Raw genomic sequence first — 144179 nt, 5'->3', positions numbered from 1 at the left:
CTGGACTCGGCAGCTTAAACTAAACAGAGAGACTGGAACCTGTGACTTTTCTCCCTGGTGCGAAGGAGGCTGAAGGGAACCTTAAAGAGCTATACAGTATTTTTAATAGAGTAGGTGATTGTAAAAATAGAGGGTCTAAGTTTAAGATTAGGGACATCAATTTCACACGCAAGATGGTATGTGTGTGTGGAACAAGTTACCATAAGAAGCGGTAGAGGTAGATACAAATGATATTTAGACAGGTACCTGGATAGGAAAGCATTCGAGGTGTATGGGTCAAACCAGGTAAATAGGATTAGCTGAGATAGACAAATTTGCCAGTATGGATGTGGCCGAAGAGTTTGTTTCCATGCTGTATTGCTCTATGTCTCTATGAGTGCTGTTTGACTAGTTACAGTATGAGAATCTGGTTCAAAAGGGTAGATCCCATAGTACCCATGCCATGTTGGCTGGTTGGATCCAAAACTGGCTTTGTGATAGAAGGAGGAGGATGATTAGTTGAGAGCTGTTTTTTTGTGACCAGTAGTGTAAAAGTCCAAGTATTTCTAAAAGTAGCAGCTGAAGATGGTGAAGAAGGCATATGAGTTACTTACCAGGGCACAATATAAAAGTAAAACCACAGTGCTGGAGAAACTCAGCAGGTCAAACAGTGTATAACAAAAATAAGGATACATAACCAATGTTTCAGGCTTGAGCCCTTCATTAACGCATGGACCCCAGCCACAGACCTTGCTGCCTGCAGACCAGAGCTTCCAACGATCTAGACACTTACCATGGTCATGACCTCACCCGCTCTGCCAAAGCTAACCCCACTGCTGGATCCCACCTCATCTCGCCTGCCACCACCCTTTACTCTTCCTTATCCATCTACACTTCTCTCTACTCTACCCCCATCTCCCCCTCTGGGATTTTTATATTTTTTTAAAAAGGCCATATCTTGATGAAGGGCACAAGCTCGAAATGTTGGTAATGTATCTTTAACTTACACTGTTTAAACTGCTGAATTTCTCCAGTACTGTGTTTTTACTTCAACCATGGTGTCTGCAGGCCTTTGCATTTTACCACAATATAAAAGAGTAGGGAGTTTGTGGTACCACTTGCTGGGGATTGAGCAATTGAATGAGGAGAGTTGAGATAGGCTGGGTGGGTTTTTCTTATACAGAAGGAGGCTGAGGGTATTAAGGTTAACATAATTATGAGGGATACAGATAGAGTTTTTTTCTTTGGCTTGGCTTCGCGGATGAAGATTTATGGAGGGGGTAAAAGTCCACGTCAGCTGCAGGCTCGTTTGTGGCTGACAAGTCCGATGCGGGACAGGCAGGCACAGTTGCAGCGGCTGCAGGGGAAAATTGGTTGGTTGGGGTTGGGTGTTGGGTTTTTCCTCCTTTGCCTTTTGTCAGTGAGGTGGGCTCTGCGGTCTTCTTCAAAGGAGTTTGTTGCCCGCCAAACTGTGAGGCGCCAAGATGCACGGTTTGAGGTGATATCAGCCCACTGGCGGTGGTCAATGTGGCAGGCACCAAGAGATTTCTTTAGGCAGTCCTTGTACCTTATCTTTGGTGCACCTCTGTCACGGTGGCCAGTGGAGAGCTCGCCATATAACACGATCTTGGGAAGGCGATGGTCCTCCATTCTGTAGACGTGACCCATCCGGCGCAGCTGGATCTTCAGCAGCGTGGACTCGATGCTGTCGACCTCTGCCATCTCGAGTACTTCGACGTTAGGGATGAAAGCGCTCCAATGGATGTTGAGGATGGAGCGGAGACAATGCTGGTGGAAGCGTTCTAGGAGCCGTAGGTGATGCCGGTAGAGGACCCATGATTCCGAGCCGAACAGGAGTGTGGGTATGACAACGGCTCTGTATATGCTTATCTTTGTGAGGTTTTTCAGTTGGTTGTTTTTCCAGACTCTTTTGTGTAGTCTTCCAAAGGCACTATTTGCCTTGGCGAGTCTGTTGTCTATCTCATTGTCAATCCTTGCATCTGATGAAATGGTGCTGCCGAGATAGGTAAACTGGTTGACCGTTTTGAGTTTTGTGTGCCCGATGGAGATGTGGGGGGGCTGGTAGTCATGGTGGGGAGCTGGCTGATGGAGGACCTCAGTTTTCTTCAGGCTGACTTCCAGGCCAAACATTTTGGCAGTTTCCGCAAAGCAGGACGTCAAGCGCTGAAGAGCTGGCTCTGAATGGGCAACTAAAGCGGCATCGTCTGCAAAGAGTAGTTCATGGACAAGTTTCTCTTGTGTCTTGGTGTGAGCTTGCAGCAAGAACAAGAAAGCAAGCAAGAACAGATAGAGTAGATAACAGGAAACCTTCCTCTTAGGCAAAGATATTCAAAACTTGAGGGCACACACTCAAGGTAAGAGGCAAGAGGTTCAAAGGGAATCTGAAAAAAGGTTTTCACCTGGTTGGTGGCTGGAATCCGGAACACACTCTCTGAAGAGGTAATAGAATAGATAAACAGGGCTGAACAACAAGCTCACAAATGTATACTTCTGGCCTGAGGCTGAGATTCTGTATGATATTGCACTGTGCCACTTCCCCAATTCTCCATGGATCAAGATTGCTGCTGTATGACCGCTGTGAATTTTCTACTCTGTCATTGCATCACAACTTCAGAGATCATTGAATATGTCTCTAAACTTTCAGTACATACTAAATACATTTGTCAATAACTTCTCACTTAGTGGCACATTGCAATTCAGCATTAGATATTGACGTGGAATTTATCCCAAAAGTGAGAGATCGAGAGATCACAAAAGAGGACCCATATATTCCATTATACAAAAATGAATGTGCTCAATGTCTGTTGGGGTGCAGTTCTCATACATGTGCTGTTATTTTTTAAAGTGTTTTTTTAGACATACAGCATGGTAATGAAGCCTTTTGGCCCACGAGCCTATTTGACCTAGAAGCCTGGTATGTTTTAAATAGTGGGAGGAAACCAGAGCACCCAGAGGAAACCCACGCAGACACAGGGAGAATGAACAAATTCCTTATGGTCAGCGCAGGATTCGAACCCCAATTGTTGGCGCATCTGTAACATCGTTGCACTAACCGCTATGCTAACCATACCACCCAATGAACCTGTGGTGGGACGGTACTCTGGGCATGTCCGAGCATGTCCTCACTGGGCTGGGCAGGCTGGCCTGCCTTCTGTACCTGTAGCTCCTCCCCATAAGATCCCCTAATAAAGCCTGAGAGCCCTAGTCTTCTTCCTCTTACCTGCCTTGAACATGAACCAACAGCATGTCTGTGTCATCTGATCAATAAAGCCTTTGACACTTGCTTCATGTCTGCGAGTGGTCATTGTTCATGCTACAGAGCTACCTAATCCACACACACACACACACACACACACACACACACACACACACACACACACACACACACACACACACACACACACACACACACACACACACACACACACACACACACACACACACACACACACACACACACACACCACTGCCATCCACAAATTTTAGTGAAGCCCTACATCCTAAGCATTGGCCATAAAATGCCTTACACTTGCCCATAGTGAAAAATGCAGCACTGAGTTCTGAGCATTCAGTGGGGTCAGAGAATCAGCAGCATTGATGGTGCACGTGGGGCTTGACTGAACAGTGTTCGCAATATGGATCTGCAATATTAAAGCCGAATTCACAAGATCACAAAATATAGGAACAAATGTAGGCCAAGTCTACTCTGCCATTCTTTCATGTGCTGATCCATCCTTTCACTCAGCCCCATTCTCTGGCCTTCTCTCCAGCCTAATCAAATACGTGTCAATCTCTGCCTTAAGTGCACTCAATGACCTCACTTCCACAGCTGCCTGAGACAACAAGTTCCAAAGACTCATGACCCTCTGGCTTCAGAAATTTTTCCACATCTCTTGATGTCCTTTTATCCTGAAGTTGTGGTGTGTTTTCCAAGATTCCGATGGAAATCAACCTTGACACATCTACTCTGTCCAGGCCTTTCAACATTCAAAATGTCTCTGGGGGCCACCCTCAACCTTCTGTACTTCAATGAGAATAGTCCAAAAGCCGATGAACTATCCTCACATGCTAACTCTTTAATTCATGGTATCATTCCAGTAAATCTTCTCTGAAACCTCTCCAACACCAGCAACACCGTCTTTTCACAAATAAAATGCCCAAAACTGAACGCAGTACTCCAGGTGAGGTCTTGCCATTACATCCCTGCTCATATATGCTATTCCTCTGGAAATGAAGGCCAACATTACATTCACCTTCTTCACCACCCACTCAACTTGGAGGTTAACCTTTAGAGTATCCTGCATGAGGACTCCCAAGTCCCTTTGCACCTCCGATTTTTGAATTTTCTCCCCATCTAAATAATAATCTGCCCACCTATTTCTTTGACCAAAGTGTATGACTGTACACTTTGCAACATTATATTTCATCTGGCCACCTCTTTGCCTATTCTATTTTTTCCAAGTCACTCTGCAGCCTTTCCATATCCTCAGCCCCACCTTCCCTACCATCTATTTTGGTATAATTTGCAAATTTAGCCATAAAACCATCTATTCCATAATCCAAATCATAGATATACAATGTAAAAAAGAAGTGGCCCGAAAACCAACCCCTGGGGAACACTGCTTGTAACCGGTAGCCAACCAGAATAAGATCATTTAGTCCCATTCTCTGTTTCCTGCCAATTCAGACAATCCTCTTTAATACTAGTATTCTTCCTGTAATTCCAAGGGCTCTCATCTTGTTTAGCAGCCACATATGTTGCCCCTAGTCGAAGGCCTTTTGAAAGTCCAAATACACAACATACACTGCATCTCCCAGTCTATCCTACGTGATCTCTTAAAAAAAATGCAAAAGGTTTGCCATGCTTGATTTGAGATACAGGGGAGAGATACAGTAGTATCACAGACCCACTACCAGTCTGAGGAACAGCTTCTTCCCACGAGGAGTGAAAATGCTGAACGACCGAAAGAACTACTCACACTAACCATCCAAGACTCTCATTTGTACCCCCCAAAAATTATTTATTTATTTTTATGGATAAAATACTTGTCCTGCATATGTATTATTTGTCCATATGTGTGTTATGTCTGGTTGCATGTTTGCATGTTGTTTCATCAGGTTGTACTTCTTCAATCAGATGACAAGAAACTTGACTTGACTTGACTTGACTTCTTTCAAGGAAATCATGCAGACTTGGGCCTATCTTATCAGGCACCTCTAAGTACTCCATAACTTCATCCAACAGTTTCCCAACTGCTGACGTCAGGCTATCAGGTCCATAACTTTCTTTTTCCTGCTCCCTCCCTTCTTAAACAGTGGAGTGACATTCATGATCCTTCAGTCCATCTGAACTATGCCAGAATCCATTGATTGAAACACAAAAATCTTCAGATGTTGTCATGGCTCCTGACATGTCTGTCCATGGTCCTATGCACTGCCAGACTGAGACCACCTGTAAATTGGAGGAACAACTCCTCATCTTCCAACTGGGCACCCTCCAGCAGGATGGCATTAATATCGCCTTCTCTGGCTTTCATTAAAAACCGCTCCCCCCTCACTGTTTCCTCTGTTGCCTTTCCCTAGCTCTGCCTTTCTCCCTTTTCCTTGTCTTCTTTTGCACAGACATAATTAATCCTCACATCTCCACTTATCATATCCAATTAACAGCTTTTGTTAGTCTGGATTTCTCTCCAGACAACGCTGTTTGTATTCTGAGATTTCATGTATTTTGTTCATTCTACTTGTTCCTTGATGAAGGGCTCAGGCCCAAAACATCAGCGATATACATTTATCTTCTATGGATGAAAAACTAGTTAAGTTCCTCCAGCATTTTGGTATGTTTTAACCAGACTCCATTCATTCCTGTAAGATCAGTACTAATGTCTCCACAATCTCTATAGCTACTTCTTTTAGAATTCAAAGATGCATTCCATCTGGTCCAGAAGACTTATCTACCCTTGGATCATTCAGCTACCGAAGGATTGGATCATTCAGTGCTGCAAGGTTAGATGGTAGCTCACATTGTTACACTGTGTAAAAATAGTACTTGGAAATTATATTGGCTTGTGAGCTTGACATCAGTAATAGGTAAATTATTGGAAGATGTTCTAAGAGATCAGATATACAATTATTTCGATAGTCAGGAACTGATTATGGATAGTCAACATGGCTTTGTGCATGGTAGGTCATGTTTAACCAATCTTATAGAGTTTTTTTCAAGGAGGTTACGAGGAAAGTTGACAAAGGAAAAGGTGTGGATGTTGTCAACATAGACTTTAGTAAAGCCTTAGATTAGGTCCCACATGGGATGATAGTCAGGAAGGATTAGACACTAGGTATACATGATGAAATAATGAACTGGATTCAACAATAGCTAGCCATGAGAATCCAGAGAGTAGTGGTGGATGATTGTTTCTCAAACTGGAGGCCTCTGGCTAGTGGTGCGTCTCAGGGATTGGTGCTGGGACCATTGTCGTTTGTCATCTATATCAATGATCTGGATGATAATGTGGTAAATTGGATCAGCAAATTTGCAGATGACATAATGACTGGAGGTGACGTGGACAGCAAAGAAGGTTTTGATCACCTAATTATAGGAAAGATATCAATAAGATAGAAAGTGTAAAGAGAAGATTTACTAGGATGTTGCTCTGACTTCAGGAACTCAGTTACAGGGAATGGTTAAATAGATTAGGACTTTATTCCCTGGGGCACAGAAGAATAAGGGGAGATTTGATAGAGGTTTTTAACATTTCAAGGGGAATAGACAGAGTAATTGTAAAAAAGCTTTTTACTACTGAGGGTAGGTGAGATACAAACCAGAGGATGTGTTTAGAGTGAAAGGGAAAAGGTTTAGGGAGAATATTAGGGGGAACTTTTTCCCTTTCTGTCCAACCCCATCATAATTTTAAACATCTCTATCAAATCTCCCCTCATTCTTCTACACACCAGGGATTGAAGTCCTAGCCTGTTTAACCTTTCCCTGTAACTCAGTTCCTGAAGACCTGGCCACATCCAAGTAATTCTCTGCATTCTTTCAATATTATTGATATCTTTACAGTGGTTAGGTAACCAAAACTGCACACAATAATACTATTACAAATAGCATAATTTTGTGAAAGCTCCCAAAGGTCCCACTTCTTTCAAGAAGGCCACCATCATTCCAGTACCCAGAAAAAGCTCAATAATGGGCCTAAATGACTGATGGCTTTGACTTTACCATCTTGAAGTGCTTTGAGAGGCTAGTCATGGCTCACGTTAACTCTAGACTGCCAGCCAACCTTGGCCCACTTCACTTTGCCTACCAACCAAACTGATGCCCAGCAGATGCCGTGTCCTTGTATCTCTATTAATTTCTAGAACATCTGGATGCAAAGGATGGGTATGTTAGTTTACTGTTCATAGACTGCAGCTCTGCCTTCAATACCATAGTCCCCAGTAAACTCATTCCCAAACTTCAGGATCTAGGCCTCAATGCTCCCTCAGCAACTGCATCCATGACATTCTAGCTAACAGACTGGAATCAGTGAAGATGGGTGACAATATCTCCTCCACAATCACACTCAACACTGATGATCCTTGAGGATGTATACTCAGTCCCCTAGTCCCCTACTCTTCTCCCTCTACACCCACAACTGTAGAACTAAATACAATTCCAACTTCACCTTCAGGTTGGCGATGACACCACAGTATTGGGCCGGGTATCATGTAATAATGAGATGGAATACAGAAAACACTTTGAAAGTCTAATGACATGGTACCCAAGATAACCTCTCTCTCAACATCAATAAGATGAAGGAAATGATCATTAACTTGAGGGGACAGTAACTTCAGGAGAGGGGACAGAGTCCACACCACTGTCCACATTAATGACATTGAAGTTGAAAGAGTAGAAAGCTTTAAGCTCATGCAAATAAATATCACCAATAACTTGACCTGGAACAAAAACATTAATATGAAAGTAAGAAATTTCAACATGACCCCTCCAACCCTAAACACTTCAACAGGTGCACCATTGCTGGATGCATCAATGCATGGTGTGGGAGCTGCTATGCTCAAGATTAAAAGGATCCACAGATGGTTGTGAATGCAGCTCAGGACATAACACAGACTATATTTTGTGCCTGCTTTTCTGCTCGATAGCACATCACAATTTATTCCACATAAACTTCCACAGAGCTGGCTGTGAGAGTGGCTGTGCTGGCTCTGAGACTGACCTCGAGGGGCCAGATCTAACTTATATCCCAGAGAGTGATTGGCAGTCAACCAGGTGGGGCTTTGTCTTTTCAGGTCGGCTAATTGACAGTGGCCAGGTGTTGCCTTGTCCTCCAGTGCTCTTCTGCAGGTACACAGGTTGCCCCCTGCAGTCGGTTAGTGGTGTATCACCACAGACTCCATATACATTTCCCTCTGTCCAGGAAAGACAACATATTGATGGATCCATTGCACCCCGGTCACGTTATCTTCTCCCTCCTTCCCTCAGGGAAGCTCAAGATTGTGAAAGCGCTCACCAACAAGTTTCAAGATGGTTTCTTCCCCCCAGCCATCCGGCTCCTGAATGAACTTTATACTATCTTGCTGCCCTTGCTTGGTCCTAATTGATCTTCCATTTCAGTGTAATCCTATGTACTGCAAATTGTGCTCTTTACACAGCTGTATGAGTGTGAGAGATAACCTGTTCATCTGTTTACTGAAGAACCCTTTTCACTGTGCCAGGTATTTTGTGACAAGTAAACTGAAACTTAAACTTGGAAGCAGCACTTGGGACCCAAAAATAAATCTTAAGGCTTCAGAAGGATTAAATGAGATCCAGTTTCCACCTAGTTGCATCCAGGGTCAGGAAGTGAACAGATTCTCAGTTTTTGAATGTGAAATATTTATTTTTCTCAGTTGCATTGCTTGATGAAAAAAAAAGAGTGTAATTCAGAATTCAAAAATAAAAAAAAACTTTTATGAGAAATAACTGAGGTTCAGGATGAGATATTCATTGCATGAAATGTGTAGCCATCTCATAGTTAGGAGTGACTCTTCTCATTCTAACAGATTCAGATAATGTATTGCAGAGGTTATGTTACTGTACTAGACATCTGGAACCATAAATGATGCACAAACATAAATACAAATCTCCTGATGAATGCTGGGAATTTAAATTATTAAACAGGAGTTAAAGAAATAGTGACAATGAAATGATCACCATGAATCAATGAGATTTTGTCACTTTTTTTGGAGGGGAAGCCTGCTACTTTCTTATATGTGACTCCAGGTTCAGAGAAAATAATTAGTTCAAAATTAATTTGGGATGGGCAATATAATCTGATTTTGCTGATGGTAATCACAACCCAGTGAATAAATAATAAGAAAAACTTTCACAGACGCTGTCAGAGATGTCCAATAACAAAATGAGGCAACTGGCCTTGAACTAATATCACAATGCTGGATGAGAAAATTTAAAAAGAAAACAGTATTTGGTGTTCACAATGTGGTTTCCTCTACATTGGCAAAACCGAACACAGGTCGGGAAGTTGCTCTGTGGAACTTCTACTTTCCCTCTGCAGTGTGCCCGTGACCAGTGTCCTGTTGCCCGTCACTGTAATTCCTCATGGCTCTCCCACTCTGATCCTTTGCTCTGCTGCCTCCTGGATTGGGCAGTACTCAATCTTGCGGAGCAGCACCACAACATTCGCCTGGGCATGGTGTAGCCTCTTAATTCAGCATTCAACTCTGCAATTTAAAACTCAAAAATTACAGCACAGCACAGGCCCTTCAGCTCACAATGTGGTGCTGACCTACATTTTCTTCTTCTTTGGCTTGGCTTCGCGGACGAAGATTTATGGAGGGGGTAAAAAGTCCACGTCAGCTGCAGGCTCGTTTGTGGCTGACCAGTCCGATGCGGGACAGGCAGACACGATTGCAGCGGTTGCAAGGGAAAATTGGTTGGTTGGGGTTGGGTGTTGGGTTTTTCCTCCTTTGCCTTTTGTCAGTGAGGTAGGCTCTGCGGTCTTCTTCAAAGGAGGCTGCTGCCCGCCAAACTGTGAGGCGCCAAGATGCACGGTTTGAGGCGTTATCAGCCCACTGGCGGTGGTCAATGTGGCAGGCACCAAGAGATTTCTTTAGGCAGTCCTTGTACCTTTTCTTTGGTGCACCTCTGTCACGGTGGCCAGTGGAGAGCTCGCCATATAATACGATCTTGGGAAGGCGATGGTCCTCCATTCTGGAGACGTGACCCATCCAGCGCAGCTGGATCTTCAGCAGCGTGGACTCGATGCTGTCGACCTCTGCCATCTCGAGTACCTCGACGTTAGGGGTGTGAGCGCTCCAATAGATGTTGAGGATGGAGCGGAGACAACGCTGGTGGAAGCGTTCTAGGAGCCGTAGGTGGTGCCGGTAGAGGACCCATGATTCGGAGCCGAACAGGAGTGTGGGTATGACAACGGCTCTGTATACGCTTATCTTTGTGAGGTTTTTCAGTTGGTTGTTTTTCCAGACTCTTTTGTGTAGTCTTCCAAAGGCGCTATTTGCCTTGGCGAGTCTGTTGTCTATCTCATTGTCGATCCTTGCATCTGATGAAATGGTGCAGCCGAGATAGGTAAACTGGTTGACCGTTTTGAGTTTTGTGTGCCCGATGGAGATGTGGGGGGGCTGGTAGTCATGGTGGGGAGCTGGCTGATGGAGGACCTCAGTTTTCTTCAGGCTGACTTCCAGGCCAAACATTTTGGCAGTTTCCGCAAAGCAGGACGTCAAGCGCTGAAGAGCTGGCTCTGAATGGGCAACTAAAGCGGCATCATCTGCAAAGAGTAGTTCACGGACAAGTTTCTCTTGTGTCTTGGTGTGAGCTTGCAGGCGCCTCAGATTGAAGAGACTGCCATCCGTGCGGTACCGGATGTAAACAGCGTCTTCATTGTTGGGGTCTTTCATGGCTTGGTTCAGCATCATGCTGAAGAAGATTGAAAAGAGGGTTGGTGCGAGAACACAGCCTTGCTTCACGCCATTGTTAATGGAGAAGGGTTCAGAGAGCTCATTGCTGTATCTGACCCGACCTTGTTGGTTTTCGTGCAGTTGGATAATCATGTTGAGGAACTTTGGGGGACATCCGATGCGCTCTAGTATTTGCCAAAGCCCTTTCCTGCTCACGGTGTCGAAGGCTTTGGTGAGGTCAACAAAGGTGATGTAGAGTCCTTTGTTTTGTTCTCTGCACTTTTCTTGGAGCTGTCTGAGGGCAAAGACCATGTCAGTGGTTCCTCTGTTTGCGCGAAAGCCGCACTGTGATTCTGGGAGAATATTCTCAGCGACACTAGGTATTATTCTATTTAGTAGAATCCTAGCGAAAATTTTGCCTGCAATGGAGAGCAACGTGATTCCCCTGTAGTTTGAGCAGTCTGATTTCTCGCCTTTGTTTTTGTACAGGGTGATGATGGTGGCATCACGAAGATCCTGAGGCAGTTTACCTTGGTCCCAACAAAGCTTGAAAAACTCATGCAGTTTGGCATGCAGAGTTTTGCCGCCAGCCTTCCAGACTTCTGGGGGGATTCCATCCATACCTGCTGCTTTGCCACTTTTCAGTTGTTCGATTGCCTTATATGTCTCATCCAGGGTGGGAACCTCATCCAGCTCTAGCCTTAGGGGCTGTTGAGGGAGCTGGAGCAGGGCGGAATCTTGGACTGAGCGGTTGGTACTGAAAAGAGATTGGAAGTGTTCTGACCATCGGTTGAGGATGGAGATCTTGTCGCTGAGGAGGACTTTGCCGTCTGAGCTGCGCAGCGGGCTTTGGACTTGGGGTGAGGGGCCGTACACAGCCTTTAGAGCCTCGTAGAAACCCCTGAAGTCGCCAATGTCCGCGCTGAGCTGTGTTCGTTTGGCGAGGCTAGTCCACCACTCATTTTGGATCTCCCGGAGTTTGCGCTGAAGATGGCTGCATGCGCGACGGAAGGCTTGTTTCTTCTCTGGACAGGACGGCTTTGTAAGGTGAGCCTGGTGGGCAGCTCGCTTCTTTGCCAGCAGCTCCTGGATTTCCTGGCTGTTTTCGTCAAACCAGTCCTTGTTTTTCCTGGAGGAGAAGCCCAGTACCTCTTCAGTGGATTGCAGTATGGTAGTCTTCAACTGATCCCAGAGGGTTTCAGGGGACGGGTCCGTGAGGCGGGTTGCAACGTCGAGCTTTGCTTTGAGGTTTGCCTGGAAGTTTCCTCTCGCTTCGTCTGACTGCAGTTTTCCAACATTGAACCTCTTTCTGGGGGCTTTATTGTTCCTGGGCTTTGGCTTGAAGTGAAGGTTGAGCTTGCAGCGAACCAGCCGGTGGTCAGTGTGGCATTCCGCGCTAGGCATGACCCTGGTGTGGAGCACATCTTGTTTGTCACTTTCTCGCACCAGGATGTAGTCCAGGAGGTGCCAGTGTTTGGATCGGGGATGCATCCAGGTGGTCTTAAGGCTGTCCCTCTGCTGAAAAAGGGTGTTTGTAATGACAAGCCGCTGTTCTGCGCAGAGCTCCAACAGGAGGCGCCCATTGTCGTTGCACTTGCCGACGCCATGCTTGCCCAGGATTCCTGGCCAGGTTTCTGAGTCTTTGCCGACACGAGCGTTGAAGTCGCCCAGGATGACAACCTTGTCGGCTGTAGGGGTACGTTGGATGAGGTTGCGCAGGTCGGTATAGAACTTGTTCTTTTCTGCTGGTTCCGCCTGGAGGGTTGGAGCATAGACACTGATGAGGGTGATGTGACGCTTGTTTTGAAGTGGGAGTCGCATGGACATGATTCGGTCCGAGAGGCCTGTCGGAAGGTTTTCGAGTTTGGAGGCAATGAAGCTCTTGACCATGAAGCCTACACCAGATAGGCGTCGTTCATCCGAAGGCTTGCCAGACCAGTAGAGTGTGTAGCCCGCGCCGCGTTCTTGGAGGCTGCCTACATCTGCCAGGCGGACTTCACTGAGAGCGGCTATGTCGATGTCAAGTCTGAGGAGTTCATGTGCAATGAGGGCAGACCGACGTTCAGGTCGATGGCTGTCAGTCTTGTCTAGCATGGTTCTGATGTTCCAGCATGCTAGCTTGAGTTTGTGAGCATCTTTTGAGGGGGAGGACGTGGAGGGGGAGGACGTGGAGGGGGAGGATGTGGAGGGGGAGGACGTGGAGGGGGAGGATGTGGAGGGGGAGGACGTTGAGGGGGAGGACGTGGACCTGTCCTCGGGCCTGCGCAAAGGAGCTTTTAGGTGGAGTGCAGTGCGCGCAGTACTGGCCCCACCCTTTACACCCATGGTTCGTGTGCCGTGGCCAAGCAAGCTGGGACGTGGCAGCGAGGTCCTTGGGTCGTAGGTTTTATATCGGAGTGGCCTTCTCCTATGCAGGTTTCTTACCCGGGCTGGAGGGGCCTGCCTCCCCTCCTAGGTCGGTCCATACTGCCCGGACCAGGGCCGAGGCCGCCGCAGTTCACCCTGTGCCTGGATTGGGGCCGCCGCCTCCCACTCCCTGCCCGGACCGGGGCCTCCGTCTGCCTCACTCGACCGAGGCCGGGGCCGCCGTCTCCCCCTTGTTCCTGCCCGTATCGGGGCCGCCGCTGTCTACCCTTCGCCCGGACCGGGGCCGGGGCCGCCGCTGCTCTCCCTGTGCCCGGACTGGGGCCGCCGCCTCCCCCTTGCTCCTGCCCGTATCGGGGCCGCCGCCGTCTACCCTTCGCCCGGACCGGGGCCGGGGCCGCTGCTGCTCTCCCTGTGCCTGGACTGGGGCCGCCGCCTCCCACTCCCTGTCCGGACCGGGGCCTCCGCCTGCCTCACTCGACCGAGGCCGGGGCCGCCGTCTCCCCCTTGCTCCTGCCCGTATCGTGGCCGCCGCCGTCTACCCTTCGCCCGGACCGGGGCCGGGGCCGCTGCTGCTCTCCCTGTGCCCGGACTGGGGCCGCCGTCTCTCCCTTGCTCCTGCCCGGATCGGGGCCGCCGCCGTCTACCCTTCGCCCGGACCGGGGCCGGGGCCGCTGCTGCTCTCCCTGTGCCTGGACTGGGGCCGCCGCCTCCCACTCCCTGTCCGGACCGGGGCCTCCGCCTGCCTCACTCGACCGAGGCCGGGGCCGCCGTCTCCCCCTTGCTCCTGCCCGTATCGTGGCCGCCGCCGTCTACCCTTCGCCCGGACCGGGGCCGGGGCCGCTGCTGCTCTCCCTGTGCCCGGACTGGGGCCGCCGTCTCCCCCTTGCTCCTGCCCGGATCGGGGCCGCCGCCGTCTACCCTTCGCCCGGACCGGGGCCGGGGCCGCTGCTGCTCTCCCTGTGCCCGGACTGGGGCCGCCGTCTCCCTACATATACTTAAAAATAAAAACTAAATCCTTCCTAACACATATCCCTCTAGAGCAGGGGTGTCAAACTCAAATTCACGGAGGGCCAAAATTAAAAACTTGGACTAAGTCGAGGGCCGAACTAAATATTTATTGAAAATTTTCAACAACATCTGCATGTTTTCTCTTCTTTCAACATATGTAATGTTAAATTTTTTATTATTAAAATAAAATGTTTAATAATAGTTTTGGATAAACTCTTTCCAGAAGCATTAACAAATGAGAAATAAAATGTTCAATAAATAATATTTCTCTATAGAGGATTTGTCAAATGTTGCTAGTGTGCTGTCGAATAGTAAAATCTGAGGGCTATTGAGAATGTGGGAGAATAACATGATTCCTGAAACAATCAAATGGGTGACTGATTGTGGGCATGAACTCTAGCAGGGTTATTTGCCATGCCCTTTTTCCATTGGTACAGATATCCTTTGATTTACACACTTTTCAAGTTTTATGCCTAATGAGCTTGTATCCAGGTGCAGGACCATTTTTAACCAGGAATATATTTATCACTGTGACATGAAACTATTGGAAGATCGTTTTATCCTGAGATTAAAGTTCATAATACTTACTCAGGCCTGTGTGCAGGAGGGCAGGGTTTGCGGGCGATCGGGTTGGACAACGACAGTGCGGGGGCATCGGTTCTTGCTGCATGGCAGCATCTTGGCGGATCAGTGGCCCCGTCACCGTGAGTCGTGGGTCGGCCTGCGGCAGGGAGGGGGAGTGGGCAACGGTCCTGGCGAGGTCAGGCCCGAGGCCTCCGGTTCCGGGCGCTGGGAAGCAGCCTTGGCTTCCCCTGACACCGGCCAGGCCCCAAAACCGGAGTCCACGGTGAGACCCTGCAACGTAAACAGAGGAGGTGGGGGTGATTAGCGGGCTGACACCAATGCATTCTGGGATTTATAGTATTAGCTATGCATGTGCTATACTGGCGCGGCGGACATTGGGCCACCTCTAATACATTTGTGAAATGATCTTGCGGGCCAAATATAATTATATCGCGGGCCAAATTTGGCCCGCGGGCCAGAGTTTGACATGTGTGCTCTAGAGTCTATGTGGCTTTGTCTCTTACGTGCCTCCATTGTTCCAGCCTCCACCACCACCTATGTCAATGCAGTCCAGGCACCCACAACTCTTTGTGTAAAAAAATTACCTCTGATATCTCCCCTAAATCTTCATCCCTTCCCTCTGTACAGATGTTCTCTGGAGTTTGCTATTCATGCCCTGCGGAAAAATGGGCTGGCTGTCTACCTTATCTATGCCTCTCATAATCTTGTATACCTCTATAAACTCACCTCTCACTCTTCTTTGGTTCAAAGAGAAACACCATAGCTCTGTATCCTTGGCTGATTAGAAATGTTCTCCAATCCAGACAGCATCCTAGCATCCTCTGCACCCTCATCATAGCATCCACATCCTTCCTACAATGAGATGTCCAGAATTAAACACAAAATTGTGGTCTCACCAGAGATTTATAGAGCTGCATCATCACCTCATGACTCCTGACCAGCCCACTGACTAATGAAACCCAGCAGACCATAAGTCTTCTTAACTCTCCTATCAACCTGTGCGGCAACCATGAGAGATTGATGGGTTTTGACCCTAAGCTCCCTCTGATCCTCCCCATTGTTAAGTAACCTATCATTAACAACATACTCTGTCTTCACGTTTGTTCTGCCAAAATGCATCACTTCCCACTTATCTGCATTGAATCCTATCTGCCATTTTCCTGTACAACTCTGCATCCTGTATATCAGTGGTTCTCAAACTTTTTCTTTTCACTCAGATTACCACTTTAAGTATTCCCTATGCCATAGGTGCTCTGTGATTAGTAAGTGATTGCTTAAAGTGGTATGTGGGTGGAAGGAAAAATTAGAGAACCACTGTTGTATATATATATATATATATATATATATATCCTGTTGTAACCTATGACAACTTTCACCAACATCCACAACTCCTTGAACTATCATACCATTTGCAAACTTACTGATCCATTCCCTTAAGGCAACAATTTCTTAGTCTGCACCAGTCGTTCATCTGTTATATGAGCTCAGCTTGTTTTTTTCATTCTCTTTTCCTTTTCTCTGGAAGTGGAGAAAATGCAACACTTGACATGCTGAGCTTGTCCACCAGCTCTGCATTTCCCAACTCCTATATCCTTTTGTCCAGCTTTATCCCCTAACTACTCCTTTGCCAACCAACTAGCTGGAATGTTCACTGACATTTTCAACCTCTCATTGCTGCAGTCAGAGCTTCCCATCTGTTTCAAAAGGGCATTAATCTTTGCAAAACCCAGGAAGAGCAGTGTGAGCTGCCTTGGTGTCAACCGCCCAGTAGCATTAACTTCTACTGTGATTAAATGTTTTTTGAGAGGCTGGTCATGACCAGAATTAACATGTGCCTAAGCAAAGATCTGGACCTGCTGTAATGAACCTATCGTCACAATCGTTCCACAGCAGATGCAATATCGCTGGCTCTCCACTCAGCTCTGGATCACCTCGAAAACAGCAAACATTGACTGCAGCTCAGCCTTCAATACCATTATTCCCTCAGTGCTGGTCAAGAAGCTACAAACTCTAGGCCTCTGCAATCTTCCCCCCCCCCCTCCTCCACAATTGAATCCTTGACTTCCTCATTGAAAGACCACAGTCAGAACAAATCGGAAGCCACATTTCCTCCTTACTGATCATCAACACAGGTGCACCCCAAGAATGTGGGCTTAGCCCACTGCTCTACTCATTATACCCATGACTGTGTGGCCAGTCACAATTCCAGTGCTATCTATGTTTGCTGATGACACCAAAGTTGTTGGCAAAATCATAAATGCCATGAGGACGCCTACTGGAGGGGGATAGATCAGCTTGTTGAATGGTGTAATGACAACAACCTTGTGCTCAACGTCAGCAAAATTAAGTAGATGATTGTGGACTTCAGGAGGAAGTCAGGGGAACACAACCCAGTCCTCATTGAAGGCTGAGTAGTGGAGAGGGTCAAGAACTTTAAAATCCTGGGTGTAAATATCACCAAGTATCTGTCTTGGAGCCTCCATGTTGATGTAATCACAAAGAAGGCCCCAGCAGGTGTCTGAGGAGACTCGGCCTGTCACTGAAGACACACGTAAACTTCTTTAAGTGTACTGTGGAGAGCATTCTGGCTGGTTGCATCACTGCCTGGTAGGTAAGCACCAACTCTCAGGACAAGAATAAACTCCAGAGATTTGTTAACTGGGCCTGCGACATCACAGGCACCAAGCTTCACTCCATCGACATGAGGTGGTGTCTTAAAAATTTAGCATCTATCCTCAAAGACCCACACCATCCAGGCCGTGCCCTCTTCACTCTACTACCATCATGGAAAAGGTACAGGAGCCTAAAGATGAGCACTCAGTGTCACAAGGACAAAGTCTTCCCCACTGCCATCAGATTCCTGAATAATCAATGAACCAAAGACACTGCCTGACTTTTCATGCACTGTTATTTTTATTTTTTAATAGTAATGTTGTAGGATGGTTATAATTTGAATGTTTGCACTATGATACTGCCCAAAAACATCAAATTTCATGACTTTCTCATGACAATAAATCCTGATTCTGATTCTGAATATTTCCAGGAGTTTTTGTTTTTGTTTTCAATTTCCAGTACCTGCAATTTGATTGATTTTTACTTACATCACTCCTCTTTCAGGAATGCTGAACATGATGATGTTTTACTCTGCTCTTCAAGGGCACTTTTGTTTTGTTTCTTGCCTTGTTCACCCTCTTCCCCCATCTTATCTTTGATGAGGTGTTCACCAAAATCTATTTCCACAGTATCTTATCTTTTCATAATCATAAAGCAATTCAGTCAAGGGAGGCCCTCTGAAGGTGCAAACCTATGGCCATAACATCTTATAACCAGTCAAAAATAACAATGGAAGCTGTATACTGCAATTTTTAAAAAAGCTGACAGATGATATTAATTCCAAATCCTCTGGTATATGTTTTTTTTTGCAAATAAATGAGAAGCAATTGAATGAACACTAGATTGGGAGAATGATTTATTTTGTTTGTTTAGTTCCATTTTTAAAGCAAATTTGGCCAAAGCATCTTTTTTTTAATTGTCTTAAAATCAAAACATTCAGTTGGAAACAGACATTTCATCTTCATCATGGTATTGCATATTTCTTTATCTATAACTCCACAGAGATGCAGCGGCAAATTGTTCTGTGGTTATCTAAAACAATCTACTTCTGTGAAAAAACAATCAATTTCAAGTCAAACTGCACGGACTAAATAAGATGCTGAAAAAAATATTTACATTATATGCACGGTAGATTGATGAAAGGTCATGTGATTAGAAATTGATAAGCATCTGTTTGGATCTTTGAAGTTGTTGGCAAAATGTAGGACAACAAAAAAATTTTTTGCATTTTATTCTTTTTTACATTGAAATAGACTAGATGGCCTAATTTCTAGGTTATACGAATCCTGCAAAAAAGGTCAGATTGGCAACAATTAAACATTGTTATAAAATAATTGAAAAAGGCCCAATGTAAATTAGAGGAACAAGACCTCATTGTGATAGTACAGATCTATCACCAATGTACATAGTGTATATAGTTACTGTATCTAGACTGTGCTTACAGCGATTGGCTGAGAGCTAAGCCACACCTATTGTTTGGGCCTTAAAGGGTTGTGTCCCTAGCCAGGTCGGATCATTCCGGACTGGTCGGCCACCTGTGAAGAGCTCCGGTCTTTTGCTAATAAAAGCCTTGGTTTGGATCAACAAGTCTTTGGTTCTTTCGACGAGCTCTACAATTTTATTAGCAAAAAGAATTTTTTTTGAAAGGGATGGAGCGTTTAACTCGGCCAGAAAAACTTGATATCGACCCACAGTCAGCTACAGCCTTCAAAGCCTTTAACTTCTGGCTGCTGAACTTTGAAAACTTCCTGAGATTCATTCAGGTAGAGGAGGATAACCAGCGTCTAACAGCATTGCTGTCTATGGTGTCCTTGAGAGTCTACGAGAACATCCAGGATGAGACCACTTACACCGCAGCCATAAAGGTACTGAAAGGACTGTATGACCAACCGGTGAACAGAGTTCATGCCCGGCTCGTGCTTGCGTCGAGGAAGCAACAGCCCGGTGAGTCCAGCAGAGCATATTTACAAGTATTAAAGGCATTGGGCAAGGACTGTAACTGTGTGGACAAAACTGCTGCCGAGATCACAAACGATCTCGTCTGGGATGCCTATGTGGCCGGGCTCAGATCGAATGAAGTGAGGCTGCGCTTGCTCGAACAAGGGGTAGAAAAACTAGAGGACGTGGCCCGGATTGCAATCACAATGGAGGATGCAGCCTTAAAATCCACCGAGCTCTCTTGGGACTGGACCCCTCGTTCTGATGTGAGTAGAGTGCCCTTCTACCCTACCCCTGACGGCCTGTCGGCTGCTGCTACCCTCCCCCGTGCGGAACCGAAATGTTATTTCTGCGGGAGGGACAAGCACAGCAGATCCCAGTGCCCAGCAAGAAAAGCCAGGTGCCAGAAGTGCCTTAAAAAGGGCCACTTTGCTGCAGTCTGTAGGTCTAAAATGGCCGCCAGCAAACACAGTGCCTCGTGTGAAGCCCAATCGCCGCTTTCCCATTCAAACTCTTCTTCCCCAGAGCTCTCGTCCAATGAGAGCGAGGGCTCCCCTGCACGGCAACGCCTGACGTCACGGAGACGCCGAACCCGGAAGGGGCAGCCCACCGTCGCAACCATGGTGATGGCCTGCCTCTCGCCCCCGTGCGGAACACTTGACACTACAGCCGCTGCTGCCGCCGCCACAGCCACCCCCGGGGCCGACGCTACCGCCGCTGCTGCCGCCGCCACGGACACCCCCGGGGCCGACGCTACCGCCGCTGCTGCCGCCGCCACAGCCACCCCCGGGGCCGACGCTACCGCCGCTGCTGCTGCCGCCACAGACACCCCCGGGGCCGACGCTACCGCCGCCGCAGCCACCCCCGCGGCCAACCAGGTGCTCACCCTAGCGTCCATCGCTGACGACCGCCAGGGCCCGACCACCGATCACGAGCAACTACAAACCCCACTACTTACCATTCACCTGCCACAACAGCACTTCCGGGAGGTTCTCCAACCTTCTCCTCGAGCGTTGACTACGTCATCCCGTTGCGTGACGTCATCCCGTTGTGTGACGTCATCCCGTTGCGTGACGTCATCGCGCAAAACTCGCCTGTCAACTGCTTCAATAACATTAAACCAGCAATGCTCTCATCCCCTCACCAGAGCAATGGAACTGATTAAAGTGCATGGACACTACACCAATTGCTTATTTGACTCTGGGTCAACTGACAGTTTTATCCAGCCAGATCTGGCCCTCCGTTGGGGACTTGACATTATCCCCACTACCCAGAGGATCTCATTAGCGACGAGGTCGCACTCGACTGGGATAAAGGGGTATTGCATCGCCACGCTGGAAGTACAGGGCGTGACGGTCACCCACTTTAAATTATTCGTCCTTCCCCAATTGTGCGCCCCAGTGTTGCTGGGATTAGACTTCCAGTGTCAGTTCCAAACGGTGTCCCTACACTTTGGGGGACCCCACGCCCCCCTCTCGGTCTGCCATCGCCCCACTCCCGAAGCACCCGAGCAACCCGCCCCCGTGCCCCGGGGCCAATCCTGCGGCCTTTCCACACTCCGGATTGCCCCGCCAGCACTCTTCGCAAACCTCACCCCTGGCTGGAAGCCTGTGGCCACCAAAAGTCGGCAATATAGTTACGAAAACAGGCAATTCATTAGGAGTGAGGTGCGTAGATTGCTGGATGAGGGCATCATCGAACCCAGTTCAAGCCCCTGGAGAGCCCAGGTGGTGGTTGTCAAGAATGGGGAAAAACTACGGATGGTGGTCGACTATAGCCAGACCATTAACCGCTTCACACTCCTGGATGCGTACCCCCTGCCACGCATCACGGATGTGGTGAACCAGATCGCCCAGTACCGCATTTTCTCCACTATTGACCTACGTTCGGCCTACCACCAGCTCCCGATCCGCTGCGAGGACCGACCATTCACGGCCTTTGAAGCGAATGGGCGGCTATATCAATTTCTCAGGGTACCATTCGGGGTCACAAATGGTGTCGCGGTCTTCCAGCGGGAAATGGACAGGATGGTGGACCAGAACGGGCTAACCGCTACCTTCCCGTATCTGGACAATATCACCATCTGTGGCCACGACATGCAGGACCATGACGCCAACCTAGACAAATTTCTTCAAACTGCCCGTCAGCTAAACCTGACTTACAATTTGGACAAGTGTGTTTTCCGGACCACACGACTCGCTATTCTAGGTTGTGTGGTGGAAAACGGGATAGTCATGCCAGATCCTGACTGCATGCGTCCCTTAATGGACTTACCCCCCCCCCACATACCCAGAAAGCTCTCAAACGCTGCCTGGGCCTTTTCTCTTATTACGCCCAATGGGTTCCAAACTACGCCGACAAGGCACGTCCTCTTATCAAGACCACCTCTTTTCCCCTCTCGACCGAAGCCACAGCGGCTTTCGATCGAATCAAATCTGACATCGCTGCTGCGACGCTGCACGCGATCGATGAGTCTGTCCCGTTTCAAGTCGAGAGCGATGCATCCGACTTCGCCCTGGCAGCCACCTTGAACCAGGCCGGTCGGCCTGTAGCCTTCTTCTCCAGAACCCTCCAGGGTCCGGAGAGTAGACACTCCTTGATCGAGAAGGAGGCCCAGGCCATAGTTGAAGCGGTACGTCGTTGGAGACATTACCTCGCTGGGAGGCGCTTTACACTGTTGACTGATCAACGCGCGGTCTCCTTCATGTTCAGCAACACCCAGCGTGGTAAGATAAAAAACGACAAAATCGCCAGATGGAGAATCGAACTCTCCACCTTTAACTATGACATCCTGTACCGGCCTGGTAAGCTCAACGACCCGCCTGACGCGCTCTCCAGGGGGACGTGCGCCAGCATACAGATGGACAGACTACGGAAACTCCATGAGGCGCTCTGTCATCCAGGGGTCACTAGGTTTGCTCACTTTGTCAAGGCGCGCAACTTACCCTACACAGTTGAGGAGATCCGCTCCATGACCCGAGCCTGTTCGGTGTGCGCCGAATGCAAGCCCCACTTCTTCCGTCCGGATAACTCCCACGTCATCAAAGCCACCCGCCCCTTCGAGCGTCTTAGCGTAGACTTTAAGGGACCCCTACCGTCGACCAACCGTAATACCTACATCCTTACGGCCATCGACGAATACTCCCGCTTCCCATTCGCTGTGGCCTGCCCAGACACCACTGCCACCTCAGTGATACAGGCCCTTCACAGTATTTTCACCATCTTCGGGTACCCCAATTCCATCCACAGTGATAGGGGGTCCTCATTCATGAGTGCAGAGCTGCAACAGTACCTTCTGGAGTGTGGTATTGCTTCAAGCAGGACCACGAGCTATAACCCACGCGGTAATGGCCAGGTCGAGAGGGAGAATGCCACCATATGGAGAGCGGTTACACTGGCTCTCCGGTCTAAAGGTCTCCCCACCTCTCACTGGCAGGAGGTTCTCACTAGTGCCTTACACTCCATCCGCTCCCTCCTATGTACTGCAACAAATGCCACCCCCCACGAAAGTATGTTCCTTTTCCCGAGGAAATCCGAATCGGGAACCACTGTACCGGCATGGCTCACCGTCCCTGGCCCCGTCCTTTTGCGACGCCACGTCCGGCACTCAAAGAACGACCCCTTGGTCGACCGAGTGACTCTACTCCACGCGAACCCACATTACGCATACGTGGAGTTCCCAGACGGGCGGGAGGACACTGTTTCGGTGCGGGACCTAGCTCAGGACGCGGTAGACCCAGCAAACCCCCCAACTCCTTATGCTCCAGGCCCCGTGCCGCAACAGAAGGACCAACAGCACCCCAATGACTCGGGCCACCCTGCCGACAAAACGACTGGGGAATTGAGTGACGGAGCAGTCGCACCCGATGAGCCCGCTGGTGACACCACTCCAGCGACCCCAATCCCGGCACCACGGCGGTCACGCCGGATGGTCAGACCCCCTGACCGCTACAGTCCTTGACCTACCCCTTCCTTTTCATTCTCTCCCTCGTTTTTGTTTTTTTTTTTTTCCCGGGTCAATTCTCCAAGAAGGGGTGAATGTGATAGTACAGATCTATCACCAATGTACATAGTGTATATAGTTACTGTATCTAGACTGTGCTTACAGCGATTGGCTGAGAGCTAAGCCACACCTATTGTTTGGGCCTTAAAGGGTTGTGTCCCTAGCCAGGTCGGATCATTCCGGACTGGTCGGCCACCTGTGAAGAGCTCCGGTCTTTTGCTAATAAAAGCCTTGGTTTGGATCAACAAGTCTTTGGTTCTTTCGACGAGCTCTACACTCATATTAACACTCTACATTGGCAGTCTATTGCCCAATGGTGATAATTTCATTTACTGCAGTGGTTCTCAACCTTTTTCTTTCCACTCATATTCCACTTCAAGTATTCCCTATGCCATTGGTGCTCTATGATTAGTAAGGGATTGCTTAAGGTGGTATGTGAGTGGGAAGGGAAGGTTGAGAATCACTGCTCTGGGCTCAATTCTTACTGAAATATTTTGCTTGATAAAAATTGTCATTAGCCCATTTCCTTTGGAGTTATGAAACCATTCACATAATGTGTCAATTAGGTATGATTAAAACAGAGGTTTTCAAACTTTTTCTTTCCACCCACATACCACTTTAAGCAATCCCTTACTAATCACAGAGCACCTACGGCATAGGAAATCATTAAAGTGGTATGTGAGTGGAAAGAAAACGGTGGAGAACCACTGGTCTAATGAGTTTTCCCTCTTACCCCTTCTGTTTTTCATCAATCCCCAGCCCTTTCCCCCACTTTTTATCCCCTTTCTCACCCAACACCCATCCTCCCCAACCCTCACATACTCATCCTCCTTCCTCTTTCATTTATTCCACCCAGATTTCCCCACTGGATTCTTCCCCTCTCACTCCACATCTCCCCTACCCCACCCCACACCCTTCAGGTCCATCTGGTCTCTATTTATGTCATCTTCATCATATTCCATCACTGGCATCTTAATCCTCCATTCAACCCTGTTTAACTCATTTATCTCAACCTGACTCCTTTGGTTTTCTTGCCTCTCTCTCTTGTCTGGAATTTGTCAATTTAGTGCTTCTCTCAGTCATGCTTCACCCTTCCCTGGTCCATAAATTCAAAAGGGGCCCCTGTCCTGCTCTTCTCACCCCGTCCACTTGGCACTGGGTTCTCTTTCTGCATTCCCCGTCCAGATAAAAGGCTTCACCCCAAAATGTCGACTGTTCTTTTTTTCCCACTGACGCTAAGTTCTTCCAACAGATTATGTTTTGATTAAGTTCAATTCCTACTTGGCTGGATTAAATTTAAATGCAAGTGCTCTGGCACTGTGTTTTCCTTGCAAGATGAAGTGGCAACTGCCAGACAAAGAGGAGAGGGGTATGTGCTGGTAATGGCCAAAGAGAGAGGGCAGGGTGAGATCAGAGAGATGGGCAGGGGAGAATTGACATTAAATCATTGAAATGCGATTGGAACTGAAGCACCCTGAGGGCAAGAATGAAGGTGGTGGGTGGCTGCGACTGGAGGCAGGATAAAGGTAGTGGGCAATGGCACCTATGACTCAGCCCACATGAGTTTATGTCCACTTGTGTATGAACAAATGCATACATGTAGGCGGCAAACTGTGCTCCAACATGGAGGAGTAACCAATAGATTGTTAGTAGTTAATATGGCTTGCACATTGAAAATTTGTTTGGCAAAGTGGTCCCAGCTTTAGTCCTAAAAACAGATGTAACTGATTTCACTTGGAATTTTAGCAATGACTTGTGTGGTGCTCCGTGGTACAGCAAACAAACACAAAACTCGAGAAGACTGTACTACAGGTTTTAATCAGCTTAAAGTTAAATACCAAAGTGAACTCGAGGTCTGTGTAGCCTCTGGTTCCATGTGCCCAACTGATTTAGGAAGGGGTTGGCTCGAGTCTTTATATGGGCCAGTGATTGACAGCGGGCAGGTGGGGCCAGCCTCCCAGGTTGCCTACCTTCAGGTACAGTGGTTTACCCTGCAGTAGGCCGGTAGGAGAGCAGCCAGGGTAGTGGTTGTATCACCACAACCTGGTCTCAATTAAATTTTCCCTGCTGAATCACTTAAGATTCCCATCATCAGAGTTGCCGCCATTTTGTTGATAAAGCAGTTGTCTAAAGCAAAATGCAGCAGATATTGGAATTCTGAAATAAAAGAGGCAAATGCTAGGATCACTCAGAATGTCAGGAAGCATCTGTTGAGGAAGAATTAGAATTAATGTTTCAAGTTGATGATCTCACCTCATAAAGACTATCACAATTTCTGCTTTGTTGGAACTTGATGAGTACAACTTATCTATTATGTTGGGCCAACTGCTCTTTGGTTGAGACCATGTCATTGCTGGAATTGCAAAGTGAACACTTTGCATCTGTTTTTGTGCAACAAGATGAAGGCACTCAAACTGTGTGTTGAAATTGGCTATGAATATACAGTACATCTGGCAAAATAATCATGAATAATATAGCATTTGTTTATCATTGTTGTGAGACCATACTATGGCCACAACAGTAATCAACATAATTTCATCTAACAGAGCCAAGAAAAATGCAAGAAATATTAGCCTGGCAATGTTCCAATATAATCAGCTCTAAAATATTTGGTTGATAAATGTGAGATATGAAGTAATTCCCAATTTTTAAGCTTGATAGCTACCAATGGGATTTCAATTCTAATACCAAATGCAGACTCATGCTTCTGTCAGGCAGGCTGATAAATGTTCCTACAGGCCAGCCAATCATTCTACTTTCAGGGCAAGTGTGGTTGCAATGCAAGATGTGGATCAGCCAAGAGCTCATATAATCATTAAATCTTACACAGCCTGCAAATTCAAATTTTATATCTGAACATAAAACAGACAATTAATGGATAAATCTAGTTTAAAAAGTATGAAAAGGAGGTCATCCATGCTATGAACTTCGATTACAATCAATTTGTGGTTCATTTGTCTTACAATCAGCTGTTATTTATAAAGTTATGGTGGGAGATCAGCAATGCCCAGGAATATTGCCTCTCCATTATGCTGTATCTCATTTGATGTACAGTTTCATGCTGGGCCACAATTTAATGGTATCATTTGGAAGTTGCCCAGAATACCATAATTCTCTTCTCTGCAGCTAATTTTGGCAGGATCTACTAAACAGCAACAAAGTGGGGGAACTATAACACATTTAACATGCAAAATTTATTTACAACCATATGACTAGTACATTCAATGACTGAAGGGACTCCTTACTGCTTTTCTTTCTTGCCATGGATGTGGCACTGTATTGTTGGAGCATCTATTTGTGCCTTTACAGCACAAATAAAGGAAAAACATCTCTACATATTTCATCTACTTTACAATAAACAAAATCTTGAAATCTCAAATCATTTGATTTTAGTTGCAATATTACTTTTAGTGATTTGAGATGCTTATTCCATCTAGTGAGGTGAAATGGAGAGCGTAACCAAGCATTTCAACATTCATCTGTACAATTAACAGAGCTGCTGCACAACATATAGGTCTGGTCTGCACTTGAACATCCTTTTGCTGAGGTCTTAAGGTGAATCCTAACATTCAAACTTGGCTAGTGGAGGCATCAACTTGACTTGAATATATATTATAAGTATTCTTAATTTTTATGCAGATAAAAGATTCCATTTCTGTGAAAATCGTAAATCCAACCAGAAAGAGAAAGCTTAATGAGCAAACTTTACCACATGTTTGGTATTGTATTCTCTGGAAAGTAAACATTATTATTTCCCCCACCCATCCACCACTCTACAAACCATGCTTCAGTCATGTGTCTGAATTCCAACAGTATCTCTGAACAACTTAAAAGAATAGATCTGTAGTGGGTTGTGAGCAAACGCAGTGAAGAGACCGAGTCAACAGGCTGTGAGCTCAAGTATCACAAATGGTTTATTTTGAATTCCGCACTGCAGCCTTTAAGCCTGTCCTCGGTCCTGCCGCTAACATTGCGGCAGTTGCATCCCGATAACGCAAGCTCGTATGCGGCCTTCGAGTCTGGATCAGAAGAGACGTCCCATGACACCATCCTTGCTATGGCTGCCCCATCAACCGTGCGTGACAAGCGGGGCTGGTTCACCGTTGCAAACATGTGCATCACCATGGATCAATGGATTAGAAAATTATGTGCTATTAAACAAAGATTGATATTGTGGGTATTAATTGAGAAGCATCCAGCCTATGCTTGTTTGCATGTCTTTGTTTATTCCTTGAGTAAAAAGCAGCAACATTTGGCAATAAATCCGTGGGTCCTTGGTTGATGCACAACTTACAGCTTCCAGATAAAATATGAGTTGATGCCATTTCGGTAAATTGCTCGTAAGTCCTGAAAATGAAAAGGTTATACTGATAACGTGGAGAATTAATTTTTTTCACCCCGACTTTCTTGCCAAATTTCTCTCCTCTGGTGATAACTCCTTGTCAAAAGTTTTATCTTGGTGTATCACTGGTCAGATTATTACCCACAAGTGCATTGAGTATTGATTATTGGTCAACTATTCGAGTCAAAACAGAACCTGTCCTCACTCATTTCATAGGGATTAGTGGGCATCAATCATGAAGGAGAATTCAGAGAGTAGTTTTTTTCAGTACAGAAGTTTGAAGCCTCCCTAGGACCAGTATTCATTGGTAATTAGCATTTTCAGAAGCTTATTTCAAAATGCATCTTCTACAATAAAACTAACTGAAAGTGCCATTCCCCAACTTCTGCTCTGATACAAAAAGGAATATTAGAAAGTGCAGAAAAAAAATTACAATGCACAACTTATCAAAAAGAAATGTGATGCAAAGGTAAAATGAAAGACCTTTTGCAGGAGATGTTAAAATGAAAAAAAAAGTATTCTATAGAATCAACAGAATTTGGTATGACATTGGAAATCATGTCAAATTTCTACAGATATATGGTGGAAAGTGTGCTGACTGGCTGTATAACAGTCTCGTATGGGCACAACTATACCGCGCGCGAGCGCACACACACACACACACACACACACACACACACACACACACACACACACACACACACACACACACACGCACGCACGCACGCACGCACGCACGCACGCACGCACCAACGCACGCACGCATGCACGCACGCACACATACACACACACACACACACACGCGCGCGCGTGCACGCACACACACACACACACACACACACACACACACACACACACACACACACACACACACACACAGTGTTTGCATTTGTTGTTTTTGCAATACCGTTTAAATTAAACAGTATTGTAAACACAAGTGAAGTCACATGGTAACCTATGGAATAGCCACTCTAAGCCCTTAGCATTCTTTGGCTTGGCTTCGCGGACGAAGATTTATGGAAGGGTATGTCCACGTCTGCTGCAGGCTTGTTGGTGACTGACAAGTCCGATGCGGGACAGGCAGGCACGGTTGCAGAGGTTGCAAGGGAAAATTGGTGGGTTGGGGTTGGGTGTTGGGTTTTTCCTCCTTTGTCTTTTGTCAGTGAGGTGGGCTCTGCGGTCTTCTTCAAAGGAGGTTGCTGCCCGCTGAACAGTGAGGCGCCAAAATGCACGGTTGGAGCCGATATCACCCACTGGCGGTAGTCAATGTGGCCAGTGGAGAGCTCACCACAGAACACGATCTTGGGAAGGTGATGGTCCTCCATTCTGGAGATGTGACCCACCCAGCGCAGTTGGATCTTCAGCAGCTTGGATTTGATGCTTGCGGACTCTGCCAGCTCGAGTACTTCGATGTTGGTGATGAAGTCATTCCAATGAATGTTGAGGATGGAGTGAAGACAGCGCTGATGGAAGCGTTCTAGCAGCCGTAGGTGATGCTGGTAGAGGACCCATGATTCGGAGCCAAACAGGAGCGTGGGTATGACAACGGCTCTGTACACGTTGATCTTTGTGTGTTTCTTCAGGTGGTTGTTTTTCCAGACTCTTTTGTGTAGTCTTCCAAAGGCGCTATTTGCCTTGGCGAGTCTGTTGTCTATCTCTTTGTCGATCCTTGCATCAGATGAAATAGTGCAGCCGAGGTAGGTAAACTGGTTGACCGTTTTGAGTTCAGTGTGCCTGATGGAGATGTGGGGGGGCTGAGCATAAGGCCCTGCAAAACGTAGTGGATACAGCTCAGGTTATCACAAGAAAAACCCTCCCCACTATCGAGAACATTTTCAGGGAACGCTGCTGTCAGAGAGCAGCAACTATCATCAAGGATTCACACCACCCAGCACACACCCTTTTCTCACTGCTACCATCAGGAAAGAGGTATAGGTGCCACAAGACTCATACCACAAGCTTCAGGAACAGCTGCTACCCCTCCACCATCAGACTCCTCAACAACAAACTCAATCAGGGACTAATTTTTGCACTTTCTTTCTGCATTGGACCGTCTATTTACATGTATTTGTTGAGTACAGTTTTTTTTTGTTGCATAGCATTAAGTAGTAATTCTGCCTTGCCTGCAAGTAAAAAGAATCTCAGGGTTGTATGTGATGTCATGCATGTACTTTGATAATAATTCTGATAAAAAAGCAAAAGAAAGCATCAAAACAAAGACATTCACACAAAAAAAAATCAAATAGAGAATTCTGAAGAAACTACTCACCTAATGGGTGATATGAATGTGGTGAAACAAGCTAGTATTTTAGAGGAAGTTGTAAGTGTGAGACAGAATGGAATAAAGAGATATGCCGATGAAAAAGTTACAGAGGTTTATGACATTCAGATGAGAAGCAATGAGTGGAGGTTTGCATGGTGGCTGAATAACATTTTTGTTTCATGCTTATTCTGTTCAATTCAATTCATTTTTCTGAATCACACATATTTTTAACCAACTCACACTTTATAGCATAGAGTAAGTTACAAAGAACATGACAAATGACGCTGTCAACAATACAAAACCTCCATAATATTTACATTATGTGACAGTGGCAATTTTAGTCACTGGTGTGTCACCCGCTGGCAGCATCTTTAGCACGAGTAGCTTTTAGCGCTAAACAAATCCATCTTTATCAGCAGGCAATCAAGAACATCCAGACCCTCAGACAATGGTGTCACTGCACGGCACCTACCCATCACTGACCTCTTAGTGTGAGGTCAGTTATGGTGAATCAACAGAGCTTGATTATGACAGATGGAACTTAGTAGAAGTTAATTCACATGCCAATGAAGAAAACTAAGCCATGATGTCCTACTGGGCATAATCAGATTTCATTGAATTGGATTGCATAGGGTCTGGAGTGTATGAACCATCTGTCAGTTCTGGAAGGGCTGTGAAGGCATCAACAATTGCTTCAGCTCACGTCCATTTAGTTCAGGGAAGCAATTGAATAGCATCTATTCTAAGATGTGATGATGGAAGCCTCAAGCTATCAAGTTTAAAGAAGCAAAGTGAGGCCAATTCTCACTGGTGTTTCACACAGGAAAGCTAGCCCTGGATTAGAGTATGAAACATAATGCTTTCTCCTTGAGTGTTGCAATGACCACATCATTGGGAAATGTTGCACGCAGTTCACTTTTTAGCGCAAAAAAGGATCTAGATCATGTATTACTCTTTCCATTGGATCACAAATGCAACTAACTGGTGATTTATTGATTTATCAGCCACAACTTATGGATTTTTATTCAATTACAGAACAACTTCAAATAACTCCCACACGTTGCTTATGGGGTGCAGGAGAGGACATGTATATATATATAGCAATTAGTTATATCACAACCCATGAACCCATGGGGACAATGTTTCACTTGTGTGGAATGCATGAAGTGCACTTGAGAAAAGTAATACAATATGGAATGGTTCATGTGCCCTTGACAGATTTATTTTAATAGGTTGCTTAAAAATAACTCCAGAGTTCTACTAACTGAGCAAAGAAGTGGGAGAATAGCTGCACTCAAGCTATGCAGCTAGAAGAGTACACCGATAACTAATGGAGCAATGAAGTAGGAGTTTGGCGCATTTTCCTCCTGGTCATTTTGGATTCTAGAAGAGCAAATTGGGAACTGTATCCTGTGGTTATGCTCTTGATAATGAACACAAATGAGTGCCAGCATTTCCCTTGAGATCTTGCATTTAATTAAAAAGATGACATGATTGTGCATCACTGAACCCTTCTTGTTGATAATTAAAGGGTGATAATGTATCAAGGATCTCTCATACTGAAATGTAGGGAAAATCTTTTCACTGGTTGGAGTCATCCAGAGAAAATGAAAGGCAAATTTGATTGTTGGGTGCTAGAATGGTCAACAAGTCCTTATCTTGTGAACCAATTAAACAAAACTGTTGCCCAACCTAAATGTCCTTTAGAAGTTGGTGATGATTTGACATAAAGAACACTTGATCATCAGATAACCATTTACAGCACAGAAACAGGCCAGTTTGGCCTACTGTTCTGTGCCAAACATCATCTCCCACCTAGTCCCACTGACCCACATTTGACCCATAACCCTCCACACCTCTCCTGTCCATATACCTATCCAACCTATCCTTGAATATTAACATCAATGTCGCTTCTACCACCACTGCCAGAAGTTCATTCCATGCCCCCACCACCCTCTGCATGAAGAAATTTCCCCTTATGTTTCCTTTAAACTTTTTCCCTTTTATTCTCAATCCATGCCCTCTTGTTTGAATCTTCCCCACTCTCAATGGAAAAAGCCTGTCCACATTGACTCTATCTGTCCCCCTTATAATTTTGAATACCTTTATCAAATCACCTCTCAACCTTTTACACTCCAGAGAATAAAGTCCCAGCCTGCTTAACCTTTCCTTGTAACTCAAATCCAGAAACCCCAGCAACATTCTCATAAACCTCCTCTGCGCTCTCTCCATTCTGTTTATATCCTTCCTGTAAATCGGCGACCAAAACTGCACACAATAAAACTTGGCCTCACCGATGCCTTATACAATTTCAACATAACGTCCCAACTCCTCTGTTCTATTCTCTGATTTAGGAAAGCCAACATACTAAATGCCTTCTTCACCACCACATGTGATTCAACTTTCAGAGAATTATGTTCCATGACTCCTAAATCCTATTGTTCCACTGCACTCCTCAATTGGTAAAGGTTCTTGCATACTGCTGAAGTCCAGTATTTTTCCCCAGATATAATACATCAACAACAATATATTTCCAATTCAACAAAGTATTCAACTTGAAAGAGACCTTGCTTGTGTTTGTTGTTAGTTGCTTATGGTTGAATGTTTGGAGATTATTACCATAGACACCGTTAAAAGTAGCTGCCGTGCATCCAGTAGTTGGTATGGACTCTATTCATGGTCTCCTTGCAGTGGATGATGAGGTTCCTCTGTTTTGGAAAATGTTAAACTTTAGTATTTGTCGGGAACATCAGTGCACTTGAATAGCTTGACCGCAGCAATCCAAATATTGGCCCACATCCTGTGGAAAAAAATAGAATATAAAAATGGATCTCTGCCCTGAAGGAACAGCTAATTCAAAAGATGACTTAGAAGATTTCCCAGGTTCTCTGAGTTGTTTAGTAAATGCAGGGTGAAGCCCATTCGATCCCTCTCAAATGAAAGTATTGAGCCAGTACTCACATTTAACAGCTTGTTCTAATTCTATTTTCTGTTTGTTTTTATACACTGGATGATTAAAGCACTATGATTCTGTCAGAAGGGTTCTTTATCTCTTCAGATCTATGACAGAAGGCAATCAGAAACCTTGGAGGAACACTGCAGAAGTTCAATTTTTATTTCGCTTATGGCTCAGTCTATCTTCTTCTGGAGTTACAGTGGGGAAATCAGTCATGCCACCGTGAATTCTCCACTGCAGGGCTTACATGTAATTGGTAAAGTGTCAGGCAATGAAGAGCTCCTCCCCTGGATGATGGGCAGAAGGGTCAATAAAACTGTTCAAATCCAGCTCCAATCAGTGATTGCTCAGATCAGTTGACAATCCTCTCATTGCTCAATCCATTGGTGAAAGTTCAAGAATAACTTCAGGTGTGAGCCTGTCACTTCAGTGTAGATCTGACGGAATTGCTCCATTTCTCACGTTTGGCTGAAATCTTAAACTGTAGGACTGTATTCCCATGTTTCATAGAATTGTAATAGAATAGAGGACACCATTTGAGTTTTATTAAAAGTAACCCAGTATCTTGCTTAATTGACAAACCGATTTGAATTTTTATTATTTTAAAAAATTTAGACATACAGCATGGTTACAGGCCATTTTGGCCCATGAGTTCATGCCTCCCAATTAACCTACACCCCCCAGTACATTTTTGAATGGTGGGAGGAAACAGGAGTCCCCGAGGATAACCCATGCAGACACAGGGAGAACATGCAAACTCCTTACAGACACCGTGGGATTAGTACCCTGGACCAAATCGCTGGTGCTGTAAAGGCATTGCATTAACCACTATGCCACCATGCAGCCCGAATTCTTTTGAATTCTTTGAAGAAGTGACAAGAAGGCGAGAGAAAAGAGATGCAGTGGATGTTGTAGGGATTAAAATGTGTTTTATGTTTGCATTTGCTTGTATGTAGTTTTGTTGACATATTACATGCTGTGTCCTAGCAACAGCATTCTGAAGGTCATGCCATACTTGCTAGAGCCAGATAAATGGTCAGTTTGATTTCTTTGTTCGACAAAATAGAAGGAATTAATTTTTGTTCTGACAACTTGTATTAACCGTTGAATCATTTAACAACATTTAATCATTGTTTTAGTACCATCTAACAGAGCTTTAATGACTTGTAATAAAGTAGTAACATTAATAATGTTTTATAAACCATGGAAAACTCAACTCAACCTGAGTATGGATTTGTTTGAACAAGTCATAATATAAAAAAATGGAGATAGAAGTAGTCTAGATTATTGTGATTTAGTTGAAAATGCTAATAACTCTAACCCTGAATGCATAATTAGTTCTCATGAATCCATATATAAATTGCTGGTATTACTGTAGTCAACAAAACTTTGCTTTATTTTAAGCCTTTTTAATTCAATCTGGAGCCATCTTTACTCTAGACTCAAAATTTTGTTATTTTAAGTCAAGTGCAAAATGAAGAAGAGTTTGGATGGGATGAAGAGGACAATTTCAACTCTAACTCCTCTCTGCATTTAGAAAATGTTAATTTGAAATTTAGAAGAAACACAAGGTCAAATAAATTATATTTGAAGTGTTTGAGTTTTAGGCTTGGTTATTGTGAATTAGTAGATCAAGCTCAATGACTCTGAATGAGTTTTTCCAGGAGATGACAAAAATAATTGATGAAGGTAGGTCTGTGGATGTGCTGTACTTAGATTTTAGTAAGGTGTTGACAAGGCCCCCTGAGAGACTCATTCAGAAAGTAATGAGGCATGGGATCCATGGATCCTTGGCTGTGTGGGTTCAGAATTGGCTTACCTGCAAAAGGCAGAGGGTGGTAGGAGATGAAATGTATTCTGCCTGGAGATCAGTGACATGTGGTGTTCTTCAGGGATCTGTTAAGGAAACCCTGCTCTTTGTGATTTTTATAAATGACTTGAATGAAGAAGTAGAGGGGTGGATCAGTAAGTTTTCAAATCATGTATTGTGAAAGGGAGGTATTGTAGAGCATGGAGAAAGTTGCTATAGGTTAAAACTGTACTTACAATAACCACACCAGCAGTGCGAGTATAAGACAGCTTTAATAAACTAATATGTACACCAAGAGGTCTTGTCTCTTTGCAAGACAAACCTGGAAGGCTAGACTGTAGTTTTGGACTGCTTTATATACAAGGTCACCAGGATGACCCCTGGTGACCTAGTGGTGAAATTACATATCACCACATTCACCCCTCCCCTTAAAAAATTGTTGTTTCCCCCCACCCTCTCGGTCCTCCTTCCCTTGTTTGTAAGTTCATAAGTCCAAAATTTTCTGTGGCTTCCATTGCCTTCTGGACCTTCTCTGTAGTGGTATAGGGTTGTGGAGTGCCGTCTGCCTTTCGGCCTTTCTTCGTGGAGGTGTGGGAGTGGGAAGTACTGGCTGGTCATGTGGCTGTGTGGGCTGGGGATTCTCTTGTATGGGATTATGTCCTGCCACCAAGTCTACAGTGGTGATATTTTGTGGGGCAGGTGTACCCCAGGGTCCTGATTTCTGGGGTGGGTAGTATAGTCCTCTGGGGTGACTCAATGGATGACTGTTCTAGTGAGTGCTGCTACACTCCTTGTTGATCCATAGACATCTGTTTCCTCCGTACTGCTCACGCCGGCGTGAGATCCCTGGTGGCCATTGAGTCTTCTCTTACATCTGGGAATGTGACGAAGGCGTACTGAAGGTTTGCGTGCCTCAACTCCACTTGATCCACCAGCGGGTCCGCTTTGTGGGGTCTGCAGTGCTTCCGGAGGAGAACAGGTCCTGGTGTCATCATCCATTTAGGCAGCACTGTGCCCGTCGTGGCTTTCCTTGTGAAAGAAAAGATACGTTCACGTGGGGTCATGTTAGTGGCAGTACACAACAAAGAACGTATAGAGTGTAGGGCTTCTGGCAACACTTCTTGCCATTTAGTAACAGGCAGGTCTTTTGCTTTTAAGGTCAAGAGGACCGTTTTCCAGATAGTGGCATTTTCCCTTTCAACGTCCATTCCCCCTGGGATTGTAACTTGTAGTGTGGCTGGTAGCAATCCCTCTCACGTGCAGGTACTGCTGTACTTCCGCGCTCATGAATGCAGCTCCCCTGTCTGTGTGTATGTAGTTCGGGTACGCAAATATGCTGAAGATGGGTAGGAGGAATTTTATAACAGTGGCCCTGCTGATACATCAGAACACGGGATTGTGAAGGGGAAACGGGAGTATTCATCTATTACGTTTAGGAAATAGACATTTCTATTACTGGATGGGAGCGGGCCTTTAAAATCAAGGCTGAGGCGCTCAAAAGGTTTGGTAGCTTTTATCAGGATGGCTTTGTCTGGCCGGTAAAATTGCGGTTTGCATTCTGCACAGATGGGGCAGCTCTTGTTCACTGACCTCACTTCCTCTATTTTGGTTTTGGGTTTTAATGAAGTGAAACAGTCTAGCGACCCCTGGGTGGCCCAGCTCATTGTGCAAGCTCTGCAACCTGGACGTGTGGTTAAGGATGGCACAAGTGCCTCTGGACAGCATGTCCGGGGACTCGTTAAGTCACCCGGGGCGGTATAGAATGTTGTAGTTAAATGTAGACAATTCTATCTGCCATCGCAGGATTTTGTCATTCTTAATTGTCCCCCTGTTCTGGTTATCAAACATAAAAGCCACAGACTGTTGGTCCATGACGAGGGTGAAGTGTTTGCACGCCAGATAATATTGCCACAATGGCTAGGGCCTCCTTCTCTACTGCTGAGTGACTTACCTCTGACCCCTGAAGGGTTCACGAGAAAAAGGCCACCGGTCATCCGTCTTGGTTTAGGGTGGCTGCCAGAGCCACATCGGATGCATCCGTTTCTATTTGAAACAGGATCGACTCATCTATGGACTGCATGGTAGCTTTAGCAATATGGTCCCTAATGTCCCTGAATGCTCTGGTGGCTGCGGGGCACAGTGGGAAAACTGAGGCTTTTATAAGTGGGCGGGCCCTGTTGGCGTAGTTGGGGACCCATTGGGCGTAGTAAGCAAACAGTTCCAAAACCTGTTTAGTGCTTTCAGCGTGTGTGGCACTGGGAGGTCTAGGAGAAGCCGCATATGGTGTGGGTCTGGACTGATTTCCCCATTCTGCACTATGTAGCCCAGGATTGGCAACTTCCTAACACTAAAGATGCATTTGTCCCTGTTGTATGTGAGGTTCCTTTCCTTGGCTGCCTGGAAGAAGTGTTTTAAATTCATGTCATGATCCTCCTGAGTGTGGCCATAGATTGTCACGTTGTCTATGTAGGGGAACACTGCTCTTAGTTGGAACTCATCTACTATTCGGTCCATTTCTCTCTGAAACAGGGATACTCCATTGGTGACACCGAAGGGGAGTTGTAGAAACTGATACAGCCTGCTGTCTGCCTCAAATGCTGTGTAAATGCGATCGCTGTTTCTCATGGGCTGTTGGTGGTATGCTGCCTTCAGGTCTATGGTGGAGAACACCTTATACTGCGTAATGTTGTTGACCATGTCTGCTATGCGTGACAGGGTGTAGCATCTAGTTGTGTAAATTTGTTGATTGTCTGGCTGTAATCCACTACCATGCGCAGTTTTTCTCCTGACTTTACTACAACCACCTGGGCTCTCCAGGGGCTGGTGCTCTGCTCTATGATGCCCTCCTGTAATAGACTGCGGACCTCTGTCCTAATGAAGGCTTTGTCCCTTAGGCTGCACCTCCTGCTCTTTGTGGCTATTGGTGTGCATTCTGGGGTCAGGTGTGTGAACAGCGGAGGGGGTTCTATGTTCAGGACAGACAGGCTGCAGTGTTGTTTCTTCGTAAGGCGTAGTGGGGGGTGAGGAACGTTTTGCACTATTGTAATGCTTTCTAACTGGCACTGAAAATCTAACCCCAATAGTCCCAGGGCACAGATGCGAGGGAGTACTAGTGATTTGAACCCTTCGTATTTTGTGCCCTGGATTTCTAGAGTAATCCTGCAAAACTGTTTTACCTCAACCGCAAGGCTGCTGGCTGCTAACAGGATCTGGTTCTCACTTTGGCGTGTGGGGAGGGAAAGGCGGTTGACTAATCCTTGGTCAATAAAACTTTCAGTGCTTCCACTATCTATTAAGCAATTTAGCCTCACATAATTAATTTTGATGCACACAGTGGCATCAGATAAATTGTGTGGACTCGCCTGATTCATGCATAGGGGAGCAAGTCTGGCGTGTCCTTCATGTCCTTCCATCCGATAGTACTCGGCATCATATTCGTCTCCTTAAGATTGTGTCCTCTACTCCATAGCATTTGTCCAAGATGGCCGGCAGTACATGGTATTCTTCTTCTGTTTGTCTGTGGAGAAAGAAGAGCTTTCCCGCCTCTTATTAGCATGAGAATGGGTCTTGGCTGTGGCCTTGGGGCTTCTGGAGACTTTTGCATAATGCCAACGTTTTCCACAGTTGGAACAGGCATTTTCTCTGGCAGGGCAGAGGGCTCTGGGGTCCTTTCTTAGACCACAGGAAAAGCACTTGGGACCCTCAAGTTGTGCTGCTGGTGCTGTGGATTCCTGTGAGGCAGCATACTTTTCTTTTCGTGAGTCTAGAGAGTCCAGCAGTGTGACGTTTGTCCCAGCCCCAGGGTCCTGTGAGTACTCCTCCAATTATTTCTTGGAGCTTTCTAAAGCTTCTGCAATAGTCTCTACCTCATCTAGCCCCACCATTCCTTTCTCCAGCAATCGATGTCTCGTCTCAGTGGACCGTATGCCCACTACAATTCTGTCCCTAATAAGGTCCTCCGCATACTCCTGAGCTGATACCCCTTACAAATAGATCTCCAGTGTCACCTGTGGTTTTCAACCTAGAGTAGAGCTTAGGAATGGCCTCTCGCCAGATCTTTCAGAGAGAGTATAAAGTCTCTGGCAGACTCCCCTAATTGTTGTGACCTGGTCATGAGCCTGTACCGGGAGTGGAGTTCGCTATACCCCTTACTGATCGGACCAGGGTTTAGGGTTAGCAGCCCCTGTACCGGCGAACCCACAGGCAGGCAGGGCTCTTGGCCATTTCTTTCCTGCCCTATCGTACTTCTGCGGTCTTCCCCGCATTCCACCACTATTCCAGTTCAGCAGTCCCTCGTCATCTCTGTCCTCGGATGCACATGCGTGCTGTTCGTCCCCAGATTCCATTTCTCTGGAAGAGTCTCCAGGTGGTTGGGAAAGTGCGTTGGAGCAGAAACAGCTTCCATCCTAGTAGCTATGATATTAGTTTATTAAATTGTACTGACAATAACCACACCAGCAGCGTGAGTATAAGACAGCTTTAATAAACTAATATGTACAATAAGAGGTCTTGATTCTCTGCAAGACAAACCTGGAAGGCTAGACTGTAGCTCTGGACTGCTTTATATACAAGTCACTGGGATGACCCCTGGTGACCTAGTGGTGTAATTACATATCACCACAAAAACAGGATAGAGAGTGGTGTGATGAACAAGTTTGTAGTGTTCAAGAATGACAATCCTGGATGTATGGAACATAGGAACATAGGAACATAGGAACATAGGAAGTAGGAACAGAAGTAGGCCAAAAATGGCCCATTCAGCCTGCTCCGCCATTCAATACAATCATGGCTGATCTAATTTATGACCTAACTCCACCTACCTGCCTTCTCCTCATATCCTCTAATTCCTCTATCATGTAAAAATGTATCGAACCAAATTTTAAATATGTCTAATGAAGCAGCCTCAACCACTTCCCTGGATAGAGAATTCCAAACATTCACTACTCTCTGGGAAAAACTATTTTTCCTCATCTCTGTTCTAAACCCCGAATCTTGAGACTGTGTCCTCTCGTTAATACCAAATGTAAATTTATTTATATGCAGGAGGAATGGACAGCAGATATGCATACTGGCACGCAAACCAATAATATAAAAATCATGCAAATTGGATATAGATTAACTTCTAAAAATTTTACCTCTTGATGGCATAGCAAGGGTTAAAACTAGCAGTACCTTCCGCCTCCTCACCAAATAATTTACCAAGAAATACAAATCTAGTGGCAAGTCACAATGGGTGATGCATGACTGTCTCTCCTGGGTATATACCACAAATTGCCCTACCGTTTACTGGTATACCCTTTACTGGTATACCCCTTACAAATAGATCTCCAGTGTCACCTGTGGTTTTCAACCTAGAGTAGAGCTTAGGAATGGTTCCAAGGGAAAAAGAGAATGAATTTCCCCTCAAGCTATGTTTTATATGGCAGCCAGACAGGGCCAGCTCAGGTAGGCCCATGTGACCTTAGATGAGGAGTGGGATCATTTGGAAGGTGTCTTAACCTGTGGGTGGGTCTGACCTTGATTAACATGGGGAAATGACTTTCAACCTGCCTCCTGCCTGGGTGATCATATGACTCTTCAAGATGTAAGCATATGGAAACTGTCCTTTTTTCTAGTCTCCTTCCTGTCCAATCTGTTGGGTAATCCTTTGTTACATTCCACCCTTCAAATGTCAATAAACACTGTCACTCCATCCATAAACTAATACAAACCCAATGTATGCTTTATAAAATTACACAAACAGAATATAATAATGCACAGTATTGTGAGCCTAATGGTGGTTGCCTAATGAATTACAGTGGGCCACCAATTTCCTACTGCCCTCAAAGGCCATTAGCTTCCCTATAGTGTATTGTGGTCAATGAACTAGTGCTTGGCTCATTTAATTTTGTTCACCGAATCTCATTTGTGGCTAGCCAAGTGAATGATATTCCTTAATTCATCTGGAATGTAAGTACAGCCTCTTTTCCAACAACAACATAGGTACCACCCTCGGCTGCGGGCAGGTAGTCCAAGGCCATGTGATTTTTAACACACACGTGCAATCAGCTACCAGTTCATCTGCCATTCAGCAATGCACCTTCTGTATGTCAAAGTGCTGGTCATACATATCACCTCGCAAGACATACCTGAGCTGGCCCTGTCGAGCAATGCTATAGTTGGGGGAAGGACACTGTCAAAAACCTCTCCTCCTCAATAATTGACCTTTTGCCTTGATGTTCACAGTAGGCTGGGTAATCCTCAAGGTCCCTGAGGAAGTCTATCTATGGCCCTACTTATCCCACATATCATCAGTCTTCCCATCCCATGGGGAGCATGGCCACATATCAAGTGAGTACAGTTTAACACCCTGGGAATACCCACCTTGGCTGAACCATCAGCTGAGGACACTGTTGTTTCTGGCTACAGTTGTTTCTTGCACTCGTTGTATCCCACTGAATGGTTGAACCAGTGCTGATAATATCATCTGCAAAATCATTCCTTACTTTCTGGCAGGTGAATTGCTCCAAGAGTTGGGATGTTGGTGTTAGCTAAATCATCTGCAAGGAAATACCAGCCCCTGAAGCACCCGCTTAAGGGTCACTGAGCATATCAGCTCCTGTCTGAGTGGAGACATTTTGCCTGCCCTGCAGGAAAAAAATTACAGGGTTGTATGTGATGACAGTGTATGTATTCTGACAATAAATCTGAACTTTGAATTTTGAATGTTAGGTGTTTAATGCTGTAGGATAAAGTTGGTTGAGGACCTCTACCTCCCAGACTCCCCCAAAACAGGATACCAAACCTCGTGGAGCTGGTCAATCTTCCCCCAATAGACATTGAATGGAATCAGTGTCAGTGACCGTCCTCCAATGGCAGGTTCAGACAGGTTATTTCCAGTTTCCCCGTTTACACAACTAACATGTGTTCCCCAGTCTATACACTACAACCTCCCCCTTTCTTGGTGTAGATGATGGACACCTTCAACTCTTAAGGGTAAGCTGAGGTTCCTGCCATATGTCAGTGTTACCTGGGATGATAGTGTGCTTGCCATCAGGGATCACCAATGCCAGCCAACTCTGGACATTACTTTTTCCAAAGCATATGGCTGCAAGGATATAGAACCACTGGGATATAAAGTGTCGTGTCTCCTGGCCAGGAAAGGGCCACCAAGCAAATCCACTGGGAAATCTGGCCAAAGTCAGGTTGCCACTCACTGGTTGATCCCTTCTCTGGCTGACATTCCACCACAGCTTCCTGCAGGGACACTGTGTGGCCTGGAGGGAGCACTGATGGTGACGCAAGCCAACCCTTGTTGCTTGGGGACAGATCTCCTCCTTCACTTGACTTCCCAGCACAATGCTCCTTCTAGAGTGCACATAGGGCAGAAGTGAGTGTCCCATTGTCTAGGTCCTTTGCTACTACTACCCACAAAAATGCCAAGTACACACCTTTGCATGTCATACAGAATTCCCTATCCTCTCCCTTCTCTTCTTTCTTCTGGACGAGTACATGCTCCCCTCTCCACATACTCCAGCACTTACAGCAGATGAATAATATTCCCAACCAGGCCATTTAAAGTCTACTACTAGCTTCAGGTCTGGATAGGCAGTGTGTTCATGTGTCCCATCAGTGCATAGTAACCCTATAGACCTCAGGGTAGCCACAGTTATGGGTGCCCTTATGGGAGTCCAGAGGCCAGATCCCACTCTCTAAGGGCCCTCATCCTGTCCTCTACCATACACCCCTCTGTCCAGGACTGTAAATCCCACGGGCTGAGGTGTGGGGGCAGGGTGACCTCACCAGGACTGATGCTACTACTCAGTTCCACAGGGATGCAGATTGCGCTCAATGTCTGCTCATTCCCAGATCTGAAGCAGACACATGGCCAGGCACTTATCCAGCTTTTGCCAGTAGCGATTTCCCCCAAACTGGTCATCTCTTTGGCAGACCTACTCCCAGATTTCATTGGTCTTGCAGGGACCTTGGGCAAGATTGTATGTGGTTTTCAGGTCCTCCTCTCCATTCTCATTCAGAAGGGGCAGAAGATTTCCCCCATTATCGAGTGTGGGACTGGTTTGGCCTGCAGCCATTCAGGCACAAGTTGGGATGACAGTCACAACACTGCTCTATATGTCCCTCCACAGCATTATGGTTTGGACCTTGACTGGGTCTGGCTGGAAGACAGGCTGGTGAGCTGCCTCCAACTGCTGCACTTTAACTAGCCAGCAAATGAGTTCTGTACCTTTGTTCTCCAGGTCTCTGGGCCGGGTTTGCATGACCTGCACTAATTTTCCCATAGTGAAGCAAAGCAGCCTCCACATTTCCACCTCACCATTTAACTGGCTGATCTTATGTTCCTTTCTCCCCAGACCTCATGCTGGTGCCTCAGGAAGGCTGCCAGAAGCCAAAAGACTCTACTCTATCTCCCATTTCTTCCTGGGATTCTTTGAGGAGGGGCACAAGATGATCTCCAATCTCTTCCACTTATGGGTCCAGACTATATGATCAGTCCACTGGCTTGCCAGCAAGCTAGCCCACTGCCAAACTAAACACTATCGTCAGTTTACCCCAGGACTCTGTTCCCTCTACAGATGGAACCCTGCTTGCTTGCCCTGTTCCAAAACATGGCAACAATTGTTTGCCCAGTTGAAACTCTTTAAACCTTCTAATTATGATGAGAGAATGAACTGGAAGGGTTCAAAGAGGGGCAATCCTCGACACTTGTTAGTAGCGAACTGTAAATTTTATTTACGAGCTGGAGAATATGAAATTGGAGATGCACACGTGCATATACATTAATGCATGAATGCACATGTGCATGTAAGCAAAGCAATGATGTAAAAATCCTGCAAATTGGATACAATTTAATAATCAATGATGGCAACTTCTAGTGGTACAGTGAGGGTTAAAACAAACAGTACCTGCCACCCCTCCCCTGACAAGCATGCATGGCACACCAATTAATAAAGATATACAAATCTAGCTGCAAGTTATAACAGATAAAGCATGACAGTCTCTCCCAGGTGTATACTGGAAATAGCCTCCACCCTAGAAATAGCCTTTGTACAACCCTTACAATTAATCTTCAGGTGTCGCCTGCGGCTCACAATCTAGAGTGGAGCTTAGGGATGGTTCCAAGGGGAAAAGAGAATGTCAAGATTCAATTTAATATCATAGGAATAAAACAGTGTCACATTACATGAAATTTCTTTTTGTTTGCTGTAAGGCAGACAGTTTCGCCACTGGCAGGAATTGCTTATGCACCTCTTACAGTCAAAGAAAGAGAAGCAATAAAGAGTCCCCCCAGAGTCACCGAATGCCTGTAGATTTGCCTCCAGCACCACCGCAGCCACACCAAATCCAGTCCAAACCATTGGCAACCTGAGCTTCAGATCCGAACCTCCAACGTGACCAGGAACTTTTCAGCGCCCTCGACACCTTCTCGCATCCTGGTTGCGATACCTGGTACCTCTCCAGCCAGTCTCCAGCAATCCACAGCCCCAGTGTGAGACCCACGGCAGCAGTCTACAGCAGCCCACAGCTTCCATGGGTTCCTGGCATCCTCGAGTCTCCAGCAGCCCGGCGCAAGCAATGGTCCCCCAGGTGCAGAGCATCCTCACTGGTCTACCACTGTGATTACTGTCCCCGTGGGTCGCCTCCTCCACTTCTCCCTCTCAAATGGGGGGGGCGGTGACCTTCCCATTGTCTGGTGCCCAGCTTCAGTCCTCCACTTCCCCAGAGTCTGCAGCCCCTCGTGCCTGCTGCTGATTACTTGGCAATGTGGTGGTTAATTGGCCGTTCAGAAATCTGATGGCGACGGGGAAGAAGTTGTTTTTGTAATAGTGAGTGCTCATCTTCAGGCTCCTGTACCTTCCTGATGGTAGCAGAGTGAAGAGGGCATAGCCTGGGCGGTTGGGTCCCTTAAGGATAGAGGCATCGCCTCTTGTAGATATCCTTAATGGAGTGAAGACTTATACGCATGATGGGGCTGGCTGAGTTATCATCTCCTGTAGTCTTTTCCTGTCCTGTTCATTGGCACCTCCGTATCAGACTGATGCAACCAGTCAGAATGCTCTCCATGGTACACCTATAGAAATTTGCAAGGGTCTTTGATGACATACCAAACCTCCTCAACTTCCTCGCTACAGGACCAGACTAATGTTAGCCTGGGGCGAGATGTTCACTGCAACCAGGATGATGGTGGTGGTCTCCCTCACGAGCCTTTTTCATGATTGCATTGACATGGAGGCCCCACGACAGAGATGTTAACACGCAGGAATTTAAATGTCATGGTTAGTGCCGGTGATCGGCTCTGAGGTTTGAATCCCACGCTGCCTGTAAGGAATTTGTACGTTATCCAAGTGTCCATGTGGGTTTTCCCCGGGGGCTCCAGTTTCCTTCCACCCTTTAAAAAAAAAATCATACAGGTGTTGTAGGACAATTGGGTGATATGAGCTTGTGGGCTGAAGGGGCCTGTTATGGTGCTGTATATCTAAATTTTTGGAAAACTAAATTCAAAAAAAATTATCCTTTTCATTGCTGACCCCTTCATGCAGACTGGTTTGTGTTCTCCCAGTTTCCTCACCTGAAGTCCACAATCAGGTCCTAATGTCGAGTGCAAGGCTGTGGTTGTAAGACCACTCCACCAGCTGATCTGTGGTTGTAAGACCACTCCACCAGCTGATCTGTGGTTGTGAGACCACTCCATCAGCTGATCTGTGGTTGTGAGACCACTCCAACAGCTGATCTGTGGTTGTGAGACCACTCCACCAGCTGATCTGTGGTTGTGAGACCACTCCATCAGCTGATCTGTGGTTGTGAGACCACTCCACCAGCTGATCTGTGGTTGTGAGACCACTCCATCAGCTGATCTGTGGTTGTGAGACCACTCCATCAGCTGATCTGTGGTTGTGAGACACTCCATCAGCTGATCTGTGGTTGTGAGACCACTCCACCAGCTGATCTGTGGTTGTGAGACACTCCATCAGCTGATCTGTGGTTGTGAGACCACTCCACCAGCTGATCTGTGGTTGTGAGACACTCCATCAGCTGATCTGTGGTTGTGAGACCACTCCACCAGCTGATCTGTGGTTGTGAGACCACTCCACCAGCTGATCTGTGGTTGTGAGACCACTCCACCAGCTGATCTGTGGTTGTGATACCACTCCACCAGCTGATCTGTGGTTGTGAGACCACTCCACCAGCTGATCTGTTTCTATGCTTCCTCAGTGCTGTTTGTGATTCTGTCGATGACTGTGGTGTCATCAGCAACTTTGTAGATGGCATTTTAATTATACTAGCCACACTTGGGCGTAGAATGAGTAGAGCAGAGGGCTAAACACACATAATTGAGCTGTGCCTGTGTTGATTTTCAGTGAGGAAGAGAAAACAGTGTTTCCAATTTATGTTGACTGGTCTTCTGATGAAAAATTCAAGGATCCAGTTGCCGAGGGAGGTGCAGAGGCCCAGGGTTTGAAGCTTGCTGACAATTGGCGGAGGTATGATATGTTGAAAGCTAAGCTTTCGTTGATGAAAAGCAGCCTGATGTACTTGTGGCTGTTGTCCAGGTGAGGCAGGGATGAGTGGAGAGCCAATGAGATCGCATCTGCTGTGGAGCAATTGTGGTGGTAGGCGAACTGCGGTGGGTTCACAATCTTTACTTGACCATGACCAACCTCTCAAAGCATTTGATCACAGTAGATGTGCTTGTCACTGGGCATTGGTCATTGAGGCAGCTCACTCTGCCTGGTTGGAGTTCCCATCAAAGATCGAGAATGCACCAGGGTGTTCTGTCTCATGGCTGAGCAGCCCGTCCAGTCTCTACTGTACACCAAGAGTAAAAGTACAGCCAGATGATCAGTCTTGCAGAAGTGTTGGCATGTGATGGCTTGGTAGATGTTCTTGATGGAGGTGTTGCAGTGGTCAAGTGTCTTAGCTCCCCTATTTGTGCAGGTAACATGTTGGTGATAGTTTGTCAAAGACTTCTTCAGGTTGGTCTGGTTGAAGTCCCCTACAATTATCGGGAAGACATCAAGGTGTGCTGTTTCATGGTTGCTAATTACAATGCTCAGCCTCTCAAATGCCATCCTGATGCTAGCCTGAGCAGAATGTATACAGTGACCAGGATGATGGCAGGGAATTACCTGGGGAGATAAAATGGTCAACACTTGATCGCCAGATGTTCCAGGTCAGGGAAGCGGGACTGGGACAAAACCGTCGTGTTTATGTATCACGATGAATTGATGATGACGTAAACACCGCCACCTCTGCTTTTCCCTGATGTTGGTCCTTGCAGTGGAGGGTGAAGTCACAGCACTTTGTTCCTAGTGCTCATGTTTAGTCATGTCTCAGTGAAGCGCATCACTGGTGTCCCTCTTCTGCTACAATCTGGTTCTGAGCACATCCAATTTATTTTCTTAAAAGTTATACATTGGCAGGAAGCTGGTCGGGAGCAGAAGCCTCATGGCCCAGTGTCTTAGATTAATCTGTAACCCAACCCTGTGTCCACATGGTCAAGTCTTTTTTTAATGCCGCAGTTCACCAGATTTTGCCGTTCTCAAAAATCGCTAGATCTTCTAATGTACTTACTACATTGCTACTTCCAAGTATGTTGGTTCCTGTGGCTGTAGTAGTTCTAAATGGAACTATCTGATGAATCCTGACAGTGCTGCATGCAAAGAGTTGCCACTGTAAGGCGACCATTTTTTTGAGATGTCTGGTCCTCAGAGAAAGGCCAATTTTGAGGAAATGTTTAAGGATCTAGGAGGTGTGGATTGCGCTAGGTTGTTTTCTGGTAAGTGTGTGCTTGGTATGTGAAAGGCCTTCAAATATAACATTTTGAGAGTTCAGAGTTTGTATGTTCCTATAAGGAGTAAAAGCAAAGTTAACAGGCATAAGGAACCTTGGTTTTTAGGAGATATTGGGGATCTAGCTAAGATGAAGAGAGAGGTGTATATCAAATATAGACAACATGGAGCCATTGATGTACTTGAGGAGTATAAACATGAATGACAAAACTGAAAAAGGAAATCAAGAAGGCTAAAATAAGACGTAAGATTGTTTTGATAGACAAGATGAAGGAAAATTCTCCAGGCTTCTTCAGGTATATTAAGAGAAAAAGGATAATAAGGGCAATATTGGTCCTCTTGAAGATCAGAGTGATTGGCCATGTAAGAAGCCAGAAGAGATGAGGGAGATTTTAAATGTTTTTTCTTTGCATCAGTATTTTACTCAGGAAACCTTGAGGGAGACTTGTGCAGAAATTGCAGGGGCCTTGACAAATAGATTTAAAATGTCCTTTGCCAGGATTGGAGGATAGCTTATATGGTTCTGGTTTTTTTTTTCAAAACAGTTGCTCCAAAAGACCCAGAAAATTATAGACTGTTGAGCTTGACATCACTAGTAGATAAGTTATTGCGAGGTGCTCTAAGAGATCAGGTATCCAACTATTTGGATACACTGTGACTGATTAGGGATAGGTAGCATGATTTGTACATGGTATGTCATGTTTAACCAATCTTATGGAGTTTCTCAAGGAGGTTACCTGGAAAGTTGATTGAAAAAAAAGCAGTGGATGTTGTCTGCATGGACTTTAGTAAGGCTTTAACAAGGTCCCACACAGTAAATAGCAGGGTACTGAAGATTGCAGTGGAACAGAGGAATCTGGGAATACAGATACATAATTCCCTGTAAGTGGCATCCTAGTAGATGGGTTTATAAAGAGAGGTTTTGGCATATTGGCCTTCATATAATCAAAGTATTGAGTACAGTACAAGAGTTCGGATGTTAAGTTAAAGTTGTATGAGACATTGTTTGGTGAAGCTAAATTTGGAGTCTGGGGTGCAGTTTTGGTCAACACAGGAAATAATCAATAATATTGAAAGAATTGAGAGATTTACTAGGGTTTTGCCAGGACTTAAGGAACTAAGTTACAGGGAAAGGTTAAACAGGTAATTAATTTAGAGAGGTTAGGAATTTATTCTCTGGAGCATAGAAGAATAAGGGGAGATTTGATAGAAGAATACAAAATTATGATGGGTTCAGAAAGAATAAATGCAAGTTGGCTTTTTCCATTGAGATTTTGTGAGATACAAACTAGAGGAAATGGGTTAAGGGTGAAGTAGGAAATGCTTAGGGGAAATTGAGCCCACATTCACCATTTCAGCTGGCAGCTCATTCTATACTGCTACCACTTCTTCACACATAGAGTGGTGGAGGGATGGAATGAGCTGCCAGCTGAAATAGTGAATGTGGGCTCAATTTTAATATTTAAGAAAATATTGGACAGGTTCATGGAGGGATAATGACTAGGTGTCAGTGGACCTAGGTAGGATAATAATTTGGCATGGACTAGAAGGGCCAAAGAGCCTCTTTTCTGTGCCAAATTGTTCGATGGTTTTATGTAAATCTCAATTTACAAAGCTATATTTATTTGCTGTTTTATATGCAATGCTGCTTATTTATTATCGTAATATTTGGCATTCACTACAATGTTAAGGTGTTGATTTTTATATTCATTAAGTAATACCTATATACTAACTATACACATCTCAAAGTAATAATGGGATGATTTTATCTGATTTGTGCATCGTTCTACTAGTGCTTTAGAGTTACAGATTTGGTTCAGAAAATCACAGCTCCACAGACCCAGGCTCCATCTGAGCCAGAAGTGTTTGAGATGAAATTTGAAATGCAATATGTTTTCTATAATTACAGAGCATAGGAATGGCAACCTTCTTACATGTAATCGCAGAAGACAGCTGGAGCAGTAGAAGGTAATAAAAACAGGAAATACAATTCAAACAGCATTTGTGAAACCGATGCAGTTGAATTTGCCAATGGTCATTGGACAAAAAATGGTGGCACTGCTGGAACGACGGTGCTGCCACTGGTGTGGACCAGGGAGCGGGGAGCGGAGACATACCATTTCTCCGTAGAATCCTTCCACCGATCCTAATACTGATGGCTCCATACAGGCTTTAAATGGTCTGTTAAAAGAGCTGATATTTTTTTTAGCTACTAGAACCTCTGTGCTGAAAATAGCGATGCCTGCTCTGGGCAGTGTACCATGATTGGTTGTAGACTGTACAATAGCAGGAGGACACCAGAAATGAGGAGAACTGCCCCAACTGGGAAGGAGAAGGATAGAATGGTGACTATGTCAGCAGAGCAGTGAGGGGCTCTGCACCTGAAGGACCCACACAGGCTGTGGGCTGTTGGCAACTAGTAGTCAAAGGACTCACACAGGCTGTGGATTGCTGGAGCCTGGTTCATGGGAGCCAGGTATATGAACCATGATTTGAGAGGGTACTGAGGGCAAGAAGGGCTCCCCAGAGTCCTTAGGTGCTAGAGGTTTCCTGATAATTATGGAGTTTTGGATATGGAGCTAGGTTTACCAATGGTTTGAACTCGAGTCTGTGGAGCTGCAGAGGCTGTGGGAGCGCTGGAGGTGAATCCATGGACAGTGTCTGTGAAGGGACTTCCTTTTGCTTTGCTTTCTTCTATTGTTAGGCATGCTGGACAATGCTCAAGACAACTCCTTGTTTGTCTTGTGGCAAACAAAAGTTAAGCTATACCATATACATTACATTTTTAATGTATTATTACATGACAATAAAACAACCTTGGAACCTTTAAGTTTCATTAACTTGGTTTTTGACGTGAAGCATTTCTAATGAAAGGCTGGATGAATTCTACTTATCTCAGTATCCCCAAATCAGCAGTTTCTAGTGAGAAAATATTTACTGGATGAAGCAGTAGTTCTGTTAACAGATTTGATCTAATGTGACATGAATTGTTTACTCTGGATGTTGTTATTTACAACTGAGATATATTGTTGACAGATCTTTCAGATTTAAAGTAACAATAAAGCTTGGAACTATATTTCTATTAAAACAATCCTTCATATAAAGAAAAGTAAATACCTGTATGTTAATATTGGTAAGGATTTCCAAGGGTAAATCTGAAAACATGATTTTCTTATGGTTTTGCTCTCTTCTTCTCTATGTTCCCTTTCAAAGGCTCAAGCTGTAATTAAAAATATGTTCAGTTCATTACTCAATATGTTTTGACACAAACAAAAATCTTCCAGTGTATACTAAGAGCTTATCTCAGGCAAATTTAACAGACAATCCCCCTCATGTGGATAAGTGTGCTGAATATGTTGTACACTGTTGACAGGAGGCAATAGGACTCTTTTTTAGGCATACCACACAGTAACAGGCCATTTCAGCCCACATATCCATGGTGCCCAATTTACACCCAATTAACACAACCCTATACGTTTTGAACGGTGGGAGGAAACAGGAGCCCCTGGGGAAAACCCACACAGCCACGGGGAAAACGTACAAACTCCTTACAGACAGCACGGAATTCAAACCGCCATCCCAATTACTGTAAAAGCGTTGCCCTAACTTCTACTCCAACCATGCCACCCAACATTTTTGAAGCACGGCTGCTTGATAGAGGCTATTGATGACCATTCTGATCGTTGCTCCTGTTCCTGATTGGCAGCACTGCTGCTGGTGCAGGGAGCAGGGACACGCCCTTTCAGCACTCCTCTGTGGGGCCCTACTACCCATTCGCCCACTCGAGGCTGCAGGCTTGAGGGAAGCAGCAGATTGGTGCAGAGCACCAGAGCAGGAGAACATCTTCCCCCATTCCACCAAGGGGAGGTCTTGGAGAGGGCTCTACAGGGTTGGAAATCACAGTGGTAGACCAAGGTCCAGCACAAAGCTCAACAGCAGGTCTCACGTCAGGCCTCTGATGACTGCCTTCTGAACCAGATATCGGGATTGAGATTCTGGATGGTGCCAAAGGCAAGCATCAGGTGCTGGTGGAGTTAGGAACTAGGGACCTAGTATGGTTGCTCAGATACCTCATGCTCGGGTTCAGCGGTAGACAGGTCATGGAACCATGGAGGTTATGGGGGCACAGGAGGCAATGGGATTCACTTTTGCTCCTCTTTCTCACCCTAAGAGTGACACTGGGCATTTAGCACCCACTTAAATGGCCAACATAGAAAAAATATGTTTGTGTTTTTTTTTGTATAGGATGATAAATGGAATCTAGTGACACTATAGCAAATACAACAAGGCTTACAATTATATACTGTAAAATTTTAAGTGCAATGTTCAATCCCCCTTTACATCGGGAACCTGGGGTGGAGAGTGCTGCACTGAGCAGTGTGTGTAACTGCTTCCCGAGTCTGCTCACCGATACCCCAGCCGCCTGTCATTTCTGAAGCCGAGAGGAGACGGTATACCACATCTTTGTGGAATGTCTGAGGTTGCAGCCCGTCTTAACCTACCTGAAGAGGCTTCTCCTCAAATTCTGGTTGCACTTCACCCCACGCTCCTGATCTATGGCCGCCCGGTGCCGAAAGAGGGCGGGCGTTCAGTGGATCTTCTTGTTGGGCTGTTGTTGGGGTTGGTGAAACTGGCCATTCACGGGTCGAGGTGGCGGGTGGTTAAGGGGGTGGGGAGAGCTGACTGCCTGCCCGTGCACTATTGAGCAGGAACATGTGGTGTCCAAGGGGATGGTGGCTGAGTTCAGGGAATGGTAGCCTCCTCCCCTGGGGCATGTGTGGTTGATGACAAAAATCGTGTTTTAATGCGTAATAGAGAGGTGGTTGTGACTACTGCTTCTCACGGTTCTGCGGCCACATGTTATGGTGGTTTTTGGTTTTAGTTGTATCTTTGTGTATTTTGTGTTTATAATGTCGTAGTTTGAATAAAGTTTTCTGTAAACGCCTCAAACCATGCATCTTGGCGCCTCACAGTTTGGCGGGCAGCAACCTCCTTTGAAGAAGACCGCAGAGCCCACCACACTGATAAAAGGCTAAGGAGGAAAAACCCAACACCCAACCCCAACCAACCAATTTTCCCCTGCAACTGCTGCAACCGTGTCTGCCTGTCCCGCATCGGACTTGTCAGCCACAAACGAGCCTGCAGCTGACGTAGACTTTTTACCCCCTCCATAAATCTTCGTCCGCGAAGCCAAGCCAAAGATATGTTTATAAAAAAGTGCAAAGTGCAAGTGATTTTGGAAAGCATAAAAAGTGTAAGTTTTAATTCTGTCTATTCTGAAATATATATTGTTCCCATCAAAAAATTGGAAGTGAAATAGGAAATATGACACAGTAAACTGGCTGATTTTCACCCTCACAACCTTCCACCTTCATAGCTCCATCTTCCCCCTTTTTTTTCTTTTGTCTGGTTTCACCCATCACTGTCTCCAAACTTCACCCCATCTGGCTCTCACTATCCTTCATCAACCACTTCTTGGTCCACAAATCAGCCATTGACCCCTCTTCCTCTCTTTAACGCTACCTATTTTCCCTCTCCTTAGTCCTGAAGCAGGGTTTCAACTCGAAATATCAACTATTCCCTTTCTTCCATGACCTCCTGTGTTCCTTCCAGTTTTTGTCACAGAAAGCATTTTATTGCACTCCAAAAATATTTTATGCTAAATGAACTATTAAAAAGAGTAGAAGGAACAAACTACACAATGAAACTTCAGGAAACACATTGAGTAAAGAATAGTAACCTGTAAATTATATTTGTAACATCCATCTTGGTCTTTTGAAACCAACTAGTCACCCAGTCTGAGTAGTCTCTACTTCAGCTGAATATAGCTCTTTCACTAAGCACAACCATTCAAGAAAGCATGGAGCAACATGACAAATTTCTCAAGGCACGCAATGCAATGCAGAAAACCGCAGTGTGAGACATCATTAACATCTTCAAATTAATGAAATACTCTCAGAATTCTTAGAAATCCAAGGTGTGATTTTTTGTTTGTTGGCTAAAACTGATAAACGTCTAATAGTATTACTTTAATAAAGTGAATAGATTGAATTTCTTTGCAGTTTTCTTATGCAACCACCATAAATCTGGTGAAAGATTAATGAAACTAAAGAGACATGTTTTTTTTGTGGTTTCTGCAGACCTTCCACCAAGGTTTGTCCCTTACAACTGCAAAGTAAATCTGTCAAAAGTATACGTTGTAGAACTCAACTTGTCCAGAAGAACTCCGCAGTTTTATTGGGTTTAGATCATCTTGTCATCACAAAATCTTTGGCTTCAATTTGAATATGGTCGGGTGGGTTCAGATCTAATTTTAATTTTGTACCCAGGCAGATCTCCATTGCAGTGAGGAGGAGGGAAAATTAAGGTCCCATTCTAATAATCCTCATGGCCCTAAGGATGTGTGGATATGGTTAGGCATATGTGCTTGCACTTAAAAAAAAACATTCATCAAAAATGATAAAATTTGAATTCCTGCGAATGCTTCAGCACTCCACAAATATTATACTTTCACATAGATTAATAAACTTAGTGTTATTTGGAAATATGTTTTAATATTTGCCTACAAAGCAATAAAGAGTTTATAGCAAGGATATCACAGGTGACTTTTTAATTATCTCCACAAACAAATTTGCTCCGCAGTTGGATGCCTTAATTTCATCTGTGACAATACTTTTTATAAAAGTTATATATCCTACTTTTCAAATAAAAGGAAATGAAAAGCAAAATGAATTGAAAGCTTTTCATAAAACCAAGAGGCAAAATGTCAAACTTCAGGTATGAATCTCTTGTTATGAAACAAACAGAAAGTGGTTCAGGCAGTACAATCTTTTTTTTTAAATCGCTAATTATATACAAGTCACAGGAGCAGATGGATTTTTTTCACAAAACACCTGTATTACAAATATGTAACTTCAACTGAAGCTCATCCAAAAGCAGTTTGGTCATGAAAATAATCCTTGAAGATTTTTGCTTATCACAACATTTTTCACCATCTGCTTCTTCCAAAGATAAAGGAATCTGATGAGTTTGGTTTGCATTTTAAATGGAAGATGGTTTAACACGTGCATTTTTGCTAAAACAGCCATCTGCCTCTTACCATTTATACTGACCATGAGCTTGATTTATCACCCAGAGAAGTGAACTGCTTTCATTTGCACAGTCTCAGTTCTCTTGGCTGAGAAAATTCCTGTACTTTTCTCACAAGCACAACATGTTGAATTGCATGTGTTTTCAAATATGTTTGTAGATGAAGATCCACAAATATAAGTTGGTCTGATCTCAGGGAGTTATGAATTAACAACAGCAGATAATGTAAATGCAATTTGATTCTGCCTGTTAAAAAAATATGACTTCACTGCGTTTTGATTGATACAACATTTGAAAAGTAATGATGAACACAAAAATGTACAAAATTCACCTAAAAATATGCCACTTTATCTTGACTGGAGCCAGTGTTAATGAGGCTTCATTAAAGCCAGCTAGTGAAAGGTACAATCATCTTCTTTGGCTTGGCTTCGCGGACGAAGATTTATGGAGGGGGTAAATGTCCACGTCAGCTGCAGGCTCGTTTGTGGCTGACAAGTCCGATGCGGGACAGGCAGACACGGTTGCAGCGGTTGCAGGGGAAAATTGGTTGGTTGGGGTTGGGTGTTGGGTTTTTCCTCCTTTGCCTTTTGTCAGTGAGGTGGGCTCTGCGGTCTTCTTCAAAGGAGGTTGCTGCCCGCCGAACTGTGAGGCGCCAAGATGCACGGTTTGAGGCGATATCAGCCCACTGGCGGTGGTCAATGTGGCAGGCACCAAGAGATTTCTTTAGGCAGTCCTTGTACCTTTTCTTTGGTGCACCTCTGTCACGGTGGCCAGTGGAGAGCTCGCCATATAACACGATCTTGGGAAGGCGATGGTCCTCCATTCTGGAGGCGTGACCCACCCAGCGCAGCTGGATCTTCAGCAGTGTGGACTCGATGCTGTCGACAGCTAAACACCAATTGCACTGAACATTTGATATTTTTCTCATTCTTCCTTCCTTCTTCTCTTAGTAAGCTTTAGGGCAGTGTCCTCAACATTTTTTCCCCACTCACATACCACCTTAAGTAATCCCACAATGCCCAGGTGCTCTGTGGTTAGTAAGGGATTACTTATGGCCATGTGTGAGTGGAAAATAAAGGTTGACAACCCCTGCCTTAGGGAATACTCTACCTGTTGAAATTCTGTGCATTTCCATTCAGTGGCCTTTTAACAGAAGGCAAATAAAAGGTATTTTGCTATGCATATTGTTCACTTACTTTGTAGAGGAGAGAACTATAGACTGCTTTTTCTAAAAGTTGTCTCAGTAGTTTCAGAAAGAAACCTGTTGCGTGAACAAGATAGGAGCCTTCGAATCTCTGGACAGAGCTGTCCCATTCTCTGAGATTGTTAGGAAATTATGTATGTAAGAGATGACATAAGTCATTCAAAATGTGAGTCTGTAAATTTCATATTCTTCCTCCATGGTAAGAAAGAGGGACAGCAACGTGATGTCGGAGCCTTAGATATGGGCAGCAGGGTTTTATTGCATTTCTTTTGAAACTTCCCAGCCCTCAGAATGTCCTTTAATTAAATGCCGATGTTTTATTTTCAGCAATTCTCTGCAATTTCCAAATAGCTATTTCACTATTAATAGCAACTTAAATCTTAATTTAATGGACCTCTAAAGCCTGCCACTAGAACTTTGATTCATCTTATCACCCAGTTCCATCTATGTCCCAAATCCCTTCAAATCTCAAATGTAGATTTTCTTCATCCAAATTTCATCTGTGATTCAGAGCTTGGTTAAAGTTTTTCTTTCTAGCAGCTCAGATTCTGTCAACGAATAATCTGCATCTTTTCCACCACAATCAGCCTGCACTTCCTGCCCTCTAATTTTCTGCCCTGCGGAATCTAACCAACTTGCCAAAAATTATCTTCTTATGTGATAGTACTGGCAGAAAGTGAAAATGAGCAAAATGAATTCATTGACATTCGTGCACTTCTCAGTTGCACAGTAGGTAATTTATAGTAAAATACTACTTTAAATTTAATTCAGGACGATATTAACTTTAGTTCATCTTTGTGTCATATAACTGCCATGCACTGAAAGAAAATACAACATTTTCAGCCTTCTTTAATTGAATCTAAAAAAACAAATTCCACCATATAACATTCATAGCTATGCAATATTCCGTTGCAGAATGGTTTGCTAGGTACTTGGATGGGAGGGGTATGGTGGGCTATAGTTTAATGCCTGCTGTGAGGACCAGGTGGAAAAACAGTTCTGAATAGATGAGCCAAAGGAACAGGAGGATTAAACTAAACTTGCACGGGGATGGAAACCAAAGTACCAGAGTAGAGAGTGGAGTGGTTGTGGAAAAACATTGTTAAGTCTGCATACAAAGACAGAAATAGTGAGATTGACCATGGTGAGAATAATGTTCTGTGTTGCATCTATTTCAGTACAATAAGTGCTTGAAAGAAAGGCAGATGATCTTAGTATGGATCAGCACTTGGAGTTATGACATTATGGCTGTTATTGAGATTTGATTGGAGGACTGGCGGCTCATTGTTCCAAGATTATGTTGTTTTAAACACATTAGAGAGGAGGGATGAAAGGGGGAGGGGGACATTGCTTGTCAGGTAAAATGTCATGGCTGTACTCAGGCAGGATGGACTAGTGGGCTCATCTACTGAGGCCTCTGGGTAGAACTGAGCATTGAGAAAATGATAACATAACACAACATAACAATTACAGCACGGAAACAGGCCATTAGGCCCTTCTAGTCCGCACCGAACCAAGCACCCCTCTCTAGTCCCACCTCCACATTCATGGAGTTATATTTTTCAATATTAATTTTACAAACCATCTATTAGTTCCTTTGATGAACACAACTCAGTACTGAGGAGCCTGGTGCAACCTAATGTCATTGTGAGAGATAGGAAAACTGATCTAAAATTATGAACATGAAGGAAACTAAAATTCATACATCAGTTAATGGCTGTAACCAGTACAAACAGGATGAACTTGGGGATTAGGATGCAGGAAAGCAGAGTCAGCACGATTAACATAAGAATCTTCTAGTCTTTGTGACAAGACCATAAGACTAAGATAAGGAGTGGTAAGGAACAATAGAATGTAGGAAGTTGAGGTAGTCTGGATCAGATAAGGTTCTCCTAGCCCTGGACAGAAGTACCAAGTCCTACATATCTAATTAGCTAACCTTACACAGATTTATACATATTAAATTAGCCAACCCTAGACAGGATGAGCCAACTCTGCATATCAAGAGACTGTAGCCCCGAGAATCAGGAAGGTGTGAATAAGGACAATAACATGAAGGGACACCGACAGGATACCCCCTGGTCCTCCAAGTATACTGAAATTGCACGTAGGCAGGCAGGATTACCTAATGCCAAACCTCTCCAGCAGGAGGCAGAAGAATGTAAGGGGGAGGGTATTCCTATACTGAAATCAACTGTATAAAAGTTGGGTGAGCCCCAGTATGTGTGTGTATTCCCAGGGTAAGGGGAAGCACCCAACTTTGCATTGTTGTAAAATAAATGTTCTTTGTTCTCAATTTTTGTCTCGAGCAATTTCTGTGAAGGTACTTCTGTTTCTAACATCATCATAGAAACTGTGCAGTTCTGATCACCCAGCTACAGGGAAGGCGTAATCAAGTTGAAAATGGCATAGAAAAGATTCACAAGCATTGTTACTCAAATTAGAACACTTAAGTCAAAAAAACAGTTGGATAAATTGTAACTTTTCCCTAGGAGCAAAGGAGGCAGAGAGATGGCCTTATAAATGTAGATAAAACCATGTGAGTCACAGATAAAATAAATAGTTATGGATTTTCTCTTAGGGTTGTGGAATCTAAAACTATGGCATAGATTTAAGGTGAGCTATCAATGATTTAGAAGAGTTGAAGGAGCAACTTTTTTCCACACAGAGTAGTGAGTACATGGAATGAGTTGCCAGAGGAAATGGAGGCAGGTATGATTACAATGCAGAGTAACAAATGGGTTTCAATAATTTCTATATTTGCGAATTTTATCTCAATGAGTTACATGTATTTACTGTCATTTTAATAATGTTTCCAGTGGGAATGAGTTTGGCAGTGCACATCTCTTGTGCATTTCCTAAGTTCCCCCCCCCCCCCCCCTCCCACCTCCACTCCTGTCTCTCACACTGCTGTTACCTTGCTAAAGGTAAGTGGGAGAGAAGATTGCTACTGGGCTATTTTAAATATTTTCCTTAGAAAATGACTTGGTCATGTCATCAATCTTAATGTATATTGTTAATGGCGGTGAAAGATAATAGATTATAGGAAGTAAAGTTAGTATGAATGAAATAAAGAATAATAGACTAGACTAGAGGAAGTTAAGTAAGTGCTGAATAGGGATGAATTCCGATAAGAGTGTGAGGAAGGGTTACACAAGTATAATAGAAGAAAGGTCTTATAGTGATAGAAAGAATTAGCAAATTCTGCATTTAGAATCAATAACTCCTGGGGGTTGAGATATTTGAATAAGAACAAAGGTAGATTCATGAATAAGGACAATGACATGATGCAACCCAGACAGGATACCCTACGGTGTTTCAAGTTCAGAAACTGCACGTAGGCAGACAGAATTACCAAATGCCAAACCAATCCAGGATGCAGAAGAATATTAAGGGGGGGGGTGGTATCTCTACACTGAAATGAACTGTATAAAAGTTGGGTGAGCCCCAGTATGTGTGTGTATTCCCATGGTAAGGGGAAGCACCCAACTTTGCACTGTTGTACAATAAATTTTCTTTGTTCTCATTTTTTGTCTCGAGCGAAATCTGTGAAGGTACTTCTGTTTCTCACAATGACTAATATTATTATGGTTGGTTTTATATCGTTTTTACCATTAATATAAGTTTTATGGATGTTTTTATCTTACCATGTGCTGGCCATGTGATAAATGTAGCTTTGCTGTGATTTCACAGTGCAAGTTCTGTTACTTTGAATGCTTAGGAGCAAAGGGGTAAAAAAGGAAGAAACCCAGAAGACAATGATGGTTGTATTATCTTATCCTCTAAAGAGAGCGAATAAGTGCTGCAAAACAATTCCATGAGTCATATCTTGTTTTATGCCCTACACAAACCTGTTACACTTCAAACATGAAGAGGGATAGGAAAGGTTAAGGAGGATGGGGACAAACACAGGGAAATGAGATCAGCTTAAGCAGACAATTTGATCGGTGTGGATGTTGGTATGAGTGACCTGTTTGTGAGCTGTAAAACTAGGTAACTCTGCATGCGATTCTTCTGTTTGAAGATAGAGTGCAAAAACACATTTATCATCTGTGGATCAAGAGACAGGGGACGAGAAAGTTTGAAACATGTAAAACTAGTTCTAAAGTGATATTGCATTTTCATGAAATATGACTTAATATTTGTTGTGTTCAGTTTTGGCTGAAACTGTCCAAGTGACAGTTCTCAACAAGGACCACTGCTGAAATTATTTGAACGGGCTTGGATCATCAAACACAAACAGGGGTGAAGCAAGCCCAGTGGTAGGCACTTTAGTATCTCCAATGCTTTGTAGGACATTATAGCAACAGGAGCAAACCTTGTAGTAGGCCTTATCTTCAAAACCCAGAATTACCCATCAGATAATTGCCTTCTGTGGTGGACTCCCCAACAAAGAGAAAACAAGTACACTTTTTTTTCCCATTTTGGAGCCTGTTCTACTGTCAAGAGTTTCATTGTTATTTATCCTGGCACAGTACTGCTGTTGCAATGCCAACCATACACAATATTATGATTCATATCATTATTGCATGTCCAGCAATCCTGTGTTTAGGCACATTTCAAATTCCCATTATGCACATAAAGCCTGTGAGGGATTAATTCAGGCAGTTAGCAATCAATTTTACACTTCAGTTTTCACCCTCCAGGCAGGTGTTTCACTGGTCAATAAATGTGGTTGGGGATTTCAACCTGAGTCAGGCACACAGTGAATCACAGTCAATTGTGACAGAATAAAATCTGAGGAAGAAGAATGAGATGCCAACTGCTACCAATTTGTCTGGTAATAGGAATTGTATGAATAAGCTGCCATTCTGAGATTTGATTACTTGGGCAAAGCCGATCTTCATTTTTCAATCCCATTTGCCGAAACAGGTTGTAGTAGATTTGTGGGTGGCAGATTGGGTTAGAGACTGTCATTATGGTCTTGTTCTGGCAGTTCAACAGTTATAAAACATGTAAAGGGTGACATTTTGGTCTTTCGTATTCAGCAATGTTTTTACAGAAGAGCTATATCAATTTATGTACTTGACAATTCAGAAGTGTCTCTTAGGTTGAGCAGAAAACACAGATTCATTATTGATTCCACTTATTTATTTATTGATTCTGGCACTCAATAATCCTCCAGAATCATCTTAAGTACAAAAAAAGTCACGTAAAGCTGTTTAAACACTACTCAATTCAACATTTCAAAACTGCAATCTAAATTATTTCTATAAACATTATACCATGTGCCTCAATTTACTTCGAGCCAAAGTAAAACTTTTATCAGGTTGAACGTCAGATTCTGACATTTCAGAGAAAACGATCCAATTGTATCCACCTCTCTTTATAACTAATCTCTCCATCCAACTTCCAGGAGGACCACTTTTGTTCTCTCTCTGAAGCCTCTATATTCTTCCAGCAATATGTATCATGAACCACCGACCTTCCACCGCTGAGCCCCATGTAACACCACTGGTCACAGATCTCAGTCAAAGTTAAAACCCATGTGTGATTGATGAGTCCTTCAGAATGTTCTCTCTGTGTGCAGTTGTGACATTCTCCTTGATCAGTAGTTCAACTCCCACACCTCTTTTACATCCCTCTCTATGACATCAGAAGCATTTTAACCCTGGAAGAGTATTACAGATCACAAGTCAACATTGTAAATGAAGGACAATGACACCTGCCTTCCAGACAGAATGAACGGTTTAATGAGAAAAACAGGATGATGCCAAAGAAAGCTTTGTGTCCCCCTGATGAATGTGTTCCCCCCCCACCCACCCCCCCAGCATAACCACAGCTGAGGTGAGGAGAACCCTATACAAAGTGAACCCACACTAGGTAGCAGGACCAGAAAACACACCAGGTCAGGTACAGACCAATTGATGGATGTCTTCACGAACATCTTCATCACCTTGCTGCACCAGTTCATCATTCCCGCATGGCTCAAGACAGTACCTGGTGATGGAACACATCAAAGCACACCTCCCAGGGATGCTGGATCCATTTCAATTTGCCTCTAGAAGAAACCATTCCACAGACAATGCTATAGCGTTTTCACTTCACTCTGTCCTGACCCAGCTGGAAAACGATGCCTCATATATAGAAACATAGAAGATAGGAGCAGGAGTAGGTCATTCGACTCTTCGAGCCTGCTCCGCCATTCAACGAGATCATGGCTGATCTTAAAGTTCAGTACCCCGTCCCCGCCTTCTCTCTGTAACCTTTAATACCCTTATACTGAAGAAATATATCTAATTCCCTCTTAAATATATTTAATGAACCTGCCTCTACTGCCCTCTGTGGCAATGAATTCCACAGATTCACCACCCTCTGGATAAAGAAATTCCTCCTCATCTCGGTCCTAAACGGTTTGCCTATTATCCTCAAACCATGGCCCCGGGTTCTGGATTTTCCCATCATTGGAAACATCCCATCTGTATCCATTCTGTCCAGTCCTGCCAGAATTTTATATGTCTCTATGAGATCCCTTCTCAATCTTCTAAACTCCAGCGAGTACAATCCCAATTTGCGCAATCTTTCCTCATAAGTCATTCCTGCCATTCCAGGTATCAGCCTGGTGAATTGTCTCTGCACTCCCTCCATTGCAAGAACATCCTTCCTTAGATCAGGTGACCAAAACTGCACACAATACTCCAGGTGGGGTCTCACCAAGGCCCTGTACAGCTGCAGTAAGGTATCCTTGTTCCTATACTCAAACCCTCTTGATATGAAGGCCAACATACCATTTGCCTTTTTAACCGCCTGCTGCACCTGCATGCTCGCCTTCAGAGACTGGTGTACAAGTACCCCTAGGTCTCTCTGTACTTCCCCATCTCTTAATCTATTGCCATTCAAATAGTAATCTGCCCTCTGGTTTGTATTACCAAAGTGGATAACCTCACATTTATCCACATTGTAGTACATTTGCCATATATCTGCCCAGTCCCTCAATTTATCCAAATCACACTGGAGCTTCCTGACCCCCTCTTCCGTGTACACAACCCCTCCTAGCTTAGTGTCATCTGCAAATTTGGAGATATTACATCCAATCCCCTCATCCAGATCATTAATGTAAATTGTGAACAGCTGGGGTGCCAGTACAGATCCCTGTGGCACCCCACTGGTCACCGCCTGCCACTCAGAAAATGAGCCATTTATCCCAACTCTCTGTCTTCTACCTGCCAGCCAGTTCTCAATCCACATCAATACTTTGCCCCCAATCCCATGAGCCTTGATTTTGTAAGCCAGTCGTTTATGCGGGACCTTATCGAAGGCCTTTTGGAAGTCCAGGTACACCAGGATGCTGTTCATTGACTTCAGCTTGACATTTAATACAATAATTCCCCAGAGGCTAGTGGAGAAGCTGTCCTTGCTGGAATTCAACACCCCTCTCTGTAACTGGATCCTGGACTTCATAAAGGAAAGACCATAGTCTGTCTAGATTGATAGCAGAATATCGAGCTCTGTCACACTGGGCACTGGCACATCTCAGTTACAGTTCACGTTACTGACCTATGACTGCTTCGCCAGATCTAGCTCCAACTGTATCATCCAGTTTGCAGATGGCACTACAGAGAAGAGGTGGAAAATCTCATGAAATTGTGCAAGAATAACCTGAGTCTCAACATTGACAAGATGAAGGAGAAGATTGTGGACTTCAGGAGGACCAGGAACCACCACGCTCCACTTCACATCAACAACGCTGTAGAAGAGAGAGTGGAGAGCACCCGGTTCCTTGGAATTCAATAAACTAGTAGCCTATCGTGGACACTCAACATCTCCTCACTTATCAGGAAGGCGCAACAGTGACCACTTCCTGAGAAGACTGACGTGAGCAAGGCCATCAGTCACAATTATGTATCCTGTAGGAGCTCTATCGAGAGCATTCTGGCCAGTTGTATCACAGTGTGGTACGATTCCTGCAGAGAAATGGATTGGAGGTCAATCCACAGAACTATAAAAATGGCAGAGAGGATTAGTGGAAGCTGCGTCCACCCCCCCCCAACACCCAACCCCCTCCCCATTGGCATGACCTACCGGGATCATTGTCTGAAGAGGACCCCTTCCACCCTGCACACAGAATCTTTCAGGGGAAGTCACAGGAGTATCAGAGCCAGCATCGCCATGCTGTCAAAATGCTGAATGACCAAAGGAACTGCTCACACTAACCATCCCAAATTTTTATTTTTATAGATATACTTGTCCTGCTTATGTATTGTTTCTCTGTGTGTGTGTTATGACTGGTTGTGTGTCTGTATGTTTTGTCAGCTTGTATTTGTACAATTAGATAACAATAAACTTGACTTGATTTGACTTCTATGTTCTCCAAAGTTCCAAAGATTTTTTTTTTTCTTTTCTGTTTAAACAAAATTCAACTAAAATGCGGAGAAATAAAGAACATTTAGGAATTGCCAATTGAATATATTCTGGACTATATGTCAAAACATTGAGAAAAATATGAAAGAAGTAGCTTTTGAAAACATTAGTCAATTAAGAAAATGCCTTAAAATCTGAACCATGTTAAAGTAATATCTGCAAAATGACTATAATCAAATTATTGTTGAACAGGAAAGTCTGCAGACACTGTGATTGCAATGCAGTAAATAAAAGGGCTGGAAATTTAGCAGGTCCTATTGTGTTTATAGGAAGCAAAGGGATATACAGGTGCTCCTCAACTTACAATGGAGTTCCATTCCAGCACGCCCATCGTAAGTTGAAAAATCGTAACTCGATAGAGAATACCACACCTATAATTTTTATAATTGAATGTTGAATACTGAGACTACGAGCGTGGTTGACTCAGCATCATGAGAGAGTATGCTGTACACTACTCTCACACGATGCTGTCACCGCCCAAAATCACATGAAGATAGCATGCCATATATCACAAGTGTGGTCGGAACTCGAAATTGAAAATACAGATTTGAACCATTGTAATGTCAAAAATTCTTAAGTCAGATCATTGTAAATCAGGGACCAAATTTTCATGCCTGAGCCCCTCGTCAAAGTATGAGCACAAATCAGGCACATGCCTGAATATAAAGATGGAGAGAGGAAAGGAGAGGAGAGGAGGGAAGAAGGTGGGAGGTGCACAGGCCATCAGGCAAGCGGCCATAGGTGGATATGGGTGGGAGGACAGAAGTATAAAAAGCTGAGAAATAATAGGGGGAGGGGTTAACTCTTGGAATAGAGAGGAAAAGTGTTAGGAAGTGGGTAGAAAGAAGAGAGAGGGATAGGGAAAGAGAGAGAGAGATAGGGAAGGGCCTAATAGAAAATGGAGGAGTTGATGATGATGCCATCTGGTTAGAGAGTACCTAGATGGAATATTAGGTGTTGTTCCCCCAATTTGTGGGTAGCCTCAGATTGGTCATGCATAAGGCTATGGATAAACATGTCAGTGCAGGAATTATGTATTGAATTAGTATGGTTGGCCACTGCGAGGTCCCCATTATTGCAGCAGACAGAGTGAAGGTGCTTAAATTCCCATTCTACATCCAGTCTCTCTTATGCAGAGGAGGCCATAATGTGGTGATTAGTGGGAAGGGATTAGAAAAGCAGAGGGATCCAGGGCAGATATGTAAGAACTTTCAGCCCAAATTTCATCTCTGGTAACATTCATCCTTTTTTGATCTCTCCATTTTGTGAGTCTCCATCTTGTGAGACAAACTCTCCACTGATGTAAAGGTGACAGCCAGACAGTGCCCAATGTAGATTTACCTCTAAATATAAGAGAATGAAACAGGTACAAAAAAGTAGTATACCTTTCACAAAAAAGTGTTCATTTCATTGTGAGTGATTTATCAACATGGCAGATATATGCTGCCTTTTCAATCATATTTGCCAAAAACACTGCTAGAAATATGTATGCCTTCCATGGATTATAATGCTCAGTTTGTGCTGTTCATAGCCAAAAAGGGCCCTCTAAAGAGCTGAATTTATTTTTTATAAAAATAAATTTTATGACTTTCTTGAAAAGAATTTATAATTTCATCTACTCTTTCTTTTCTTTTTTTTCCAATGGGAGATTTTTTTTGGATGTTATGCTTTGATATAGGGTTAGGTCCCACAAGCCCCCATTCTCATTTTTTTTATACATGCAGCATCTCTTTCCGCTGCTATGTCAATGATACTCAGCTCTACCTACCCGTGAAAACTAACAATCAATCAAAGATAGCCAGCTTCACTAACTCTCGAGAGGACATAACGTGTTGGATGGCTCAAAACTTCTTATAGCTAAACGAGGGCAAATTTGAGGTTATCCTATTTGGTTCCCCCTAATTCTATCAAAATGATCTCTAATAGCTTGGTAATTTATCCACCCTCATTAAACCCCACGTCAAATCCCTTGGTGTGATATTTGATTCCATTTTCAAATTCAACAAGCGAGTTAATGCAGTAGTAAAAACTCATTTTTTTTTCCAGCTTTGCACTATTGCCAAAATCAAATTATTCCTTTTATTTAAAGATCTTGAGAAAGTTATCTATACCATTACATTTTACCATTTAGACTATTCTAACTCTCTATACACTGGGATTAGTCAATCTTCATTATCCTGTCTGCAACTGGTTTAGAATGCTGCAGCCAACCTGCTGACAGGTGCCTATTTCATATGTTCTTGTATGTAAGGAGAGGGACCCCTATTACTCCTAATCTAGTCTCCATCCCAATGGCTGCCAGTACGGCTCCAAAATGATTTTATAGTTCTCCTGTTTGTGTATAAACCCCTTAATGTTCTACTCCACTCTTATATTACAGATTTCCTAACTCTTTATTCGACTTCAAAGCCCCTCAGGTCATCTGACTCAGGGAGCTTGGCTGTTCCGCGCTCAAATCGTAAACTCCGAGGAGATTGCACCTTCGTGAAACTGTGAAACAACATTCCTCCTTCTATCAAATCAGCCCCTTCCACTAACTCTTTTAAATCCAGATTGAAGATGTACTTTTATTCACTAGCATTTTGAGTCCTCCTCATGCGCCTGATTGTTACCTTATGTTCTAACCTCTCATATTCATCTTATTCTGGACTCTAAATAGTGAGGTCTTTTTGATTTGTACAGCACTTTGGTCGACCTGAGTTGTTTTAAATGTGCTATATAAATAACTAAATTACTAATAAAAATATTTAAAAAAGAAAAAAAGTGTTGAAAAACTGAATGCAAAGTTTGTCCTTTGAAGATTCCCTAATCTTACTTCCTCCTCTTCATTAATGTCTTGCCACTTAACATATTAAAGTTTGAACATGTAGCTGGGTAAACAAGATGAAGAATGCTGGGCTGTACAGCAGAGTTTGACACTCTGGGCTATTTAAATTATGATGCATGCTGCTCAGCTGTACAACTTCTCTACTTCCTGACATGTTAAGCAGCTGAGAGATCTTGCCCAAGAGACTGTAATTTTCTGATTGGATAATCATTTTGTTACTGTGACCATTTGGGAATTTAACAAAGTTGATTAATTATAATCAGATGGAACTGAAGGAACCTTAACCCTCTCCAATTCATTGAAAATGAGTGAAGTAGTAAGAAACAGTATTTTTTATATTCTCAGTTCAAGTGTATGACCAGTGTACTACTAAAGTAATACTCAGGGACTGAAGAATTGAAGTATTGTTTTAAGGACCAAAATGGCAAGAGATAATAGAGCAGTAGGAATAGATGGAAGGTTTGATTGCCTAATACTCAGTTACAAGGTCATACTGATTTACAATTGATGTGAATGATTGGAAATGGGGTAGATAGGTGACCAAGGAGCCACAAAGCTGACAAGTTTAAATTGAAGGGGTTTGGTATATTAGGCCTCAGAGTTATATTTATCCTCTTAATAGGCAGGAATCTACTATGGGGATTCTAATGTCCTTCATTGAGAGGAGATGAGTGACTTGAACCAATGTTTATTGGACAAGAATGAGAGATGAAACCACCAGATCTTGAGAAGGGTTGACCAGACAAACATTGAGAAAGTCCTCTATTTGAAGCGCTTATCAGAAGAGGACATCTTCAAGGAAAAATGGTTTTTTGAACTAACACGGAGAACCATGGAGGCTCAATCTGTTCACTTTGGAGATCAATAGACTTATTTGCACAAAGTTAATGAGATCACACAGAAAAGAAAACTGGAGGTAGATGATCATTGGTTGGTAGAACAGATCTGAGCAATCATATGACTTCTGATTCTATTCCTCAACCCCATATACTTATCTGAAGGAGATAAAGTTTAAATCTGTTCTTCAAGGATGACTGTTTTTTTTAAAGTATAATTTTGCAATTAAAAAGAGGTGATTTATTAACTGATTTTCTCTTATATATCCTGTTATGTCGATTGAGAATAAGTTTCAGCGACCAGTGAAACCCATAGAGAAAAGTACAGAACACTACTGCACAGTACAGACCCTTCAGCCCTTGATGTTGTGCTGACCTATTTATTCCTATCTCGTAACACTCTATTTTTCCTTTATCTATGTGCCTGTCCAAGATCCCCTAATATTTCATCCTCCACCATCATCCTTGGCAAGGCATTCCAGACACCCCTAAACTTTCCTCCCTTAACTTTGTAGAGATGTCCCCTGGTGCTTGCTATTCCTGCCTCAGGAAAAAGTCACGGCCTGTCCAGCTTACCTATGTCTCTCAGAATCTTGTAAACCTCCATTAAATTTCCTCTCCCTTCTTTTATTTTGCTATATTTTATTTAAGATTTTCCAGTCTTGAACTCAAAAAGTTGTCAACGTTAACAGCATCAAGGTTAACATGGTCAGCATTTACAACTATTTACGATTTTTCATATTATACAGCTCCCCCTCCTCTATTCCAAAGAGAAACACCCATACTCTGCAAACCTTGTGTCATTATCCTTATTTTCCAATCCAGGTAACATTCCAGTAAATCTCCTCTGTACCCTTTCCATAGCTTCCAAATCCTTCCTACGATGATGTGAGCAGAACTGCAATACTCTTAAGTGTGATCTCACCAGAGATTTGTAGAGTTGCAACATGACCTCTCGATTATTGAATTCAATTCCCCAACTAATGAAGCCCAGCATCCCATAGGCCTTCTTAACAATCCTATGAGGCAACCTTGAAAGATATATGGATTTGGACCCTGTGGTGAATGTCTGCCAAGCTGCCTGTCTCCCCTCTGGCGAGTTTTGCTGTACTAACATTGGCTGTGCATTATCTCTACTATTAAGGACACTCCCCTTGGATATAACTGTATATGCATCTATTGTCTTTCATTATTGTACCATGAGTTTCCGCTAATAAACGCCATGATTATTGTTTGACCACATCGTCTTTGTCTACTTCATCAACTGGCACTTCAGACCCAAGGTTCCTCTATTCCTCCATACTGTTAAATGTATGACCTCTTTTGAGGGAGGGGATGATTGGGCTCAAATTGGTCTACACATGGTGGATGAGAAGATAGCAGAAGATATCATTTACAAGTGGAATATTAAATTATTGTCTGGAAAGACCGATAACCCCAATCTAAATAAATAATTTGGACAAATTAATGTATGTTTAGGTCTAAAAGTGGGGTTCACTTTGGTAAGAAGAATCAGAATAGGACATATGTGGTAAATGGGAGAGCATTGAGGAATACAGAAGAGCAGAAAGATTTAGGAGTAACGGTACATCGTTCCCTGAAGGTAGAAACTCACGTGAATAGGGTGGTGAAGAAGGCTTTTAGTATGCTGGCCTTTATCAATCATTGCATGGAATATAGGAGTTGGGAGGTGATGTTGAGATTGTATAAGACGTTGGTGCGGCCTAATTTGGAGTTCTGTGTGCAGTTCTGGTCGCCTAATTATAGGAAGGATATAAACAGAGTGGAGAGAATGCAGAGAAGGTTTACCAGAATGTTGCCTGGGTTTAAGCATCTGGAGTATGGGGAGAGATTGGACAGATTGGGTCTTTATTCTTTGGAGCGTAGAAGGTTGAGAGGGGATTTGATAGAAGTATTTAAGATTATGAAAGGGATAGACAGAATGGATGTGGATAGACTATTTCTGTTAAGAGGAGGAAAGTTTAAAACAAGAGGACATGAGTTAAGAATTAAGGGGCAGAGGTTTAGAGGTAACATGAGGGGGAACTTCTTTACTCAGAGAGTGGTAGCTGTGTGGAATGATCTTCTGGGAGAAATAGTGGCGGCGGAGTCAATTGTATTATTTAAGAAAAGGTTGGACAGGTAGATGGATGAGAAGAAGATGGAGGGTTATGGGCATTGTGCAGGGAGGTGGGACTAGAAAGGGGTGTTTGGTTCGGTGCGGACTAGAAGGGCCTAATGGCCTGTTTCCGTGCTGTAATTGTTATGTTATGTATGAAAACTAATTAATACCAATGACATTAGGAAATAAAATATTGGACACGGCACTGTAAAGGGATCAAGTGTATCAAGGATTGATATGAACATGGACAATTTATGAAATTTAAAAAGCTGTAAAGTAGATATGATTTGTCAAATAGAACTTTCTTCTGCCACCTTCAATTAATATCTGTTTGAAGAGATAGTCTAAGGCTAGCCATGGCCCTGCTAATATGTAGTGACATGGAGGCTCTTCTTCAAAAGGGGATCACAAGTAAATTTATATCTAGGATGTGTTTTCTATTGCAGAACAATAGCCCAAAACTGGGCTTGCACAAATCGAAGGAAAGGTGGGAGATGGACTTGGGGAGAAGGATTCAAGAACAATATTGGTCAAAAATTGTGCACTGATTACATGACATCATTTATTAATGTTAGATATAGATTGGTTCAGTACAATTTTATGCACCAATTATACCTTGCACCACAAAAATTATATAGTTTAAAATTGAAATTCTGGACTCGTGTTTTAGGCGTGGTATAGAGCTTGCAACATTTGTACATTCAATCTGGCTATGCATGAAAGTAAGATCCTTTTGGTATGACTTGCCAGAAATTTTGACAAAAATTATAGGTGGATTTTCTATGAGAACCAGAACTGTATTTATTGAGCAATCTTATGGCTATTGGTACAAAACTATCAAAATATCAAATGCAGTTCGAGGTTTTGCCCTAGCAGTAGCCAGGAAATGTTACATGGAAGTCCAACTCCCCCCTACTTATTACTCACAGGAATATGGAAATCCAAAGTTGTCCCTCCCTGAAAAAGATAAAATTTAATCTTAGAAAGAAATGTGATATTTTTGTAAAATATGGCAGCCTTATTTGAATCATACTGGCTTAAGGACATAATTAACTTCCCCCAAAATGTTTAAATAATATAGTTAAGTTAATAGTGTTGAATTCCTGAAGATTAAGAAATGGACTAATTAATCAAGGCATGCTCAAACACCTTTTTTTATGTTAGTGGTGGGGGGTTGTGGTGAGATTTGGGCAAATATATGAAACCCTGTAATTTTAAAATATCATTTATATGATGTGCGATAGTGCAGGATACTATCACCAATGTATATATTTGTATATATTTACATATAGTAGTAGTGATTGGCTGAGAGCTGTAGCCACGCCCACTGGCAGATCATAAAGGGCTGCCCCTAACCAGTCTGGACTAGTCGACCTCTATGTAATACGCTCCAGTCTTTTGCTAATAAAAGCTTTGGTTTGAGTCAACAAGTCTTTGAGTCATTTGACGCGCTACAATTTTATTAGCAAAAATTTCAACGGATGGAGGTGAATGCTGTGACCGGAATGCCTCAGCATCGACCCGCAGTCAACTACTGCCCAGAGTGATTTCAGCCACTGGGTGAGGTGCTTTGAGGCGTATCTGCAGCGCTCTGACCTCATTGTGGAGGAAAACACTGACAAACAGCTAGTGCTGATGTCCATGGTGTCCACGAGGGTCTACGAAAACATCCAGGACGTGACCTCCTGCACGGCTGCCACGAACGTGCTGAGGGGACTCTACGAGCGGCCTGTGAATAAGGTCTATGCCAGGCACATGCTGGCGATCAGGAGGCAGCAGCCCGGTGAGTCCTGCAGAGTCTACCTCCAAGCACTGAGGTTACTGGGTAGAGCTTGAGCGTGAACCGACAAAACTGTGGCCAGGATCACTGATTACCTCATCCAGGATGCTTATGTGGCTGGGGTCTGAACTAATGAGGTGAGGCAACGATTGCAGGGACACGGGAGAGACAGCCTGGTGGAGATATTTCAAATCGCTGAAACGATGTAGGCTGCAGCCTGAAGCATGGATACTTTTACACAGGGCTGGGCCCCCTGTTACGATATGAGTAGAATGCCTGCATTTAACCCAGCCTCCCCATGCCCTGTCGATGGCCTCGCAACCACCGCCACACCACCTGACTTGGCCCCAAAGAGCTCCTTCTGCGGGAGGGAGAAGCACAGCTGATCCCTGTGCCTCATGAGGAAGGCCCACTGCCAGAAGTGCTGAAAGAACGGTCACTTTGCCACAGTCTGCCGGTCCAAAATGGCCACCACAAAGCACAGTACCTTATGCAAGGCCTAACCACCTTCTCCAAATTCTAATTACTCATCCTCAAAACTCTCATCCATTGAGAGCGAGGAATCAATCGCGCAGCAAAGCTTGATGTCACGATGCAAGCACCGCACACAGAAGGTGCTGCCCTCGCAATGCTCGGCCCTTGCTGCTGTGACGCTGATCCCTGACTCGGCCCCCCCCCATCCAATGGGACTTTTGCTTTAGCAGGCCCCAATGGACTGCCTGCACAATGACTGCCGCTGCCTCCGCAGCTCACCACAGCCGCTGACACCGACTGGAGGCAGCTGCCTCTGCAACTTGCCGCTGACAGCCCGCCCACTCCATTGACGTCACCACGCAAGCATAGCGCGCACCAGGCTGAGGCCCAACGATGCTCTGCCCCTGCTCCAGCGACGCGACGAGAGATGTCATCACGCCAGCCTCCACAGTCACCAACACAGGCTGCAGCCCCACTCCCTGTTTCGCTTGCTGCATCAGTGACATTAAACCAGGACCAGCCGCACCCCCTAGTTAAGGCCATGGAAACGATTAAGGTGAACGGCCAATATACTAACTGTCTGTTTGATTCAGGTTTGATGGAGAGCTTCATTCGCCCAGACTTGGTCCAACGATGTGTGCTAGCAGTTCACCCAATAGACCAGAAGATTATGCTGGCTGCAAGAGCCCACACAACAGGCATCAAGGCGTATTCTGTGGTGACCTTGAAAGTTCAGGGCCTCAAATTTTCAGGGCTTAAGTTACAGGTCCTATCTCAATTATGTGCGCCTGTGTTGTTGGGGTTAGATTTCCAATGTAATTTTAAATCGGTGTCACTGCATTACGGGTGTCCCCACTCTCCACTCTCTGTCTGCCATCACTTCACCCCGGAGACCTCTGCCAGTGACAGCCCACAACAGTCCCCGATGCTCCACTTGCAGCCTTTCCATCCTCCGGGTCGCTATTCCAGCACTCTTCACCAACCTCACCACTGGCTGGAAACTGAGTGCCACTAAAAGCAGGCATTACAGCTTCGGGGACAGGAAATTTATTAAAAAAGAGGTGCACAGACTGCTGGATGAGGGCATTATTGAGCCCAGTGCAAGTCCCTGGAGAGTGCAGGTGATAATGGTGATGAACAGGGAGAAGCTATGGATGGTGATTGTCTACAATCAAATGGTCAACCGCTTCATGCACTTGGACGCTTACCCTCTTCTGCGAATCATGGATGTGGTGAATCAGATTGCCCAATATCATGTGTTTTCCACTATCGACCTCCGATCAGCCTACCACCAGCTCCCAACCTGTATGGAAGACTGCCCTTTCACGGCCTTTGAAGCAAATGGGCGTTTGTATCAATTCCTCAGGGTCCCCTTCAATGTCACAAATGGTTTTGTGGTCTTTCAGCGAGAGATGGACTGGATTGTAGACCAGAATGGCCTAACAGCTATAATCCCGTATCTGGACAATGTCACCATATGTGGCCACGACCCGCAGGACCACAACGCCAACCTTGAGAAATTCTTCCAAATGGCTGAATCTGACCTACAATTTCGAGGAGTGTGTCTTCCAGACCAATTCTAGGTTTTGTGGTGGAAAACGGGGTGGTAATGCCAGACCCCGACCGCGTGCACCCTCTCATGGACCTTCCACCGCCCCAAACCCAGAAGGTACTCAAATGCTGCCTGGGGTTGTTTCCCTACTACGTCCAATGGGTCCCAAAGTACCCTGACAAGGCTCAGCCACTGATTAAGTACATCTCCTTCCCCTTGTCAGCGGAAGCCAGAGCAGCCTTCGACCGCATCAAGTCGGACATCGCCGTGGCCATTCTGCACGCCGTAGACGAATCCATACCCTTCCAGGTAGAGAGCGATGTATCTGACTTTGCACTGGCAGCCACCTTAAACCAGGCCGGTAGGCCTATCGCCTTCTTTTCTAGGACTCTCCAGGGCCCAGAAAGCTGACACTCCTCTGTTGAGAAGGAGGCCAAGGCCATTGTAGAGACCGTACATCATTGGAGACACTACCGCACTGGCAGGCGCTTGACACTGCTGACCGACCAACACGCGGTCACATTTATGTTCAGCAGCAACCAGCGGGGCAAGATCAAAAATGACAAGATTGCCAGGTGGAGAATCGAACTCTCCACCTTAAACTGTGACATTCTGTACCAGCCTGGTAAACTCAATGACCACCCCCCCCCCCACCAACGCCCTTTCCCGTGGGACATGCAGCAGTGTACAACTCAACAGGCTGCAGAGACTCCATGAGGAGCTCTGTCACCTGGGGGTTACCAAGTTTGGACACTTTGTGAAAGCCCGCAATCTGTCCTATACGGTTAAGGAGATCTGCACCATGACCCAAGCCTGCGCAGTATGCACTGAGTGCAAGCCCAACTTCTTCCGGCCCGAGAGGACCAACGTCATTAAAGCCACACGGCCCTTTGAACGTCTCAGTATGGACTTCAATGGGCCCCTACCATCAACGAACCGTAATACCTACATCCTCACAGTGATCGACAAGTACTTCCATTTCCCGTTCACTATTCCCTGCCCGGACATGACCGCCTCCACAGTCATAAACAAACTGTACAATATCTTCGCCATTTTCCGGTACCCCAGTTATATCCACAGTGACCGGGGGTCCTCGCTTATGAGTGCAGAGCTGAGGCAGTACCTTCTGGAGTGCAATATTGCTACGAGCTGGACCACTAGCTACAACTCGTGTGGTAATGGGCACGTCAGAAGGGAGAATGCCACCATCTGGAAAGCAATCACGTTTTCCCTCCAGTCTAAAGTTCTCCCCACCACTCGCTGGCAGGATGTCCTCCCAAATGCCCAACACTCCATTAGGTCCCTTTTTATGCACTGCCACCAAAGCTACCCCGCACGAACATATGTTCTCGTTCCCTTGGAAGTCAGAGTCAGGAATGACCACACCAGCTTGGCTGATGGTTCCTGGACCTGGTCCTGCTGAGACGTCACGTTCAGTACTCAAAAAATAACCCCCTAGTCGACTGGGTATCGCTGCTACACGTGAACCCGCACTACGCTTATATCAAGTACCTGGACGGGCAGGAAAACACAGTCTCAGTAAGGGACCTGGCCCAAGCCTGGTCTTACATTGTCACATTCCAACCCCATCCTCCATCCAATTCTCCTCTAGGTTGCGTGCCGGGACAGCGAGACCAGCAGCACCTCGCGGATGACAACAGCAGCAGACCGGACCAGCCTACGTCTAACGATGACTGTGGACTAAGCAAAAATGTGTGTGTTGACACCAGCCATGATACTCCGCCAACTACCCTGATCCCGGCTCCACGGCGATCACGTCTGACAATCAGGCCTCCCGAATGCTACAGCCCATGAAAACTGCGTGCTATTCCCCCCCTTTATTTTTTATTCACCCCAAGGATCAGTTCTTAAAGAAGGGGTGAATGTGATAGTATGGATACTATCACCAATGTATTTATTTGTATCATCCTCATCAGTGTCTATGCTCCAACCCTCCAGGCGGAACCAGCAGAAAAGGACAAGTTCTACACTGACCTGCGCAACCTCATTCAACGCACCCCTACAAGGTTGTCATCCTTGGCGACTTCAATGCTCGCGTCGGCAAAGACTCAGAAACATGGCCAGGAATCCTGGGCAAGCATAGTGTCGGCAAGTGCAACGACAATGGGCGCCTCCTGTTGGAGCTCTGCGCAGAACAGCGGCTTGTCATTACAAACACCCTTTTTCAGCAGAGGGACAGCCTGAAGACTACCTGGATGCATCCCCGATCCAAACACTGGCACCTCCTGGACTACGTCCTGGTGCGAGAAAGAGACAAACGAGATGTGCTCCACACCAGGGTCATGCCCAGCACGGAATGCCACACTGACCACCGGCTGGTTCGCTGCAAGCTCAACCTTCACTTCAAGCCAAAGCCCAGGAACAGTAAAGCCCCTAGAAAGAGGTTCAATGTTGGAAACCTGCAGTCAGACAAAGTGAGAGGAAACTTCCAGGCAAACCTCAAAGCAAAGCTCGAGGATGCAATCCGCCTAACGGACTCGTCCCCTGAAACCCTCTGGGATCAGCTGAAGACTACCATACTGCAATCCACTGAAGAGGTACTGGGCTTCTCCTCCAGTAAAAACAAGGACTGGTTCGATGAAAACAGCCAGAAAATCCAGGAGCTGCTGGCAAAGAAGCGAGCTGCCCACCAGGCTCACCTTACAAAGCCGTCCTGGCCAGAGAAGAAACAAGCCTTCCGTCGCGCATGCAGCCATCTTCAGCGCAAACTCCGGGAGATCCAAAATGAGTGGTGGACTAGCCTCGCCAAGCAAACCCAGCTCAGCGCGGACATTGGCGACTTCAGGGGTTTTTACGAGGCTCTAAATGCTGTGTACGGCCCCTCACCCTAAGTCCAAAGCCCGCTGCGCAGCTCAGATGACAAAGTCCTCCTCAGCGACAAGATCTCCATCCTCAACCGATGGTCAGAACACTTCCAATCTCTTTTCAGTGCCAACCGCTCAGTCCAAGATTCTGCCCTGCTCCAGCTCCCTCAACAGCCCCTAAGGCTTGAGCTGGATGAGGTCCTCACCCGGGAAGAGACATATAAGGCAATTGAACAACTGAAAAGTGGCAAAGCAGCAGGTATGGATGGAATCCCCCCAGAGGTCTGGAAGGCTGGCGGCAAAACTCTGCATGCCAAACTGCATGACTTTTTCAAGCTTTGTTGGGACCAAGGAAAACTGCCTCAGGACCTTCGTGATGCCATCATCATCACCCTGTACAAAAACAAAGGCGAGAAATCAGACTGCTCAAACTACAGGGGAATCACGCTGCTCTCCATTGCAGGCAAAATCTTCGCTAGGATTCTCCTAAATAGAATAATACCTAGTGTCGCCGAGAATGTTCTCCCAGAATCACAGTGCGACTTTCACGCAAACAGAGGAATTACTGACATGGTCTTTGCCCTCAGACAGCTCCAAGAAAAGTGCAGAGAACAAAACAAAGGACTCTACATCACCTTTGTTGACCTCACCAAAGCCTTCAACACCGTGAGCAGGAATGGACTTTGGCAAATAATAGAGCGCATCGGATGCCCCCCAAAGTTCCTCAACATGGTTATCCAACTGCACGAAAACCAACAAGGTCGGGTCAGATACAGCAATGAGCTCTCTGAACCCTTCTCCATTAACAATGGCGTGAAGCAAGGCTGCGTTCTTGCACCAACCCTCTTTTCAATCTTCTTCAGCATGATGCTGAACCAAGCCATGAAAGATCTCAACAATGAAGACGCTGTTTACATCCGGTACCGCACGGATGGCAGTCTCTTCAATCTGAGGCGCCTGCAAGCTCACACCAAGACACAAGAGCAACTTGTCCGTGAACTACTCTTTGCAGACTTTAGTTTCCCATTCAGAGCCAGCTCTTCAGCGCTTGATGTCCTGTTTTGCGGAAACTGCCAAAATGTTTGGCCTGGAAGTCAGCCTGAAGAAAACTGAGGTCCTCCATCAGGCAGCTCCCCACCATGACTACCAGCCCCCCCACATCTCCATCGGGCACACAAAACTCAAAACGGTCAACCAGTTTACCTATCTCGGCTGCACCATTTCATCAGATGCAAGGATCGACAATGAGATAGACAACAGACTTGCCAAGGCAAATAGCGCCTTTTGAAGACTACACAAAAGAATCTGGAAAAACAACCAACTGAAAAACCTCACAAAGATAAGCGTATACAGAGCCGTTGTCATACCCACACTCCTGTTCGGATCCGAATCATGGGTCCTCTACCGGCATCACCTACGGCTCCTAGAACGCTCCCACCAGCGTTGTCTCCGCTCCATCCTCAACATTAATTGGAGCGACTTCATCCCTAACATCGAAGTACTCGAGATGGCAGAGGCCGACAGCATCGAATCCACGCTGTTGAAGATCCAACTGCGCTGGGTAGGTCACGTCTCCAGAATGGAGGACCATCGCCTTCCCAAGATCGTGTTACATGGCGAGCTCTCCACCTGCCATCGTGTCAGAGGTGCACCAAAGAAGAGGTACAAGGACAGCCTAAAGAAATCTCTTGGTGCCTGCCACATTGACCACTGCCAGTGGGCTGATATCGCCTCAAACCGTGCATTTTGGCGCCTCACAGTTCGGCGGGCAGCAACCTCCTTTGAAGAAGACCGCAGAGCCCACCTCACTGACAAAAGACAAAGGAGGAAAAACCCAACACCCAACCCCAACCAAGAAATTTTCCCCTGCAACCGCTGCAACCGTGTCTGCCTGTCCCGCATCGGACTTGTCAGCCACAAACGAGCCTGCAGCTGACGTGGACATTTACCCCCTCCATAAATCTTCGTCCGCGAAGCCAAGCCAAAGTAGTAGTGATTGGCTGAGAGCTGTAGCCATGCCCATCGGCAGGTCATAAAGGGCTGCTCCTAACCAGACCCAGGTCAGTCTGGACTGGTAGACTTCGATGTAATACGCTCCAGTCTTTTGCTAATAAAAGCCTTGGTTTGAGTCAACAAGTCTTTGAGTCATTTGACACTCTACATGATGTATGTAATAATGTTCCCTATGAGTCTTGGAAAAAAATTAAATATATATTTTTTAAAAGTATACAACTATTAACCATGTACTCAGTCTTCTGGTTTGACCTTCCAAAATGCATTAACTTACACATATCAGGATTCAACTCCATCTGTCATTTTTCTGCTCAACTCTGCACCCTGTCTATAACCTTTTGTGATCTATTACATCCTTCAGCTCCATCCACAGCTCCTCCAACCTTCAAACTCACTGACCCATCCTTCCACTTCTTCATCTAAGTTAATGATTCCCAAAGTGGGTGTTGCCAACCACCTGTGGGTAGTGGAAATATCCAAGAGGCAGTCAAGGGGTGTTAATGAAAAAGGGGGCCTTCCAAACCTTCAGTCTTGTTATTATTCAGTCTGTTGCAAAGTTTACTGAAGAAACCAGTGCAGTAATTTTTTTGGCCAGACTCAGGGTTGCAGTAGAGACCAAGATAAACTGTGATAAGGTGTTCTTGCGAGAGCTGGTCTCAATAACCACCATGTTGTACTGCCGCCACCATCCCCCTCTCAGTGCTGCCATTAAAACCCCTTAAGTACTGCCACTAACCTCCCTTCTCTGTGCCACCACGAAAACTCCATTAAGTACTGCCACTGACCTCCCCTCTATGTGCCGCCATTAACCCCCCTCTCAGTTCTGTCACCACCCTGCTCTCAGCGCTGCCACTAACCCTCCTCTAGGCACTGCCACGAGCCCCCCCCCTCTCAGCTTTGCCACCAACCTCCCTCTCAGCACTCCACTAACTCCCACCCCACTCAGCGCAGCCACTACACCCCCCACCTCACTCAGCACTACAACTAACCCTCCCTCCACCCCACTCAGTGCTCCCACTAACCCCCCACCCCCAGTACTGTTGTTTGGGGAAGGGTGAGGTTGCACTTGGGATGTGGCCTGGAGACCAAGGGGGCAGCAGCCTAAAAACATTCGGGAACCACTGATCTAGGTATTTTTCAAAAATTACAAATGAGCAGGATTTCCTGAACAGATCCTTGCGGAAATAGTCATTAACCTCCAGGCAGAATACTTTCTGTCTACTTTCTACTTTCTACTTTCTACATGCAAGCCAATTTGTAATCAACACAAGCAAGATTCCATGGTTACCATGCCTCATGACTTTCTGAATGAGTTTCTTATGGTGGACCTGTCTGATGCCTTACTGATATTCACCACATCTACCGTCCTAGCTTCATCAATTTCTTTTGTTACCTCCTCAAAAAAATCAATGAGGCTTGTGAGGCATGACCTTTTGCTCACAAAGCCATGCTGACCATCCCTGAGTAGACTATAGTCCTCCAATGCTCATAAATCCTCTCCAATTGTCTGCACACCAGTCTGTAATTCCCAGGACTCTCTCCATTCCTTTTTTTAGACAAGGGGACCACATTCACCATTCTCCAATCCCCTGGCACCTCCCCTGTATCCAAGAAGGACTCAGAGATCATAGCCAATGCCCCAGCTAGCTCTTCCTTCCCTTTCCACAGCAACTTGAGGTATATTGCATCCAGCCCCGGGGATTTATCAATCTTAACATTTTTAACAAGATCCAACACTTTCTCTTCCTTAATCTCAATAATTTCCAGCACACAAGCCTGTTCTATTTCTCTGGTGAATTCTGAAGGTAACTATAGCTACGGGCCCAGAGATCCCAAAGCCCAGCAGCAATAGATATTCACCAAGACAAATAGTTACTTAAACAAAAGTTGTTTTTAATTATCTTTCAACATGAAAACAGGATCAAACTTTATCTTATCACGAGTAACTAACCTAACTTAACCCCATTCTAATTCTAAATGCACGAGTATGCAATGAGTGTGTAAGTTTAGAAAAGTTCTTTGATTCACAGTTCAATCTCACTTCTCATTCCTCCAGGTTCACTGGGTTGCAGGCAATTCTTATACTGTGCACAGAATTTAGCATTTATGAAGTTCACCAGGCTTTGGTGTTTGAAAGGTAAATGGTCACAGCTCAGGAAGGTTTTTGTTGGTTTTCAGAGAGAGATTTGTTGTTCCTGGACACAAATTGATCCCTTTTAATCTGTGTTTTGCCAAAGAATCTTGCCCCATCAGGGTTTTTCAGGTGATAATCTCTTACTTTCAGGTCACCACAGAGTTCCTTTTTGTTTCACTTATTTCAAGTGAAATATTACACAGCCAGTCCTCTCCTCTTGCATGACCCACAAGGGCTTTGACCAGGCTGAACTAAGCACTCCCAGCCCAGCCTGTCTTCAAAATGGGGTTTTCCACAAGCTTTCCAGCTTGTTCTGTTCTAGTCCCAACTGCTGCTTCTGACTGTAACACTGTAGATCTCTCTTTCTCTCTCTCTCTCTCTCTCTCTCTCTCTCACACACACACACACACACACACACACACACACACACACACACACACACACACACACACACACACACACACACATACACACACACACACACACACACACACACACACACACACACAGAAAAAGCCTGTTTGACTCTCTGCTTGCAAAATCACAACCCTCTTAGACCAGCACTCCCAGACAGCCTTTGGCTCTGAAGAACTCCTCCGAGTTCTTTCATCTGTTGCTTTTCAAAACAACAATCCATTAGTGGTCTCTTAGGCACTCTTCAAAGTTTTTGCAAAGGTTCTTGGATCCGGCCTGTCTAGCTTGAGCAGAGCTCCAATATTTTAAATGATATCTGTTTTGAAGTATATGTATGAGACCTACACTAAGAAAACCTGCCCCAATTTATCTCCCAAAAGCATATCTATAATCTGTCACACTATTCATTTATGACCTCCTCAACCTCCTTTGCCTCCAGCCACATGCTGCCTCCTTTATCCTTAAGCAGCACACCATTTGTTCTTCACATACACATAGTATGCCTTCTCATGCTCCCTTCGAGCTCTATGTCCTTTCTTAAGTTCCTTCCTGGTAACCATATAATTCTCACAAGCCTGTCCAGTTTCCTGCTTCCTAAATCTAATTTACGCTTCTTTCTTTCTCTTAACTGTTTTCTTAACCATTGTTCCCTTTTCCTAGCATCTTTTCCCTGTTTCAGTGGGACTAACCTATCCTGAACCTGACACAATTGGTCCCTGAACATTCTCCACATTACTTCTGTACTTTCTCCAGTGAATATCTGAATATCTGTTCCCAATTTACTCTCAACAGTTCCATCATTATTAGCCCTTCCCCAATGGAACTTTTCCATTTTGTTTGTTTTTATCTTTGTCCAATAAAGATCAATTGCTCATAATCTTTTAACATTTAGATATTTGGTGCAGTGGCAGGGAAATTTTCCAATACATCAGACGATTAACATTTTACTTTTTGTGAACTTCACTGGTGAATTGTTGAATCATAAAATGCTCTCAAGTTGTTTCAAGATAGACTTAGCAAACACAGTGAGAGCTCTTGCATAATTTTTAAAAATATAGACAATCCTACATATTTTTAGAGTTCCATTGGTTATGTAATCTTCATATAATCATATATTATAGACTTTTCAAAAGTCAGTTGGAATTGGAGAAGCAAATTTGTAGGGAAATAGCAGACAGTTGCAAGAAACATGAAGTTGTAATCGTCAGTCACTTTAACTTCCCATGCATTGATCAAAATGCCATTAGTTTCAATATAATTATGGAAAAGGTTAGGTGTGGTCCTCAGGTTGAGATCCAAAATTGGAGAAAGGTCCATTTTGATGGCATCGGAAATAATCTGACAAATGTGGATGGGGATGGGTTGGGAACATTAGGGAGAACTTCTTCATACAGAGATTTACCAGTGAAGGTGGTTGATGTAGGCTCGAGTTCAACATTTCAGAGAAATTTGGATAGGTACTTGGATGGGAAGGATTATCTGTGTGCATGTTGTGAGGACTACATAGAAATATAGTTCTGAATAGAATAGATGAGCCAAAGAGCTTGTTTCTGTACTACACCTTTTTAATGTTCCATTGGTTATCCAGTACAATCTTCATCTATCTGAAAAAATTCATTGCTATTTGATTTGAAGTGAAGTTTCAATGGAATATCCTCAATTCTAGAACTGCTGTGGATGTTGTAACCAGCCCACATGCCAAATGTTCAGGAGAATTCGTTGACAAGTAACACAAAAGCAAATATATGATGAAATGCCATAAAGTTCAAAAGGATTTTTTTTAAATTTAACATATACATTTTATGTAATGCCCTGTGTGTTTCTTTGGAGTTTCTGAAAAGCAGACAAACATTATTGGACAAATTTGTGATTCTGCCTTCAATGCCTGGTATCAAAAGGCAAGTTAAGGAGCTAGCAGAATCATTTAGATTGTGCGAAAACTAAGAAAGAACAAGATGGGGAAAAAAAAAACTTTTTTTTGTACAACATAAGCATAAAATAACAGTACATTTTAACAGAAAGCATGATGTTATGTAAACAATAAAGCAAACCCAATTTTAATAAAGTATGACAACTTGTCATCTCTTGATATTATTCCATTTTTTTTGCAACTATAATATAATAATATTACAGTCTGTTCTACTGAGGTCAGGTGCCAATTAAAAGAACAGATTTAACAAAAGGGATAAGCCATTTTCATCTCTATGATTGGACCATTAAGCATAATTAATTATTATTTATTTCAATTTATTTTTTACTTAAGCAAACCCACCTGTAAAAATGTATTAGAATGGAGTAATTTTTGAGACATAGTTGATGACAGCCCAGAACATTTTCATATTACTTGCTTCCCTTTTATCAGTTTCACAGTTTGTAAAAGTTTGATTTAATGATTTCTGGTTTACGTGTTGAGTATATGGTGTTGTGATACCAAATCACCTCAGTGATTTTATTTGTGTAGACCCAATAATATGGTAATAATAATTATTGAAAATGAAATTAACAAGAAAATTAGCATTTCTATTCCACTCTGTAGTTTTAAGAGAAAGTATATCATTATAAAATAAAATATTTCTCTGCTGAGAGCAAGCTTTCAATTTTACTCACTGAAATGTCAGTGGGAGGGCAGTACAGAGCTACCTGCAGATTAACTTTAATTGGCAGTAATCGTCACCTCAAATAAAACTTGGTCAGAATATGAAATGGAAATAACAAACTGAGATGATATTTGTAAAAAAGCTAAATGTTCCTGTAGAATCATTGAGTAGTCAGCCCAGAGGCAGAATCCTCATCCTAATTAACATAAAAGCTTTCAAATAACATTAAGAAACATGGAAATAAGTTACATGCTACCATTTAATAATTACATTTAAACTATGAGATGGTGCCATTTTCTGTGATTCAGAGGATGTTGATCAGCATTTAAATAAGAAGATATAATACACTGCATAAGCATTTTTTTTTGTTTTAATCACGCTGGATTCTTTATAAATTTCAATCCTCTCGGTAAAGTATTTTACTAAGCACCTGAAATACAATGTGCAGAAAAATAGCAAGCCAAAGAAGAACTATTTTTTAATGCTGATAATATAGTCCTAGTGCCTCAGGCATTTCATACCCTACAGATGTGACCTTGTCTGATAATGTTAGATCGACTTATTTCAGTAGTCCCAGCATTTGCTTCATGACACATTTGGAAAGCCACGAGGGTCAGGAGCCATATTATCTTATTTCACCTGAAATTACGGACAGCTGGCAGCCCCAAAAGCTGTGCCATTTTAGTGGATGGAGGTCTTGGAGGTGATCAATCTCTCAGAAATTGCAGCAGGTAACAGATTGGTTCAGCCAAGCATTCAGTAAGCAGCAGATCTAATCCCGTGTGCTTAAAATTGTGCGATTGGCCTTATTTTTCTCCATGTCAACTGATGTAAAACCTGTTTTAGGTGCTGTCAAAACCCAGTGTTTCATCATTTAATTCTGGCCCAATATTCCAGAAAATTTCAAGCTCATCTTATCTGTGCAACACAACTCCTGTGCCTTCAACCCAATTCACATTTTCCTTCCTGGTTCTTGTTTTAGTTGCAATTTTTCATGTGTTTTTTTTCTTTCCTATGTACAACTCCATCTATTCCAAATCTTCATTTTTTGGGGGAATATTTTATTTAAAATTTTTCAAACTCAAACAATGTCAATGATCCATAATAAGAAAAAAAACCACTACATTCGGCAATTATATACAAGCTTCACTTTTGTGTCCAATTTCCCCTTCCCTCCCCTCCCATCCCCCCGTTTCACAAGTACTGCATATGAAGACAAAATTAAATAGACAATCACCTCATTGAAAAAGAGCAGCAATAAATTAGCCCTTGTCCCTTAATTCCTGTAACATTTATCAGTATCCCTTTATCATTCTGACTAGTTAGGGACACAAGGACAGAACACAAAACAAAACAATTATGCTTAAAGAGTTATTACAAAAAAAAAGCAAACCCAAAGAAAAAAACATAATCGTAGGATTTGTCGGGACCTCAGTGATGGCTCCCTGGACTTTAAAATTTTGTGGCTCAATCTGATTAAGATGGATCCCCCCCCTCCCCCCACCCCCACCCAGGGAGAGGGCAGATAGGGGCAGACAAAGTGACAAAATACAAGGAACCGCCCTATGTCTTCGCACCTATATGTCGCAGGTACGGTAACCAAATTTTAAGGAAGATGTCATATTTCCTCCTTAAATTATAGGTAATTTTCTCCTGTAGAACACAGCTCTGCATTTCCACAAATCTCACTCTCCAGAGAAAAAACAAACATGCTGAGTCTGTCTGCCTGGCAAACCTCCACTCCGCCTCCACCCTCCTTTTCCTCTTCATACCTGTTAACTCTGTACAAAATTTTCATACAAAAATGTTTAGGTCCCTGATTGACCCAGTACAAATTATATGATTGAACTGAAATTAGGAGCAGGGAGGTTGTGCTGCAAATGTCAAAGGTTCTGGTGAGGCCATATCTGGAGTACTGCATATAGTTCTGGCCTCCTTACATAAGGAAGGACATATTGAGTTTGGAGGCAGGCAGAAGAGGTTCACCAGGCTGATTCCAGAGATGAAGGAATTAGCCTATGAGGAGAGATTGAGTTGTATGGCACAGTATTTGTTGGAATTTAGAAGAATAAGAGGGGATCTTATAGAAATCCTGTATATAAAATTATGAAAGGTTAAGTTGTTTCCATTGGTGGGGAGACTAAAACTAGGGGACATGCCCTCAAGGTTCAGGGTAATAGGTTTAGGATGGAGATGAGGAGGAACTACTTTTTCCAGAGGGTGGTGAATCTATGGAATTTGCTGGCCATTGAAGCAGTAGAGCAGTGATTCTCAACCTTCTTCTTTCCACTCACATATCACTTTAAATATTCCCTATGCCATAGGTGGTCTGTGATTAGTAAGGGATTGCTTAAGGTGGTATGTGGGTTGAAAGAAAAAGTTTGAAAACCACTGTTTTAATTGTACCTAATCGACTCATGATGTGGATGGTTTCATTATGACAAAGGAAATGGGCCAATGAACATTTTTCTCAAGCAAAATATTTCAGTAACAATTGGGTCTAGAGCAGTGATTCTTAATCTTCCCTTCTCACCCACACACCTCCTGAAGCAATCCCTTACTAATCAGAGATGGCATAGGGATGACTTAGAGTGGTTTGTGAGTGGAAAGAAAAAGGTTGAGAACCACTGCAGTAGAGGCTACCTCGGTAAATATATTTATGATAAGGTTGAATAAATTTTTATATAGAAGGGTTGTAATTATGGGAGATTTTAATTTTCCACATATAGATTGGGAAACACATTCTGTGAAAGGAATGGATGGGTTAGAGTTTGTGAAATGTGTGCAAGATAGTTTTTTACAACAATATGTAGAGGTGCCGACCAGAGAAGGAGCAGTGTTAGATCTACTGTTGGCAAATGGGATGGGTCAAGTGACGGAGGTTAGTGTTGGCGAGCACTTCGGGTCCAGTGATCATAATGCCATCAGCTTCAATGTCATTATGGAAAGAGAGAAATCAGGGCCAAGGATTGAGGTTTTTGATTGGGGAAAAGCTAGATTTGAGGAGATGCGAAAGGACTTACAGGGTGTGCATTGGGACAATTTGTTTTATGGGCAGGATGTAGTAGAGAGATGGAAGTCTTTTAAAGATCAGATTTTGAGAGTGCAAAAGCTTTATGTTCCTGTTAGGTTAAAAGGAGGGGAAAAAGGTTTGAGAGAGCCGTGGTTTTCAAGGAATATTGGAAACTTGGTTCGAAGAAAAAGGGAGGCGTACATTAGATATAAGAAGCATGGAGTTAAGGAGATGTTTGAAAGATACATTGAATGTAAGAGGAATCTTAAGAGAGGAATTAGGAAAGCTAAAAGAAGGTACGAGAAAACTATGGCAAGCAGGGTGAAAACTAATCCAAAAGAGTTCTACAAATATGTTAATGGTAAGAGGAAAGCTAGAGACAAAATTGGTCCCTTAGAAAATCAGAGTGGAAAACTGTGTGTGGAACCTAGAGAAATGGGGGAGATATTGAACAGTTTCTTTTCTTCGGTATTCACTAAGGAGAAGGATATTGGGAGATGTGGGATAAAAAAAGCAAATTGGGTAAATATGGGGAATATAGAGATTACAAAAGGTGTAGTTTTAAGGCTTTTGAAGATTATAAAGGTGGATAAGTCTCCGGGACCAGACGGGATCTTCCCCAGGACATTGAGAGAAGTGAAGGAGGAAATAGCAGAGGCTCTGGCGGTAATTTTTCAAATATCATTAGATATGGGGATAGTGCCGGAGGATTGGCGCATTGCGCATGTGGTTCCGTTATTTAAAAAGGGTTCAAAGAGGAAGCCTGGCAACTATCGGCCTGTAAGTTTGACGTCTGTGGTAGGTAAATTAATGGAGAAAATTCTTAGAGATAGTACTTATAAACATCTGGATAGACTGGGTTTGATCAGGAGCACTCAACATGGATTTGTGGGAGGAAGGTCATGTTTGACCAATCTGATTGAATTTTTTGAAGAGGTGACTAGGAATGTGGATGAGGGTAGCGCAGTGGATGTTGTCTATATGGACTTCAGTAAGGCCTTCGATAAGGTACCACATGGAAGGTTAGTTAGGAAGGTGCAGTCTTTAGGTATAAATTTTGAGATAGTCAAATGGATTGAACATTGGCTGAAAGGGAGAGGCCAGAGAGTGGTAGTGGATAATTGTCTGTCAGGTTGGAGGCCGGTGACCAGTGGTGTGCCTCAAGGATCTGTATTGGGCCCATTGTTGTTCGTTATATACATTAATGATCTAGATGATGGGGTGGTGAATTGGATTAGTAAATATGCAGACGATACTAAGATAAGTGGAATAGTGGATAATGAAGAAGGTTTTCAAGGATTGCAGAGGGATTTGGGCTGCTTAGAAAAGTGGGCTGAAAAATGGCAGATGGAATTTAATGCTGATAGGTGTGAGGTGCTTCATTTTGGTAAGAAGAATCAGAATAGGACATATGTGGTAAATGGGAGAGCATTGAGGAATACAGAAGAGCAGAAAGATTTAGGAGTAACGGTACATCGTTCCCTGAAGGTAGAAACTCACGTGAATAGGGTGGTGAAGAAGGCTTTTAGTATGCTGGCCTTTATCAATCATTGCATGGAATATAGGAGTTGGGAGGTGATGTTGAGATTGTATAAGACGTTGGTGCGGCCTAATTTGGAGTTCTGTGTGCAGTTCTGGTCGCCTAATTATAGGAAGGATATAAACAGAGTGGAGAGAGTGCAGAGAAGGTTTACCAGAATGTTGCCTGGGTTTAAGCATCTGGAGTATGGGGAGAGATTGGACAGATTGGGTCTTTATTCTTTGGAGCATAGAAGGTTGAGAGGGGATTTGATAGAAGTATTTAAGATTATGAAAGGGATAGACAGAATGGATGTGGATAGACTATTTCCGTTAAGAGGAGGAAAGTTTAAAACAAGAGGACATGAGTTAAGAATTAAGGGGCAGAGGTTTAGAGGTAACATGAGGGGGAACTTCTTTACTCAGAGAGTGGTAGCTGTGTGGAATGATCTTCCGGGAGAAATAATGGCGGCGGAGTCAATTGTATTATTTAAGAAAAGGTTGGACAGGTATATGGATGAGAAGAAGATGGAGGGTTATGGGCATTGTGCAGGGAGGTGGGATTAGAAAGGGGTGTTTGGTTTGGTGCGGACTAGAAGGGCCTAATAGCCTGTTTCCGTGCTGTAATTGTTATGTTAAGGAGAATTAAGGGATAGGAGGAAAAGGCAGGTAGGTGATCTGATCTATCATCAGATCAGCCATGATCACATTGAATGGTGGAGCAGATTCAACAAGCCGGATTTCTTATGTTCTAATGATAAAGATGATATATCTTCATTTTTCCTTTGCCCATTTAGGGAATCCTAATGTTACATACATCTGTCAGGTCACCTGTCCACTCCAAAAATTCTGTCATTCCATTTATACCTAAAATATCTCCTCTTCGACTTCTCCAGTGCAATCATATCTTTCCTGCAGTTTGCTGACCAGTAGTGTGGAAGGTTCTCCAGCTGTGATCTAACAAAATATTAATACAAATTTACCAGGTCCTTTTCGTTAGTATTTCTAATTTCCTAATATTCATTGTACATATCCTAGACTATAATACCACATTCTTTCATCTGCCATTTCTTTGTCTGTCTTACCAAATCATCAATATATTTCTAGAGCTGATGATTATCCTGCTTTAGTGGACAAAGATAGGCTGGAGGGGCTCAATGGATCAGGGAGCATCAAGGATGGAAATGGTCAGGACCCTTTATGGAGACTGAAATGGGAAAAAGGGATATTAAGTATATCAAATGGGTGAAAGTGCAGAAAAGAGGGTGAAGGGGCTGGGGTGTGTCAGGGTGATAGGATACTGGACTGAAGAATATGGTAGTGATGGAGAGATAGGTAGAGAATAAGACCACTGGGGAGATGTTTAAAGTGAGAACAGGAGCAGGCACTGTTATTTTATGCTTGTGTTATACTTAGTTTTTTTTCCATGTCTTGTTCTTTATTAGTTTGCATGTCATCTGAAAGGTGCTGCCAACTCCTTAACTTTTTTTTCAGTTTTGTTAAACTAAATGTTTAGGCATGATTTTCTTTATTCTTTGTGGAACAACATAGAGCTGGGGCTACCTAAAATTGGAAAATTCAAATGTTCAATGACTATGATATGTTGTTCTTCGAGATTGCATTTAACCCCACACTGGCGATGGATGAGACCAAAGACAGCCATGTCTGTGTGGGACTGGTAAGGGGAATAAAGTGGCCAGCAACCAGGAGTTCCATCTTGGACCTAAGGACAGAGTGCTAGTGTTCAATAGTGTAAGCGGCCACCCAATCTGCATTTGGTCTTACTTATGTCCCAGAGACCACACCGAGTACAATGAATGTATTAGAATAGACAAGGTGCATTTGAAGTTTTGCCTCACCTGGAAAGTCAGTTTATGGCCCTGGATGGAGGTAAACGGGAGATGCAGGGACATGTTTTATACTTTCTGCAGCTACTTTGGGAAGTGCCAAAGTACATTTGCATTAAACCTTTCTTCCTCAGAATCAAGAAAAGGTTCATTTCACCAAGTCTTTTTTAACCTTGAGCTCTGTCAGTAGTGCTTTGGTTAATTATGGATCATTACAAACTTGTTGAAGATTGAGCTTCAATTGCTTATTATCAATTCATGGCCACTGCCAACTCAGTTTCATTATGAGTTCTTGTACTGCAATGTTCTCAATGTCAAGATCAATTTCATACATCTGAGATTATGGATGTTGTTACAGCTAAGGTGCCAAGTTTTTTTCTGTAGTCATTTTTAATTACATTTTGGCATTGTGTTTCTCATATTTGATATTTGGCATAATGAATTTGGATCTATCATTTTGCTCATCTTCTAACTAACATTAAAGCAACCTGATACATGCAGTCTTGGGCTCATATTTCTGTGGCAACTTCCTGATCATGGCATGGCCAGCTTGTCTCCTTAATTACAGAGGTCAAAGATCTTCTTCAGATCTGTTCTTCACTGTAATTTCACCAATAATGAATAATGAGAGTTTATTGCTATATGCATGAGTACAATGTATAGTTGCACCGAAATTCTTACTTGCTTCAGGCAAACAGAAATTAAGATACACCATCTACAACTGTATATATTAAATTATCATCATATGCCAAAACAAAAAAGGGATAATAAATATAAAAGTATAGAAAGATAAATATTTTAACTGTCAATAAAAGTGGAATTTCAATGGTGCAAACAGATCTTTTTGTGATCCTAGATTTGTTTAGGGTTAGGGTTAGTGTAGTATGGGGTGGTTCAAGAACCTGATAGTTGTTAGATAAATGCTGTTTATCTTAGAGTTGCTAAAATTCAGGATTCTGTGGAAGATGTTGTGACCAGGATGATGGGGATCCTTTATGATATTGGCTGTCTTCCTGGGGCAGTGCCTCATATCAATATTTGCAATGGATGGAAGGTCAGATGTGATGGAACTGGCTATGTTTGCAACCTTCTACTACCTTTTTGGATTCCTAGGCGCTTGAATTACCAAACCAGTCTATGATGTAACAAGCCAGTTTACTTTTCAAAGTCCACCTACAGTTTTGATAGAGTATCCAAGTATTATCTTGCAAATTTATGATGTACACATACAGTATTGAATCTACTAGTCATGTACCTTTCTGTTCTTAAGACTTCATAAATTATATTTGTGAAAACTTAAGGAAAAATCATTATTACTTTTTATTACCCGTGAACATTCTACCATGAGAGAAATACTCAGTTTTCCTCAAACTCAGGACATGTTAAATGGCTATATCTTACAGGAGTTAATATTTGAAATGGCATAATAACCTGGGGTCAGGAGTAAATAGCATTCTTCTGTGAGCTATTGCAGTATTCCTTCAGGTACTGTGAAAATTGTATCAACCAATTTTAAGATAGTCTTTTTTATGTTTTTCAGATTGATTGGGCAGTTATTTGTTTTTACTGGCTATGAGGTTATGTATGAAAGAGGAATTGGATGGTCCGAATTCAAAATTTAAAAAAGTAGAAGCCAATAGAAGTAAACTGCTTTAATCACAGCAATACTTTATAGAAGACCTGCAAATCCCACTCAGAACGTCTGTAGAGAAGATTCATTATCATAATAATATAGACAAGAGTATTTCTTTGAGTTTCGGTTACAAAACAGGTAAGGAAGCTAATGAAGAGGAAGAAGGAAACATATATTAGATTTAGGAACAAGGAAACAAGAAGGGTTGATGAGAATTATATGGTTGGCAGGAAGTTACTTAAGAAAGGGCTTAGGAAAGCTAGAAGGGAGGCATGAGAAGGCTTTGGCAAGCAATGTTCCCTCTGATTTTTAGTAGTGTGTAAAAAAATCTTATGTTGTGCAAATTTTTTTCCTGTGACAAAAGTATGTGCACACTGAATGCTTGTGCCAATGCAAACTTGAAATGGTGCTTGGAAGTAGGAAGTAGGGAGAACACAAAAGCATTTTATACATATTTGTAGAACAGAAGAATGATGAGAATGAAGGTGGGGATAAAGGAGGCGACATGTGCCTGGGGGTGGTAGAGGATGGGGAGGTCCTGAATGAATACTTTGCTTCAGTATTCACCAGAGAAATGGACCTTGATCAGTGTGAGGTTGGAATGAAACAGGCTTGGGTGCTGGACAGTGTTGAGATTTAGGAAGAGAAAGTGTTGGATCTTCTTAAAAGCATTAAGATTAATGCCCCCTGGACCGGATATGATAAACCCCAGGTTGCTGTCGGAAGGGAGTGAAGAGACAGTTGGGGCAGTGGTTATGATTTTTGAGTCCTCCTTAGCCACATGGGAGGTGCCGGAGAATTGGAGAATAGCAAATGTGGTCCCCTTGTTTAAAAAAGTGAATAAGGAGAAACCTGGGAATTATAGACTGGTTAGTATTTCATCAGTGGTGTGCATACTATTGGAGAGGATTCCTAATGTTAGGGTTTATGAGAATTTGGAGAAGTACAGTCTACTCAGGGATAATCATCATGACTTTGTAAGGGGAAGGTCATGCCTCTTGAGCCTAATTGAGTTTTTTGAGGTGCTAAAAAAGATAGGGCAGTATGTATGGTCTATATGTATGGTCTATATGGATGTTAATAAGGCTTTTGACAATGTCCCCCATGAGAGACTCATTCAGAAAGTCATGAGGCATGTGATTCATGGAGCCTTGGCTGTGTTGATTAGATATTGGCTTGTATGTAGAAAACAGAGAGTAGTAGTGGACAGAAAGTAGTCTCCCTGGAGGTCAGTGACTAGTGGAATTCTATAGTAATCTGTTCTGGGAACCCTGCTCTTTATGATTTTTATAAATTACCAAATGAAGAAGTAGAAGGATGGGTAAACAAGTTTGCAGATGATACAAAGGTTGGAGGTGATGTGGACAGTGCTGAAGGTTGTCGTAGATTATGAAAGGATATAGACAGGATGCAAGTTGGGTGGATAAGTGGCAGATGAATTCAATCTGAATAAGTGTGAGGTGATGAGGTTTGGAAGGTCCAACCAGAAGACTGAGTACAGGATTAATGGTTATACACTTAACAGTGTGGAGGAAAAGATGGACCTTGAGGTCCAAATCCATATATCTTTCAAGGCTGCCACACAGGTTGATAGGATAGTTAAGAAGGCATATGGGATGCTGGGCTTCATTAATAAGGAAATGGAGTTCAAGAGTCAAGAGTTCTTATTGCAACTCTACAAATTTCTGCTGAGACAACACTTAGAGTATGGTGTTCTGTTCTACTCACCTCATTTTAGGAAGGATGTGGAAACTATGGAGAAGGTGCAGAGGAGATTTACCAGGATGTTGCCTGGATTGGAAAATGTCTTATAAGGCAAGGTTAGCAGAGCTAAGATTTTACTCTTTGGACTGAAGAAGGATGAGAGAAGACTTAATAGAAGTCTACAAGGTTCTAAGATGTATGGATAAGGTGGTCAGGCAGCCTCTTTCCCCCTGTACAGCACTAGCAGACACAAGATAACTGTACAAAGTGAAGGGACGGAAGTTTAGGGGAGACATCAGGGTTAAATTTTTTATACGGAGAATGTAGGTACCTGGAAGGCCTTGGTGGTGGTGAAGGCTGAAGTATCAGGGGCATTTAAGAGACTCTTAGACAGGCTCATGAATGAAAGAAAAATAGAGTGTTATGATGTAGGAAGGATATCGTTTTTTTTAGTTGGAATATATAGGTTGGCACAACATCGACAGCCAAAGGATCTGAACTTGGCTGTAATGTTCTAAGAACCACTTTATTAGTGATGAATGAAAGATCTTTGGTCTCTTTGAGTCTTTGCTGTGTTCTAGTTGGATCTGGTTGATATTGATTTTGGAGAATGATGGCATTTTCAGTGCTACTCACTTATAATGGATCCAGCACTCCAATTGCAATACTGCCAATATTCATTGTTTTTAAAAAGAGCCATTCATTCAATATCCAAGGAAAGTGTATAAAAAAAAACTCAGAGCAATTTCTGCCTTCCTTGAAAGACTAGCAACTAAGGATGGTTCAGTGGATTTCCTTATGATATGACTTTGTTTACTGCAATGTCATTTGGTTGCCATTGAGAGATAATATGAATAAAATTCAGCTGAAAATAATTTGAACAGTAAAAGTACAAAATACTTTGAACATTATTTTCATGATTAAACAGTGAGGATACCTTTGATATTTACTAGCACAACTGATGTGGTGTTATGCTTAGTCATTTATTGTTTGATTTCAAGTTCATTGTAAATTGCACTAAGGTACTGCAAGAAAATTCATTTTGCAAGAAGTCCAGCTTGTCAAATCGAGTACAAAAAACAGTACAGAGTGCAGTTAGTGAGTTAGAGAGATCATTTTGATGAGAAACTGAATTCTTCCCAGATCATTCTTTAAAAGACATTATTGAAAAAAGTAGCACAGTAACCCAAGAAAATAGAAGCATTTGTAAAGTCCTGAGGTTAGCTAGACATCAAAAAATTTCATGAAAAGTTCCAGCTGAAGCCTTTGCATCTATAACAAATAAGCAGTGAAATATGACCAGCCATACATCAATCTGTAATACCTTGAGAAATATATTCTTGTGGATCTCCCATGCTGCTGCTCCTGGTATGTTGCTTACGTTGCTTTATGGGGATTGCATTATATAATATAATGGCCTGTATCTGACAGAAGTAGCTCACCACTGACTAGCAAGCTCTCAACCTTTCTCATCAATCACACAGGCCTGACAGTCAGAACTATTCAAAGGAAAACAAAAGTATAAAAAATAAAATAAAGTAATTCACTTAAAACATTTCAGAATCAGAATTTATTTTCATGAACAAATCATAAAATTTGTTGTGTTGCGGCAGCATTACCGTGCAAACATTTATATAAGCCACCTTACAACAGTAAATAAAAAGAGTGCATGAAAAGTCAAAGTAAGGTTCATTGATCATTCAGGAAACATTTTAACAATTAGGAACATTAAAAAAAAATTAGAGTGGAATAAAAATGACCTGTTTACCACACTTCCTTGAATCTGTCCTCTGAATTGAAATGGAGACACACAGGAGACTGCAGCCTGCTGGAATTTAAAGTGAAACATAGTCTGCTGGAGCAACTCAATAGGTCAAGGTATAGTCGATGTTTCATGCAGAAAAAGAATGATCGAATTGTGCATATTCCAGCATCTGCAATCTCCTCTGAGTCTTCAGTTTACTACTCTCTTCCAGGCATGCCGAAGAGCTTTCCTCATCTCTTCAACAAGAGTTGGCTGAGTCCCTCTCTCACTGCTTCCCCTCTGTGATTTCGATTACTCTCCAGCTTTTCCACCACGTCTTGACCAAAACTCATGACCACAGCCATGAGCCTTCCTCGTGCACTCGCTTCTCGTCTCCACATCCCCCATCTCAATAAAGAATTATGGCTCGAAACATCGGCTATTCTCTTTCTCTCACTGATTCTGCTTGACCTGCTGAGTTCCTCCAGCAGATCGTGTTTGGCTTCAGATTCCAACTTCAGCAGTCCCCTGTGTGTCTCATATTATAAGGGATTTCTGGAAGATTGTTAATCCAAGACTGTTCATTTTACACTATGACCAGAGGCTGAAAATGCCCAACATCAACCAGATGGTCTGAATGGTTTAACTAGAATCTAGAAGGCAAAATCAGTAAATAAATCTCAATTATGACTTGAACAAATAGAAATATGACACTCATTGATGGAGTAGCTGATTGCGCAGCTGTATTGTCTTTGAACAGGAAGTACGGCAGATTGCTTTCATTTTGCCATCTGCTGCAGTTTTCATAATAGTGTTCATTTACAAGAAATACTTGTCACAAACCAACTCATTACAAAAACAGGAAAATGGGAAAGTACATGTAGGTTTATGAAAAAATATAGAATAAACAATATTAATAGGTATCATCAAAAAAATGTAAGGAAATATTTAAAAGGAGACAGAACTGACTTTAAAGTACTTTCATCAATGAAATCGCATCCTCTTCTGAAAACACTGAATATCTGACATAAATGTTAACAGCAAAATATTCACTGAAATGACAAGATCAAAATATTCATGTGTACTCCACCTAAAAACATGCATTGATGAGTGAAACATGAGTCCGCAGACTCTTTGACTCTAATAACAACACAAAAAAGTGCTTGCTGGCAGCGTCCATGGGAGGTAAAGATCTATTACCGACATTTCTTCAAGGTATGAAGAAAAAGCGGGCAGACACCTGAATAAAAAGGCTAGGGGAGAAGGGGTGAAAGAGCAGGGGGAGGATCGCAGATGATTAAGAGGAAAGGTGAGAGGTGATCAGGGGAGTAAGTGTGGTTCTGTGAATACAGAGCTAGAGGAAAGGAGACAGGGGAAAGGAAAAGAGAGCAAGAGAGTGAACTAGAGGAAATGAGAAATAGAGATGGGGTGTGGGGGCTCATGGAAACCGGAGAAGTCAATGTGTACAGAGAGAATATGAGGTGTTGTCGCAACCTCTGCTTGACTGTGGGAGAAAGGCATAAGGATAGTCTGTAGTGGAGCAGTGTGGGATTGTAAGAGGTGCATACTTGCACCTTCAACTGGAACAAGGTACTTGATAACCTTTTTACTCATTTTGACCATTTTATCATGATCTTCAAACCCCTTGTCCCATTGCAACTATGTATGAGCTTGACCTCACCTTGACTTCTGTGGCTGCCTCCACACCCTGCCACTCTGCACCTGAAGGGCTTCCTGTCCCCTTGTGGATGCAGAACCTCTTTCCAGCAGAGAATGATTAGTATGAAAATCTAAGGGCCATGAATCCACTAGTACCTGCAGAACCTCTTTCCAGCAGAGAATGATTGGTATGAAAATCTAAGGGCCATGAATCCACTAGTGCCTGCAGAACCTCTTCCCAGCAGAGAATGATTGGTATGAAAATCTAAGGGCCATGAATCCACTAGTGTTTCCAAACACAGTATGGATAAGATAAATTTGCAGAATGATTTATGTCTTCAAATTCAGATTTCAGATTTATTGTCAGAGTATGTACATGACATCACATACAACCCTGAGATTCTGTTTTCCTGCAGGCGTGACTGAATTACCGCTAAATGGTAGTGCAAAAGAAAAACTGTACACAGCATAAACATGTTAACAAACAAAGAACTTTAAACAGATAATGAATGTAAACAAACTGATTTTGCAAAATAGAGAGAACAAAAAAAAATCAACTGTGCACAAGTAAGACTCCTTAAATGAATCTCTGATTGAGTTTGTTGTTGTGGAGTCTGATGGTGAAGGATTAGCAGCTGTTCCTGAACCCACTGGTGAGAGTCTTGTGCCACTTATACCACTTTCCTGATAGCAGCGGCGAGAACAGAACATGTACTGGGTGGTATGGATCTTTGATGATTGAAGGCCATGTTCCCTGTAAATGGTTTTGCCTCTTATTTCCTGAGCTGTGTCCACTAAAGTATGCAGGGCTTTACGCTCAGGAGTATTGGTGTCCCCTCACCACACCGTGATGCAGCTGGTCGGCACATTTTCCACCACATACCTTTGTAGAAATTTACCAGGGTTTCTGGTGTCATACCAAACCTCCACAAACTTCTGAGGAAGTAGAGGTGTTGACGTGCTTTCTTCACAATGCCATTAGTGTGTTGGGTCCAAGAAATATCCTCCAAGATATGACTCCCAAGAACTTAAATTTTCTAACCCTCTCCACCTCTGGTCCCCCACTGATCACTGGATTGTACACCTCTGGCTTTCCCTTCCTGAAGTCAGCAATCAATTCCTTAGTTTTGATGACATGTAGTGCAAGGTTGTTGTTGGTGCACCATTCGACCAAGTTTTTAATCTCCATCCTGTAGGCTGACTCATCCCCTTCCTTTATACAACCCTACTGTGGTGTCATTGGCAAATTTGTAGATGGTGTTGTATACAGAGCCATACAGTTGTAGGTATAATATGAGTAGAGCAAGGGGCTCTGTGGTGCTCCAGTACTGATGGAGATTGTGGAGGAGAAGTTCTTACTAATCTTCACTGTTTGTGGTCTGGAGGTGAGGAAATCCAGGATCCAATAACACAGTGGGATGTAAACTCTAAGGCCTTGAAGTTTGCTGATCAGTTTTGAGGGGATATTCTGAACTGTAGTCAATTAAGAGGATCCTAATATATGTGACAGCCTTGTACTCGTTCAGATTCTCAGCAGTCCTTGAACACCACCCAATCCGCTGACTCGAGGAAGTCCTATATCTGTTCTTCAGCCTCCTGTGACCACTTCTAGCTTTTGTGACCTCCAGAGCCTCTCTTTTTAGGCTCTGTCTGTATGCATGCTGAAGGAGCACAGCCAGGTGATCAGACTTGCTGAACTGTTGTTTCAGGAAGGAACAGTGGCCTTTCTTATCTTGGGTGACACAGTTGGCATAGCGGTTAGTGTAATGCCTTTAGAGCGCCAGCGACCGGGACAAGACCAAGGTTCAAATCCTGCGGTGCTTTTAAGGAGTTTGTACATTCTCTCTGCGTCTGTGTGGGTTTTCTCTGGCAGCTCCAGTTTCCTCCCACCATTCAAAATGTACTAGAGGTGTAGGCTAATGGGCTGTAAATTAGGCGGCACAGAATCATAAGCCAAAATGGCCTTACTGTGCTGTATCTCTAAATTTTAAAAAAAGTTAAATTTTAAAAGTTGGTGCAGCAGTTATCAAATGTGCTGGGACCTCTGTTACAGCAGGTTACATGCTGGTGATAGTTAGGCAGGGTTTTCTTGACATAGGCCTGGTGAAAGTCACCGACTAAGATTTGTAGTGCACATCTTCAATTCCTTTTTGTTCCATTCATCCTAAAATCCTTCTTTTAATTAAATCTTTGTCTAGGAAAAGGGTAAAATGTAGAAAAGGATGGATAGGCTGATGTAAGCTAAATTCACCCTTTGTGAATCTACATCTGACAGAACTCTGCTCTCCAAACAATATCTTCTGCATAATCTGTGATGTCATTAAGAAGATGAGAAGCTATTCTTACTCCAATGCCACCATCCTTGTTCTCATTGACCTGCAGAGATTTCCAAGTCCTTATGCTTGTGTGTACATCATTTCCAAACTCATCTTCTCTCCCCTTCAAATATGCTGCTCTTTGCAAGTCAACCTGCATGCCCCCACTCCGTTCTCAAATTATGTATTCTATGAATAATGGTCTGTCTTTAAATGGCTCAAGTGTGATTTTCTAGAATTTCCCTCTTCTCGCCATGCTTTTTTGGCCTATTCCTTTATGTCCATTTTGGGCTTGGTGCCTTATTTTTAAATATGCCATTTTGAAACTGTGTTGAAAACACTATGGAAACAATAATGTATGGTACGAGCAAAAGGAGGAGCTTCTCTGGCACCCAGGAATAACTGGTCTGCTGAGCTTCTCATGACAGTTTGAGGCAATTAGTTCAGAGAGATAATAAATCATTCTGTTCAACATCTATATTTTCAGATGTGTGTCTAATTAAAATATCATTTATCAATGTAACCATTTTGATATAATTTAAAATAGAAATAGCCAGTTAATTTGCAAGCCAATAGTTTCAACATTCTTCCATCGTCATGAAAATGATTTACATCTTGTCTTATAATGTAGTCATAAAATTGGACTGTATTATTTAATGACTTTGTCACTAAAGCTCCTGTTATTTGATAAAAATTGTGCCTAAATAAAGCACACTATATATTACACAGGACATTTTATTGTTTTGTTCTCCAAATATATAAACATTATTTATAAAATATATGGTTATACAATAGCACAATCAGAGCATTACATTGAATTTATTTAAATTATTGCATTTTCTAGTAATATTTACAATTTGTCAACATGTCACTAATCTTTCTTGAGTGTTTTGAAGAGGTTACAAAGAAAATTGATTATGGTAAAGTGGTAGATGTGGTGTAAATGGCTTTTGACAAGATCCTGCATGGTATGCTGATGCAGAACAGTAGGACACATGAAACCCAAGGTATTTTGGCAAACATGATTCAAAACTGAATGGTGACAGAAGGCAGAGAGTAGTGATAGACGGTTGATTTTCTGACTGTATCTCTAACTGGAGGTATACTGCAGGTATCAGTGCTTGAACCTTTGTTGATTGTTATAAATGTAAATGATTTGGGTGAGAATGTCTGTGGTCTGATAGATAAGTTTGTTGTTGAGTTGAAGGTTGGTAGAGTTGTAGAAAGTAAAGATGGTTGCCCAAAGATAAAGAGGAGCATATGGTTGCTGTGGCAGTTTGAGTAATGCCTTTACAGCGTCAGCGATCAAGACCAGGATTCAAATCCCATGCTGTCTGTAAATAGTTTGTATGTTCCTCCTGTGTCTGCGTGGGTTTTACCCAGGGGCTCCGATTTCCTCCCATCATTCGAAATGTACCGGTGGTGTACAATAATAGGGTGTAATTGGGTGGTACGGGCTCATGGTCCAAAATGGCCTGTTAAATTTAGTTAAACATCTCATCCCCAGTCAAGTGAGGTCCTCACGCTTATTTGAGAGCTCCAGTGATTATTTTGACAGACTGCCCAAGGACCCACTGATCCACTGTCTCCTTTCCCAAAGGACTATGAGGACATTCCTTGGAGACTACGACATGACTGATGTGTGAACACCTCACCCCTGGTGATCAGACTGATCCCCATCACTGAAAGGGACCACCATTCCCACATGTCCAACTTCAGTTCTTCACTCTGATCAGTTCTTGCCATGTGCTTCAATTCCTCAGAACCAGGTTCCCAGCCTTCTTGGAAGTAAAGGAGATGAGGGATTGGTTGAGCCTGATGTCTGCCCTTTATTGTAATTGTTTCTGATCCCTGAAGCAAGTTCAAATCATAACAGATGCTCAAAGTTCAGGTTTATTGTCAGTGCAAATACATGACATCACATACAATCCAGAAATTCTTTTTCCTGCTAGCCAGGCAAAAGTTCTACTTATTGGTAGTCCAAAAGACTGTACTCACAAAAAGTTATGAATACAAAAGATAGAAATATAAACAAAAAATATAAACAACTGTCTGTGCAATATAGAATCAAAAAAATAATATTCAGTAACAAATAATGTGCAAAGAAAGAGTCCTTATATTGGTTATTTTGTTTATGAGTCTGATGGTGGAGAGGTAGAAACTGTTCCTGAACCTATGACACCTATACCTCTTTCCTGATAGAAGTAGCGAAAACACAGAATGTCCTGGGTGGTCTGGGTGGTGTGAGTCCTTAATGATTGCTGCTCCCCTCGGATGGCAGTGTTGTATATAGACTTTTGCTATGGTGGGGAGAGTTTGGCCTGTGATGTACTGGGTGGTATCCACTCCCTTTTGCAGTTATTTCCACTCAGAGGTATTGGTGCCCCCATACTAGGCCACGATGCAGCCGGTCAACACACTTTCCACTACACATCTGTATAAGTTTGCCAAGGTTTTCGATGTCATACTAAACTTCTGCAAATTTCTGTTTTCTTCACGTGTTGGGTCCAGAAAATGTCCTCTGAGATAGTAACTCCCAGGAAATTAAATTTGCTCACCCTCTCCACTCCTGATCCCCCAATTGATTCCTGGATTGTACACCTCTAGCTTTGCCTTCCTAAAGTCCACAATCAGCTCCTTGATTTTCGTGATATTGACTGTAATGTTGTTCGTCGAACATCAGTCTGTGGGCTATCATACGATTCAAGCAGAAGGCAGTGTTATGCCCATGTATGAGAGGCTTTGACCTGAATGTCCCTGCTGCCTGGGAATGGTCATTCTTCCAATGTCCATGTTCTTCTGGATGGATTCGGCAAAGGATTCAACACTCAGGAATGTAGTGGTGTCTGACTTGAGACTTGGTTGATTTCCATCCATTAGTTTGAACTGATGTCTACAGAGAGCAGGGAAGGTGTTGCTTTGTGGGATGATAACCAGAGGAATGAAGCACCCAACCTATGCCTCCTTTCAACCTCACACAGAGATTAAACAAAAGGAATGTTTACTCTGCCATTGCTATCTAAACTAATTTTTTGAATATTCCTTAATTTAAGAAGGGGTTGCATTCATAATAAACGTTTCCTCAGTAAATTTCACTTGATCTTTATTGTTTAGGTCAACATTACTCTTTCAATTATCTGGAAGAAAGGCATCCTCACAATAATCTATAACCAGTAGAGTCCTTTAAATCTCCATTCATTCATGCTCAATGCATTTGGAATGCCTGCCAATATCTCACATATTTTCTGCTGTGGCTTCATGCATCTTTGATGCATCTGTGACCCCCCAGGATACAGCATCTGCTTCCAGTTAAATGGTGCATGAGGAAATTTATGATCGCTGCTGATTCTGTCTCCACCACCTGCGTGGGTCATGTAATATTACAGCACAGTTAAGCGATGGACAGATAGGCAAATAGACAGGAGGTTTCGTGAACAAGATATAGATTCCCAGATGGTATGTTAACTTTCAGGATGACTCCAATCAAGTCCACAACATACTCAAGTGGGAGACAGAGCAGCCAGATGTTGTGGTCTATGTTGATACCAACAACAGAGGTAGGAGTAGGGATAAGGTCCTAAAGAAGGAAATTGGGGAGTTAGGAAGGAAGCTGAGAAGCAGGGCCTCGAGGGTGATAATCTTGGGATTACTGCCTGTGCCATGCACCAGTGAGCGTAGGAATAGGAAGTTGTGGCAGATGAAAGTGTGGCCGGAGTTGGTGCAGGGGGCAGGGGTTCAGATTTGTGGATCATTGGAGTCTCTTCTGGGGAAGGTCTGACCTCCGCAAAAAGGACGAGTTGCACCTGAACTGGAGAAGGATCTGGTAGGCAGGTTTGTTAAAATTGTTGGAGAGAGTTTAAAATTATTTGGCAGGGGTGAGGAACCAGAATGTGAGGGCAGAGAATAGAACAGAAGGTGGAGAGGATGATGCAATGTTTTTTTGTGGATTTGTGAAGAAGGAAGGGGAGAAGTGTAAATGTAGTCAGTTGGAGGGATTGAAATTTGTCTAATACTACGCTAGGAGTATTAGGAAAAAAGGAGAAGAACTTAGAGCTTGAATCAGTACATGCAATTACAATGTTGTGGTCATTACAGAGACTTGGTTGATGCAAGAACAGAATTGGATACAGGTACTGGAGTTAGAAGTTTGAAAAGGGATAGGATGGGAAGTAAAAGTGGGGGTGGGTGGGACAGAAGCATTATAGGTCAGGAATAGCATCTTAGCTCCAGAAAAAGAGGATGTTGTGGAGAGTGTATCTACTCATTCTGTGTGGGTGAAAGCCATAAATATGAAGGGAGCAATCACTGTATTGGGAGTAATCTGTAAGCCCCCAAATAGCACTCAGGTCATGGTGGGACAGATAAGTTGGCAGATTTTGGAATGGTGCAAAAATTACAGGGTTGTTGTAATGGGAGACTTCATCTTCCCAAATATTGACTGGCACCTCCTTACTTCAAGGGGGATGGATGGGCCAGAATTGGTCAGGTGTATTTCACAAGGATTCCTGGCACATAATGTGGACCAGGTGACTAGAAGAGAAGCCATACTGGATCTAGTATAGATGGTCCCCGATTTACGATGGTCCGATTTATACATTTTCAAAGTTACGATGGTTCGAATCCATACTTTCGACTTTGAGTTCCAATGTGTCCTCACGCTTGCGATATGCAGCACATTATCCTTGCGAAATTCTGGGCAATGGCAGCATCGTGCAAGAGTAGCGTACAGCAAACTCTCTCGCGGTGCTGCTGACTCCAACCACGCTCGCGGTCTCTGTATTCAACAAGCTTTATATCCTCTTTGGCCTTAGGAGAGGTGCTGGAGGATTGAAGAATTGTAAATGTGGTCCCTTTTTTTAAAAAAGGAAATAGGGAGAATCCTGGGAATTATAGAAGTTAGTCTTACATCAGCAGTCGGAAAACTAATGGAGAGGATTCTCAAGGACAGGATTTGAGAGCATTTAGAGAAGTACAGTGTTCTCAGGGATAGTCAGCATTGCTTTGTGAAGGGAAAGTCATACCACACAAGCCTAACTGATTTTTTTGGAGGAAGTATAAGAAAAGAAATTGATGAAGGTAGGGCAGTAGATATGGAATACATGGATTTTAGTAAGGCATTTGATCAGGATGATTGTGGATAGGGCGGCATGGTTGGCATAGCGTTTAGCTCAATATCTTCAAAGAGCCAGCGATTGGGACCAGGGTTCGAATCCAATATTGTCTGTAAGGAGTTTCTACATTTTCCCCGTGTCTGTGTGGGTTTTCCCCAGGGACTATAATTTCCTCCAACCATTTGAAATGTACAGAGGATGTAGGTTAATTGGGTGTAAATTGGGCAGCATGGACTCGTGGACTGAAATTGCCTGTTGTATGTCTAAATTTTAAAAATTAAAATACAAGGCTAGAGGTGGTGTGGATAGTGTTGAAGACTGTTGTAGGTTTCAACAGGATCCAAACAGGATGCCAAGTTGGGCCAAAAAATGGCATAGGAGCTCAATCTGGATATTTGTGAGGTGATGCATTTTGGTAGATCAGACTGGGGGTGGGGGCAGAGTACATGAATAATTAAGTAAGATAATTAACACTGTGGAAGAACAGAGGGACCATGGGGTCAAATACATAGATCTCTCAAGGTTGTCGCACACTTTGATAGGATTGTATCCTGGGCTTCATTAATCAGGGATTGAATTCAAGAATTATGAGGTAATAATGCAGCTTTATAAATCTCTAGTGAGGAAGCACTGAGAATATTGTGTTCAGTTCTGCTCACTCATTACAGGAAAGATGTGTAAGTTATGGAGAGGGTGCAGAGGAGATTTACCAGGTTGTTGCCTGGATTGGAAAATATGATTTATGAGGCAAGGTTAGCAGAGCTTGAGTTTTTCTCTTTGGAATGAGGAAGGATGAGAGGTGTCTTAATAGAAGTCTACCAGATTATGAGAGGCATGGATATGGTCAACAGTCTATTTTTTTATAGCAATGTTGTAAGATGGTTATAATATGAATGTGTGGACTATGATATTGCCACAAAACACTGAATTTCATGATTTGTTCATGACAATAAATTCTGATTCTGATTCACAACAGAACTGGCCACACAGTCATGGGTGTAGAGCGAGTAGAGCAGTGGGCTAAGCACACATCCTTGAGATGTGCCTGTGTTGATTATTAGTGAGGAGGAGACATTGTTTCCAATTCATACTGACTGTGGTCTTCTGATGAGGAAGTCAAGGATCCAGTTGGAGATGGTGGGGTCCAGAGGCTTATGATTTGGAGCTTGTTGGCCAGAACTAAGGGAATAATGCCGAGCTATCGGCATTGAAGAGCAGCATTTGTATGAGTTGCTTTTTCTATGTGATCCAGAGCTGAATGGAGAGCCAGTGATATGTGTCTGCTGTGGAGCGATTGTGACAAAAGGCAAATTGCAGTGGATCCAGTCCTTTTGATTCTGACCATGACCTACCTCTCAAGGCATTTTATCAAAGTAGATATTTTCTAACTCCATATATTCCCCCTTAAGGACATTATCCCTATGACACGGGTACCAATGTAGACCACGGAATCTGGCTGCTCACCCCCTCGCTGCAGAATGCCTATGGATTCAATCTGAGATGCCCCTGAATCTGGCACCTGGGAGGAAACATACTATTTGGTATTGATCTTGTTCACGGAACTCATATCTATTTGTCTAACTTACGTATCCGCAATCACTATAGATCTCCTCTTCTCCCCTTCCCTTCTTAGCTGAATCGTCAGACTCTGTGCCAGTGGCTTGTCCCTGACAGATCATCCCCCCAACAGTATCCAAAAGAGTTAACTTACTATTGAGCAGAATGACCACAAGGGTGCTCTGCATTGACTGCCCATTTCCCTTTCCTCTCCTAACAGTCACCCAATTATCTACCTCTTGCTTTTTGTGTGTGGCTGTATCCTTGTAGCTTCTGTCTATCACCCCATCTGCCTCCCAAATGATCTGGATTTTATCCAGTTCTAGCTCTAGTTCCTTTACATAGTCTGTAAGGAGCTGCAACTAAGCCATCAGGTGAATATTCAATTATGGCCTTCCTGGTCTCACCACATCAGTGCATTTAAGCTGATAATTTGTCTGCTTGAGTCCAATTATCCATCTCCCTACCTCAGCCCTTTCCTACAAGACTTTTTTTTTTAAATATGTTTCAGGGTGATCTTCATGTGCATGAATAAACGCATGCAGCAAGAAGCAAGAACAGTTATTGAGCAATGAAGTATTAACTGAGAATGCAATTAAAAACTGGGACCTTTGCAGAGGTACAGACAGCTCTTGTAACTGTTTGTTAATGTTGCTTTATCAGTAGATATGGCAGACTGTCCCAATTTACTTCATTGGGACAACCTGCACAAGTCTAATCATTCTCCCCTCATTCCAAGCTGGATGAATCACCTCCTTATTCCATTAGATCTTTTTTCTTGAAATCTAGTTAACAGCAAGGATGTTGCTGGTTTCTAGTTCACAAGTTATGTCAACATTTGAACATTTAAGCAACCAAGGAGAGAAACATGGAAGTCTGTACCCACTATGATGGTAGTAAAAACACTAAAAGGCTGGAAGAAATCAGCCAGACTTGCAGCGTCCATAGGAGGTAAAGATATCTGTGAATCAGGGGCCATCACCTGCATCTAGTGCTCCCATTGTGGTCTCCTTTACAGCGGAGAGACTGGATGCAAGCTGGGAGATCATTTTGTTCAGCACCTTTGTCTATATTACAGTGATTTGCTTATGCTAATTTTGCAGATGCATCAGACCTGGTCCAATATTAATCTCCCGACATATCAGGAGATTCTAAATACATTTTTAGTTATGTTTATTTGTCAAAAAATATCAAGTACAGCAAGAAGGATCCATTTATGAGCAAACTAGCAGGTTATCTTGAGCATTCATATGGAGCACAGCCGCAGAGTGTAGGTTGGCAATGAAAAATTTGTCTTCCGATTTCTTTTTATATGTGACACTGATGGGATCACTTTTCAAGTGGCCTATATTGCCCCTTAGTAACATCAAAATGTTATTCTAATGTAGGTCACCATGAAACATTGACAGTCCTTCATCCCTGCACCTCTGCAGATGTTGCTTGAACCATTTAGCTTCTGCACCAGTTGGTATATTTGCCCCTGGTTCCAGCACTTGTGTCGATGATGATGCCTTTCAAACTTCCTTTCAGTATTTTACGCTGAATCACAGATCTGCAATAGTTTTTAAATGTTGTAAGTAAAACACGAAAGTCTGCAGACACTATGGTTGAAGTAAAAACACAATGCTGGTGTGAGAATACAGATTCTATCACCAATGTGGTAGTGTAGGATTACTGTGATTGGCTGAGAGTGTAGCCAATGCTGGTGTGAGAATACAGATTCTATCACCAATGTGGTAGTGTAGGATGACTGTGATTGGCTGAGAGTGTAGCCACACCTACTGGCAGGTCTTAAAGGATTACTCCTAGCCAGACCAGGTCATTCTGGACTGGTCGACCTACTTTTAGTTAATAAAAGCCTTGGTTTGGATCAACAAGTCTTTGGTTCTTTCGACGCGCTCTACAGCTGGAGAAACTCATCTGGTCAAACAATGCTTTTTATATAGCGAAGATAAAGATACATAATCAACATTTCGGGCTTGAGCCCTTCATCAAAGTAGACCTGCATAGTTTTTACATGTTTCCTGCTTTACCTTTTATTTCACATTGACCCTTCCTCTTAGTTATTTATCTGTGGCCAGGCAACTTTTTTGGGTGACAAATAAGTTTCTGCTTGTATAAATACATGTGAGAGTAATTATTTTCTGATTGTATGTCCTGCACATTCTGTGCTATTGGCATCAGTGGAATCTGATGCGTGATGTAAATGGTGGAACTGGTTTTCTGTATTGGTACCATGATATATTATTCTGTATGGTCACTCAGGTCAACTGACACATGTGGCACATGAGCGCTGCCACTGTCCTTTTGGAGAGCTCCAACATCCTCTCTAATAAAGCTATTATTTTCATGCACCTTTATTGGAGAGGCCAAGTCTTAGTGTGAATGTTTTCTGCAGAGAAGATTCAAGGTGTTGCAGGAATGTATAGGACTATGCTAGAGTTTAAACTGCAATTTCCCAGCATAGGGCACCTTGCATGTTCTTTCCTGTTTATCTGACCAAGATTTCCCCTCCTCCTTACTTCATCACTGAAGTAGGCTGGTTGCTCAGTCAATCCTCAGCAGCAACATTGTAAACAACATTCTTGTCCATCTCAGCTATTGCATTATTAAACCTATTATCTCAGTAGCTGACTATCTATCTGGTGCCATCTTACACCCACTAAGAATAACAGCATTAATAAAGAATGCATTGCAAAATTGGAACAACAAAAGAACATTGATGACCTTGTTTGTTAATCATTTATCCACTGTGATCGTCCAAAAGTAACTTTTGCCTCTCCCCAATTCCCCCTCCTCCCAGCGGCTAAAATATATTTCTATAATTTTAGACTTTATAATCACTTACTGCATGGTTAGTGCAATGCTGTTACAGTGCCAGCGACTGGGACAAGGGTTTGAGTCCTACGCTGTTCTCCCTTTGTGAGGATTTTGTCTGGGTGCTCCATTTCCTCCCACATTTCAAAAATGTTCCTGGGATGTAGGTTAATTGGGCAGCAAGGGCTCGTGGGCCGGAAGTGCCTGTCACCATGCTGTATGTCTAACAAAGTATAAATAAAAATTGATGAACACATCGGTAAGTCTGGATATTATAAATCCGGTTTAATTTTATGAACCATAAAACAAGCAATTTGACCTGGAACCTGCCTATAACCAAATCACTGATGCTTTTGGAGCCACAATTGATTGTTCTTTTGTGTCTATATTTTTGGGATAGGTAAGCAGATGGATGAACAGATGGGTAGAATCATTATTTATCTTCCTTCCCAGTGAATGCAGGAATGCAAGATTGAAAATTCACAGTAGAGGCTATACAGTACATTAAGTGTCGATTTTTTAGCTGATGAAATACTTCCCTAAATTCAGTCATTTTTAGTTTTTAGTTTGTGTCAAAATAGCTCAATATGGAAAGATTTTATGAGCTTGATGAATTTTTAAAAAAACATTAAACGACTCCTCAATTAACATAAACTGGTCTTCACATGTAACTTTGGCTTCTGAAACCCCAGAACAACTCAAGTTCAAGTTTATTGTCATCTGATTGCACATATACAACCCAACGAAACAGCGTATCCCCAGATCATAGTGCAAACATACAGACATGCAATGCACCCTTACATATTGATTCAAAATAATAATTTGCAGGTTTCTTGAACTGTTCAACAGTCTCTCTGCCTGCAGGAAGAAGCTGTTTCCCAGTCTGGCAGTGCTGGTTTTTATGCTCCTGTATCTCTTCCTTGAAGGTAATGCTTCAAATATAGGGCCTCAAAGTTTATCTGAGCTGCCTTTAAGCACTGCTCCCTTTAAATATCGTTGATAGATGGAAGGAAATCCAAATGATCTTCTTAGTAGTTCTATTCGCCCTCCGATCTGATGCTTTGCAGCTTCCATACCATACTGTGATGCAGCCAGCCAGGACATTCTCTGTTGTGCTCCTGCAGAAAGTTGTTAGGATGGTGACCGGTAGCCTTGCCCTCCTCACTCTCCTTAGGAAGTGTAAACTAATGAGGAGGTGTTGCATATCCAGGATAGGTCATTCTTTAAATGGACACCAAGAAACTTTGTGCTCCTCAACTCTCTTTACCATGGAGCCATTTATATGTAACGGGTGGGGACACGTTTTGTGCTGATTAATTAGTCCAATTTAAAGTGCCATCTTTATTAAACCAAAGTACCATCTTTTAGTCCTTGTATTATCCCACACTTTGGGGAAGCAAGTCTTCCCCTCCTATCATTACGATGAACACTTTTCACAAAGCATTTTCCTTTATAATCTTATTTGGCAGGCAGCAAGTGATAACAGTTCTGCATGCTCTTTACAGACAGTGCGAGATTCAAACCCTAGACCCAATCGGTGGTGCTGTAAAGGCGTTGCACTAACCGCTATGCCAGCTGTGCTGCCCCATAAATTTAGACATACATATAGCATGGTAACAGGCTATTTTGGCCAACAAGTTCATGCCTCCCAATTTACACCCAATTAACCTACATTCCTGGTATATTTCAAATGGTGGAAAGAAACCGGAGGCGTGAGGAAAAACCTACACAGACATGAGGAGAACATACAAACTCCTTATGGACAGCATGGGATTCAAACTCCTGGTCCCGATCACTGGTGCTGTAAAGGCAATGTGCTAACCGCTGCACCAACCATGCCGCCTGTGTTTCGTGTGTCCTGTGTTTTGAAGCAAATAATTTTAATGCAGACATGATTGATTTTCCTGTTGTACTGGCTTGGATTTTCTGAATTTAGTGTTGCCCTTGCCCATTTGTGTCTTCCTTGTTGTCCTCATGCAGTTGTCCATTCAGACATTTTGTCTTTGCAGGATGGCTTGAAAGGTTGTTACCTGTTGAAGGAAGAATGAAAATCATTTGAGTATCAGAAATTCAAAATCTGATGAAAGGTTATTGGCTTGAGGGTTACTCTATTTCTCTTTGCCTGAGTTGCTGAGAATTTCCTGCATTTTGCATTCCAATTTAATTCGGGGAAGATAATGGACAGAGCTTACTAAATACCTGTTTTGGGGTGTGAGGGTCATTACTGATCATGAACTTGATGTCACATGAAGTTTTTTCAAAATTTTATTTAGAATTTTTCAATAAAAATAAACTGACTTTTACAGAATAAGTAGTCTAATAATAAAACAGTAAAACAAACCCATCCCCTCGCACAACAGATCCCTAAAGGGAAGCATTAAAAATAAACAAAAACATTCAGTAATTTACAATATTACTAAATTCATATTCTTCATATACGGTGTCCATAATTATTATGTAAATTATATGTTATTTTCTCCATATAGATACACAACTTCAACTCATGATGCCATCGATCTACATTTAACTCCGCTTCATCTTTTCAAGACATAGCAATACATTTACGAGCAACTGTCGATGTTAGACGAATAGACGCTGTCTGAAACTTATCCAACCCCAAGTCCACTAACGGAGTAAAATAACTGAATAAAAACAGTTTTGGATCTAAAGAAAATTGAATTTTAAACAAATTTTGAAGAAGAATCCTAATTTTAAACCAGAAAAGGATGAACTTTATCAAAAACCATACCGAATGTAGAAATGTTCCGACACATAACCCACACCTAAAACAAAGATTTGAATTACTAAATCCATATTTTTTCAATTTTTCAGGGGTTAAGTACAACTGATGCAAAAAATTATAATTAACCATACTATATTTTACATTAATTAATTTAGTCAACCCATCATAACACATTTTCACAATTCACCTGACTATCTCACAACTTAAATCATACACCCATTTAATCCTAGATCTATCTAAAAAAATTTAACCATTGTATCTTGTAATAATGGATACATTTCTGATATAAAACCTTTATCTGAAAAATATGAAACCATAAATTCAAATTTTGTTAACTTAGAAATTTTCATTTCTCTTCCAAAATTATCTCTCACCACAATGCCCTAATTTGATAATTAGCAAACAGAGAATTCTCTAAAATCCCAAATTTCTCTTTAAACAGATTAAATGATAAAAATTCACCTTCTTCAAAACAATTCTGGAATCTTTTTATTCCTTTAATCCACCAATCTTCTAAAACATTATTAAATGAAAAAGGAGTCAATTTATTTTGATATATTGAGGTTTGAACTGATAAACTACCTTTTGATCCTATTAATAAATTCCTTTTAGTCCAAATTTCTAATAAATGTTTCAAAATTGGTACATTATATTTCTGTAGTAAGACAGTATTCCATTTAAATACAAACTGATGGGGACAAGGTTCCAATATCGCAGCCAATTCCACTCTATCCTAATATCTAACATACGATTAATAAATCTATGTCACATGAAGTTTTATGTGCTGCATACATTCTCTCAATGGCTTCTTACATTTTTCCCAGTGTTATTTATTTGTACTTATTTTATTGTCATGTTTTAATTATTTAAATTTAAATTTCTTCTATAACTTTTCTTTATTTTTTATAACTTTTGTAGATTTTTATTTGAGTCTAAATTATATATAATACAGTTAGCTTCACAGTTAGGACAAAGCTGTGACAGCGCCAGAGACTTGGTTCAAATCCGGAACTATCTGTCAGGTGTTCGCATGTTCTCCCTGTGCCTGTGTGGTTTTCACCTGGGTGCTCTGGTTTTCTTCCACCCTTCAAAATATATGGGGGTTTATAGGTTAAGGTTAATTGGGGTATTTGGCAGGATGGGCTGGAAGGGCTTGTTACTAAGCTGTATGTCTATATTTAAAATATAAATTTTCAAATTTTAAATATAAAACTATAGAGCCATGGCAGAGGCAGAAGGCAAAGTTTCAGTTCAGAATTTTCCCAGCTAGAAAATAGTCAGTTTCTGCCTTGCTCAGAGCAGGTGAATGGGGAGCACGACAGCCAGACCAAGAAGGAAATGACATAATACAGATGCAGTCTATATCCACTGGGTGTCAGAGTGGGGCAACTAAAGCTGCAATGTGTCAGTCATACTGAGAAAGCTGATCACAGCAAGCACATCCAGAATGGGAAATATTCACTGCTGTCACTCAGCAGTTCCAGTTTCATCCTGCTGTCACCTTCTGCCCTTTGTATATATGATATATATATACTGTTCTGTGTATAAGTGGCTGGCCTGCCCACTGATGACTTGATCCCCTGTAACTCCTCCCCCTGAGATCTGGCCATAAATGTTGACCTCCCTACCCCCTTCCTTTCATTCGAGCAGGTGGAATTGGGCCAGCTGAAATCTAATGTGTATTAAATCCTATTGTTCTCACTCAGTCTTTGGAGTCATTGATAGTGTGTATCAAATACACCCGCAGTTTAGGACTTTATTGTCTCATGCCCTGAGTTCCCAAAAAATTTGTTCAGCTGGAATCTGTCCTGATACTGTGATTCCACTTGTAAACTCAAAACTCTCCGACACAAAGTCCCCAGTAATTACAAAAAAACCAAAGCTGCATTGTCTTGAATACAATATTCAACGTAAACAAACTGTACAACACAGAGAGAAAAAAATTAAGTGCACCAGTATGAGGCCATAAATAGTCCCTGATTGAGTTTGTTGTTGAGGATTCTGATGGAGGAGGGGTAGCAGCTGTTCCTGAAACTGGTGGTGCAGGTTTTATGGTAACTATACTTCTTTTCTACTGGTAGCAGTAAGAACAAAGTGTGTTCTGGGTGATGTGGATCCTTGATGATTGCTGCTGCTCTCTGACGGCAGCGTTCCCTCCATATGTACTCGATGGTGGGGAGGCTTTTGCCTGTGATGTCCTGGGCTGTGTCCACTACTTTTTGCCGGGCTTTATGCTTGGATGTACTGGTGTCCCCATACCAGGCCGTAATGCAGCTAGTCAGCACAATTTCCACCACACATGTAGAAATTTGCCAGGGTTTCTTGTGTCATACCAAACCTCTGTAAATCCCGAGGAAGTTGAGGTGCTGACGTGCTTTCTTCATGATGCCATTTGTGTGATGAGTCCGAGAAGTATCCTCCAAGATAGTGACTCCCAAAAACTTAAATTTACTCACCCTCTCTACCTCTGATCCCTTAATGATCACTGGATCGTCACCTCTGGTTTTCCTGTTCTGAAGTCAACAATTAGCTCCTTTGTTTTGGTGACATTGAGTTGTTGTCTCAAATAACTGGAACTGTGAGACATCAGCTCTACTGTCTTAATTTCTGTCTCATCTTCCATGTAGTGATGAAGAAAATGAGACAATGCAGCTGAATTTTTGGTACAATACTTCCAGTGTTTATGGATTCTGTGGGAGCAGCTTGTGTGGAATAGCTTGAAATGGGGATTTCTGGTCTTTCTCCAGATTTGCACAGTGTTTAAATGGAAGATGTTATTGGAGCCTGTCAGCTGAAAGCTTTCAAAGTCAGATAATTGCAAAAGTTTTGTGGTGTGCCCTCTTCTTTTTCTATTCTCGACTCTTAAGCTGTTGGTAAGAAAAGCAAAGAAACAGAGTCCTGTTTCTGTTTCAGTTCAACATCTCTTTTGAATGGTGGGATTTCTAAGAGTGCCACACTCCCTCAATGGAATGCAGGCTGAGGGTTTGTGTTGAGGCCCATGGAATCACCCTTTGTTTCAGAGTTGTGACCAATGTGAGTGAGGTCCTAAGTAAATGCTCCTCAAGGAAAAGGGTGTGGAAGATAGTAAATTCATGGATCAATATGTGAGTAAGCTGCAAAATGTCAACATAGAGATGATAGCCATATTAAATACCTTAGAAATCATAACAGTAGATAAAAGTTCCCGGAACCAGATGATTTGCCATTTGACACAAGGGAGGAGATAACTGGAGCTCCAATAGTTTGTCTAATGGATGTAGTATAGATCGAGTATATAGTACGTATGAGCACGTTTAAGTGTACATATATTTGCACTATGTATGCATTTAATGTCTGTCTGGTTAGTTAGTACACAGAGTATGTATACATGTATAGCTTATTGTAATATGTCTGTGAACATGCATGCTCACCATACATGGCTAGTGTGTGTGCATACATCTGTCATATATGTATATATGTGTCTGCACACATTTATCTATGAGAACATCTTTTTTAAAACTGATTTGATCTGGCAGGAATTCATTTTTTTCAATAAGAGATTCCAAAGATTAATGGGTTCTCCAGGGTTTAGATCTTTTACTTCATTGCTGCTTCTTTGATTTATCTTGTAAGTGTTTTGCCAGATAATGAATAAACAAACTGCCCTGGTACTCTTTCTCTATGTCACTTGTCTATGTGCATCCAAATTACTCTCTCTGCCACCCTTCCGAATGAAGCATATTTGTTATTGAAACCCCTTATTCCTGCTTGATTATTATATTTATTTTAAATTTTCTCTCACATTTATCCCTCCATTTGATTTTTTATTATTTCTTTTTTTTCTGTTGCAATGATTCATTATTGTTCTATTTATACATCTGCTTTAACTTCTGCAATTCTATTTCCAAGGCATTTACTTACCATTTTGTTCATCAATTCTCCTGTCATTTTGCTTTGGACTGTAGCCATCTGGCTAATATTAAATCGCTATTTGTTTTCTGAGCACAGAGTAACCCACCATTTTGCCATTGAGAATGCTAACATCCTTTCAGAACTCCTAAGTATTTTGACATGTCCCGTTATTGTGCGAATACAAAATGTTTCTTTCTTTCACCTTGGTCAGTGGCTTGTGCTCTTATAATTTGTAGCTCCAGGCCAGTAAGTTTAAAGTCTTGGGTCAGTTCATCTTCAAGTTTTGTGCATGCAGCCAGTTCTGTTAAGACATCGCAAAACTCCCACAAGTACAAAATTTGTGCACTCTTTACTCATTGAATCCATCAAAACTAACTGCAAACCAAAGTAATATATTTAATTAAGATTGTTTCCACTGAGTGAGGAGTTCCAACCAATTCGTCATTTGCCATGTGTATTTGAAGCCGTGACAAGCAGGTGGACAAGCAGATCCCTTTAGATCCACCTAATAAAATAGACCGAAACAAAGTTGTAGACAGAAATGATGTTTTGCAAGTAAAGTACTTTGTTGAAGTACAGAACTGTAAGTAAGGAGACAAGCATCTCTCCTGTGTATTTGGACAGCTACAATGTCAAATCTGTTAAAGCACAATGTTAATGCATTTTCCATCAATTCAATTCCAATGACAAAATGAATATACAATACTGCTTAGCATAAATCTGTCTTGGAAATTGTGATCCATGAGGACTTGTAATACCAGTAGTATTCTAACCAATTTGTAATGTGCAGGAAGATGTTGTAATTCCATTAGAAATGAAGCATTATATGACAGGATCTTGTGTACATTTATTACTTTAAACAGGAACATTCTTTCATGCCAATGTATTTTACAGCTGTGTGAAGTGGTCCCCAAAGTTCGCCATATTTAAAACTTGTCAGCTGCAAGATATTTAGAAGATTAATAGAATATTCTGAATGAACATTATACATTACAGCTTCTTATCCTCAATTACTTATCCCAAATGATCAATTTCTTCATTCTTGCTCCGTATGTACCTTAATTATTTCTCCCCATAGACACTTACTTAACATTGACTTTGTTTAAAGCTGAAGAACCCATAGATCCAAACCATTATTTACTGTCTGACAGCAGAGGATGTTCATATGAAGTCATTGCCTGACAATATTCCATCCATATTTGCATCAATACTATTGGTCGGTTAGACCAAACTATGATCTCAGCACTGACAGTCAAATCATATTTTCCACCTGGATAACATGCTTGAAAATGTCAACAAAATTGGTGATGGGAAGTTATATCAAGATAAATAAAACATTGAAAAGGATTTGCTCTATTTGTATTCCCTAGATCCCAAGTTTAATGGTAGATGCTCAGACGTTTGTAGGTCATCCTTCGGTTCGAAGAAAACGCATTATTGTGCAGTTCATCTGTGGACACGAATGTGACTTTGCAGTCTCAGTCTGGAAGCACAGAGTCTAGCTCTGCTATTTCTGAAATCCAGCATCCTAGAAAACAATTTTCATAGAATAACAACCAAATGTTTCTGATTGTTCCTTACTGACTTGGCTAGCTTTGATATTAATATTATTATTGATGCTTTTGGCTGCCATTATATCAAAGTACCAACATTACACAGTTGTGGGAATTCCTTATGAAAAGTTGATCAGCCCTATTATCACAATATTGATTGCAGAATTATCAACATGAATCATATTGTCATACAGAGTGCATAACATTGAATAATGTTACAATATTTTTATCCATTTTTGAATATTGTTAACACTAACATTTATTGACATGAACTCTTCTTTAAAGCGGAGGGCCTTGTTTTGTCATTCATTAAGGCACTGAAGATTTAATCACTTTGATGCAGGACTGGAGCCACATACAGATCCCATTGCAAAATGGCTCCAGTTTTCCCTCCCTGATGGATATAAGAGGGTTTTATATAATTTCTTTCTTTCACACCAATCTAACAACTTTACATTCCTTTACAATAAACACTTTTTTTTGTTGCCCAGCTTCATTTTAGCTTACATGGTGGAAATTCAATTCTGGGTGGATCCAAATTTTTCAGAGTGGAATTTGAGTTGAAATCCATGTGGGATAAATCCAATAGATGCTGTTAGAGCCTGCTGGATTCCTGCAGCATTTCTGTTTTAACTGCAGTCACAGCGTCTGCAGATTTCCTTGTTTCAGTCCATATGAGATGGGTTTGAGCCAGAGATACTTTCTCAGGAAGGCAGTATGGCCATTAAAAGCATGATTTACTCAGAACCTTATTGAAGATTTTTTTTAAATAAATTACTGAGATTGAACAAGGCAAAAGATACAGGTGGAAAAGTAGAATGTGGTGAGGATGGAATACAAAGGGAGAACCACTGGGAGAAGAGGTGAATTGAATCTACGAACGAGCGATCATGTTTGGGGTTGATCTGGGAGACCAGGGATATGGAGCTGGAAATCACTGAGGAACAGATGCAGCAAAGATGTCCCAAGGAAGGAGACATGACTGTAAGTAGTGAGTCTTGGTCAGAACATGGTCAGATACCAGTGGAAAGCTTGCTGTTGGTCAGAGGACAACTTCTTCAAAGCTAACATTTCTGGAATAGTATCAAGTCAAGTCACCTTTATTTATCGTTCATACCATGATCAGACAGTAATGATGACATAGCATTTCTCCAGGACCACAGAGCATATTTACATAAATATAAGTTAGAATAGAAGTCAAACACTTTAAAATATTAAGACATAAGCAGTAACAGTCCACGGTACCCAATCCACAAATGCTTTGAGAGTTCAGGAGTCTGATGGCTTTGGGGAAAAAGCTGTTGCCCTATCTGGATGCAAGGGTCTAAGTGCTGCAGTACATCCTACCAGATGGCAGAAGGGAGGGGTGTGTGGAGTCCTTCACAATGTTTATTTTCATTTGCCTGCATCGAGAGTTGTAAATGTCCTTCATGGTAGGAAGAGAGCCCCCAATGATCTTTTCTACTGTCTTCACTATCCTCTGCAGGGTGCTGTAGTCCAAGGAGGTACAGCTTCCAAACCAGGCAGTGATGCAGTTGCATAGGATGCTCTCGATACATCCTCTGCAGAATGTAGTGAGGATGGAGGGTGAGCAATTAACTTTCTTCAGCCTTCACAGGAAGTAGAGGAGCTGCTGGGTTTTCTTGGCTATGGAGCTTGTGTTAAGAGACCAGGTGAGATTCTCCACCATGCACTACAAGGAACTTGATACTCTTGACGACCTCAACGGTGGAACCATCAATGGTCAGCGGAGCATGGAGCCCTAGGCCCTCCTGAAGTCGACGGCCATCTCTTTTGTATTTTTAATGTTCAGATACAGGTTGTTGGCTCTGCACCCATCTGTTAGCGACTGCACCTCATCTCTTTATGCTGACTTATCATTCTTGCTGATCAGGTCCACCACGGTTGTGTTGTCAGCGAACTTGATGATGTAGTTTGAGCCGCATTTAGCTGCACGGTCGTGGGCCAGCAGAGTGAACAGCAGTGGATCATTTAATTCAACTGGAAATAAAAATGGAAAATTATGGAAAATGTAATAGGCCAGGTAGTGAGTGCGGAGAGAGCAGCAAAAAGACATTTTATCAGAAATGGGAAAGAGAGTATTAAGTTGCAGAGCAGGTAGTGGGTGGAAGATGGTGGAAGATTTCTCCTTTTTTTAATCATCTGTCATATTCTGACAATGTGCTACCTTTGCTTTCCTTTCCACTGCTGTTACCTTATCTGCCGATCGTTCGCAGCATTTGCTGTTTTCTTTTCAGATTTCCAGCATCTGAAGCATTTTGCTTTTGGCTAAACTGCTTTATCTTTGTTTCAAAGCTCTCATGCACAGCAGGATTATAACATATTGTTCAAGGTTATCAGCCCAGTATGGCTGGAATAGATCTAGAAGGTTTGTCACAATCCCTGCAGCAGTCTCCAGGTGAAACCTAAAGCTTTGGTGTGGATGAAGCGAGGAGTGTCAGTCAGCAGACATGGAAATTATTCCCGAGACTGAGTAGAATCCACTGGCGGTTCGAGGATGTATAGAGGATTGATGTGGGAAGTACAAAGAGAACATTCAAACTGGTTTGTCTTCAATATGTGGGCTATAAGAGTTATCTCGGGAATTAATTTTTATTACTTCCATCTGTTCTTACAATCAACGTGCTCTTTTCTCACTAATTCCAATGGTAAGTCTCACATTCCTCATTTGAAGAGGAGCAGATTGTATGTTGACTGGGTAGAGGAGAAAATTGGGCTCGCCATGTGTGTTTTATGAGTGTAGAGCAGATGCCCAAAGGTGTCATTTCGGAGACCGCAGTCCTACTGCCAATATGCATCTGGAAATTTCTGACAGGTTAATGGGATAGGCTTTTTGTTTCAGCCAGTCTTAGTGCTCACCTGAGGACATCGTCAGTCTTCTGCATTGGAGGCCCTTTTGGCTCCTTTACTCTGTATCTAAGAAATTGGTTATCGAAGGGTGAACTTGTGTTCTGACTGATGTACTCAAGACTCATCAGTAACTACTGCATGGAAAAGTTTGCTGCTTGGAAAAAAATAAAAAATGTGTGTATTTGGAGCAAGGCACATAACAGTGTTTTTCCATCTTCAATGAACTTATGATCAACCTCATTGGTCATGTATCTTCACATCCTTCCCTGACTACTGATGTATCCAACAGCATAAAAGGTGGACTGTAGCAACTTGCCTTGGCTTTTAAGCAGGATCTCCAAAATACTGTGTGGCTGAAGAGGACACAGATGCACTGGAGGTGAACCCATGGACACTCAGTGACTCTGAAATGGCTCCCTTTTGCTTTTCTTTCTTTGTTTAACCCCCATGCTCAGAATGTACCTTTGTCTGCCTTAAGACCAACTAAATGCAACTTTGTGCAATATTACATGTCATTAAAAGAATCTTGAATCCTGATGATGAACTTATTGCTATTCCTTCATTATTAACATTGTGACATATCTGAAGAAGCCGCGCAAAATCGTTGAGGATCCGAACCACCCCACACATAGCATCTTTCGACTACTCCTGCTGGGCTAGAGATACAGGAGTATCAGAACCAGCACCTCCAGGCTGAGAAGCAGCTTCTTCCCATGGGCAATGAGAATTCTGAAGCACCAAAGAAACTGCTCACACTTACCATCCGGGTCGCTAATATTTGCTAAATAATATTTATATGTATATTTGTCCTATGTACATATTGGTTGTCTGATTGTGTGTTATGTCTAATTGTGTGTCTGCATGTTTTGCACTGAGGACCAGAGAGCGCTGTTTTGTTGGGTTGTACTTGTGCAATCAGAAGATAATACACTTGATCTTGAAATCCTGAACACACTCTGCAACAGCGTTGCAGAAGGATTTCCTTTACAAAAGCTCTGAAATAAGAAGAGCAAATGGTGGTAAAACTCAACAGTTTAGGTAGCATCAAGGAAAGGACCACCAGAATTCACATTTCCAGTCAAAGTGATGGTAAGAATTACCACTCTCCCTGCAAGTTAAAGCAAACTTATTTTCTTGCTTCCTCATTTCTGAGGAAAGGGTTTCAACCAGAAAAAATTAAGCCTTCATTGGGCAAGGAACAGAGTTAAAAGTGCATTGGTTGAGCCACAACGGGAATATTGTATGCATTTATGCTTGCCATGCCATAAGAAGGATTTGATTGTACTCAAGAGAGTACAGAGAAAATTTACCAGGATATTATCTGGAATGGGGTATTTCATTACGAGTAAACTGGATAGGCTGCATTTGCTTTCTATGGGGCAACGGAGGCTAAGAAGAACCAGATGGAGGTTTACGAGAGGCACAGTTAAGGTGGATAGTCAGGAGTAAAATAGGAAAGTCTACAGATATCGTGGTTGAAGCAAAATCACAACGCTGGAAAATCTCAGCAGGTCAAATAGTGTACTTTATATATCAAAGATAAAAATATATAACCAATGTTTTGGGCTTGAACCCGTCATCAAGGTATGGAAAATGTCAGCAGGCACACAATAAAAAGGTAAGGGGGAAGGCATGGAGGGAGGAGCATGGTCACAAAGTGCAGGAGGCATTAGGTGGAGAAGGGAGGATGACCGCAGCACCATAGCAGCAAGCAAGGGGAGGAGGGAAGGCCAGGTAAAAAAAGAGGGAGGGGGTGGAGAGCTGATGGAAAGAAGACAGGAGGAAGGGAATGAAGGGAGAGAGGAGAGCAGGTAAGCAGAAACCGGAGAACTCAAATGTTAGTGCCATCAGGCTGGAGAGTGCCCAGACAGAAAAATCAGATGTTGTTCCTTCAATTTACAGGTGGTCTTTGTGGGATAGTACATGAGGCCCTGAGCAGACAAAAGAGAATGGGAGTGGGATGCAGCACTGAAACAGTTGGCCACTGGGAGGTCCCTGTCACTGGTGCGGTCAGAGTGAGGGTGCTCAGCAAAGCCATTTCCCAGTCTGCACCCAGTCTCTCTGATTTAGGGAAGGACATAAAGGGAACACCGGATGCAGTTAATCAGTCCTGTAGATATACAAGTGAAGTGTTGTTTCTCTTGAAAGTCTGTTTGGTGATCTGGACCGTGGTGAGGGGGGGGGGGGGGGGAGATGTGGGCGCAAATGAATAGTAAAAAACTTTTCCCCATGATGGTAGTGTGATGGATTATATCATATTTTATATTGTATATAGATATGTTTTTGAAGGAGATAGATTGTGGGGTAGTATAAGTCACAAATAAACATATACTTTACAAAACAGATCTCATTTAGGATGCCGGAGCTCTGCTCAAGTCAAACAGTCCAGGCTCCGAATGCCTTTGAAGTGTACCTATAGAGACTTCACAAGTAGGTGTTAATTGGACATGCTGTGGATTAATAGATTAAGCAATAGATGAACAGACTCAGAAGATTGGGTCCGGTTCCGCAATCTGTCTGGTTGAAGTTTGCTGTTCTAAGAAGATCATGTGGTTTTTCAAGGAGAGAGAGAGAATTGGTTTCTACAGCATGGCATGCTGGCAGCTTGTTGAAACCCCATTTTGAAGACGGGTTGTGAGTTCTGAATTCAGCCTGTTAAAATAACTCATGTGGTCCATACAAGAGGAAATGGCTGGCCAGAGTGTTTCACCTGAAATAAGGGAAACAAAAAGGAACTCTATGATGACCTGAAGAAGAAAAAGTTATCATTTGGAAAACCCTGACGGGGAAAGTTGCTTCAGCAAAACACTGAAGTGGCTGATCGGAGGGAATCAGTTTGTGTGTGTCCAACGAGCAACAAAGCTCTCTGAAACCAACAAGAATCTTCCTGAGTGGTAACCATTTCAGAACCAGAGCTTGGTGAAAATTCATAAATGTGAAAATTCTGTGCACAGCATAAGAATTGCCTGATACCAGTGAACTTGAAAGAGTGAGAAGTGAGATTAGACCGTGAATCAAAGAACTTTTCTGAATTTATACCCATTATATACACGTGAGCTTAGAATTAGAAGGGGGTTAAGTTGATAGTAATAAGTTAAAGTTTGATCCTGTTTTTATGTTGAAAGAAAATTAAAAATGACTTTTGTTCAAGTAACCATTTGTCTTGGTGAATTTCTATTGCTGCTGGGCTTTGGGGTCCTCTGGGCCCGTAACAGTAGTGTTTAAGATTAACGGGTATTGGTTCAAGTTGAGGAGCAACATATTTACATGATGAAGATTCAAGAGACAATCTAAGGAAGAATTTTCACCTAGAAAATCAATCTGGAATGCAACACCTGGGAAGGAGATAGATCAGTAATCTCATATTATGATGCATCTGAATGATCACTTGAACCTCCAACACAATGGAATGACTGCATAGACATGGTAACTATAACTGGAATATGTTAAACCTCAACTACTTATAATTGTAATGAATAGCTAAATTTAGTTGCTATTTCAATACCACAAACATCCTGATGTACTAACCTAACCAAAGGATACATAAAAGGTAGGATCCTGGGGTTGCAGGTGGCACCCGCTGCTTCACAGACCCTCATTCTAGTTTCATTCCTGATCTCCTGTATGTATGGAGTTTGCCTTTTCTCCCTGTGGCCATGTGGTTCCTGTGGGTGATATAGTTCCTTCCCACATTACAAAGACCTGCTGATTGGTAAGTTGCTGCACTTTACCCCGAATTTAGATGGGTGGTTTAAGAATCAAGCTGTAGCTCATGGGCATATAAGAAAGAATGGATTACAATGAAATGAGCAAAAGTATGAACACGCTGAGAAGTAGCATGGATTTGATGGGCCAAACAGCCTCAGTGTATGTCAAAAAGGGAATAGGAAACAATGTGAATCAATGCCAATTATGCTAATTTTTAGAGAATGGACATTGGGATAACTAGAGAGTGGACAACCAGCAGCTGTTTCCCATTGAATTGGAGTGAATCCAGCAAACCTGACAGATTTATCTCAAATGTGTGCTCACTCGTGTTTATCTAAAGAAACCATACCGTTTTTGGAGACCTTTAAGGCATATCTGTTAGAGTGAAGAAAAATAAATCTGGAGGTAATTTTAAGGAAGAAGAATTCACACATGGTATATCAATGATTGATAGGGCTATACACAGACTGATTTAAACTGAGAGCATGGAAATGTGGATCATAAGTTTAAAATTGTCAGGCTTCAATGTGAGATTAGAGGACCAAATTTCAGATTCCAAAGTGAGCATTTGCTGTTCCCACTTGAGACATTTGGTGTGGTTTTAAAGGCCTGGTGTCTATTATCCACCCTTAATGTTTCAGCAGAAAGCACGAATTGCGAGGTGATAAGAGTCTGGGCAGCCTAAAGATAACATGGCGACACCAAGAGAGAATTTGGTCAACCCATTAGACAATCCTTAACTTGAATGAAAGCGATAAAGACAATTATTCTCACAGAGGAAATACAAACAGGAGAGAAAATGGAATTTTAAATGTGTTGTTTTCTAATTCACACATGGACATAGCCAAAATGTTTTGGGCCAATAAATAGAAGAACAGGATCTAATCTTGATCTAAATGTTTCCTTCAGCATGCACTGAAATCAATATTCAATTATTTGAGAAGACTGAACAAACCATTAATTAGAGAAGCATTAGAAATACCTTTTCTATTCGTAAGAGCCTTGCTTAATTAACTGCAGTGACATTTTTTCTGGTAGTTAACAGGCAAGGAGGGACTTCTTGCTATTCTCTTCAATAGCAACAAAGACCACATGCAACTGTTTGGCCTTATTGATGAGGCTAACCACCAATTTGACAGGAGCTTCTTCCAACAACCAAAAACAGCAAGATTGCGATGGTTTTGAAATTGAGCTATTCTTTTTGATCGCTTGCCTTGTCCTTGCTCACTGATTAACAAGAATTGAAAAATCTCCTCTTAATGGTCAAAATATTTTTTTCAATTAAGGACCCAAAGGAACAGAAATATTGGACAAGCAACTGGAATTCTGGATGATTAAACTTGAGAAATGTTCAGATCTCAACAAGCTAGAAAGGGAACTTAAATTTAAGGAATTAAATAAGCCCGGATTTAAAAAAAAATAGCTGATATCAATAACAGAAATCGTGAAAAGACTGGATTGTCAAGAAATTCCCTCTGATCCTCCAATTTCCTTCAGGGAAGAATATATGCCAACTTTACTAATTTTACCTGGTTTGGCCTCCAAATGGTCCTCTGAGGATAGTTGATGCTTAGCTGCCTTCTCAGTTCAGGGGTTATTAAGAATGGACAATAAGCTGAAAACTTTACCAGTAATATCCAATCCTGCAAACAATTATATAAATGGCAACAGAGTTTGAATGCATGTGTATTAAAGCCTTGAAAACAAATCAGTGAAGAAAGAGTCGTTTAGGTATACACTGTAGTAAGTCTTTTTAAAAAACAAGGAAAAAGATGTGATTTATTCAGGCTTAATGGATGGCCTATCACCTGCAAACCAAAGAACATTAAATATAAACATATGATGAAAACCTGTCAGACCCTGTCAAAGGTTCTGTGATCAGTGATAAATGCTTCATTGAAATTTAGTGCCCCAAATGTCTTTTCAGTATGAAAAATGTCTGTGATTATAATTAGCTTAAGAAAAGAATATTCAGTAAATATTAAATACAGGATTTTAACTTCTTCCTAATATTATCCATATTTAGAAATTTTTTGATGATCCATCAGTCAGCTTGAAAACATTTACTCAAAAAAATAGAAATTGCCCTTTTTAAAACCAAATTCCACCTTATTATGAGCATTTTCTGTGGAATAATCCTAAATTCCCTGCTGTGGTGGTAGTGAATATTCAAACTGTTAGAGTGTGGAAAAGCCTGTCTTGCAGTTGAATTTTTTAAAATCAACTCAAATTCTACCAAAAATTAACATTTATAATTTCCCTGGGCCAAATTTATAACAGTCCCATCTCAAATCCACACTGTAACACAGAGCAACTGTGAGGAAATATCTCTTAAATTGTAGTGATTTAGATGTGGTTCTAGTTTGCTCTTGCCCTTCACCATACATAGATTGCTAAACATTTGGAAAACATACCAAAATATGTGCTATCAGTTAGCATTTTCAAACAGACATTAAGAACTAACAATCTGTTCTATGAAAACAGATTATACTGATTTCAGATTTCCGGCATCAGCAGCATTTTTTTGCTTTTCATACTCCACGCAGGAGCCAAATAACTGATCCGGATGAACATAAGTATCATTATTTGAAATGGAAGCCTGGTTGGCTCACTATCTTTGGCAATATTTACATTTTGAAAGAGCATTTAACTTTGGTAATTACAAGTCAAATGAATTGTTCTTGATTGGGCCTGACACCTGCGTTTTGCACTCTCTCCTCTCCCTTGGGCCCAGTTACTTCAGAGCCAAACTGAGAAGCTGAACTCCTAATGTTCCTCAGATTTTGTTGAAATAACAAAAAGTTCAATATTTTTCCCAGATTCATTCAATCGAAGTATGACAGTTAAAATCACTGTAATGGAAGCAAAGTAGATTCAATGGAAGGGTGTCACAAGTAACCAGGATCTGGTCCACTGCTGAAATCGGGTGCGTGCAGTGCCTTCACACACACACTAACCTGTTCCACATGTGACAAGCACAAGGAAGAGATAGCTCCCCCCATCTTTGAGTTACACTGCTTTCGTCCAGTGTACCTCTGGTATCACAGACTGAGCCCCTGCCCTCGATCTTTGAAGCGTAGGAGGATGAGAAGAAACTTAAAAGAGGTCTACAAGATTATGAGAGGCAGCTGAAAAGGATGACAGGGGACTCTTAGCATCAAGCTTTCACGCTTCTTGTTTAAATACTACCTTATGCCACAAACTACAGCTACACGGAGTTCAGTGCAGATGCTGATGGGGTACAGGCCCAAGTCAAGATTACAAACATTTCTACGACTGATTCCACCTGTATTGAATTTGTCCATCGTTATTGAATGAAGATCTACCGGGACCAATGCCTGAAGAGGGCGCACAAAACCAGTGAACCGGTGTGGACTCGAAAGGCCAACATGGCCTGTTTCCGCTCCGTAAATGGTTATATGGTTATATGGAATAAAGTTGGGGCAGCCAGTTGAGCTGCTGCTTCACAATAACTCTTCACTACAAACCCCAACTTTTATAGTTTCCTTCTCTCCTCCTTTAAAAATAGATGTGCTGCAAACCACCAGTACAATGTTGACTGAGCGGCACAGTTGGCATAGTGGTAAGCGCAACGCCTTTACAGCGCCAGCGATTCGATCTGGGGTTTGAATCCCACGCTGTCTGTAAGGAGTTTGTATGTTCTCCCCCTGCCTTTGTGGGATTTCCCTGGGGGCTCCAATTTCCTACCTCCGTTCAAAACATACCACCGTGGGTTGTAGGCTAATTAGGTGTAAATTGGGTGGCATGGAATGAGCCTGTTACCATATGATTTTAAAAATTAAACACCCTGATGTATTTAAAGAAAACTTAAATGGCATGATACTTTTGAACCCAAGATATCAGGAACAACTCGAAGTTTTGTTCATTGAGCCCAATAATTGCTTTAGTCTTGTTAATCGAATCATTGATATATATTAGAAATGGTCATCCCAACAGGGAAATTCCCAAATAAATGTTGACTGGTATATATAGTCATTTATTTGTTTTTCTCATTTTACTGGCTTCGTTCGGTGATTTTATTTTTGCTTAATGATTTACTAACTATTTTTTTAAAAAGAATTACAGCTGTTTAACATTTGCTTGAAACAAATATTTGAGACTATGAAGCATTGAAAAACTTGAACAATTTTGACAGACAAAATTGCTGGAGGCAGTTGTCTGTCAATCGTTCCCGGGCGGATTGTGTAAGCAAGGCTTATTATGGCCCAGTCACATCAGCCCATGATGTTACCTGAGGCTCATTACTGCTCAGGTCTTGACATTTGGCCTCAGGTCCATTGTAGCTTTATGAATTTAGAGAAGATTAAACACAGAGTGAAACACGAAAGTCTGCAGACTCTGTGATTGTACTAAAAATGTAGAAATGCTAGAGGAACTCAGCAGGCCTCACGGAGGAAAAAACATATTACTGACGTTTAGGGCTGGAGTCCTCCTTCAAGGTATGGAAAAAGCTGGCAGCATCTGAATAAAAGAATTGGCAGAGGGAGGAGTACAGACTAAAAAGGTGATAATTGGATATGGAGAAGAGGCCTGGGCAGAGGAAAGGTGGGAATTGGTAGGGAGAGGAGGGTTAGCTCTGTAGATGCAGAGCTGAGGTAAAGGAGATAGAGGGGAAAGGGAAAAAAAAGGGAAAAAGCTACAGGAAAAGAGACATGGGGGAGGAAGGGTTTGGCTAATGGAAACCAAGGAAGTTGATGTTCATGCCATCCAATGGGAGGGTGTCCAAACAGAATATGAGGTGTTGTAGGTGGTCTTAGTCTGGCAGTGCACGAGACCACAGACAGACATGGCAGCAAGGCAATGCAATGGTGAACTGAAATGGGTGGCCACTTGGAGATCCCTGCTACTGCAGCAAACATTTCCTCTCACCTGGCCTCTTTTCCACATCCAATGATCACCTTTGGTCTGTTGGCTTTGACTCCTCCCCATCATTTCTTTTATTCAGAAATTGCTTGCTTTCTCCATAGCTTGAAAAAGGACTCAGTCCCAAAATGTCAGTTATATTTCTTTACCTCCTGTAAGACCTGCTGAGTTCCTCCAGCATTTCTGTATTTTTAGCATCGACATCGAACCCCGTCAGGAAAATCCAGGCACATTATTTGATGTTGATTTGCACCACACTTTTTCTGAATTTACTTGTATTTGATTTACTATCTTTCTAAATATGGATATAATGATTGTTAATTTTCATTTCACTAGTAATTTTCTAAAACCCAGTGGCTTCATCAGCATGGACTGTCTTTGTTGCAGAACTCTGAATCCTTAAAATAACCTGGCAATTAATGGTGTGGGAGAAACATTCATCTTTACTATCTGATAACTTCACAAAAACCTGATTCATTTAATGAATGAAAATAAACTTCTTTCAATAACTGGGGAGTTACATCTTCCACCAGAGCAGGGTGCATTTATCCCAAGGAATTTATTGAGTTTGTGGTCAATCTTTATCACAGTCCACTTGTAGTTTTTGTTGTGCTTTTGTTTTCTGTAACAGGCTGAAGAATTACCGATTGTCATATTTTATGTGAGCATTAATGTTTTTATAGACTTCTATTTATGTTTTTGATTCTACAATTAACGTATTTCAGGAAGTTCTGATGTTCAACACCGTGAGCATCATTCTCTTTTCTCCTTTAAAAGTATACAGGTTTTTTTTTAAACCTTATTTCGCTTTTCTTATGTCATTAAAGAGAGTTATTCTTTTTCATCTGATTTTTTTGCCCCTGGGCATGCATTTTTTCTGCACTTTCAAAATCATACTTTTAAAAGGTATTCCACAGTGTTGCAGCTATAATTGTTTTAAAGATCATTATGAGCTCTCATTTCAATAAGTGTGAATATCACTTTAAGGGCTATTGCGGGCTGGAACCAGTCACAGCTCTGGAGAGACTGGGTGACAATAGCTAGTTCAGGCTGTACTCAATTTGCTACTTATTGACCAGTGGCCTCTCATTGAACACGGAGCAGGAATGACTCTGTGTGATAATGGACAATTCGGCTGATTCTCCCTGTCAGGGAAATTATTAAATCCCACCACGACCCAAGGAAAGGTCACTTCGATTGACCCATACCTGGGTTTTGGAAGCATCGTGGAAGTCCCCTTTGCAAGGAAAAGGGGAGTTGTGACAAGCATTGGTATGAAAGGATATTTCTCTGAAAGAAACTTAATAAGAATTTGTGAATTTTTGGCAGTCTCTCCCACCTGCTTTGTGATTATATCTGTTCATCAGTCTGTGTTTCAACAATGGATTTCTAAGACTGAACTTTGAAATGACTTTCCAGAATTCTGCCTAAGCTGTAATGGTTTGGATATTACACACACACACACACACACACACACACACACACACACACACACACACACACGTTTGATTTCACTAATGTATTATATTATTCGTAATTAATAAATATAATGTTTCAAAATAAATAATGCCTTGGTGAATATAAATTGCTGCTGGTCTATGAAATAACAAGAACCTGGTTGTCTCCAGTTTCCTCAATCTAATTCAAAAGTAGAAAGTTGTCATCCAACTACACCCAGCTAGGCAACAAAGAATTACAAAAAATGCAAGAAAATACTCAAGAAGGAAATTAGGAAGGCAAAGTGGAGACATAGGTTTGTTCTGGCATATAATGTGAAGGTAAACCTGAAGGGTTTCCTCAACATCCATTGGAGCGCTTTCATTCCTAACGTCGAAGTACTCAAGATGCCAGAGGTCGACAGCATCGAGTCCACGCTGCTGAAGATCCAGCTGCGCTGGGTGGGTCACGTCTCCAGAATGGAGGACCATCGCCTTCCCAAGATCGTGTTATATGGTGAACTCTCCACTGGCCACCGTGACAGAGGTGCACCAAAGAAAAGGTACAAGGACTGCCTAAAGAAATCTCTTGGTGCCTGCCACATTGACCACCGCCAGTGAGCTGATATCGCCTTAAACCGTGCATCTTGGTGCCTCACAGTTTGGCAGGCAGCAACCTCCTTTGAAGAAGACCGCAGAGCCCACCTCACTGACAAAAGGCAAAGGAGGAAAAACCCAACACCCAACCCCAACCAACCAATTTTCCCCTGCAGCCGCTGCAACCGTGTCTGCCTGTCCCGCATCGGACTTGTCAGCCACAAACGAGCCTGCAGCTGACGTGGACTTTTACCCCCTCCATAAATCTTTGTCCGCGAAGCCAAGCCAAAGAAGAAAGAAGAATAAAAGCATAGAAAGGGGCACAATTGGTTCCCTAGAGGATCAGAGTTGTCAACTATGTGTAGAACCTCACATAATGGGGGAGATCTTAAACCTTTGTTTGCATTGGTATTTATTCATGAAACTGGCCTAAGGAAGAAAGGGAAACAAACAGAAAGGTCATGGAACATATGGAGATTAAGGAGGAAGAGGTGCTTTCTGCCTTACAACTAAGCAAGGTGGATAAATTCCCTGGGCCGAATGTTATATTCCCTCAGACATTCAGGGAGACTAGTGTAGAAATTGCTGGGGACATGGTTGATGTATTCAAAATGTCCTTAACCACGGGTGAGATGCCAGAGGATTGGAGGGTACATCATGTTATCCAATTGTTTAAAGAAGACTCCAAAATAAACCAGGTAATTATAGGCATGTGAGCCTGACGTCAGTAATAGGTAAATTATTGGAAGGAGTTCTGAGAAATAGGATATATAAGTATTTGGACAATCATTGGCTGATTAAGGGCAGTGAGCATGGCTTTGAGCATGGTAGGTCATGTTTAACAAATCTTGTAAAGTTTTTCAAGGAGGTTACCAAGAAGGTAGATAAAGGAAATGCTGTGGATGTTGTCTTCATAGACTTTAGTAAGGCCTTTGACAAGGTCCCACATGGGAAGTTAGTTTAGGAGGTTATGACACTAAGTATCCATGGAGAGGTTGTAAACTGGATTCTTAATTGACTGGGAGAAAACAGAGAGTGGTATTGGATGGTTGCTTCTCCGACTGGAGTCCTGTGACGAGTGGTGACCCTCAGGGATCTGTGTTTGGACCATTGTTCTTTGTTGTCTATATCAATTATCTGGATGATTGTTAAATTGGATCAGCAAGTTTGCCAATGACACAAAGGCATATGTTATGGACAGCGAAGAAGATTTTCAAAGCATGCAGATGGATTTGGACCAACTGGGAGAATGGGCCAAAAAAATGTGAGGTGATACATTTTGGAAGGGAAAAACAGGGTAGGACATACACAGTAAATGGTAGTGCACTGAGGAGTGTGGAGGAACAGAGAGTTCTGGGAATACAGATACATTGTTCACTGAAGGTTGCATCACAGGTGGACAAGGTTGTAAGAAAAACTTTTGGCATTTTAGACTTTATAAATCAATGTATTGAGTATTGAGTGTTGAAGTTGTTTAAGGCATTGGTGAAGCCAAATTTGGGATATTATGTGCAGTTCTGGTCATCTACTACAGGAAGAATATCAATAAGATTGAAAGAGTGCAGAAAAGATGTTGCTAGACCTTCAGGGGTTGAGTTACAGGTAAAGATTAAAAAGGTTAGGACTTTGTTCCTTGGAGGGGAGATTTGATCAAGGTTTACAAGATTATGAGAGGTATAGACAGAGTGGATGCAAGTAGGAATTTTCTACTTAGATTGGGAGAGATAAATATGAGAGGTCATAGTTTAAAACTGAAAGAGGAAAGGTTAAAGGGGATTATTAGGGGAAAATTCTTCACGGTGTGGAATGAGCTGGTATCTGGTGATATCAGGCTTGATCTTGAGTTTTAAGAATTAATTGGATGGATACGTGGATGGGAGGGGTCTGGAGGGTTATGGAATGAAAGCAAGTCAAGGGGACAAGTGAAATAATGGTCAGCACAGACTAGAGGGTCCTGTTTTCTGTGCTGCAGCATTCTATGGTTCGATGTTTCAAAAATATTCTCCTCATTAAACTGCTGCCAAAGCCCTTTAAACCCATTGATGTTCTTTATCTTACTCCCATATAATGTGCTCCAATTGCCAGGTGTTTTATTCTGGAAGCAGGTAGTGGCTATTTAGAATAGATTTCAGATTTATTGTCCGAGTACAGACATGACATCACATATAGCCCTGAGATTCTTTTTTTTCCTGTGAGCAAGACAGAGTTACCACTTATTGGTGGTGCAAAAAAGAAATGTAGACAATGCACCCATGTAAACAAATAAACAAATGAAAACGACTGACTGTGCAGTGCAGAGAGGGGAAAAGTAAGTAAGAGTCCTTAAATGAGTGCCTGATTGAGTTTGATGTTGAGGACTCTGATGGTGGAGGGGTGGCAGCTGTTTCTGGACCTGATGGTGTGAGTCCTGTGGCACCTAGACCTCTTTTCTGATGGCAGCAGCGAGAACCTACAATTATGTGTGCTGATTGTTCTGACTTTCGTGAATCTTGCAAGGAACGCATCCTGCGCTGCATTCTGCACGGTTCTGGACATAAGCAGTTAAAAATATGGCAGAACAGTCATGCATGCATCTTCGACGCTGACTTTGGTATTTATTAGAGGACTAATGGAAAAAAAGACATGATCGAGCTTTTGAAATTTTAGGTGGAACGGATAAGAACAACTGCCTGGCAATTCATCCAAAAATTGCAAAAACTGGTTTAAAACCAAAAGACTTTTTTTTCTCAAGGATTATACTACAGTATACACTTAACAACCAAAGCTGCAAAGTTTTAAGTGGAATGACATTTTGAAAATAGAAAATATCAATGGAAGATTATCTTAGCATTAAGTCAAAGGTGTGTGACTGAACTACTGAGATCTCTTTTTCTGAAATGGTTCGCTAGATAAGTCGTCTTCTGGTGTCTTTTACTGTCATTACCAGAATTCCAGCGATTGACAACCCTCTGGGTCAAAAAAAAATTCTATGCACCTTTTGTCCTGTAACTGTTTGGAGACCCTCTTACTTGTGAAAACATCTCAACTTCTCCACTGTTATGCCGTCTTGATATTTTAAATGTTTCAACAAAATCACCTCAATACAGACCTAAATTAAATCGATCTTTAAAATTTTTAAATTTTACATTTTATTTACAACACAGTAGAAGCCGACTCTGATCATTTAAACCCTTGCCTCCCACTTACACCCAAATTAACTTAAAACTCGGTAAGTTTTGAAGGGTGGAGAGAAACCCTCTGGAGGAAAACCCATGCAGACATGAGGAGAATGTACAAACACCTTACAGATAGTGCTGGATTCAAACTCAGGTCACTGAATCTGCATTCTGTCTTGCCGTCCTTGGCTGCATCGCGGAGAACTGTCATTGGCCTCAATCCCCAAACCCATGCATCTGCTTTTGGATCTTCCCCTTCTCCACAGCCTCAAAGCCCTGAAAAGGTGCTGAGCTTCTTCTCCAAATATCCCCAGTTGGTCCCCAATTATGCAGACAAGACCCATCCCATAGTTAAATTCTCCTCCTTTCCCCTGACATCAGAGACCCATGCAGTTTTAAGCCACATCAAAGCAGGCATTGCAAGGCCACGATGCACGCCGTGGATGAATCCACCCCATTCCAGGTGGAGAGCGATGTGTCTGACTTCACTCTGGCTGCCACTGTTAACCAAGCAGGCAGACCTTCTTTTCCCGCATCTTCCAGGGCCCCAAACTTCGACACTCCTCTGTTAAGAAGGAGGCAAAAGCCATTGTTGATGTGGTACGGCACTGGGCACACTACCTAGCCGGCAAACGATTTACCTTGCTGATTGACCAACAGGTGTTGGCTTTCATGCTCAACAACCAACGGCGAGATAAAATCAAAAGCAACAAAATATTGAGGTGGAGAATTGAATTTTCCACCTACAATTATGATATCCTGTACAGGCCCAGGAAACTCGATGAACCTCCAGATGCTCTACCTCACGGAACTTGTCCCTGTGGACAAATACATCGGTTACAAGCCCTCCACAGTGATCTCTGCCACCCCGGGATAACCAGGTTCTTCCACTTTATCAAAGCCCACCATCTGCCTTACTCCATTGATGAGATCAGGATTATGACCGGAAACGACCAGGTCTGTGCAGAGTGCAAACTGCACTCCTGTCGACCAGACAGAGTGTAGTTGATAAAGGCTACCTGCCCCTTTCAACTCCTGAGCATTAATTTCAAAGGAGCCCTCCCCTCCTCTGACTACAACATGTACTTCCTCATCATTGATGAGTACTCACGTTTCCTGTTCCATAGCGACTGGGGGTCATCTTTTATGAGTGTCGAGCTTTGTCAATACCTGCTGGTGAGGGGCATTGCCACAAGCAGGACCACCAGTTACAACCTCTGAGGGAACAGGCAAGTGGAAAGGGAAAAAGCTACCATCTGAAAGGCCATCTCCTAGCCCTGTAGTATAGAGTCCTTCCAGTCTCCTGCTCACAAGATGTCCTCCCAGAGGCCCTTCATTCAATCAGATCACTCCTATGTACTACCACCAATACCACTCCACATGAAAGAATGTTTTCCTTCCCTAGGAAGTCCGCTTCAGAGATCACGCTGCCGGTATGGCTGATGTCCCGAGGGCCAGTTCTACTCCGGAACTGAGAAGCCATATATCTGATCCACTGGTTGAATGAGTCCATCTCCGCCATGCCAACCCCCAATACACCTATGTGGCGTACCCTGATAGGCACAAGGATATGGTCTCTATTACGGACCAATCACCCTACACCATCTTCACCCTTCATTACCCATGATGCACCACAGCCACGGCATATTACCCCAGCCCCAGAGGATTGCTTGCCAGACTTGTCACCAAGCCAACACCGACGACTACATACAGGCATTCTGGACTGTCCAGGACTCAACAGCTGCACCGCAGCCACAGCTGGTACTATAACAGTTGCAGCGGCAGATCAGACCACCTAAAAGACTTAATTTGGAATAACACCTAATTCACTTCACCCTGCCGGACTCTTTCTAAAACAAGAGGTGAATGTGGAAAACCACTGTTTGTATATTTAACTGTCTGGACACACCCCCTTGGCTGACTGTACCTGTAGATCTTCCCACAGACTCCTGAATAAAGGTGACTGTCCCTCAGACCCCTCCCCAGTTCAGGACAGTTGACCAGCATGGACATGCCTTATTTCAATTGCTAATAAAACCCTTTTTACATAACTTCTAGTCTTTTAGAGTTATTATGGTGTATGAGATAGGTTCTGGAATGAGCTACTGCAAATCCCCTTGGGATTCTAACAACTCTTTTTCCAAAATCTCCTTGCCAACTTGGTTTGTCCAATAAATACTCAGATAAAAACCTCCTATCTTATTGATGTTCTCTCTCAAGATGCCACACTTTGTGGACTATAGATTACTTCCAACTGTCTCTACTTTCTGCTGCTATTCTCTTAGTTTTCCCACTAATTCCACATCTCTATACCATCAGCACCACACTGATATGTTCCTTGATAAAGATGCATAACCAATGTTTTGGGTTTGAGCCTTCATCAAGGCCTTGATGATGGAACCAAGCCTGAAATGTTGGTAATGTATTTTATCTTTGCAACATTTATCAGCTGAGTTTCTCCAGCATTGTGTTTTTACTTCAACCACAGTGCCTGCAGACTTTTGCATTTTACAACTGAAGTCTGTATTGAGTTTGCAGATGAGGGTCTGTGCCAAGGTTTGAATCCCCAGTTATTCCAGTGAATCTAGGCACTTTTAAGCTGCAGCACCTCAGTACCTGACCAAGGTACGATTACTGGGGTAAAGGTGCTGGAAGCACCTTTTAAGCCACAGGGGGATCAACCCATCAAATCGCCAACCTGGCGATTTAAGGGGACCCTGCCCTTACGATGTTGCAGTAATTGCCACATCACGCACTCAGGGGAATTATCGGTAATTCTACCTATCCCCCTCCACCACCCATCATTCACCACCCACGTCAGTCCCCCGCACCCCGTTAGTCACCATCAACCATCAATCACCACCCCCCCAGTCGGTCACCCTCTCCCCCATCAGTCACGACCCCCACCTTCAATCAAAACCCACCCTGTTAATCATGCACCCCCAGCAACATCTAGCTGCCGCAAATGTTGAGCTGTCACAACTGGAGTGGAACTCGCAGCAGTGGCAGTTCACAGCCCCCCACTCTCCCCTGCCGCCGGAGCAGTGACGCCTCTCCCCCTTGCAGCAGAGACCTCTCTCCACCACCCCCCCCAACCCCCATGGCCTCTTCCCCCATGGTAGCAACCTCAATTCCCCGATTGTGGCTCACCCCCCTCTCTCTCCCCCACCCATCCTGGGCCCCGTGGCAGCGAACCCCTTCACCCCCCCAATCACAGCAGACACTTCAGCCAGGAGTTTCCCTGTGATGCCAGCGTACCATTTTGCTGTTCAAGTCACTGGTGGATATGACCTAAGTAAGTTTAACTGGATTCCCTGACTACCTCTGAGGTAGGTCAGGGACCCAATTGGATTTGGACCACGCTTACTGGGTTGGCCAGTTAACCCCATTTTACACGGCAGCTTGAAAGTGCCTTCTGACTGCATATTTGCTTTCCAATTTGCCCTATTGTGAAGTGAAAAGTGTAAATCTGCACCATGTTGTAGGTTTGGATTTGGATATTGTTAGGTCTGCTTTGTTCATGAATGAGTGAGACAAACACCAGGCTGAGTCGAAATCAGGGTTCTTTGTTCTTTATTACCGGATTGTAACACTTGCGACTAACCATGTTAGTCGGAGAATGCATTCTGCCGTTATCAGCAAAATGGTGATTTTTTATACCCTTGGATATGTGCTTAGAACATCATCATATCATTACTTGTCCAATGACTAAAACTGTTGCTATCCTTTCCCTGCTAGCTTCCTGCCTCTCAATCCATCAATGTCTCTCTTATCTTGTAAGTACAAGGATGCATTCACATCTTGTTACAGCCCTGCACATTCCCATCTCATGATGTTTTACCTAACAGGAGTACAAGGACACCTCCCCTTCTTGTTACAGCCCTGTACAGGGTAACTCCTTACACATTCCCATCTCATGATGTTTTACCTTACAATATTTATACCCAAAATGTGTTAATTTCTATCAGTTTAATTAAATATAAATGGTGAATTAGAAGTGTATTGCATATGTTTTCAAGCCTCTGAAATTTAAGCAAATACTGGCCCAGAAACATTCAGTCATGATTCATCCTACTCCTAGTGTCACTTTCCTATCACATTTCACATTGTAATATTATCCAAGAGCCTGGGCCCATTAACTAGCTCCCAAAAGAAATTAGATCAAAAGGTTAAAACCTGCAAAGCTTGGGTTAGTAATGTACAATTCCACAGTGGGACGTTGTACTGAACAAGATAAATTCCAGACAAATTAAAGTAACATTGCTGTTTTTATTTTTTGAAAATCCCCTTTCTCTTTAATGTAAAAAAAATCGTATTTCCAATGGCACATTGGAGGTTTCCAATGTGTGAAAAAGTGTATATCATGGCTAATTGAAAAATCAGAATTTATCTTGAAATTGTGACATTCTTACTTTTAAAAAAAAGTCATAATTTTCTCCCTTTAAGAAGCATTTAAGATTTCTGTCTTTGACACTCAGAAGGTGCATCAGGGTGACCTCTTAGCCACATACTGCAAGCTGGGACAAGCTAACAAGCAGCTATTCAATTCACCAAATATGCAATGTCTGTCCAGCTGTTCTGTTCTTTCCAATAGGGGGCAATCTTATAGTTTCATAATACGAGAATGCTTTTGAGCTTGAAACTATTTCAACTGTGTTGATAACATTGAATGAGGTCATAAATAACCCTTTGTTCTTTCCCAGCTTTACTTTTGAATTTACAATTTGAGACGTGCTTTGTTTAAACAATTATAACCAGTCCCATGCATAGATTGAAGAACAAGTTTTTAAAACATCACTCTTAGGACTGGAGTGATCCCTCCGTGAGCAATGAAACATCAATAGGATCATTGCTTCCCACCAATGCATGTACGATACTGATAAAGTGATAACTTACCAGAAAAAAATTCAAAGATGGGCATGTTCCAAATAAACAATTTAAGTTTAGTTTTTACCAAAATTAAAGTAATGGAAATTGCATATACAATTACTTATTCAAAAAAAGACATCTTAATAATCACTCTAATTTATAGTTCAAGGACAAGGCCTCTTGAATTAGAATTCTGTTTATGTTTATTGCCAAATCATGTTGCAGCAGTAATTACCAGAAGTGATCCTTTGCAGTCACCAAGAAAGGTGCATTCACACTGCTCTCCACAAGACCCCACAGCGGTTTATTGTCAGGGTCAAATAAAGTTCATCTTTACATACTGTTAAATTCTATTGGCACTGAAAGTCGAATAATTGTTGCGCCATGAGAATCATCACTCGCTGGGCTGTGCTAGAGATTCGACATGCTTGGAGAGGCTATATGAGAAGTCAGTCCATGCTGAAAGGGCTCTGCTCCCCTCCGCTGGTTGCAGTCATGTCGCTTGAACATGCAGAACAGTTTCTGCTTCTTTGTACGTTGAAGTTTCTTGTGATTTCACTTTTTATACGAGGCAGAATACAATCTTTGAGTAAAAAAATGTAAGATCATTTGCGCAATCCTTTCTAGAGAACGAGTTTAACAGGGGAAGTTTGATTTTTATTTAATTTAAATAATCATCCTTGATGTTTCCTTACTTGTTCTCTTTTAGTGCACAAGCTACAGTGAGATCCAGACAAACATGCACATTCTATGTCATAAAGAAGTAACATAAAAAACAAAGAATTTGGACTTGATTTGGAGGATGCACAAAAAAGATTTGTTAAGATAGCCCTAGCCGTAGCAAAAAAATGTATTATGTCAACCTGGAAATTGGAAGATAATTTGAAAATACAACAGTGGTATATAGAAATGAATAAATGTATTCCATTAGAAAAAATAACATATAGTTTAAGAAATAATATTGAAATATTCGAACAAGTATGGGAGCCTTACATTAAATACAATAGCGAAAACCTACCGGGGACAAACATTACCTAAGTTGATGGAAGGAGAAGGAAAGAAAAGAATGGACTCAGTAGAATTTCTGGTGTATTTTTGTTGAATGACAACATTGTCTGACTGGTTTAATGCAACCTAGATTGTATACCTAAAATGGATGAGAGGGGGGGGTGGGGGGGTGGCCTGGGAGGAGGGGGGGGGAGAAAAAGTCACTGTATATGTGTGAAAAAATAAAAAAAATTAAAAAAAAAGAAGCAATGAAACTTAATTTTTCATATGCAAACAACATTAAGCATTCACTTTAATGAATATCATCCAAATGATGAAAGGTTATAAGTGATATCAAAAGATGCTGTCACCTCAGGTCATTCCAGGTGTTACTCTAACATCTGTAACCTTGCAGATTTGTCTCAAAAGATTAAGGTATTGATAGATTTGTTTTTATCCAGTTTTCCTGTATGTAGACATGAACTTCTATGAATAGTTCTCAATAATAGTCTATGCGATCCAAGAAAGATACTTTGTGGAGGAAAATGAACATATTTAGTTTCCTTGTTTCCATCTGAAGATCCTTCAGAAATAATTCATCATTTTCACCTATTTTGTTTTGTACGCATAATCTTCAAACAATTAGGCACATCTGTGTTTCCCCCAATTCCACACAACAAGCAAACTTGATAACCTCATCATTTAGTTGATCATTTTGGATGGTAATCTCTCCTTTTTATTCAGTAATGAGCTGCTAATCACAGTTCTGCACAGGATGTAAATACAGCTGTGTGTGCGCTGTAAAGTACTCAATACACAGGCAAAGGATTTTCACATTATTAGCAAATTCTAGTTTTCTAAGTTGACAGTGAGTTACAGTCATGTCACCGGTACAAAAACATGATGCTGATGACTTACTTGTGTCTGTGTCTTTTGTTGGTGTCTGGAAGATGCAGATGTTGTGCAACTTCAACGTAGAAGGACTGGCACCAAGCAGTTCAGTTTGATATGAGGTGTTTTTTTTTGCAGGCAACCCTTCGTGAACTACAAGCAATTGGAATTTGCTCAGAAGACTTCAATCGCTTCCTGAAGAGGTTAGTAATTCTTTGGATTTCTCTAACAAGGAGGACTGTGGAAAGTCAGTCATTGGGTTCATTCAAAGCATGAATTGATAGATGTCTGGATATTTAAAGAATCAAAGGGTAAAGTAGGAAAATGGTGTTGAAGTAGAACCTTGATGAATACTGGAGCAAGCTCAAAGGACACGTCTGCTCCTTGTTTTAGGTTCTTTTCATTCAAAGCAGTTGATACCCATGAGGATGATATGCTTGATGTTCCCTTCCTGAGGCCTATTTAAGCCCTTCCCTGATGGCCCTTTCTCAGCCTGACAAAAACTTGTATGAAGTATGAGCTGGTTACTATATGCAAAACATTAAACACAAGAATCACACAAAAATGCTTCCTATGGCACTATGGCAACATTGTTCAAGTGAAGGGATGTTGAGTGGGAGCTTGAAGGTTGTGGTGTGTGGGAAAAAAATTCTCGGGCTGAAAGTTTATTGATTGATTTATGTTTTCTTTAACCTCCAATCCTTTGCATGTGACAGTGAAGGTCAAGTTATTTTTTAAATATTTGCTTCTTTTCCGATTCCATTGCAAAAAAAAAGAAAAATAACATTAGAAAATAGGTGTGAAGGCAACTTACATAAATTGGACAAACACCTTTTATTTATTTGCTTGGTGGACGAAAGGAGAAGCAAAATAAAAATTCTAAGCTAATTAGTATCTGCAAATGGAATTTTAGATTTTTAAAATTTTGACAGGGACTCAATATTTGATGTTTATGAGATAATTTAGACATCAAAATAAGCATTTTGCCAGCATGCAGTGAATTCAGAATCAGAATTTATTGTCATGAACATGTAATGAAATCCATTGTTTTGCGGCAACGTCACAGTGAAAACATTTACACCTGAAAAAATAAATAAAATTAGTGCAAGAAAAAGAAAAAGTTGAAGTAAGACAGTGCCCATGGTTCATAATTCATCCAGGAATCGGAGGGCACAGGGCATGAAGCTGCTGTGTCACTCAGTTCTCGTCTTCAGACTCTTGTACGTCTTTCCTGATAATAGCAGAGTGAAGAGGGCATGGTCTGGGTGATGGGGAGGGTCGTTGAAGATAGAGGCACCTCCTCTTGAGGATGTCCTCAATGAAGTGAAGATTGGTCCCATGATATCACAGGCCAGGTTAACTAACAAAGCTCTGGAGTGTTGTCATGTCCTGTGTGACAGATTATAGATATGTTTTTGGGACATAAATTGGGGCAAGTTTTTTTAGTGTAGGTCACATACAAACACTTTAAAACAGATCTTATTTAAAATACTGGAGCTCTGCTCATGCTAGAGAGGCCAGCCTTTGCAAATGCTTTGGAGAGTGTCCAAGAGACTTCAATAAAGTACTGTTGTTTACAAAAAGGCAACAGATGAAATAACTTGTCAGAGCCTCAGGCTGTCTGGAGTGGAATTTGCTGTTCTAAGAGGGTCATGTAGTTTTTCAAGCAGGGAGAGTAAAACAGGCTTTTCTCTGAGAGAGAGGGAGGATTCAGTTCTGCAGTTTTATAGTCAGCAGCAGCAACTGGGACTACAACAGGACAAACTGGCAAGCTTGTGGAAAACCCCATTTGGAAGATGGGTTGTGAGTTTTTAGTTCATCCTGGTCAAAGCCCTTATGGTTCATGCAAGAGGAGAGGACTGGCTGCCTAATGTTTCAATTAAAATAAGAGAAACAAAGAGGAACTCTGTGGTGACCTGAAAGAAAGAGCTTATCATCTGGAGAACCCTGATGGGGCAAGTTTTGCCAGCAAGACACTGAAGTGGCTGGTTACAAGGAACCAGTTGTAGGTGTCCAGCGTATAACCAATCTCTCTCTGAAAACTGATAACAACCTTCCTGAGCAGTAACCATTTACGTTTCTAGCACTAAAGCCTGCTGAACTTCATAAATGTTAAATTATGTGCACAGTTTAAGAATTTGCTGCAACCAATGAACTTGGAGGAATGAAAAGTGAGATTGGTCTGTGAATCAAATAACTTTTCTGAACTTATACACACATTACATACATGTGCACTTAGAATTAGAAGGGGTTAGGTTAGTTAATAGTGATAAGTTAAAGTGTGATTCTGTCTTCATGTTTAAAGATAATTAAAAGCAACTTTTGTTTAAGTAACCATTTCCCTTGGTGAATATCTATTGCTGCTGGGTTTATGGGCTCTCTGTGCTTGTAACACCTGATCATTGGCACGTCTATATTAGATAGTGATGAAAACAGCCAGAATGCTCACTCAAGAGTCTCCGGTGACATACCAAATCTCCTCAAACTCCTCACAAAGTATAGCCACTGGCGTACAGCCTGTGTAACCAGTTATATTGTATCAATGCGTAATCTCATGTTTATTGTATTTCTCATAGTTCCGGAGCATAGCTTTTCCCATGTTTCATTCTTTATCTTTATGTTTAGATCTTGTTCCCATTTTTGTTTGGGTTTACAGCTTGTTTCCTCGTTCTCTTTCTCTTGCAATTTGATGTACATATTTGTTATAAATCTTTTAATTATCATTGTGTCTGTAATCACATATTCAAAATTGCTTCCTTCTGGTAACCTCAGACTGCTTCCCAATTTGTCCTTCAAGTAGGTTTTCAGTTGGTGGTATGCAAACATTGTACTGTGAGTTATACCATATTTGTCCTTCATTTGTTCAAAAGATAATAATTTATTTCCCGAAAAACAATTTTCTATTCTTTTGATCCCTTTTCTCTCCCATTCTCTAAAGGAAATGTTATCTATTGTGAAAAGGATTAGTTGATTTTGCGTCAATATTAGTTTTGGTAGTTGATAATTTGTTTTATTCCTTTCTACGTGAATCTTCTTCCAAATGTTGAGCAGATGGTGCAGTACTGGTGAATTCCTATGTTGCACCAGTTTTCCATCCCACTTAGATAGTATATGTCAAAAGTTAAATAAATGGGACCCAACAGTATCAGACAGATGTTTTTGCTGTAAGAAGGAAAAGGGAACAACAGTACATGCAAAAGTGGAAACGTTTTGGGTAGATCTAAACCAGGTATTAAATAAATTCACAAAAAGCAACATACCAAAAAATCTAGAGATCTTTCGTCTAAGTAATATAAGAAGTAAAGAACTTGGACTCAATTTGGATGGAGCACAAAAAAGATTTATTATGATAGTCTTAGCTGTAGCAAAAAAAATGTATTATGTCAACCTGGAAATTAGAAGATAGCCTGAGAATACAGCAATGGTACATTGAAATGAATAAATGTATTCCATTGGAAAAAATAACATATAATTTAAGAAATAACATCACAGTATTCGAACAAATTTGGGAATCGTACATGGAACACAACAGAGAAGTCCTACCGCGGACCTCCACCGCCTAAAATGACAGAAGAAGAAGACGAAATGAACTGACCCAGTTTGTAAAAGTAGAAGACACAAATTTCTTGTTTATTTTCATTGTGTGATGACATTGTTTAATGGGTTTAATGTATCATATATGTTGAATGTTGAGTGAGTGGGGAGGGGGGGTGAAGGAGGGAGGGAAGGGAGGGAGGAAAAAGGGGAGAAAATGACACTGTGTATATTCAAGAAGGAAATGTTTGTGTGTATTTTGGTCAGTATGGTTCATAGTGTGAAAAATAAAAAAAATTAAAAAAATATAGCCACTGGCAAGCCTTC

Source organism: Narcine bancroftii, chromosome 4 (assembly GCF_036971445.1).
Source record: "Narcine bancroftii isolate sNarBan1 chromosome 4, sNarBan1.hap1, whole genome shotgun sequence".
Taxonomy (NCBI): Eukaryota; Metazoa; Chordata; class Chondrichthyes; order Torpediniformes; family Narcinidae; genus Narcine; species Narcine bancroftii.
The sequence above is the reverse complement of the archived record's forward strand: the minus strand, read 5'-3'. Positions refer to the sequence as shown.